Source organism: Rhinolophus hipposideros (assembly GCF_964194185.1).
Source record: "Rhinolophus hipposideros genome assembly, chromosome: 16".
NCBI classification, from domain to species: domain Eukaryota; kingdom Metazoa; phylum Chordata; class Mammalia; order Chiroptera; family Rhinolophidae; genus Rhinolophus; species Rhinolophus hipposideros.
The window spans coordinates 8455762-8579877 of NC_138062.1; the positions used below are offsets into that span (position 1 = coordinate 8455762).

The 124116-nt window shown below is 36.9% G+C and overlaps 2 protein-coding genes across 3 annotated transcripts; both read left to right on the forward strand.

Moving 5' to 3' along the window:
• The first annotated feature begins 37498 nt into the window (after positions 1-37498).
• Positions 37499-98694, forward strand: INTU (inturned planar cell polarity protein). Of its 2 annotated transcripts, none has more exons than XM_081077421.1 (16): positions 37499-37632; positions 54788-55323; positions 64141-64226; positions 69771-69974; positions 74249-74367; positions 76847-76936; positions 79045-79122; positions 82245-82434; positions 86096-86149; positions 87499-87561; positions 88306-88527; positions 89137-89619; positions 90962-91059; positions 92487-92676; positions 95119-95276; positions 96761-98694. In XM_081077421.1, exons 1-16 carry the CDS (start codon positions 37544-37546, stop codon positions 96870-96872), a joined length of 2772 nt encoding a protein of 923 aa, XP_080933547.1. In that variant the 5' UTR covers positions 37499-37543; the 3' UTR covers positions 96873-98694. The 2 variants fall into 2 exon arrangements, with proteins under 2 accessions (XP_080933547.1, XP_080933546.1); XM_081077420.1 differs by lacking the exon at positions 37499-37632 and adding an exon at positions 46653-46875.
• A 2591-nt stretch (positions 98695-101285) lies between these two features.
• SLC25A31 (solute carrier family 25 member 31) lies at positions 101286-121285 on the forward strand (the record flags this gene model as incomplete). Its single annotated transcript, XM_081075959.1, has 6 exons — positions 101286-101529; positions 109154-109281; positions 113287-113404; positions 115274-115428; positions 116922-117047; positions 120371-121285. The coding sequence occupies 6 exons, from the start codon at positions 101286-101288 to the stop codon at positions 120566-120568; spliced, it is 969 nt and encodes a 322-aa protein (XP_080932085.1). The 3' UTR covers positions 120569-121285.
• Positions 121286-124116: the final 2831 nt, after the last annotated feature.

Sequence of the window (124116 nt, forward strand, 5' to 3'; positions counted from 1 at the left end):
AGAGAGGAGCAAAAATTAATGCAATCCAAGAGACAACAAGTGTTGGTGAGGATGTGGAAAAGAGAACCCTCGTGCACTATTGGTGTGATTGCAGGTTGGTGCAAACACTATGGAAAACAGTATGGAGGTTCCTCAAAAAAATAAAAACAGAACTACCTTATGACCGAGCAATTCCACTCCTAATATTTATCCAAGGAAATCCAAAACACTAATTTGAAAAGATATATATACCTTTATGTTTATATTTGAATATATATATATATATATATATATATATATATATACATATGTATATATATATATACCTATTTACAATAGCCAAGATATAGAATCAGCCAAAATGCTGATATATCTTATGGGTATATATACATACATTTTAAGAGATTTTATCTATGCTCAAACTGTAGTTCGCCATAATCAGAAGTGTCTGGACGCTGATGGTAACCACTTTGAGCACCTCTGTAATTGCAGATGTCAAACGTGACTTGTATTCATCTTTCTTATCGGTATATATCGAATATTACAATTTTAATATTTTTTTTCTTTCTTAAAATGTGTAGACATTTGTTTGGCACCCTCTGTATGCATACACTCACACACACACACACACACACACACACTAATATGCACAGCTGATTTTTGACAAAGTTTCATAATTAATTCTGTGAAGGAAAGATAGCCTTTTAAATAAATGGTGCTGAAGCAATGTCCAATGTCCATTCATAGGCAAAAAAGTGAACTTAGAACCTCACACCTTATGCAAAAATTATCTCAAAATGGATCACACACAAAAGTAAAACCTAAAACTATAAAACTCTGGAAAATAAAAACAAAGAAGAAAATCTTCTTTTTCTAGGGTGAGGCAAAGAGTTTTTAGACTTGACACCAAAAGTACAATCTATAAAAGGACAAACTGATAAATTGGGCTTCATCAAAAGTAAAAACTTTTGCTGTGCAATAAAACTATATGAAGGGAGGATACACGAACAAGTTACAGGCTGGAAGAAAATATTGGAAACCATGTATCTGACAAAGGACTAGTATCTAGAATATACTAAGAACTCGCAAACTTTCATGATATATTTTTTAAAATCCAATTAGAAAATGGGCAAAAGACATGAAAATACACTTCACTGACGAGGATATGCAGATGGATAATAAGCACATGAAAAGATGTTGAACATTCATTAGCCACTAGGAAAATGCAAATTAAAACCACAATAATATAGTACTACACATCAGAATGGCAAAAATAGAAAATAGTAACAACACTAAATGCTGACAAGGATTCATAGAAACTGGATCACTCCTGCATTGCTGGGGGCAATGTAAAATGGTACAGACATACTGGAAAACAGTTTCGCCATTTCTTGTAAAACCAGACATACAACTACTATATGACACAGCAATTGCACTCTTGGTCATTTATCACAGAGAAAAGAAAACTTCACAGAGAAATGTGTAAAGGATATTTATAGCAGCTTTGTTCATAACAGCCAAACACTGAAAACCACCCAGATGTCTTAGAAGGGATGACTGTTTAAACATTCATACATGAACTACTACTCAGCAATAAAAAGGAATGAACTATTATGTAATAAGTACAATAGAAGACTGTCCAGGGAATTTTGCTGGGTAAAAAAACTAATCCCCAAATATTACATGGTATACGATCCAATTTATATTGACATTCTTGAAATGACAAAACTTTAGAAATGAACAGATTTGTGGTTGCCAAAGGTGAGGAATGGGGGAGGAAGATGTTTTACAAGGATCACACAAGAGATCCTTATGATGATAGAACTATTAATAATTTTTAATGTTACTTTTATCTCTGGTAAGGACACACACACCTACATGTGATCATAAATTGCAGAGGACTAAACACACACACAAAGTATAAGTAAATTTGAATAAGATCTACACTATAGTTGTGCAAGATGTTGCCATTAGGGAAAACTGGGTAAAGGACACATATCACCTCTCTGTATTATTTTTTACACCTGCATCAGAACCTAAAATTATCTCAAAAGAAGAAGCTTACTTTCTAAAAATTATCTCTGGATTTCAGTCATCAAAATAATGCCATCTACTAAGGCTTAACCCATAAGCCCTCTCCTGAAGTTGGGACGGGCATCTCAGGTGTCATTACCTTTGCCCCGCCCTGCCTGTTGTATTGTGAAGCCTTACGATTACAACCAGAAGAACTGAATCACTGTGGTTGGACCATATGCTCCTGAGTAGGGAGCGTGAGGGAGGAAGGGTAAGCTTCTCATAAGAGAAGCATGCATTCGCAGTCTCAAATGGTCCACAAGCAAGTCAAAAATTATAAGGCGGAAGAGGTCATCGTCTGCATATAGACAATGTTTATGCACAGAAGAAACCAACACAGAAAACGAATTAGGTTGGGTGTGTTGCTCACCACCTTGAAAGCCACCACTAATCTGAATAACGCCCTGGGCAAGGAAACTGTGCTGCTTCTGAAGCTCACCCAGCTGATGTGGATAAATGACTGAGAGGCAGCTGTCTTAAGCAAACGTTGTGATTCTCCCTTGAGAACTATGCCAATAAAACCACCACTTTATTGATAAAGAAACACTAAGGGCAGAAGTGGGAAGTGAACTGCCAACATCTCAGAGTTAGAAAACGACAAATCCAGAATTCAAAACCAAGTTTCCTAACTCCAAGGCCAATATTCTCTCCAAGGCCAGCTACACCAGGGCTGCTATGGCTTCAGACAGTCTTTAGCTAATAACTATACAGACTATTTCAACTGGCAGAAGAGCTGCATGATTACATTGAACATTCTTACCTTTCATCATGTGGATCTTGAATATTGGTTGAAGAGATAAACTTTTAAGTTCATACGTAGAAAAAGCTGTGTTGCATGTGAATATTCCATTTCATTAGTAACATATTGAATGCTTTCAAGTACATTTGATCCGCACACAATCCTATAAAATAAGTAGGGCTGGATTTGTTATAACCATTTATTAAAATGAGAAAAATGAGGCTCAGTGAGGCTCAGTGACTTGCCAAAGATGACCTAGTTTTTTATTAGAAGTGGAGCTGGAACAAGAACATATTCTCTATCTGCAGGTTTTTTTACACTTCTTTTTCCATTTTCTTAATTTGATTTTACATGCAAAAAGATATATGTTATAATCAAGCACTTATCTTAAGATCTGAACCTTACCATTGATGTTGAACCCCTGTAATCTCTTCCCCAAGGGCCACTGTGTTTCACAGCTCCAGGAATCACCACTCTCAGAGAATATAGTGGGAAGGCTGCCCCCTGGAAGCCCTGCCCCATTTCATCTCTTTCCTCAGTCCTGAACTGTGTTTACCATTATCTTACTTTTCCTGATATTTCACCACATATCTTTAGTACTCTAAACATGTATTGTTTAATTTTGACAGTTCTTTATACTTTTAAATGGATTCATACTGCTCCAGTCATCTACAATTTGTTTTTTCATTCCACGTTTTGTGCGTGAGCTGTACCCGTGTTGATGTGCCTAGCTGTATTTCATTCATTTTCCTAAATGCAGCATAGTATTCCACAATATGCATTTGCCACAATGTGCTTGTCTAATCTCCTGCCGTTGAACTTTTGGGTTGCTTCTAGATTGGTGCTACTTAGCTGTATGACTTCTTTATGTATTTTGTAAATTCACTCTTTATCAGATATATGATTTGCAAATATTTTCTCCCATTCGGTAGGTTGCCTTTTCATTTTGTTGATAACTGTTTGCTGTGCAGAGCTTTTTAGTTTGATATGATACCATTTATTAGTTTTAGCTATTAGTTTTGTTACTTGTATTTTTGGTGTCATATCCAAAAAAATCATTGCCAAGACCAATGTAAGGAAGATTTTCCCCTATGTTTTCTTATAGGAGATTTATGGTTTCAGGTTTCGTGTTTAAGTCTTTAATCCATTTCAAGTTAATTTTTGTGAATGGTGTAAGATGGGGATCCAATTTCATGCTTCTGCATATGGTTATCCAGTTCTCCCAACACTATTTATTGAAGAGACCATGTTTTCCATTTGAGTATTCTTGGCTCCCTTGTCAAATATCAGTTGCCATTATATGTGAGGGTTTATTTATTTCTGGGCTTTTAATTCTGTTCCATTGGTCTATGTGTCTGTTTTTATGCCAGAACCATACTGTTTTGATTACTATAGCTTTGTAGTCTAGTTTAAAATAAAAATGTATGATACCTCCAGCTTTTTTCTTCTTTCTCAAGATTGCTTTGCCTATTCAGGGTTTTTGCAGTTCCATTCAAATTTTAGGATTGTTTTTCCATTTCTGTAAAAAAAAAAAAGCCATTGGAATTTTAATAGGGATTGCATTGAATCTACAGATATGTTTAGACAGTATGGACATTTTAATAATATTAATTCTTTCAATCCATGAACATGGAATGTGTTTACATTCGTGTATTCTTCAATTTCTTTCATCAATATCTTATAGTTTTGAGTGTACAGATATTTCACTTCCTTGGTTAAAATCATTCCTAATTATTTTACTGGTTTTTATGCTATTGTGAATAGAACTGTTGTTAGACATTTTTTTTGACTTTTTTTATTAGTTTCAGTGGTACAAAACAATGAAATAGACATTTCACCCCTCACAAAGTGGTAAGCCCCTCCCCCGATCTACTGCCCCTCTGACATTGTACATAACTGTTACTAAACCATTGACTATATTCCCTATGCTATACTTTACATCCCGTGACTATTTATATTTATAAATATTTAATCATAGATATTTATTTATTTATATATATTTATTTATATATATTTTTTTATATATATATAAATATTTATATATTTATATTTATAATTTATTATGTTTATATTTTTATATTTATATTTATATATTTATATATTTATATATAATATATAATATATATATTTATATATTAATTTATAATATTTATATATATTTAATTATAGTTGACATTCAATATTATTCTACATCAGCTTCAGGTGTACAGCAAAGTGGTCAGGGCTCTACACAGTCTATGAAGTCATCCCCCCAATAAGTCCAGTACCAATCTGGCACCCTACATGATCTTTACAACATTATTGATTATTTTCCCCATACTGTATTTCACATCCCCATGACTATTTTGTGACTACCAATTTGCACTGTCTAATCCCTTCACCTTCTTCCCCATCCCCCAACCCCTCTCCCATCTAGCAGCCATCAGTTTTTTGTTCTCAGATATTTCATTGTTAGTGTAAAGAAATTAAACTTATTTCTGTATGTTGATTTTGTATACTGCAATTTTACTGAATTTGTTGATTATTTCAAAGAGTTTTTTTGCTGGAGTCTTTAGAATTTTCTATAGATAAGATCATATCATCTGGAAACAAATATAATACAATTTTACTTCTTGCTTTCTAGTTCATATGACTTTATTTATTTTTCTTTACTGGTTCATCCGATAGTACTTCCAGCCAAGTTGAATAGGAGTGGTGAGAGTGGAACTCTTGTCTTATTCCTGATCTTAGAGGAAAATCTTTCAACCTTTCACCAGAGTATAATGTTAATTATGGGTTTGTCATATATGGTCTTTATTATGTTGAGGCATGTTCCTTCTATATCCAACTTGTTCAGAGTTTTTATCATAAAAAGATGTTGTATTTTTTCAAATGCTTTTCTACATCTACTAAGATGACCATATGATTTTTATCTTTCACTCTGTTAATGAGGTATATCACATTTATTGATTTGCATATGCTGAACCATTCTTGCATCCCAGGGATAAACCCACTTAATCATGGTGTATGATCCTTTGGTTGTGCTGTTGGGTTCCATTTGCTAGTATATTGTTGAAAATTTTTACATCTTTATTCATCGGAAATAATGGACAGTTGTTTTCTGAGGGTGTCCTTGCGTGGCTTTGGTACCACAGTATGTTTGTCTCTTCAGTTTGGAAGTGTTCCCTCCCTTACAGTGTTTTGGAAGAATTTGAGGAGGATTTGGTGTTAATTTTTCTTTAAATATTTGGTAGAATTCACCAGTGAAACCATGGCTCAAAATTCAGTAGTCTAATGGGCCACTCACTGTCCATGGAAGGATGCCAAATTATTGTTGTTGAGAAGACAAAAACAATGGAGATCTTATTTCACCATAATGCTGACATCACTCCCATAATTTACATTAAAGACATTGTAACTCCCCTATATGTTCTCCTACGTTTTAAATTGTTTCCTATTTTTGCCATATAGACAACTCTTTAATGAACAACTTGGCATTCACAATTTTTTACTTGTTCTATTACTTCCTGAGGATGAATGACTTGATGTGGTGTTGCTAAGTCGACTTTCTAATTTTCAAGATTCTAACTCTTTAGAATCTTTTTGCTCATTTGGATCTCCGAAAAATTATTGAATGTATTCTTTTGACACCCTAACCCTGTTGGTCAATAAATCCAAGTATTACCCAAGCTGGATTGTGCCAAAGAGTATTTAGCCAGGTGTGGACAGAGAAAGAACAAGCCAACTATCCCAAGTCCTTTGGGATGTGTGCATAATGGTCTTCTCCCACAAGGAAAACAAAACAAAGACAGGGCAAAAACTCAAAGAAAACTTTGGAAGCTATAACCTGCTTTTCTTTGGTTTCAGCATTTCTGATGTTTATTATGTCATTTGCAAATGTTCGTCCAGGTTATTCTGCTCAGATAACACATATTTCTCTTCTCCAAAGATGTTAGCCTTTTATGTCTTCCTTCTGAATGTTCTTTAAAATGTTGTCTCGGGAGGAAAGAATTAAAAACAAGGAAGAATTCCTGGCAGAACAATATGATCTGCACCATTAAATATGCTCTGTCTTTTCTCCAATTTCTGCCCTTGTTAATAACTCCAGAAAAAAACAAAAAATTATTGATAGAATTATTTTACCTAATCTCTGTGTACTTTAATTTGGAAACATTCTTAGATCAACATCCAAACAAATTTAGGGCAAGTGAAAAAGGTAAAGGTGACCTCGAACAAAATTCAAGCAATCACTCATGGTTGCAGGAACTGGTGATCTGAAGACCGTGTTATGGCAGCAGGAGCAACTAAGAGAGAAAGGCTTCCACACCTCTGCGCTTCCCTGAGTAGTCCAGGGCTTGCTGGTTGGAGGAGTAGGGGCGGGGCTGTTCAAAGAGCAGGGTGGCATTCTGTAAAAAACACCAAACTGGGAGTATAATGACTTTGGTTTGTGGTTTGAGATCCAACTATTCGAACTCTCAACTTGGAACACATTATCACTTACGAGCAGTACAACACAGTGGTCAAAACCCCAGGTTTTGGAGTCAAGCAAAGGACAAATAGCTTGTTCCAAAGCTAAGGAGTGTAAATACTGGAATATTTTAAGTGTCTAAATATAAAACATTAACCATCAGAAAGCTTCCGTTTAAAGCAATCATGCTGCCATTCAAGAGGGAGATTGCCTCTGCCTTTGAATCATGCCTTGGCTGTTTATCAGGGCTCTGAGCTTGTCTAAGTTACTTAAGTTCTCTCAGCCTGGGTGTCCTCATCGTGAAAATGGGGATAGTAATGCCTGCCCCACGGGGTTGCTGTGAGGATTACATGTATAAAGCACTCAGCAGAGTACTTGGCACAGATGGCTATGGCAGTGATTCTATTGTTACGATTATCTTTTCTAAATCACAACTGACTCATTTATGCAAGGTGTTACTTGACGATTACTGTAATTTCTTCTAATTTCAATTCTAATACAAATATTTTACATGTAAAATACTGCACAAGCACAAAATCTGCTCCGACATTTAAGATTTCATCATAGTGCTCTAGATTTTATATATATGTATACAGAGGGTACCAAAAAAGTACACATTTTAAGAAAGAAAAAACTATTAAAATTTTAATACTCAATATATACCTATAACAAAAGATGAATACAAGCCACGTTTGACTTCTGCAACTACAAGAGGTGCTCAGAGTGGTTACCATCAGCGTCCAGACACTTCTGATTATGGCGAACTAGAGCTTGAGCAACGTTTACCAAAGTGTCTACTTGTATACATTTTTTGGTACCCCGATACCAAACACACACACACACACACACACACACACACATGAATGATAGTTCATATATATATATATATATATATATATATATATATATATATATATATATATATAACTATTCTCAAATAAGATCATCATGGTTAAATGCCTGCCACCATAACTAACTGAGCCCTCAACTTCTATTTAACCCATGGAAAATATACACTCAAACATGCGATCTCTTCCCCTGCCTCCCCTCTCTCATTTCCTGCAATTCTGTCTCCCCAGCCCTCCCCAGCCTCACAAGTCTTCTTGTTATTCCACTGAATACATAATGCACAATCCCAACACAGTCTTTACACTTGCTCTTTTCTCTTCCCTAAATGACCTTCTCCTAGATGTTCACATGGCTTGCTTCCTAATTCGGCACAAGTCTCCTATCAGAAAAGCTTTCCCTGATCATAATTACCATAAGCAATCAGTCTCTATCCCCATACTCTCAGTATTTATTGCCCCACATATTACATATATGTTTGTTCTTGTACATCTCACTATAAAATACGTTCCACATTGGAAAAGACTTGATCATGTTCCTATCTGGATTTCCAGAGTCTAGAAGTATGCCTGGTACATAGTAGGAACTCAGTAAATATTTGACAGTTGAATATATGAATGAATGAGAGAAAGAAATAAAAAAGGAAAGTGGGAGGGAAGGAAGGAAGGAAGGAAGGAAGGAAGGAAGGAAGGAAGGAAGGAAGGAAAGAAGGAAGGAAAAAAGAAAGGAAGGAAATGGGAAAAGGAGGAAGGGAGGAGAGAGGGTGGGAAGAAGGACAATCAGTAGTTACAAAACAATCATGGGATGTAAATTACAGCATAGAGAATATAGTCAATAATATTGCAATAACTATGTATGGTGCCAGGTGGGTACTAGACTTATTGGGGAGATCACTTCATACATTATATAAATGTCAAACCACTATGCTGTACACCTGAAACTAATATATTAAATGTCAACTGTAATTGAAATAAATTAATAATTTTTTTTAAATCCACATACAAGTGGACCCACACAGCTCAAACCCGTGTTGTTCAAGGGTCAACGGTATATACACACATGCCCTATACTGTTCACTGAGAAGGGGCCTATAAGCAGTGACACTCTAAGAGCACTGAGCGTAATGTATCATTGTTAATTTCCTGATTTTAATGGTTGTCTTTATAAGAGAATGCCTTTGTAGAAAATACTTATTAAAGAATTCAAAGCTGATGGGACATTATGTAGGCCATTTATGCTCAAATGGTTGAAAAAATAAAAGTTCTTACCACTTAAAACATATTCTGTAAATTCAAGATTGTTACAAAATAAACATAAACATTAAAAAGGAAAGAAAGAAAGACCCATGAAGAGTAGATCAAGGATCAAAAGGGCGATCTGTTACCCCCTTTCTTAAAAAAAAAAAAAAAAAAAAAAAAGGAACAAAAACATTAGGAAACTTAATTACTTCAACTGAAAGGAACATTATTTTTCTTTTCTTCTAGCTTTATTCAGAAGGAACATTTTTAATTCAGACATATATCTGACTGGTTGTAGAAAGACTTGGGGAAGAAAGCATTTTAAGCTGGGCCAGAATTTACTCAGCCAACTCCAGAGCTCCTACCATGGAGTAAAAAGGAGAAAACGTGGCTGGAAACCTTTAGGAGATGTGGAAATCCTCTCCATGAATGCAGTCCTGCTGCATTCTGTTCTTCCATTTAAAGGGATTGCTTGCTTCTCTTTGAATGGAAGGCTGAATGAGAAATGAGTTTTGATATTTCTTCTTAGTCTTCCTCACCTTGAGCTAAATGAAGATATGGACTAACCCATAACATAGGAATACACTCACCTCTGCCTCTATTGACAATAACATTTTCTGTTTTTTTTCTTAAGTTTTAAGTTGATAGAGTTTATTTTGCTCTAATACTCCAAGCAAGTGTTGTAAATTTAATTCCAGGTCCAAGGAAAATCTGCAAGGAGAACTCTTTTCAGATGTGCTCTCAAATAGAGAATCGACTTTATAATGTCCCTTCTGGAATGAGGAGGGGTCAGAATGGGGCAGAAAGACCCCTTTTCAAAGGATTCCTAGCAGTATGGCCTAGTTCCTGGGGTGCTTGCCTCTTTCTGTACTGTTTTTGCTCATTACTCTAACAAAGAACAAGAGTTCTTGATGTTGAAAAAAAAAAAAGCAGTCAAAAGGAGGAATGTTCACGTTTACATTCTATCATGCTTATAATTTTGTCAATCATAGATAAAATGACTTATTTAAGCTACCCTTTACTGAATACCAATATGTCCTAAGTTTTGAGCTAGACACTATATCTGAAGCAGGCCCTGCCCATGGGCAGTTTTCAGCCCAAGAGGGGAATCAAAAGTGGGGTGCTAGAGGGAGGTAAAGGGTAGTGAGTGGAGAGTAACCAATAGGATTGAAAGGAGATGGCACATCACACATGCAGGGGCATGTGGAGATCATTCATTTATTCCACACTTACTGAATACTTACCTACAAGTCATTGTTATAAACCAAATATTCTTAATTCTCGATACAAAAGTCCTGAGTCCCACTTGTATTATTTTATCATTTTCTGCTCCCCACTTACAAGGTACAAACAAGTTCATTAGCATTTTTTACACACTATCGTCTAGATTCTTTTTACATACCAGATGCATACTTAAAAAGCTTTATGCCTGTTTTTAAAAGGCACATGAATTTCTAAAGACTATTTTTAAAGAATGCTCATATGATTATAACAGTAAGGCACTGTAGAATGTTTGGAAAATGCAGAAAAAATATATAACAATAATTTCACCACCCACACATAATTTCTAACAATTTGTTGTATTACACATACACACACGCACACACAAAAATACATACATGTGCACACACATACACACTTATGCACACATACACTTTCTACATATTTAGGAACATACAAAGTATATAGTTTTGTATTGTGCATTTTTTTCATTTAAAAATGAAGTATGAAATATCCTAAAGGGGTACACACACCTTTCCATGTAATTATATCTGCAATAACATGATCCATTTCAAGGAATTCTTTGTCACTTCTAATAAAGTGGAATGTACGTTAAGTAATTAATCTGTTATAACTCTGAACTTTTCTCCAGCAGGTTTCATTAAAGCAGAATGCATTTGTACAAATAAATTAGCCTGAGAAGTTCCTGTTTTTGCCTATTATAAAGAACCTCTACAAATCTGAGACCTGTATTTTTTTTCCCTGCCTTTCTTAAAAGGGCACCAAGCAAGTTGTACCCTAATTTATGATAATGACCACGGCATAAAGGTGTAGGCATCTTTAATAACAACTTTATAAACAAATTTATTGGCCAAATATTTAGAAAATCAACAGGCTTAGTTAAAATAAAATGTCCTTGGTGCAGCATATTTTGAAACTTCAGAATAATCATTTTTAGAATGTTAATTTTTCCGATCATACAAGTAATACGTGCTTCTTAGAGATAATTTGAAAAAAGTTTACAATAGTGTTATCAACCCAAGATACCTTTACTAACATTTTGCTGGATCCGTTTTTTTCCATTCAAATAATTTTAAAAATATAATCATACATAAGTCTCCCGATTTTTTTAATTATGAAAAATTTAAATTCTCCATACAACTTAAAAACATCAATTTAATAACACAATGTCTCTCGTGTAAATGTATCCTAATTTAACCATTTGTAAAATATTATTCAATATTTTACATTTCCTGGGTTTTTATCAAAAGTGAACAGATGTGTACATTAAGCTTTTCTATATTTAGGCTTATTTCCCTAGGTTGATGTGATAGTTTTTTGCTATGTCAAACTGGCTAAGCTACAGTCCCCAGCTATTCAATCAAACACTAACCGAGATTTTCCTGTGAAGGCATTTTGAAGACGTGATTGGAGTCATAATCGATTGACTTAAAGTAAGGGAAGTTATCCTAGACAATCTGAGTGAACCTCACTCACTCAGTTAGAAGGCCTCGGAAGAAGAGCTGCGGCTCTCCTGGAGAAGCTCGGCCTCTGCGCTACAGCTTCAGCTCATGCATGACCAAATGTTTGGGCCTGCCCTTCCTGACAGCCTGCCCCACAGATTTCAGGCTTGCCCAAACAACCCCCACGACCCATAAGCCAACTCCTTGCAGTAACTCTCATAATATATATCTCCTACTTCTGCTTCTCTGGGTGAACACTAATGGATAACTTATATTCTCAGACACATACCCACTAGGTCAAAGGTTCACCCAATTAAAAAGTCCACCATACTATTACTGTTGCTTCTTTCTTATAACTTTCTCCATGATTTTTTAAATATTTAGATGGTGCCCTGCTTGCCAACTAATCTCACATAGGCTAAAATTGAGCAAGTAGCTGGAATCATGTTTGACGGAAGACCTGTTTTATGGCTAAGCTAAGAAAAATTACACTCAGAATCAGCCAGATCGGTGGCATGTGTTCAAGTTGTGTGCTCAACAAAGTATAACCAAGACTTGGTCCAAATCCTTCCCCAAAAGAGTTGGCATTTATTCAAAGTGTCTCAGCTAACACTTCATTATCCAGGCAATCTAAGGACTTCTGTGATACCACTCTCTCCCTTGGACTGGTTTTTTAATGGACTAATTCTATTTATAATGTAATATCAAACCTGTACCAAGCAAAAAGATTTCACACACACCTACGTGCATGCATACAAATATACCACCCCAAACACATATTACCTCTTCAATATTCCTTCTTCATCTTGTCTTATGTGGTTTCTACAGTTTTGCAATTATTCTTTATAATCTCTCTTCAGACTTCATCAAATTTTATATATGAAGAATTGTTTAAATGACTTTGAGTTATTAAGGAAATGCTATGACAATTAAAATGAAGTGCACACTCATGAACAGTATGTAAACTGATTACTTATAAAGTCCTGTGTATTATTCTTATTCTGGAAAGTTTAACAGGATACTGTTATCACAGCAAGACTTAATCAGTTTCTTGTTTCCCTGTAGACTATATATAATTGGCCACATATTTTGATCAGGTACACTACCACGTAACCACTACAGTCCAGAAGAACGACTTACAGAATTGGGGTTAAGGTTTTCTGAAAGCCTAACTATTAAAAACTGACCTCAAATAAAAGAATTGAACCATTCATAAAGTACCTCCTATTTTCTAAAGTAAATGGTTCTATGCATTTGGAATCATAAAATGAGTAGGATTCACTATCTGCATAAGATAATGAGCAATAACTTTCCATGAAATGGTTCATACATGTGATTCTGTCAGAATCAGAGCTTAAGGAGCCAAAGGGTGGACACACCAAGGAAATCTAAGTGTCTTTCCAAGTTAAGAGGTCCACGCTGCACACAGATAACACCACGTAACTGGCAGTTAGACATTTAGACCTGGACTGCAAAAGTGAAGTCAACAGAATTATAATGATTTATAATGTGTCTCCACGAAGTAAAGTAGGTGTATTTTAGTGTTGGAAGTCCCCAAAGTCACGAACTGTAGACATCAGTAAACATGCAGCAGGAATTATCCATCCTTTTTCCCTCTGAAAAGAAGTTGGAGCTGCAAATAGCTGTTGGTATAGAAAGCCCTTTCCACTAAATTCTCCCCATCCTGACGCACTTTGTGGTCTACATGGATTCTGGAAAAGACTTTGGAGAGAGAGTGTCCTGTAAAATCAGGTTCACTTGGTGAAAAAGATCACAAGTGTCCAGAACTTGACAAAATTCTTTGGGATCATTTGATTGCTCATATTGACACCAGCGTCTTCAAGCAACTGTCTGATCCTAACTTGGCTTAGGACATTTTCCTACTGAGAAGAGAATGCAATAACCAGTAAATACCAGGATTTCTACCCATTCTGGAGTTATATTCTTCAGTGTAAATATCGGCCTTCTATCTATGTTTCATTAAAATCCAGAAGCTTCACAACCTCCCCACAGATGAACTAAGGCACTCAATATTCAATGAGGCCAAAGTCCTTGATCAGGCACACATGGAGTGTCTGAGAATTATACTGTTCCAAAGCAAAAGATGATCTACATTGTAACAATTCCTTTTATAATATGGTTTCCAGAACTGTAAGGTGTTAAAAAAAGAAGAAAAAGAAAAAAACTTGTCTTTAAAACTCACCCCAAATCAGTAAGAAAATAATGGGGGGAAAAAGATTATATTTCTCATTGTGAAATGAGAGTAAAAGCAATTCCTAAAAAGCACATTTTTAGAATTTATAATATTTATCTTTAAAAGTATGCCTATTTTTCAGGTAACACACCTGTAATTTCATTATTACAGTTCTACTAAATGCATGGGACATGAGCCCATAGAAAGTTCATGGGTAGATTTGGAAGTTAACCTCAATTCAACAAATACTTGTTGAGTACATACTATGAGTCCACCTCTGTTTTGGACACTGCATGAAAAGATAAAATCATGGATAAGATACTCCTTCTGTCCTCAAGGCCAGAATGTAAAATACCTATTAATATATGAAGCAGGTCAAGAGACCTGGTAAAAGCATAAGCTAAATGTGTATAATTCAGAAAAGGGGGTGTCACATCCAAACGAGAAGTGGGGTGCTTAATCAAGGATTTGGTATTTGGATGCACCTTGAAGATAGATAGAATTTTAGCAGATGGAAGTGGAGAGTATTCCTAGTAAGTGGAACAGCAAGAGCAAATGCACAAAGGTGAAAAAATGTGGCATAGTTTTAGAAAAAAGCAAATGAATGGGTTTGACTGAAGTGTGGAGAATGGAATAAGAACCCATGAGGAGTTATATTGGGCAGGTTTATTATGAAAGGATACCAGGAATACCAGGCTGAAAAATAACGTACTCAATTTCAGATACACTGGTGGGTCACTAAAGATTTTGGTCAGGAGATAACGGGCAGGCTGAGGGTGAAAGAGGCTCAAGATAATGTTGTTAGCTTAAGAAGACAAAAATGTTCTCAAAGGATCCACAGGAGAACCTGCCTGTGGGCCCCAGGCTATTCCCCCAGGAATTGCCCAGCATATTATAAAAAAAAAAAAAAAAAGAAAAAAAAAATCCAAATATGCCCCATTTCTAAAATATGGTCCCTTCCAAAATGTGGATAAAAAAAATTTTCAAAGATCAAATTCTATTCTCTATGCCCAGGAATCCTGCTCCCATTTTCAAAACAAAAGATCATTTGTGCTAAGAAAATGATCCATGATTTGTTTCTCAAAATTTTTTTAAAATTATTTATAAAATACTAAAATTTTTAAAATTTTAAAATTTCATTAATTTAAATTTATTTAAAATTATTTAATAACAAAAATTAATTTTTAAAATTATTTTTTAATTAAAAATTTTTTAAAATTGGGTTTCTTTCCAATACACCTAAAAATCTCAGCCTCTTTTTAAATGTCATTTGAAATTTCAATGTAAAATAATGATTAAGATTACATCAAAGTAATTATACAATTAAATATGCTTTTTTAAACTAAAAATGCTTATTTGGATTCTGAGGTCATCACTAGCTACCTCCCAGAATACAGCACCCATCCAACACCAAAGACATCTGTAATATTTGAACAAAATCACTAACTCTAAAAGAGCCATTTTTTTTAAAAAGTGCTTTGCTGTCTCAGAGCTAATTCCACACTCAATAAAGGGCAAATTTATTAAACTTCTTAATTATCTACACTAAAGTTAAAAAAAAAAAAGTAAATATTCCAAAAGTCGTATGTTTTACTTTGAATGTTAACTGATATGCTTTTCTAATTATGTTTCCCTTTATCTATTATTACATTTTCTAATCCCACAGTGCACAGGAGACAGACTGGGAACAGTGCTGATTGAAAGAAGCCAGTGGAAATTCCAAACCATGTTGGAATAATTTATAAAACAGATAACCCATATACAGAAATGTGAAAACCAATATATTGCAAGGTGAGTGACTTAAAAGAGTTGCAAATATCTCTTTATAGTTTTTTTCTTATCTTTAGATTGTCAGCATTACAATATAATTGAAAAATATTCATTCTTACAGTGCTGTAATTTTCCCTTACTTGACATAATTTTCCCTTGTTCTACCTGTCTTGTTGCTCAGATGCTCTCCCACCTTCTGACATAGCTTCACACTGTCCATCAACTACATTGTCATTGCTCAGGAAAGCACCATAGGAAAAGGGGCGGGGGGAGTCACAAAATGAGTTGTCATCCCCATTTTTACAGATGAAAACACTGAGTTTGTAAATATCCAAGTCAAAATTCAAACCCCAAAATGACAACTTCTTGCATTTAAATGGCACTTGATACTTATTGAAGAATTTCATACATATTATTTCAATTTACTGAACTTTCATTAGATTCTTCCTTGATATGAAAAATGGGTTCCTAAAGGTAGGTGGGATATGTTAAGATTTGTTTGTGACACCACTCGGATTAAAAAATGATTTTTTTCTCACATATAAATAAAAAAATTAGGGGTACAAATGCTAAGAAAATGTTTGTTTTCTTGATTTTTGTTAAGTCATGTGGTTTTATAAAGTTACCTATCTATAAAATTGTGGTACCTATCTACATATTGTGGTACCAAATCAAGCAAATAAATATTTAGCTGTATGTTCAGCCTAAAATAAACCATCCAAAAGAATTGAGGCTAAAAGAAAGTGCTTCTTTCAGTCATCTGCATAGTAAAAGTCTGTGAGGATTTGTATTTAGTCTCAAATTATTTGAGCACACTTTGCAGTGGTATACACACAATATTTTGAGAACTGCTATATACCCAACACAATACCTTGTACATGGAGAATGTGCCCACTATGTGGTGAGGGAAGGAGAACTGACTCTGGGTGGTGAACACACAATGCAATATATAGATGATGTAATACAGAATTATACACCTGAAATCCTTGTAGTTTTGTTGACCATTGTCACCCCAATAAGTTTTAATTAAAAAATAGAGTTGAATTCATAAATGAATATGTTAAATTGTGTAGGGAGCAAGAGACTAGGTAAGTATAACAAGAAAGACTGAGAATGGAAATAAAATTGGAGTAATTTCAGTGATACTTTATAAGATAATAATAATGGGTAATGTATAGATTCATTTAACTCGTTACTTCTACATCATAATTTATTTTTTGTGTTTTTAAATTCCATGTGCATTTAAGCAAAGGTAAGTCTAAAGTTATATGAAGTTTGTTTTTCTATCTATGCTAGAAATTCTAAAAACTTATTATTTTGTATTATTTGTTGACATATTTTAAGAGAAATCAAGTCACATTAAAAATTATTTAAATATTTGTTTCCCTTATAATCTCAGCATACACTGAGTATTCTTGTGCTCTGTGGCCCACTCAACAATTTTTGTTTTTGCTTTTTCTTTTTAGTATTCAGTAATATGGTGACACACTTTTGAAAACAAAAATTTTCAAATTTATTTCTCAAGCATATGAACAAATTGCATTGGAAAGCATAAAAACATTGTACAAATGTTTTTGAACAGAGCAATGAATGCCCTCTAGTGTTTGTTGCTGGAATATAAGTTTTAATAACAAAGAAATTAAGTAAATATTTTTGTTCAAAACTGTTCAAAAAGTAAACTAATAAACAATGGAATTGGAATTGTATAATATTTTAAATGTTATCCAAAAATAGAGTAGCAAGACATTTGGTCAAATGTCACCCTACCTACATAACAGGTGATTATTTTAAAGTAAAGGGGATAGAAATCAGAACTGTTCTGAGAGTTTTTCAGATATGGGGCAGCTGACACACCTGAAACACACATCCTCCCTTTTAGTACTACCTTTCTAGCTAACTCCAAACTAAAGTAGTTACAGAAGTCAATCTTAAAGCAGAAATATACAAGGAATTAGTCCCCAACACCATACTTGTGCCCTGTCCATGGGCATGTATATGCAGAGCTTCTCTCTCTAGAAGATAAAACACTTTCCATGGGCATCTTCTGCTTCTGCTCGAGTGCCCCTGTTGGTAATGGACATGGTGAAGATAGAAAGCAGTAAAGGAACATAATTTACCTGAACATGTGTCAAATCTGCAATGTTCCTGTGTGCCTTGCCTTAACTTTACACAGTGGCAATCATAATAAGAATAATATATGTCAATGCCTAAGTGGTCACGAACCAGTGGCTGGTCTATCTAATGCAGTATTTGCTTAGAGAGAAGAAGCAGGGGCATCAAAAGCATGCTGGTGGATATCTGAGTTTGTCACAACCTACAGATGACTGCATATCATCTCAGGAACTAGGAAAATCATTATAACTACCACAAACAAAGAAAAGCGTTGGAAAATATTTGAGTTGAATACATCAAATAAGGGGTATTTGTTATTTTTTCCTGCACAGTATCCTTCCACTTCTTTTGGGGGCACCACCCCTCTCCCAGTGCATTGAATTGATACCATGTGGAGGGTATTTTACCTTCTCAGGACAAAGGGGTGGGCACAGATCTCAACCTCGGCCAGATTTTGAGAAATAGGAATCTTGGACAGAGTGAAGAGGGGATAAAAAGTTGCTCCCTAGATCCCCAGAGCTGCCTGTTCCTACCTGCCCAAGGCCTAAATGTTCAAGTTTTTCTTGTGTGAGATTCCAGTATCTTATTATTTTCTCTTTTTGTTTAAGGTAACAAGAATAAGGATGCCTCATTGAACTCCTTCATAATAATAATGTTACACTTATCACACTTATAGCTGCATAAAACATAAAGGATAAAGTGAAATGGTATAATTATGCTGTGGTTTAGTTATAAATGCATAATTTATGAATATTTTGTTATCATAGAATAACACTATCAGATACAATTTTATAATAGAATTTGTGGAGATAAGCAACATTTTAATGTATTTTCATAAAAACCTCCAGAAAAGCATGCTAAAAAAGTATTAGAGCAAAAATTTTTTTATTGCTCATATTTACTAAATAAAATTGTCTTTTTTCATTCTTTGCCTTAACTGTCAGGTAAGTATAAATAGTCTCCCTTCCACCACCACCACCACCATCCAAAATTGAAGGGAGAGATTTACTTCTTCATCTCATCTATTAGGTTGTTGCAAAAGTTAACTGCAGTTTTTGCAATTATTTTTAACCTTTTAAACCGCAATTACTTTTGCACCAACTTAATATATATTTCACGCAGTTTAAATTTGTACTCACTTTTGTTTCTATTTTTAACCTTTCAAAGATTGGTTAAATGATCAAATGTTTTATTTATTATTAAACAATTTATATATTTTATGTGAAAGTAGCAAAGTAAAATAGGGCCAATTTTACTTATTTAAATAGTGCTTCAGAATATTTTTATTTATGAAATCTCTTAGCATAGATTATGAAACCTATAACTCCTGTATAAGGTCAGAATAACTACGTGTTTCCCCCAAAATAAGACCTAACTGGACCATCAGCTCTAATGCATCTTTTGGAGCAAAAATTAATATAAGACCCAATATTATATTATATTATATTACATTAAAATAAGACCAGGTCTTATGTTAATTTTTGCTCCAAAAAATGCATTAGAGCTGATGATCCGGCTAGGTTTTATTTTCAGGGAAACACGATATGTACCTACTTTAGCAGATAATTTTTTAGGAATACAATTAAACAACGATAGTGTAATCTTAATATGCTATGTGTTTTAGTTTACTCCATGCTTTTATATGAATTATTTCATTTAAACCTAATGACTGTGTGAAAGAGTCTAAGATTTGTGTCCTCATCTTACAGGTAAGGAAACTGAGGCTAAAAGAGGGTTATCACGTAGTGAAGCTAACTCAAATACAGATATTCTATCTTGTAAGCTATGGTTCTTTCCACTATACCACACTGCAAAGTAGTGTGAAGTTTTATTTTCCTAAAATTGTATTACATCTTAGAGTCAGTATCAGTGAGACGGAAGTAAACCAAGAACATACCATGATACAAAAACCCTGGGCAGTTTCCAGATATTGTAAGTTATTGGTGCTCACTACTTTTCTATCAGGAATTGGAAAGTGTCTTTCACCCCAGAGTATTGATTATTCTCTAGAATATTCCAGTAATGTATGTTCTATTTCAATGATAGAGCCAAACAAATCTCAATCTGCATTTAAATCACCAGCATTTAGTACGGAAGTGTAATACTGATATAATTGATTGTGTGCATATAAAGATGACAGTAAAGTTTCTCCGTAGATTCTTTTTTTTTTTTTTTTTTTTTTTTTTTAATCCATGAAGGTGTTTTTCTAGGAGTTGGATTTGCCTTGACTCATATCACCCTTTTGACTGGTGCAAACAAGATGGTTGGCTAATTTAGCATGCCTGCTGCGGCCACGGAGCATCAGAGAGCCAAGTGGCCTCACAAAACACATGCCCTTTTCCACACATGTACTAAACAGCCAAGCTAGGAGAGACTGAGACCTGAGTTTAAGATCTCACAATCTACTTTAATGCATACGAACCATATATTAGACAACTCAGACATCAGAAAATGAGGCCAATGTCTCCACTTCCACATTTTTCCATAAAACTTCCAGAATGGATATTGTGTTAGTTTGGGGTCTCTCAGAAGCAGGAATGAAGACAGGATTAAACAGGCAAGGATTTTATTACAAGGAAATGCTTGTGTAAAAAGAAATAAGGAGGGAGCTGGGAAAGACTGGTAGAGTTGTCAGACTGCATGCAAATCTAATCTGAGAGAATGAGAGATTGACAGCAGGTTGAATAGGTGTATCCCAGACAGCTGTGCAGTCAAAAAGAGGTTTGGCAAAACCATGGGGCCAAAGTGGACCCACAAACGAGTCCCACCTGTCTTCCAGGGCCTGGTCTGCCTCAGTTTATCACTGTACTCAGTATTAGCGGGAGCAGGCAATGGGAGGTGTGGCCTGGGCGCAAACCTTGGGATAGATGGATTTACAAGCACAGCAGCTGGGGCCCTCTGGTTTGGGAGGAGCCTTCTTAGAGCCCTAGCACAGCTGGGAAGGGAGGGAGAAGGAGGGAATTTCTAAAACCTTTTAAAACATTAAAGGGAAGGCCTGCTTTTATCAGAAATTCATTAGTTCATAAAAGAACGAATTTCACATAATTGGAGAACGATATCAAGAGCATTATTCTAAAAAGAATAGACTATTGAGAAAAGCATTTTGAATTACAATTTTTAGAAAACGAACAATTCTGTCTCATAAAATAAAAATAATACATAGTTTTGTTCAACACCAGGTGGAGCTCTTTTGCTTTTTAAAACAGTGAAAGAATATTTTTTCTTAATTTAATACAGGCGTAGGCTAATTACTCCATAGCTCTTAAGTCATCTTTTAAAATCATTTGAGTGCTTTCACACCATATTTGTCAACATTGTAAACATGATATTTTTTCCAAATACTACAGACTAGATCAAACTGCAATATGAATAAAATAAAATAAAACCACAAAGACCAAAAATATTGTTAAATCTCTAAAAATAAAGTTGTAAATAATTCTACCTTAAATGTGTGCATTCTTTCAAAAGAAAGAGTTAAGAACCTAATTTAAATCTCCTGGTCAATCCTTAAATAAATCAACAACTACTGAAAATGCTCCCCCAAACCTCCAATTGGCTCAACAATCATCCTATTTTTATCCAAAATACCTTCTCTATGGGAAAGATATTGCTTTAAAAGAGGTTTTAGGTTATAAAAATAAAGTACAGTATTTTTAACAACTTTCCTATGCCAATTCTCAAAAGAGGCTAAAGGATTACATTAACAGCATTTAAAATGTAGACATGCTTTTTTAAGAGTGAACCGTGACAGCCAGGAGGCATTATTTATTTTGTGCCTATGCTTCAAAATTCTTTCGTTCTCATTGCAGGGAGACAGATACAGATGCAAATAAATGAATTTTTGTATCAAATAACAATTTTGTTTAAATGATAGAGTTGACATATCTTTAAAGCAGGGGTGTCCAAACTTTTTCAATGTTTTTTACCAAGGGCCATATGCGGTGAAATACACAAACAGCCGGGCCACTCACTTGAGGTGAAGTACATATTGCCTCACCTGGTTTATTTAAGTAAACTAAATATATTTTTGGAATTTGCTGCGGGCCCATTAAAAACGGATTGCAGGCCGCAGTTTGGACACCCCTGCTTTAAAGGAACATATAGTCAGGCTGCCCTCTGCATCTTTGCTTTCCCACATCCAGGGATTCAACTGACTTCAGATCAGGAAACGGGGAAAAAAAACACTTTATACTGCTGCTAACGTAAACTACCTACCGTGTTTTCCCAAAAATAAGACCTAGCCGGACAATCAGCTCTAATGAATTTTTTGGAGCAAAAATTAACATAAGAGCCTGTCTTATTTTACTATAATATAAGACTGGGTATACTATAATGTAATGTAACGTAATGTAATATAACATAACATAATACCGGGTCTTATGTTAATTTTTGCTCCAAAAGATGCATTCGAGCTGATTGTCCTGCTAGGTCTTATTTTCAGGAAAACAGGGTAGTTAGGCCTACGATGGTTGCGCCTGTACTGACCATGTACAGATATTTTTTTCATGTCATTATTCCCTAAACAATACAGTATAACAACTATTTACATAGCATTGACATTGTATTAGGTACTATAGGTAATCTACAGATGATTTAAAGTACATATACGGGAGGATGTGCATAGGTTCTATGCAAATACTATGCCATTTATATAAGGTACTTGAACATCCGTGAATTATGGGGTGTGTGGGTGTGCGTATATGTCTCCTGGAACCAAATCCCTTGCAGATACCAGAGACAACTGCATTAATGAAATAGTTTGTGTACCTATTTATTCTTTCATCTATTCAATAGTTACCAAGAACTTGTTATATGCTGAAAAGAGGAGTAAGAGGATCAGTGCTCACTTTGGAGTTTGAGAGATCAGAAGGCATACAATGAAGTAAGCAATTATAATAAAGGCTATTGTAATTAAGGAAATACAGAGTACTGCAGGAGCACACAGGAAAGAACCTAGGAGACAGAGAAGACCTTCTGAAAGAATGGAATTTAAGCTGAGACTCCTCGGTAGAAGAGAATGAGGAGAAAAACAAAAGACAGGGTGTTTAAGGTGAAGAAACAGTTTTTACAAAGTCCAGGGGGTGAGACAGAATAGGTCGAAATCTCATAAGGCAAAACATTTCAACATAGCTAAAACATAGGGTTTTAGGGGAAGGGAAGAAAATGAAAGATCTGGAGAGATTTGTGAAAACCAGAATATGGAGGATCTTTGACTGAAGAAATTTGAATTCTACCCAAGAGCTATGAGAAGTATAAATCAAGGATGATTTAAACAGGAAAGGATGAGTTTAAGCTTGAAAGGGTGTGATTATCAGCCTAAGATAATAAATAAACTGCTTGGATGTGATAATTTTAGCTGTACTTATTCATTAAAATAATACCATTAAAATACAGACTCAATTCATATAATGACTATTGATTTCAGTGATGATTTACCATAATACCTCTTGAAAAGTTACGCTGCTTTCAAATTCTCTCATTTTTTTCTTGGTGTAACTATATTTCCCAAAAACACACTGATTGAATTGACTACAAAATGTGATATTTCAATGTTACAGTGTCATGCGGGGCGTCCAGCGGGGTCTCTGGTCCCGCTCCCCACACAAGAACGCAGGACACCGTGAGGCCAAAAAGGAACACCCACGGAGCCATAGGTAGGGGAGTCACACCACTGTATTCTCGCCAGCGGCATTCACCTGTCTGCAATCCGCTCTTGCTAGCCCCCATCTTTTCTGCTAGCGTAGCCACAGCAGTTATATTAGTGGCCAATGGCTTACTGGTTACAGCTGACGGCCAACTAGCCACAGCTGATGGCCATCTGATCACAGTTGATGGCCATTTACTACCCGAGCCAGCACCTTTCTGTGTGAGGCCGAGAGCCTGGAAACTGCTTTTTGGGAATTTGTCCCCACATACAGTTTCAGAAAAAGGCAGTCACCAATTTATTCAACACATTTCCGGTCAGGAAATTTCTAATGGAGCAAATCTGAATTTAGCCGAACTACTGGATGATACAAAATGGTTTGCTAAGCAGATCTATCTGTGCCAAAAACATCTATACTCTACAGTTTGTGGTCTACATGGGCTATTTCCACATGTGTTTCAAAGCACTGTAATGTTTACCTTTGATTTTGCCTTGAAGGTGTTTTTAATTGCTATTACTCCCTTTTAAAGTGCAAAACAATCGTGAGCCTCCTTAAGGTAAAAAAAAAAAAAAAGAAAAGAAAAGAAAACTGAAGATCATGCAGAGAGAAAAATGCATCTTTCAAGGAATGACTCCCTGGCTCCTTCCTCCACCATCCACTATCAAATCATCTTTCTCCTTTGGAGAATATAAGAAATCTTTATCATGTTACATTTTATGAACAATCCAAATTTATTTACTTTCAAACTGTTGTTTATTACTTATATTTATATCACTCAATTGAGTTTTTTTTTTCTTTTCTACCTGTTATCTTGGGGTGAGATGGAATACATTGTAATTTTTCCATCAAAATTCACAGAATTTTTTTTAATTTATGGCATGTTTTTAATTTAATGATATGGTTTTCAGGAATGAAATAATGTCGCTAACCAAAAAATAGGTGTTCAAAGGACAGAGTTGAAACCAAACATTTGAGGCATGAATGTAAACAGGTTTCCACAAAATAAATTGCAACAGAGAAAAATAACCATTAAAACAGGATATATTTAAAGTCAGAAGAGATTACTTTGTAAATGAATGTGGGAACCCAGCTGAACTGATTACTTTGTAAATGCATGTGGCAACCCAGATGAACTGAAAATGCAATTACAAAATTAATCCCAGACAGGGCAAAAAGTTTAAAAAGATGTAGATGTATAGAAATAAAAACACAGTGAAAGTTATTGAGGAATTACCCCACGTGAAAGCACTAAGCACAGATGATTCCACAGGCAAATTTGACTGAAAACATCAAAGATCTGATAACCCCAATAGCATAGAGTGTTCCAGCGCATGGGAAGAGAAGCAAAACTCCCAAATTCTTTTTAGAAAGCAAGTATAACATTAATATCTAAACGTAGGACATAAAAGTGGCAGACCAACCTTACGAATTTTAATGCAAAAATGCTAAATAAAATATTTGCAAATGGAATTAAAAACCACATTAAGGAAATAATACATTGTGATCAAATGAGATTTACCTTAGTAACGTAAGAATAATTCAATATTAGGAATTCCATTAGAGTAATTTACTACAGTTACATAACTAAGGACAAAAATTATGATTATCTCCATTAATGCTAAAAAAAAGTCTTTGACAAAATTTTATACCCATTCCTCATATGGGCTGTTATGGGCTGAATTCGTACCCCCCTCCCCAATTTGCATGTTGAAGCCCTAACCCCAGGGTTATTTTTGAAATAGTGCTTTAAAAAAGATAATTAAGTTTGAATGGATGGTTAGGGTGGGCTCTCATCCAGCATGTCTTTATAAGAAGAGTGTGTTCTTATAAGAAAAGAGATTAGGACACAGACACATAGACAGAAGTTGAAACATGTGAGAACACAGTGGTATCCATCTGCAAGCCAAGGAGAGAGGCCTCAAATAAAACCAACCCTGCCAACAGCTTGATCACAGAATTCTCGCCTCCAGAATTATGAGAAAATAAATTTTTGTTAAGCTACCCAGTCAGTGGTATTTTGTTATGAGAGCCCAGACAAAGTAACATACCCCCCACACACCCAAAAATAAATACAATGATTTTACACCACTCAGTCTTAAAGCCAGCACCTCATTGAATAAGGCAACACTAAAGGCTTTCCCACAGAGACCAGGAACAGAGCAGGGATGTCCGTGACCTCCGGCACTCTTCAACAGTGTATTGCAATGAAATCAGGCAGCAGAAAACAAGCAGACATACGTGTACCACTCAGAAAAGAAGTAAAACCATTTCTACATGCAGATGATATAACAGTATACCTACCATCGCAGGAAATTCACTAATAAAGCTAACCCAGACAATAAAAGTACTTGGTAATGTAGCAGGACATAAAATTAAGATACAAAAATCAATAGCCTGTATAGAAGCAAAGAATAACTAGTTAAAAGAGCACCCTAGCTTTCTTCCACGTCTTTGTGTCACTGACTCTGCTGTTCCTCTGTTAAATTAAGTAAGGTTCTGGCATTAAAACTAAAGTGTGTAAAATCATATTTATTTATTTTAGGGACAGGGAGACCAGGAACAAGTGTAAAATTTTGTTAAGTGTCTTTTTATAGCATTAATGGGAGGGGAAATTCCAGTTATAAAAGCAATAAAAAAATAGATAAAATACTTAGGAATAAACTTACGAGGTCTGACAATTAAGTTCTCAAACTTGTTGCCATGATTTTGCTAACCTTTTTTTGATATCAGAGGGATTATTCATTATGAATTTGTACCCACTGGACAAACAGTTAACCAAGTTTACTATTTGGAAGTGCTGAAAAGGCTGCGTGAAAAAGTTAGACAACCTGAACTGTTCGCCAACAATTCATGGCTCTTGAATCATGACAATGTACCAGCTCACAGGGCACTGTCTGTGAGGGAGTTTTTAGCCAGAAAACAAATAACTGTATTGGAACACCCTCCCTACTCACCTGATCTGGCCCCCAGTGACTTCTTTCTTTACCTGAAGATAAAGGAAATATTGAAAGGAAGACATGTTGATGACATTCAGGACATCAAGGTAGTACCACCACAGCTCTGAGGGCCATTCCAGAAAAAGTGTTCCAGAATTGCTTTGAAGGGGGACCAGGCGCTGGTGTTGATGCACAGCTTCCCAAGGGGAGTACTTCAAAGGTGACCGTAGTGATATTCAGGGATGAGGTATGTAGCACTTGTTCTAGGATGGGTTCGCGAACTTAATTGTCGGACTTCATACATAAGGAAAACTTTTAAACACTCTTAAAGAACATGAAAAATAGACCTGAACTAATAGACCTACCTTTCTACTGGATATGATGAATAAAATGAGTCATCATAATTGTCATGCCAGGGGACCCTGCTCGCTGCGCCATCTGTCGTGCGGGGTGTCCGGCGGGGCGGCCTGCGGGGTCTCTGCTCCTGCTCCCCTCATAAGAACGCAGGACATGGTGAGGCCAAAAAGGAACACCCACGGAGCCATAGGTAGGGGAGTAAAATCAATATATTCTCGCTGGTGGCTGGGCTGGAGACGCAGGAAGCAGGATCTACATAATCTGCCTAACAGCAGTCCGCGCTTGCCAGCCACCACCTTCTTGCTAGCCCCCATTCCTTTCTGCTAGCGTAGCCACAGCAGTTATATTAGTGGCCAATGGCCTACGGGTTACAGCTGACGGCCAACTAGCCACAGCTGATGGCCATCTGATCACAGTTGATGGCCATTTACTCCCTGAGCCAGCACCTTTCTATGTGAGGCCGAGAGCCTGGAAACTGCTTTTTGGGGCTTTGTCCCCACAATAATAAAGATATCAGTTCTCCCCAAGTTCATATATCAATGTAATTTGTTCCCAATAAAAATGCCACAAGTTTCCTCTCCTCTTTTTCTCTCTCTCTCTCTCTCTCTCTCTCTCTCTCTCTCTCTCTCTCTCCCCCTCACTTCTTCCCTCCCTCACTCTCATTAGGACATTTGATGCTAAAAGTCATATAAAAACATGGCAGGGGCCCGCGCTGCTCCCCAAGGCTGGTGAGGACGGAGCCTGGGGAGGCCCAGCTGACCATGCTGACGGAAGCTCACTAAGAGCCAGGGCGAGCGAGCTGCCAGAGGGACGCAAGGGCATGACCTGTCACTACCTGCCTCGCGGCTGGCGGGGACCTCGTGATGGTAGAGAACCCGCACCCTACGTACTCCCCACTCACGCAGCGCGACTGCTGACAGCTTCAGCATGCTGTGCACGCGCGGCAGCCTTCGCACCCAGGACAGGGTACCACCCTGCCCAGGCAGGTCCTGGTGCTGTTGGATGTTGTCCCAGCTTGAGGGCAAACCATGTGCCACCTGGTGCACCGCAAAGCAGTCCAGGCCTTCCTCAGCGACTGGACGGCCTCCGGGGACACCCACAGCCCCCACTCATGCGTGAGGTCGCTGGCCTGCACGACAGGGCCGTGTGACCGCCCCGCCCTCGCCCGCTCGCCCCTGCATATGTACTTTAGGTGGGAGGCTGGGACAGAGGACTCTTGAACCAGAATCTCAGGACCCCACATCCAGCGAGCCGCCAGCCACCGGGCGCAGCTCCCCCTGGGCCTTCCTCCCCGCCCCTCCCTCCTGTCCGGGCGTCCTACCTGCCAAGCAGAATACCTGCGACCCGCTTCTAGCGAAAGGGGATTGTGTGCCAGCCCCTCTGACCCACCTGCCTCCAGGCTGGGTTCAGACCTCCAGGGCTCAGGTTGTCTGCCTCTTCCCCCTGGGCCTGGGGCCTCCTGCCTGTACGCGGCAGCCGAGTTCCATTCACGAAATCAAATCTGAGCAGGCCAGAGGCTGGGACTCCAGGGTGAGGAAGGATCATCCCCTCGCGGGGGTCAGAGGCCTGGCCCCTGGGCTGAGCAGGGACCACCTCCTCTGTGGGGCACACGGTCAGGAGCCCTTTCTCCCCATCTTGTCCCCAAAGCCAACCTTCAAGGCAAGCAGGGTTCCCTGGAATCCCAGGCGCCTGGTGACCATAGACTCCGGTGGAGGGAAGGGGCGAATCTAGCTGCCGACACCACGCAATTCCTGTAGGTCCCTCAGAATCAAAGCCAGGCCCCGCCCCAGGGGCTGTGGGTCAGGAGCTGCCATTTGGTGGTGTGCTTTGTCCTCGGTACCACCTGACCTCTTCCAAGAGCCTGGACCAGGGTCCAGAAGAAATCCCAGTCCAGACACAAGCAGGGCAGCGCATGGACCCTCTCAGTCCCTTCTCTGCCTCAGAAGTCAGGGAGCCGGACTGTCTCCCAGCTGTCCTCCCCTGTGGCTGCTCAAAGTCCTACATCTGGCTATGGACGTCTGAGGCCAGCTTCTGGGGGTCTGCCTGGCCTCGCTGCCCTGCAGCAGCCCCTCACTCCCGCGGAGCTTGCAAGAATTTTCACACATGGAGAAACACTGGAAGCACTACACTCACCTTTAGGCCTCCTTTATAGTTCCTCCTTTTACTCTGTGACTATTTTTAACCCTGTACATATGGCCCAGGTCTTCTGACAGGGAGAGTATTTTATCAGTCGGTCCCCAGCCCTGTAGGATGATTCTCCAGGGGGTTCCAGACTCAGGCGCCGCCGATGGACCGAAGGAAAATGTTTTGAGTTATAAAACAGAGAGAGAGAGAGAGAGAGAGAGAGAGAGAGAGAGAGAGAGAGAGAGAGAGAGAGAAAGAGAGAGAGAAGAAACATGGAAAAATAAACTAAATAAACTAGTAAGAAATGTAAGAGCTATATGGAGAGACTAGCCCTACCAGAAACTGAAATGTAATAGAAAGCACTAGAATGGAAAGAGCATAGTGCCAGTGACAGGTAGAACAGTGGAACAGAATAGAAATTGCAGAAATAGACACAAGTACATATGGAAGTTACTTTGTTACTATAACAAAAGTGGCATCTCAAATCACTAGGAAAGGATGAGATTTTTAATAAATGGTGTCCTGGATAGTCATTTGAAAGAAAATACAATTAGATTCATACTTCTCACCATGCACCAGAATAAATTTTTAATGGATAAAAGATCAAATCAAATGTTACAGAAGAAAGAAAAAACAACAAAAAAGAAACCATACAAGTTCTACTACATACGAGTAGTAGAAAAATACAGGTAAATTCCTTTATAATCTGAGTGTGGGACAAACTTTCTAAAAATGACTTAAAATCCAAATGCAACAGAAGAAAATGAATTTGCATTAAAAGAAAAAGCTTTGCATGAAGAAAAAAAAAGCCATGAGCAAAGTTAAAGGATACATGACAGACCAGGAGAAAATATGTGAACAGTTGTCATATATAAAGAGCTCATCTTGCAAATATATATATTTTAAAAAATCATAAACCTAATGGGGGAAAGTCCCCATGATGGGGACCCGTGGTTATAATGGACCAGCGGAGACTAAGTTCCTCAACCATCTTAAACAATTGAAAAAAAGAAACACACACAAAAAAAATAACAGAAAAAAACACATGAAAGTATGGTTTTCAGACTGTACCAAAAGCAGCCCAGTGCATGAGCCCTGAGAGAAGCAAAACAAATGAAGTCATGTCTTTGATGGCCCCAGTTTACTGCCTGGAGAGAGTTTCCAGGCCACAGCAAAGGGAAAAGGGAACCCAAACAAAATCAGGCTGTCTCCACTGAGCTAAGGAGACAGAGAATTTGGGGAGGTTAAGGTGGGGCAGAGTACCAGAGAGGAGAACGAAGCATGCAGAGGAGAGGGCAAGGGACCTCCCCAGACCTGAGGAGGATTCCTCCTGGGTCTTCAACTAAGCACTGGTAAGAACTTGCCTGTGAGGAAATCTCCTGAGGCCAGAGAAAGAACCACTGGAAAGGAGCAGATGAAACGATCCTCAGAGTATACACAGCACAGGGAATAACTTATGTCCCCACTAGCCACGTGGAGAAACCTGGAAATAAACAGAAAGTCTGGCAGAATAAGAATGTGCAGTGACAGAAAGGTCAGTGCCTGCCTAGGGATGGGAGCGAAGGAGGAGAAAAGATGAATTACAAAGGGCACGCATGAGGAAATTTCGGGGGACAATCAGTATGTTCATTATACATATATATATGTTATAGCTCAACAAACTGTATATTTTAAATGTGTGCAATTTTTTTATGTTGATTACACCTCGGTAAAAGTACAAGGGAAAAAAGTTTTTAAAAAATTAAGAGGGAGAGAAAAGCGACCAAAATCCCAATAGAAACATGGGAAGGCAGGAGCAGACAGTTTTTAAAAATAAATAAAAACATATGAAAAGATGCATAATTTCACTTCTAATAAGAGAAATGCAAAATACTGACACTATTTTTTACCTTTCATATTGTCAATAATTCAGGAGCTTTACAATACACACTGGAAGCCATAGCGATACATTCTCAGACTTTCCAGGTGGTGGTGCAAACTGGTGTTGTCCATTGGGTGGGAATTGGCAATATGTACCAAAACTGTACATGCATTTATTCTTTGTTCCAGAATTCTCACATCTACAAATTTACCCTGAAGATACACCTCCAAACAAACAAACAAAACAAAACAAACGTATATTCAATGTGTCATTACTGGTCATAGAAAATATTAGGAACATTCTAAATGCCCATCCATGGGAAACTGATTGAGTAAACTATGGAACATCCACACAATTGAGTATTGTTTAGCTCTAAAGTTGAATTTTAATCAAAAGAAATGAACCTAATTATATATCAAATGGATACCATAATCACAGAAGAAGAGAATTAATTAAAGTATCTTTAAAGTAGTACAGTAATCTGACTGTATCCTTAGTGTGACATACTCTAAGGACAAAAAAAATGCTATAAAATTTGGCTTTGGTAGTGGTGTTGGCATAATAATTCTAATCTTAACTTATATGAATTGTAGGAGAGAGCAAAGGAGTGACTATATTGATATTTTGGGACGTGAGGTTCTCTCAGTGGGAGAAGACAGATGTAAACATATGGATTAGAGGAAGGAGAGGAAGAACCTTAAGGCATTGTTTTGGAATAGGGGGTATTAGTATCTCAACTCGTGTTTTTAAATATATATTTCCTAGTTCTTTCCATAGGAGAAGCATACAAGCAATGATACACTAGTAGCAACGAACACATTTGTTCCCCAGTGTCAGAAACAGTACAAGGTCTGAGATTTTTATCCTTCTTGCGATCGAATAAGCTTGCCTGACATAGTTTCGTGAATGCCAGCAGAACACAAGGAACTCCTGGGTCAACAACAAAGCACTTCATGACTCTCAGACATTGTAGTCACAGGGTTATCAGCATTTGTGCCCGCTCCCCAACCCCAATTCCCACAGGGCAAAGTGAAAAGCGCTAGGTGATATCTGGATGTGCACTGGGTTCTTTCACAGGAGGACCCTGCAGTTAGGGTATCTGAATCTTGTAGAATGAGAAGGCTGTCTTAGATTCACCCCAAAGGGACACACTGTCTTCATTGTACTGGTCAGTAAGCAAACCTGTCCTTTACTCTGGAGGGAGACAGATCTGTACCTTCTAAGGCTGTTCACTACACAAACATCCTTGAAAAAACAGTTCAGAACAAAGGGCAGTTACTGTGTCACCGAAACATGAGAGAACCATGGAGAATTGTTTCCCAACACCCAGATCCTGGGGTCTAAATACCACACCCCACTGAAAAAAAAAAGTAACAAAGAAAAGGGCTCCTTTGATTATAACTTTAGGGCAGGATATGTAAGTACAGGTGAGTCTGGAATAGCTTGTGGTGTCAAAAAGCAAAGGAATCCTGAAACATTGATGCAGACATTCAAAGGAACACAGGAGCTTGAACAATTTGAGCATCAAAAAGAATAATTATGGAATGGATTATAACACAATTATAATTATAATGGATTATTTTTTAAAAATCCACGAGGCCATAGTAATCCTTTAAAAAGGTGGTGGAGTGACTGTCTTTACAGAAGGAATGCCAGCCACCGTGTTTCCCCGAAAATAAAACCGGGTCTTATATTAAGTTTTGCTCCAAAAGACGCATTACGGCTTATGTTCAGGGGATGTCATCCTGAAAAATCATGCTAGGGCTTATTTTTCGGTTAGGTCTTATTTTCGGGGAAACACGGTAATAAGTGAAGAGACAATGGAAACATGAGAAAATAAGGGTGGACCATCAATGAAAGCTTACCCCCTGTACACAGAGGGTAAGGAGAGACTGGAGAAAGAGGCAGACCACTCCAGATTGGGAGGAGGCAGGTTTAAAAAGCAAGGGAACTTCAGAGGCTTGTCTTGGGTTCCACAAGATGAGTAGATCTCCACAGGCGCCTGGCTGCCAGAATCTTTAGAGTTTATATCAAAGCCTTAATGAGGTTCGGTTACATATTCAGTAAAAATGGTCTCAACACCACATTATTACGTCAAGGCTGTCCTTGGAGCAAGTGGAACGCACATTCCACTATGGGGAGAGGAGCTTCCCATTGCCCCGTCCAGCTTCAGGGTCAACCTGTGGCCACATCCTCGCAATGAACTCCTCCAACAGTGCCAAAACTCTTGTTAAAAAATTGTTGGGGAGCACAACCTTGACATATCACTCCAAAGGTTTATTGATTACAAATAGAAAGAGTAACTTTTATGGTGGGAAAATCTGGCAAGCTCCACCTTACCCAAGTGATTAAACTTTACATCACCAATGGTGAGGCAAATTGAAAATGTGTGCCTCCTGGTGCCATGCACTGAAAGCAATATCATTTTGCAGTATTCATGTCAAAAGTGTTTGATCTGAATCCAGTCAAGAGGAAACTATAAGATAAATCCAAGTTGTGGACCATTCTGTAAAATAACTGATTTGGACTCTTTATAAATGTCAAGACTAAGAAAGAAAAAAAAAACTTGCAGTATATTCATGATAAAAGATTAAAGAGACATGACAATGAAATGCAACAAATAATTGTTGGTTGGCTCCTTTTTTTAACAAAACTATTAAAAATTACTGAACAATTTGGAAATTTGAAAACATTTGAAACCATTTATTAAATAATACTAGTGTGTCAGTAATATTGCAATAATGGTATTGTGGTTTTGTAAGAAAATGTCCTTTGGGGAAACACATGTTAAAGCATTAGAAATAAAGCAACATGATATCTGCAATTTATTTGGAAAAACAGAGAGTTCAAATGTGGAAAAATACTAATTGATGAACTCTAGGTGAAAGGCATAAGGGTGTTCCTTGTTTCTTCCAACTTTTCTGTAGGTTTGCAACTTTTCAAAATACAAAATCAAGAAACAATTAACAAACAGTATTCCCTGGTCATCTTCCTAAACTGTACTCCTAATTCCTTATGGACTTTCAGCCCACCCACCTTTAGGATCATTTAAATCAGGGGTGTACAAACTTTTTTCAACGTTTTTCACCAAGGGCCATATGCGGTAAAATACACAGACAGCAGGGCCACTCACTCGAGGTGAAGTACGTACTGTCTCACCTGGTTTATTTAAGTAAACTAAATATATTTTTGGAATTTGCTGCGGGCCGATAAAAAATGGATCACGGGCAGCAGTTGGCCCGCGGGCCGCAGTTTGGACACCCCTGATTTAAAGCATCTCTTTGGAGACATTGGCTGAGTTCCTTATAATTTTAATATAGAGTGTCACCCAAGACTGCATGGAACTCTGCTATAAGAATGACCTGTCTTTGACCTAGAGTTGACAGTAGCCTTTATTTTGTATTCCATATCAACCTTTTTTTTTTAAATCTTGAATTTCTAGACTACACACATTGAGATTGTATCTTAATTGAGTCTCAGGTCCTTTGCCTGGCTGGTAACTGATACTCATAGAGAGATTTAATTTAGATAAATTCCCCATGTATTTTCCATCACTGAAATTTAATATGCCTTTTTTTGTCAATCCATATAGTTATTAAGATCTTCCTACAGTTAATTCCATAGTCATTAGAATTTCCAAAATAGCTTAGCAGCAAGTGATATCCTCAAACACAAAGATGTCATTGCCTGTGTCTGCTTTCCATTCTTTATAAACTGTTAAACCCATCCAGCCATACCTTTGTGTTTGGAGGTCGTCACTATTCCAGTTCTCTCCCCAGAGGCTTTTTGTTTTATGTCTCTAATACTATTCTTTACACCTTTTAAACTTTCTACCCTCTTCACCCTATCCCATTATAGAATTAGGAAATTTCATGAAAGTCTTTCTGAATAAAACATATTATGTATTGTTTCTATGTGTCCTCATTCATATATGTCCCCCTAAAATATCCATGAGCCAGATATGATAACCACTGACTTTCTGTGAAGCTATTGCCTTATTTCCCTTTAGGCTTATCCTCTTAGGTTTCATCTCATTTCCTTGATTCTCAGTTATGTCGACACACCATCTTTATTTGTATCACTTCACCGTGTCATTTCTTATATTTAGACCATGACAACTAAAAGGTACCTAACAAAGGCACAGGGGCTTTGCAGCTCTTCTCTGTCTATTCCCACTTTCCACACAGATCCTTACACATTCTTAGGGCCACACTCAGTTTCATCTGTGTGATGCCCTTAAAGGTAGAGTGAAGGGTCCATTAACAGTCCATTATTAAACAGCGTTACTGCCAGCAGCTCACACAAACACACAGAATCCAAGAGTGTATTCAAAACTCATTCCTATATTCTAAGACTGAGTTGTATCTTCCGACTCAAGAAGTTAGGTGTGTCACTAGGGGTCTCTATGCCACTCAACTGATCCCCAGCTCCTTAAGAGCGGGGTATATGTGAGGCCCCAGGGAGAGGAATAAGTGGAAGAAAGAGCTTTTCCCACTTATTTTGGTCTAAGAATTTGCACACAGAAAAGATTTGGATCCAGGCAAATCAAACTTTATCCACCTAGCTGCCTATCATTCTATCACTCCACACCTTTATTAAATGTTTAGAATGAAATACCTACATGTGGGTTCAGAGGTCTGGGAAATGGCAAGAGTATGTCAATAGGGTATCAGACACTGAAGGCTTGTATGTTCCTGCTCAGCTCCAGTAGGACAGCAGTGGGAGCAGCCCGAGACAGAAGAGAGCCTGGCTGATCAGAACTGAGAGCCAATTCCTGAGAAAGGGTCCAGGATCAGTGGGAGGGTCCTCCCTGTGGGAGGCTGGGCGTCTAACAACATGCCTCCGCTCACTAGGAAGATGGAACAGGTATCAAGGGATACAGGACTTTTTCTTACCACCTTTAAATGATAGCACAGTGATAGACACCTAAGAACACTCATTAAATATTTGTTAAATAAATAAGAAAAGGTCAGAAATGCTACATTGTTATAACCTTGCTATTCTGCCCCCTCAATGACTGAAAGGGCATACAAACAGGTAGAGATCATTCGCAGAAAGAACACACCCGAATTCAGTCATGAACACAGTCCAGAGGGTACAAAACATTCTTTACTTCCTACAGTACATGGGCTGGGGTGTGACCAAAGCCCGGTCCTCTTTCTTATTCCCACCTGGCCTGCCCCTCACTGCCCACTCACTCCCTCCTGCTGCTGAGGGTGTATCCTGCTGGTGTCTGCTGTGGTCAAGGAGTTTTGAGGTCTGACTGTGTTCCACTTTCCAGTGCAATGCTGGATCCTCAGAGTCTTCATCAAGGAGCACCTACTCAACAAGTAAAACTCTCCTGATAAATTATAGTAATTTTAGGCTAACGGGCCCCTGGTACATGGTGAGGTATAGATGGAAATAGAGAAGTCTGTTCTGCCAACTGGGAACAAATGAAGAAAGCTATTCTCTTAGTTTAAGAGTAAACACTAGATCAAGATAGCGCTATCATTTTAAGAATGTAGATATCCTATGTATGTACTGTCCTGGAGGGTGGAAATAAGACTCCCCTCCATGCTTTTGCCCAGGTTGTGTCTTCTACTTATCTTGACAGCATGTTTTGCACAGCAGAGATTTTTAATTTTAAGGAAGTCCAACTTATCAATTATTTCACGGATCCTGCGTTTGTTGTTGTGTTTTAAAAGTCATCATGGTACTCAAAGTCATCCAGATTTTCTCCTATATTATAGGGTCAAGTGTATTTTTAAAGCAAATAGAGTCCCTACAGAGACTATAGGGTTCACACTGGGCAGGTCAGAGACCACATTTTAGTTATCCTTTTATCCACAAAAACTGGAACTCAGCCTGGCATATAGCAGGTAACCAAAACATGTTTGCCAGGATGGATGGATGAATACGGTTTCTCTGCGCACAATTTATATCCCATCGAGAACTGACACCAACTCTCCTTTTCCCCACTCATTTCCCGTCTCCGGAGAAGCCCCTTCTGTGCCTCCCGCACTCCTCCAGTGTTCCTGGCGCTTCCAGCGGCAGGTGGGAGCTTCCCTTGCTGGGGGCGGTGCCTGGCCACCGGTGTCCCCAGCCCGGGACAGCCCTGCGGTCCAAGAAGGAAGAGTTAAGAGCACTAGGCGGCGAAAGAGCGCAGCTTTGGGCAGCCCCAGCAGCGGCTCTCCGACGGCTCACCGCGGGCACAGGCTTAGGTCCCTTCACAGCGCAGGGACAAGTGGAGAGGTGGGGGCCCAGGAGAGGACGAGGGGCGGCTTGGACGTGGTCAGCCCCGGCCGGGGACCCACAGAGCGCCCACCTGCCCCTGAGCTGCGGCGCCGGGGCGTCCGCCAGGGGCTCCAGCATCCGCGCGGGTTAGCGAGGGGACGGAGGAGAGGCCCGGCGGTGGCCGACGCCGCCGCCCTTCAGTCGCGGGTTTTCGCGCGTGGGAAGCTGGCCGGCTTGTCCATCAGCTCCCGGTTTCCCAGCCGCGGACGGAGCCGCCCTCCGAGTACCCGCGGTGCGCCCTCGGAGCGCGTCTCCAGCGGGCATGTTTCAGGTGGGCAGGTCCAGCGTCCCCAAACCTGCCCCCCGGAGCCTGCAGGACCTGGACTCTGTGCAGCGCGTGCTCCTACACAGGTCAGTGTTGGGCCGGGGGCTGAGGCCAGACCGTCCTGCGCCTCGGGGTGCCGGCCACGGGAGGGCCAAGTGTCCCTCGGGGGTCTGGCCGAAGTCTCCCTGGGAGTCTCCTCCGTGCGCGGCTCGCGCTGGGAGGGCGGTGGGAGTCGCACCAACCGTTTCCAGAATCGGATGCTCTGCACTCCCGGGTCTCGCGCTGGGAATCTGGCCCCACGCGAGTCCGGCTTACCCACCCCTTCCAGAAAACGCCACTCTCATGAAGCGAAAAACGATTAAGCAAAGCTGTTCTTTAAACACCTCTAGATTTGCTCCAGGAAAAACAGCCGAGAGTTTTGTTTGGATTTTGATTGTGATTGACGTTAAAACGAGCCGCTTTTTAACAAATCTAATGTTAACCCCCCTCCCCCCCGCAGAACACATACACGTGAACGCACGCGCGCGCGTCCACACACATAACTACACAAAAGAAATTTAAGAGTTCTTCTGGAGGGATGAGAACCCCAACTTTCCGTAGGCTGCTAGTATAATGACTTACTGCGGGTACCTTTGTCCAACCTTATACTTTATGCAAAATAGACTAACAGATGCTAAATTCCATGGTAACTGTGAAGAGTTTATGTAATAGAAGAGAAAGAAGTAAGAATCTACATGGAAAGAAAACTCTCTTTCCCTTTTAAGATTGAAAAGAGGGGTGAAGTGCCAGGCTGTTAATGCTGCTTTAACTCTAAGAAAACCTGGCCTTCTTAAGGCATTATATGGGAAAACTGTTCTAGAAATAAATCGAAAGTATCTCTTGAATACATTTGCGGTGAGAAAGAGTAAGTGGCGCTTAGTAACTGTCAGGGGGAGGTTTATGTGAGTTCTCTCATCTGTAAACGTTTCAAGTGACCCTTTTAAGTCTTTGTACAAAACCATATGAGCTGTAGAAATCCTGTTCTGTTGGAAGTGTGAGTAAAAAAGAAAGACGTTCTGCAGGGAAGAAATTGGGTCTCTTCTATTTAAAAGCTGTCTTCTGAAACCCACAATTTTCCACAGTTGGTTTTCTTCCCCCGTCTCCCCAAGAGAGCCCTTGCCATATACAATAAAATATTATCAAATGAGCAGCTAAGAAGAGACCTGCTAAATTCCCCAAAAACAGTTTCCCCTGCATTTGATAAAATTACAGTCCAGAAATAATCCCCAAAATTATTAAATAGAAATTCATTCACAGCATGACTTTGATAAAGCTGGGAGAGGTGTTTTAAAAACTTAAGATCCTCCTGCATCAGAATTTCTTCATGTTTTAAGTGTCAGGTGCCAAAAAATTCCAAACTGATTAACACTACAGGATTTCAGATACAAAGTACAAACCTGTCTAAATGAACCAGAACAAAAGAATATGTTTAAACTGTAGTCATCAAGACTAAGATTACTTTGGAAGTGAGTAGTGGAGTATTTCTGGAATAAACCTGCTCAGTACATGAAAAGCTACTTTATCTGAATTACCAATAACTATTCCCACATGCTATAGGAACCAGTGGAATCTGAAACTATAAATGTTTGTCGGTATCATAGCTAACAGTGCTTTATTTTTAACATTACATGCAAATCTTTTTGCAAGGCATTATTTTTATTAGTGGTTATCTACTTACTATTTAATGTATTCAAACACACTTATTAAAAAATTTGAGACATCTATAGAGGTTTCTCTTTCATTTAAGGAAGCTGTATTTTCACACAAGTTCATATTAATTAAATGTCCTTTGCTTGTAGTATATACACAATTAAACATACTGTAACAGTAATTAGATAATCTTTAAACCATACTCGTCTACTCATCGTAGTTATTGTCTAGTCCAGTGCATGGCCTATTTTTTTTAGATCAGTTTTACAAAATTTTTATGTTTTTCCTTTAAAACATCCTTCGTAAGAATATTCACAAAATTTTGGCAATTGCATTAAATAGACCAGTAGCCTTGAGCCATAGAAAATTTGTATACAAGAGAAAATAGCAGACTATTCTGTTTTATTTTTTACATCTTATTTTAAAGTGCATCTTCTGAGTGTTTAGTTTGTAATTACTTGTGTATTTTCCATTGCGAATATGGTTTTTAAAATGTAAAGCATTTAATTGCTGTGCTTTTGAAAAAGATACTTCAGCCAAACCAAAATTGAAGCAAAGTTGTAAACTTTTCTCTGCGTGGGGTGTTAGCTTCAAAATATGTCAATACTAAACTAACAATAGCTTGGCCAAAAAAAAAAAAAAAAAGTTTAGTTATCCTACTTTTTGATTAAAAGTTACATATAGGTTGTTTGATTCAGGGAAAAGTTTCAGTATTGTATTCCTCGTTTACTTTTACTTAAGAAAACAAACACATTTGTGTCATGTTGATTATAAGCAGTACCCAAATAATATTAGCACTCATTAGTATTTTGCAAACATTTTTTAAAAAAATTTATGCACAAGCCTACTACAATACAATCATCCCCTTGGAGTTCTATTTCTGTTGCATACTCATGTGACTTGGCAAGATTTTAAACCTGTTTTTCTATAACAAAGAGATAATACTCACTGCACAGGGTGGTGGTATGAGTTTCAGGTGATATGTAAGTGCACTAAAAAATCAAAGTTCTATGAAAATAAGGGATTTTGTCAACTGTCCTAAAAAAATTAAAACAAAACACACAAAAATAGTTATTCATATCAGCTAAGTGACCATTGCCTAAATGGCTGATGTATGGTGCTGGTCCAGGCTGAAGTGCAGGTCTATTCTGACACCCAAAAGTCCCAAAGAAAGTGAGCTAGAAGTGAGTCTCTGAAAATGTTTAATGACCTAAATGTCATACTTTTGTCAACAGAAAAAAAAAAAAAAAAAAGACTATTTAAAGCATCTTGAATATCCAGAACTCTCAGGGGTAAAGGTGTGCCCCATTAGATGTATTTCTGATGAGTAAAATATACTTTTAAACTAAAAAAAGTAAATAATAAAATAAAAACTTAAAAAAATAAAGCATATAGCACATACTGGTCTACTTCTTAAGGTGTAAGGCATTAGATTTCAAGGCTTGTCTCAGTTGGTTCTTAGCAACTGCATAGTAGGCAAGGATCCTTACCACTGTCTGCAGATGTAGAAATTGACTGTTCATGTTCACTTTGTTATTAGTGCCGGAATTAGAATGAGAACCTGACTCCTCTGACGGTGAATGGCATGCCACTTACGGATTATCAAGCATTTTCACAGTCATTCTCAAATTACTGTAGGGTTTGACAATGCTGCGACTTTTTTTTTTTTTTTTTTTTAGGTGCTTCTGAGGGCACTTGGTCCTCACTTAAAAGTGATGATTTTTTTTGTAATTCTTCTGTCTGCTTTTGTTTCCTACTTTCTTCTTCATTGGGAGATTGTCAGCCATCATCAATTTCTGCTGCTGTTGTATTCCTGTTTTAAGGAGGCCTCCCTCCCTCCCTTCTGGTTGGCAGCTACCAATCTCTGGCAGTAGAACATTTCACCAAATTTGTTATAATTTGTAAATGAAAATACCAAATGAGGATAAGTAGGAGTAAATGAAAGGTTTGGGCTTGAGCTTTGTGCCATCTACTTTAGTTACTTTTATGTTTACTTCTGGGTTCTCATCTGTATTCTGTTTTTATTCAAATGGAGAATACATGATCTTAGAACAACTAAGTTGCATACATTTTTATAGGTAATTCCATTTTTATGTAGGAAAATTAGAATTTTAGATCACAATGTAATTCTATAAACACAGGATTACTGAAATGTTATGTTTTGTCCATATCCCAAATTTGAAAAATTCCACATTATCAGTCTCCATCTTTAAAATGCTATTTTGCTGAACTACCAAGTCTTTTTATCAATGATTTAAAAAATTATTGTGGTTGTTAGTTCATGAATTATTATTTCCATGTTCACAAGTAAGGTGACATTAATTAGTTTCTAGCAAAGTGTAAACATTTTTTTAATGGTTATGACCTCCTTTGGCCCTGTTTTCATTTACTTCTCATTGCTAGCTAGCTTCTATTACTACTAGGGAAAGAGCTCTTGAACCTGCTAAAGATACTAAATATTTAATGATGTTCTTATCTGGTGTATTTTATGTCAGAATTGTATTGTTTGCCTGATTGAGATGATAATCTATGGAAATAAGAACTTTATGTCTCATATATATTAACTAAACATTTTGGACCTCAGAAGATGGCTGGTCATTTGTGTAATACAAAATAGAAAATCAGAATATACCCCAGTCTAACTCTTTTAAATCTTCCTGCAATTGTTAATTATGAAACAGACAAAAACAGCATTCTGAAAATGCATCTTATTCTTTACCTTTCTTCATTCTCTCCAATGCTCATCTAAGGTTGTTAAATATTAATTTAGTTAGTACAAATATGACATACAAAGTTAGGTTAGCTAATACCCTATCCTGAAAATTTAAATAAGAATTTTAAATGATTGCTATAATTTCTACTTTTATGAAAGATCAAAGGAAGTGGTAACTTTTGGGGTGGGGTGATTTTGTCTATTAAACTAGCATAGGAATAAAGTAGGGAAGGAAGTTGACATGCTTCAAATATCTAAAATGAAGGAACATTTCTTAGAAGAAATACTTTTGTGTGGCATTTCTTGGCACAGTTCAACCTTGTATAAGAAAAAAGATTTTTTTAAAAAAGAAAAAGATTCAGTCATGTCTCCTAGGAACTTGTCATTTGGCAGCAAAGATACGAGGTTAGACAATTAAGTTCCCAAATTCATCCTAGAAAAAGTGCTGCATACCTCATTGCTGAATATCACTATGGTCACCTTCGAAGTACTTCCCTTGGGAAGCTATGCACAGACGCCAGCGCCTAGTCCACCTTTCAAGCAATTTTGGAACTCTTTTTCTAGAATGGCTATCAGAGCTGTCGTCATATGACTCTTGATGTCCTGAATGTCATCAATATGTCTTTCTTTCAATATTTCCTTTATCTTTGGGTAAAGAAAGAAGTCGTTGGGGGCTAGATTAGGTGAGTAGGGAGGATGTTCCAATACACTTATTTGTTTACTGGCTGAAAACTCCCTCAAAAGACAATGCAGTGTGAGTTGGTGCATTGTCATGATTCAAGAGCCATGAATTGTTGGCGAAAAGTTCGGGTTGTCTAACTTCAGGAAGCCTTTACAGCACTTCCAAATAGTAAACTTGATTAACTGTTTGTCCAGTTGGTACAAATTCATAATGAATAATCCCTCTGATATCAAAAAAGGTTAGCAACATTGTTGCAACAAATAATTGTCAGACCAAGTAGATACATCCCTAAACAATTGAGATACTAAGCAGACTGATACTTATTATAACAGAACTTTATGGGATATATTGAGTGGAAGATGGAAACAGGAATTCTTACTGAGCTAGAAAAAGAGTCTGAGAAGGCTTCTTGGAAAAGGTACCATTTGAATTAGGTCTTGAAGGAAAATGTAGTATTTTGGATAAGTAGCATTGCATAGTGAGGGAACTGTGTGAGTGAACAATCTATAAAGTAGCTTTATGGACATGTTCTGTACTGGTAGGTGTTTCACTTGCATTAACTCACTGGACCCCAAACAGTCCTGTGAAGTAGGTACCAATATCCAAATTCGCCAATAAAGAAAGTGAATCTTGGAGAAGTTGATTTGCTCAAGATTACGTATATACGCGATGGGTTCTGGAGGAGGGAGAGGTATGTATGTTTGTCAGGCTCAAAATCAGGAGGTGGGGCCGGCCCGGTGGCTCACACAGTTGGAGCTTCGCGCTCTTAACTCCGAAGGTTGGATTCCCACTTGGGCCAGTGGGCTCTCAACTACAAGGTTGCCGGTTCAACAACTCGAGGCCCGCAAGGTATGGTGGGCAGCGCTCCCTGCAACTAAGATTGAACATGGCACCTTGAGCTGAGCTGCTGCTGAGCTCCCGGATGGCTCAGTTGGTTGGACCGCATCCTTTCAACCACAAAGTTGCTGGTTCGACTCCCACAAGGGATTGTGGGCTGCGCCTGCTGCAACTAGTAACGGCAACTGGTCCTGGAGCTGAGCTGTGCCCTCCCCAAGTAAGACTGAAAGGACAATAACTTGAAGCTGAACGGCACCCTCCACAACTAAGATTGAAGGGTCAACAACTTGACTTGGAAAAAGCCCTGGAAGTACACACTGTTCCCCAATAAAGTCCTGTTCCCCCTCCCCAATAAAATCTTTTTAAAAAAATCAGGAGGTGGGAGTGGGGTCCAGCCTATTTTGGAAATGGTCAGTGGGCCTGCAGGTGTGATGTATAGAACTGAGAAAAGGCTTAGGGCAATATTCCCCAGGTTTGCCTAAACTCAGGGACCGCTGGGGACACTTATTTAAAATAGAGATTTTCAGTTCAACTCCCCTGGAGCTTCTGATCCGACAAAAGATTTTGATTTTAAAAATTAAAATCTTTATATTTAACTAGGTGATCTTTTGATCAGGCAGATTGGGCATACTTGATTAACCTGATTTATGTATAGCAGGAAATAAAGCATCTAACTCCTAATTGGTGCTCAATTGTTTATAGAATTGGATTTTTTAAAAAGACTACACAATTTGCATTTTATTCTCTACTTATTGGGGTTAATATTGAAGGTTTATGAGCACGGTATAAAATTATTAGATGCTTATAGAAAAAAAATGGAGTGTTATTTATTGGAAGAAAACGTGGTGTTTTTGTTAAAATTTAAAATATCTTTTTTTTTAAACTTCCAATAAGGTGCTTTTAAAATGAGGAAAAGTTAACTTGTTAAAGAGGTATCTAAAGCATTTTTTATATGGAATGGAATCTTAAGTAATTTTTAACATTCAAGATTGTGGTGAGAATAAATATGTATGTTTTAATATGAAACATAACTATTATAGTAATTCCAACTTTTTTATAATATTGCTTCTTTGATTTTAAAAGTAATGCCTTTTTTTCTTTCTTTTTTTTTTGAACTCTATGCTGATGGAAATATTTGTTTCCCTTCCTTCTTGGATCCACTCTCCTCAAACTTCTGACCCCCTTACTTCCTTCATCACTTTCAGCTGGCAAAGTTGCCTTTCATTTTTCCAGAGAAAATAAACACCATCACATAGAGACTGTCTCAAGTTCTTGACTGAAACTGACAAGTCAGCATTCACACTTGCACCATCCTTTGGGAACCAGTTTTAGGGAAGAGGTGTCAGCAAGGTCATATCCCTCCATCAGTGCCTTGGGTCCATCCCCTCCTGCCACTTCAGTGACCTTCTTTGCCCATTATCCCTTTACGATCTAGTCCCCTGTTCTCCAATTTGAGCCATACGTGGACCTCTTTTAGGGAAAAACTCTTGGGGATTTCCAGTGATGACAACATTTTTTTGTAGTTATAATTTTAAATAAACAGATATTAGCTCTATGCTTTATAGCTCTTGTAGGAGTTAAAATAATTTTATAAATTAATACAAATAAACTACAAAATAAAATTCAATAGCGTGGTATACAGCTGTAACATGCACATTTAGAAATTAATAAAAATAAAAGCATGAAACAGGATCTTCAAATGGACATAGTTTAATGTGACAAGTGAAACTAAATTGCAGCTTGAAAGTTTAAATATTTGTCTACTACCGCCCAGGTTCTTTTGAGTTCTCCACATATATATATCACTTTGTGCCATGGGATGATTCATCTCCCACTATTTTTCTCTATTTGAAACATTATGCCCTATAATAATAAGGTAAGTTAAGACTTCCTCTAAGAAATTTGCTGTGGCCCTGCGTGTCCTAGTTTGCTTTCTTTGGGGTATTCCATTAGAACTCTATACTTATAATACTTATCACTGTATGTTCTAAAATGCCCATTCACCTTTCAGTATGCACCAGCTGAGATTACAAAATAGCACTATATCCTTTTTTTTTTTTTACTTTAACAGGAACATTTCCCGCATGCATTACTCTTTGAAAACATTTCTATTAACATCATAATATTTATATTACCTATGTAAGTGTATTTAATTTTCTCCCTATTGTAGTACATTTAGATAGCTTTCAGCTTCTCACTTTTACAAATTTTATTTGCGTCCCTTATTTTTTTAGATCTCTAACAGATGAAAAACTGGGTCCTGAGGAGGAAATACAATTTGATAGTTAATGATTTAAAGTTCAATTCTTGGTTGACTTTGTTGCCTGACAGCCATCAGACCATTAACAAAATGAATAACCTCTCTAAGCTTATTTTTGTATTGGGTATTTACTTCATAATATGTAAATACTTAGCATAGTATGTGAACAGAACATGTAATTAGAGCAATGGTTGACTCTCAATAAATGCTAGGTATTATTTTGTACTTACAAAAAATACTTGATGTAGGCACTTGCAAATGACAGGTAAAATTTACTTGTTTACACTTCCAACTTACGCTTCTCATCCAATGATGAGAACAGGTCATCAAATTATAGAAATTTTGAGTGAGAAAATGAACAAGCAGTTGATTTCACAATCTGACACCTATTTGAAGCACCTTTCTACAATATCTGCTTGGGAGAACTGTAAAAATGTTTGCAAGTACTTAACAATAAGAAAAACAAATAAGCAATGGCGTATATTTACATTAACACCTGGAGGGTATTGCTTAAAAGCTAAAAGCGTGCATTCCCTGCTTAGATGCAATGGCCTGAGGAACGGCAGAGGATAGTTTTCTTTGCCTTAAGGGAAACCCAGGCTTAGTGCCTCTAAGGCTTTGGACAGCTGTTCGGCGTGGAAACAGAGTGCAAACTGGAAGAAGAAAAGGCGGGGGGGACAAAAACCAGTGGGTCTCCGCCTAGTTGAATAAGTTACGCTGCTCCAAAGAAGTGCGCTCAGGAGACCGTAAGCGGTGAAGTTTTTGCTCCTTCCATTCCTCCCACACGTCCTGCTAGAAATTTCAGCGGGCTAGCTCCTCAGTCTTCTTAGTTCTCCCGGGGAAGCTTCCCCGTCTCCCTGGCAACCCAAGCTGCCACCAATTGCAGCGAAGGATTGATGATCACGTGGCCTCTGTCCCGCCTCTCGCGGAGGCAATATGGCGGCCCCGACCGGCAGGAGCTGCGAGATTTGAGTTACTCTGCTTGTCTCTGCTGCATCTTTCCTGATGGCATCTCCAGCTTTTTGCGGTTCAGGTCAGAGCCCGGAGGGGCTCCTCGGGGACCCCTCTTCACAAGAAGATGAGGATTGTGATCCTGAAGATCGTGTCAGCGACTCGGGCTCATATTCGTCTGCGAGTAGCGATTATGAGTAAGGCTCTCCAAGAGGGGCGATTGAATCCATCCTTTCAATCCGGAGAGTACACGTGGGCTGGGGGGACTGCAGAGGGTTGGCGTGGTTGGGACTGAGTGAGTGACCTTCTATAGTAAGTGGGATTTTTTTGCGCCACGTTTTAATTGTGTGATGTGAGCCGAAATGAGGGTGCCATTCTTTGCTACCGGACGTTTTTTCACGCTTCTCAGATGAGAATCTCCTCTCTTTTTGTGGTAGAGTCCATAATATATGATGAAAGTATATCCGTTAGTGTTCGTAAAACTGTCATGTCGCAGTGTCTTCTTGCTTCTCTGGCATCATGATCTTTGTGACTTAACCTCAGTGGTATTTAGAGTGAAGGGGCACCCTACACGTTTTATATTCAAAGAATGTAGATTTATTTCCCCCTGTTATAACCATGCATAGCTATATAAAAGAAAATAAACCCATAGCCTCACTATCGAGGACAACCTCTTTTAGCATTTTTTGGGTATTTCTGCTATCTTTTCCCACACACCCTCGTGTTTTTTTTTTGTTTTCTATTTTATTTCATAATGTAATTTTTGAAATACAGATTATCCACTTTTTTTATCCTTAATAACAATAAAAAGTTAGTTTGAGTCACAGTATTCAGTGCTACTTCAGGTTTAAAGGAATGTATCCCTTACTGCTCTGGATTAAGAACTTTTTGGAAAAGTTAATTAGTGGTAACTTGAAATGACTAACAGTGGAAAGGTTCAGGTGCTGAAACATCAACCAAACCCACAATGGACTGCCACATACAGTCAGTTTTAGGATGACATTTTATGTGTATTTAGGAATACCAATTACAAGGATTTAATATGCATTTAGGTACAACAGTTACTTGTCAATTATTTTCACCTATAGGTGTGTAAAACATTTGTATCACTAAAAACATGGGCGGGGGGAGAACCATCACTAATAGCTGCTTAATATACTCTAGAGGCTTAATGAAGACAAATCATATGAAGACTTGAACAAATTTATGAATACCACATATTTTGCATAATCTTGTGCTATGGTCATTTAAAAAATAATTACAAGATTCATGGTTATCAAGCAAGGCTGCTGGCAGGAAGTATAGATTATGTGGAACCCATTTGGACTTGCTATGGATTTCATAGACACTGTGAAATTCAAACTCTTGATTTCTCTACATCTTAAAATCACATACTTTTAACCCAAAGAGAATCTGTAATTTGCCCACGGTCATATAGCTCAGTGTTATCAATGTAGGAATTTAGGAGAACTGATTTCAAATAGGGTGCCCTGATTTTGGTGGAATGAAGAGAACTCCTTACTTCAGAGCATTTTGTAAGTCAGAATGCATGTATATGTGTATTATATTTTAGTTTTTTTAAGAAGTGGTTGTTAAACTTTCTATGTCAGTCATTTACTGATCACTCCACATGTTCCAGTGTCTCCATCCTCCTAATAGCAAAGTACAGTAAATCCCTATTGTAAAATGTTTTTCTGTTTTATATTGCGAGTCCTACCAAGAGTCAGATTTTATGGTTGTGCCTTGGTGTGTAGGACATGAGAGTTGATTTGCTGACCTGACCAGGTAGGCCTGACAGGTAGACCTGACCTGTTCCTTCCGTATGGTATTAGGTAATTATCTCCCTAAGCTGCAGAGTCACCAATGTAGGAGGTAGCCTGTGGCTTGGACAAAGGTTTAGGGATGCTAACCTAATCTTGCTCATCAAAGCTCAGAGAAGAATTGTCTACTGTCTTTCATCACTTATATGAAGGTTCTTAACGAAGTTATGCTACTCACTGATTCACTTAAAGTATCCTGAACTTTCAAGGCTTTAGTTAATTAATTATCTGCATATTCTTTCTGGAAATTATTATTGTTTCATACATGCTTTGTAACTGAAAACCAGTTTGAGCTGCATGTGATTGTCAATATAGAATTAATACGTTTATTACTTTTGAGATGAAATTACTTTAGGGTACATTCTGGTGAAATACTTTTAATAGTTTTATTTAAGACATTATGTATGAGGAAAATTTTAGATTGGTGCAGTGCATCTTACCTGGCACACTGGCAAGTCTCTGGGGGAAATTTCAGAGGTAATACTGGTGGGTGGGTTGGGTTGAGGGAACCAGTGACTAGTTTCAGTATGGAAATAACAGAAATCATACTTGCAATAATGCTATGTTTCTTTGCTTTGGTTTACAATTATCCCGCTCTTTGAAGCAACATTGGTTAGTTCATATTGGCCACAGTTGTCAATTTCATGACAGATTTTTGATTTTCAAAGTGAATTTTTTGTTATTGTTACTTATAAAACTTTCAACTGATGGAAAGAGGAATACTTTTAAAAGAATTTAGCTGTAAAAAGCTAATAAACTTCCACTGAAAATAAGAATGACTAGAGAAGAAGGGAACTATGTCCTTTACATTGGGCGGGGGGGATTTTAACAGCTTTATTGAAGTATATATAGTTGACATACAATAAACTACACATATTTAAAGTGTACAGTCTGATAAGTTTTGACATGTAAATATCTGTCAAGGTAATGAACATGTGCATCTCATCTAGGTTTCCCATGTGCCTACTCATGGCCCCCAACCACTTACCTATTTTCTGTCATTAGAGATGAGTTTGTATTTTCTAGTTTTATAAAAATGGAATCAGACAGTACGTACTCTTTCTTTAATCTGTCTTCCTTTACCCAACATAATTAGTTTGAGACTCATCCATGTTGTCACCTATATGTACTTCATTCCTTTTTTATTTCCGAATGGGATTCCATTGTATGAATATGCCAAAATTTATCTTTTTTCTTGAGTTTTAATGTGGGACTGTACAACTTGAAGAATAAAAATATTTTATTCAAAGTCATGATCCCATATATCAACACCCAATTTAAGATAGTTCTGTTTTGCTTCTTTTGTTCTGAACCCTGACTTCTTTTGGCTTTTAATTTTTCCTTTACCAAATTATATAGATTAAAAAGTCAAGTAGTATGTAAGCAGGTGTATGATGAGAAATGGTAATTCTCTGCTACCATATCTCTCTACTTCCAGCTCAGGATGTTTGAAGAGAGTTCATGGTCTTCCTCCTCTTCTAGTGTCGCCCACCCCATTTCCTGCATCCCTCTCTCCTTACTCGTATCTTCAGATCTAATAAGTTTCCCGTCCTGGTGACTTCCTTTTCTGATAGTCACCTCTCCTTCTCCTTTGCTTTCTCAAAGGTGCTGTGAAACATGGGGGGTGTTGCTAATGGAGGAGGCTGTGCCCTGGGGACGGGTGGCAGGGAGTATATGTGACAACCCTGTACCTTCCACTCAATTTTGTTGTGAACCTATAACTGCTCTAAAAAAAATAAAGTCTACGAAATTATTTTTCTGCCTACTGAAAAACTTGAGGGCCTTCCAAATAAATTCCAGGTTCTTTAGAATGATTTTTGAAGGTCTTTTAGATCTGTCCCCAGCCTTTCTGATCTCATCTTTGATGCTCTTCCTCTCTTTAGCCTCCTGTGTTCCTACTTGTCTTAGCTCGGGCTGCTGCATATTTAAAAGATAGCATAGATTGAGTGGTTTATGAGCAACAGAGATGTATTTCTCACAGTTCTACAGGCTGGAGGTCCAAGATTGGGGTGCCAGCATGCTCGGATTCTGGGGAGGGCCCCCTTCCTGGTTGCAGACTGATGACTTCACATTGTGTCCTCACATGGCAGAGAGTAGAGAGGAGCAGCAAGTTTACTTGTATCTCTTAGGAGGGCACTAATTCCATTTGTGAGGGCTCCACCCTCATGAGTTCATTTAATCCTAATAACTTCCGAAAGGCCTCACCTCTGAATACCATCACACTGGGTGGTAGGGTTTCAACATATACACTTTGTGGGAGCACACACATTCAGTGTAACACATTACTGAAATATCTACCCATTCTCATACCATGTTCTTTCACACCTGTACGTGTACATGCTTGGTTCTCTCTGAAACACTCTTTCTTCCCATTTCTACTGTGAAAAGCATTCAAGGTTCCACTTAAGTGCTACGTTTTCCTAGAACCTTTTCTGATCCTCTGAGACTTAATTTCTCCAAACTGTAGTTTTTATTTCTCACTTTTGGTACTTGCATTTCAGCTAGGTGATGAGCTCTCTGTCCTTCTGATGTCTTTAAAAGTACAATGAAGCCCTCTAACAAAATGTTTTGCTGGTCTGTGACTTTAGTTCTGCCAGCATTAGATCATATTCCTAACTTAGTGATGAGTTGACCTGGCCCATTTTAGCTGAAGAGTTGGGGGTGGGACGTGTGGTCCTGGGAATGGGCTCATTCTGAGCCCAGTTCCAATGGAGATGTGTTCCTGATGTAAACATTTATTTCATGCAGTGAGTACACAGTTCATAGTTCACGGGCTGTTCCCTTCCTCTTCTCTGACAGGCCGTACATTTGTTCCAATGATGACTAAACTAGAAAGAACTTTAGCTCGTCCCAGGTTCCCTACCCCTCTCAAAGTGCTATAACATCTCGCGTACATTTTAACCACTAAATCATGATTTTTCTTTTAGAAAACAATCAGAAGACTTCAGGGATGAAAATTAGGTATTGCTGGTAGACAGAACACAGTGGGGAAAAAACAATACACAGAAAAGCATTAAGCAGATCGGTATTTACTGCCTGAGGACTAGCTAGAACCCATGTTAATTTTTCATGGTGTTTTCATTGTATGTGTTTTTTCTCTGTCCCTAGAGTTGTCCTGCTATACCTCTTAGCACCTCCTAACTATGTGTGTTGGTCACTTTGGTAAAGCACATTGTGCTTTGCCCACTAAAAAGAAAAAATAAGTATAATGTACCAGGTGTGGAGTAGTAGCAAAAGTCTATTTTTCTTAAGAAAATGTACCAGGAGAGCTGGTTGTTTCATAATGTTTTCTGTTTTTTTGTGGAGGTCAAGGAAATCATGATACTACTTCAGTTGATGAAAAATGCTGATATTAATGTAAATACACATCTGAGAGATTCAATAACTTAGAAGGAGGGGAAAAAGATTTAGTGTCAATGTAGAATTCTTGACTACATCAGGAATTGAGAAACTTATTACCGTTATCTGACGTTCATTTTCTTTAATTATGTTACGGCTTATGTAAGTGAACTTGCTTATGTGCAAATTAGCAAGTCTTTTTGGGGGAAGAAGGACTCTGCTCATTTTTAACCACATCCGTTAGGGCCTTGAAAACCAGTTAAAGTGCCATCAAACTTTGCAAGCAGACTATATACAGTTATTTCAGTTTAGAGCAAGATAGACTAAACAAAATAGGAATCTCATTGAAAGACATTTATACAATGACAGCTTTGCAGTGTGCACCATAGGACCTCAGAAAAGAGATGAAAGACTATTTGCATTAATACTGTATTACAAAAATCTGAGTTAAAACTGCTAGATTTAATTCCTTTTGGAAAGAAAACCTTTTATTTTGGGGTAAGTTTGAATTTATAGAAAAGTTGCAAAGATAGTACAGAGTTCCTAGCTATCCCTCACCGAGTTTCCCCTTACAACGGCAACACCTTGCACAGCTATGGTACAGTATTCAAAACTAAGAAATTAACATCGGTACAGTACCATTAACTAGACCTCAGACTTTCTTTGGATTTCACCATTCCCCTACTTATGTCCCTTTTCTGTTCCAGGATCTCATATTGCATTTAGTCATCAAGTCTTACTGTCCCCTGGTGTGTGACAGTTTTCAGTCCTTCCTTGTTTTTCATAACCTCCATCTCTTGATTAAAGTAATGTTGGCCAGATTTCTTCACTGCGTTTACTATTTTTCACTTCCCACACTCTGTTCTTTGGAATCACGTCACTAGACCTGGTCCATGCTCAACAAGAGGAAATGAAAGGTTAAGCTCCATCTCCTGGAGTAGGGTGTATCTACATACAAAGTTCTTTAATTTTGTTCTTAATGGAGAGTTGCAATGAAAGGTTGAGTTGTTGTCATTGTTTTTAACACATCTCCTTCCTTCTAGTAGAACTTGTTTGGGAGTCCAGTCTTTACAACTCTGTGAAACTTCCTGACACATTCATCAGTTATGCTCCCGATGCTTATTTAAGTAGGAATCAGTCATCTGGAGTAGGAGTAAGGAAGCTTTGGGAATACTGAACTATGGGGCCTTAACAGCAGCATCTGGTTTTGCTTCTGTGTCACCGGCACTTAGCCGGGAACCTAGCAAACAGAAGTCGTTGGAAACACCTGTGTTCATTGCCAGGTCTTGGAAAAGTGCAGAGCACAGAGCTGTATCTAATAAAGGTGTGAATTTCTCTTTAGTTTTGACTCTGTGGGGTGAGACGGAAGGGAGATGGCAATTAGTTGGCACTTACCATTCCAGGCGCATTATTTTCCTTGCTGCTGATAACAGCCCCCTGAGGTAGATATAATCTGTTTTCTAGCAGAGGGAAACTAAAGCTCGGAAAGGTGAAAATCTCAATAAAAAGAATTTGAACCCAGGTCTTTGTGACTTCTCGGTTCTTTTTCTTCTCTCTATACATGTCGTCTTTTTTTACTGTTAGGGATGCTTGAAACAACTTTCGTATGATTAATAACCTGTAGTAAGTGGTGCTAAGTGCCTAAAATGATGCCACACACTGGCAACCAACAGTGGTAAAAAATATTAGTTTTGATATTTGGGGCCAGTTACACTTTTTTTTCATCATTCATATATAGTTGAAAAATCTGTATTAATTACCAACCACAGACCCGGGCAGTGGTTAGTTTCAGAGTTGAGTAATAGGATAGTGCATTTTTATAAACATTAATTTTCATAGTATTTAGAAAGAGACATTTGACTTTTAAGTTAAAAGAACCAGAGTTGCTAATAAACACTGCAGAAAACCAGACTGTTTTCTCTCTGATTGAATGGTTAGAACACAAATGAATACCCTTTCATACCAAGATATTACAGCTCATGGTTCTGAAAAGACTCTCTCCACATGGTAATTTTTCCACTGTAACCAGTTTTTCTTTAAAGAATAGTGGTTTGAAAGGTAAACTGTTCATCACATCGAAGAGGATAGAGTTTGTGATTAGTTTTGTTATCTTAAGATGAGTATTTTTGTTTTTAATGCTGTTTCAATCATTTTAATAGCAATAATTTTGTTTCTTTCAGTGGCCTACTTCCCAGTTACAAGTTTTTTCTTTTACAATCCCATGATGAATTATGTAGTATGTGGTTTACTCTTCCTACTACAATTATTCATAAAAAGGAGTTTTACAGAAATTATAGGCTACAGAAGTGATCATTATTAATTGTGATTATAAACTGGTTGTTTTCAGCAAAGATTTTTATTCATGGCGAGGGGAATGTTTCTGTTTGAAAATTTATTGTATAAACAGTCTATTAATGCTGGTAGACTTTAGCTTTCATTTTAACATGACAGCCATGCTGAATAATTTCTATACAAATATGCTTTTGTGTACAATTTTTAAATGGCTTACGTCTGTGGATATAATTGCATAATGAACTACTAATGTAAATTATTGTCCACTGAAATTGTCTAATGTGAACACTAACCACACAGGGACTGAGTTAAATTTCTTTAAAAAAAAAACAAACTTAGATTCTAGAAGGGGTCAATCTCTTTTTTTTCATTTGTTTTCTATCACTACACCTTTTCTTGTCTTTTTTTTTTTTACTACAGCTTTTCAGTTCCTTCACCCCCTCCCCCCGCCCCCATCCTTCAAGGCTCTACAAAAAACATCCTACAGGAAAAGCTGTTGATACAATAAATTAGAAATAGTAAGGAAACTGAAATAATCAAAGCACTTTTATACCTCCCACCTCCCTGCACTATCCCCACCCTCACCCCAGGCCAGAAAGACATCGTTGTTTTTCTTATGTTCAGCTGCCATTCAGATTATCTTTTTTTTTTTTAATAGTGACCTTGAGCCTGAATGGCTGGACAGTGTGCAGAAAAATGGAGAGCTATTTTATTTGGAACTGAGTGAGGATGAAGAAGAAAGCCTCCTTCCCGAGACACCTGTTGTGAACCATGTCAGGTTCAGTGAAACTGAGATTATCATAGAAGAGGATGACTACAAAGGAAAAAAGTACGAACCTAAACTCAAGCGGTTTACCAAAATTTTAAAAAGTAAAAGACTTTTACCCAAGAGCCGTAATAAAAAAAATAGCAGTGACAGTGGGCCAGTCTCCATTCTCAAGCATCAGTCCAATCAGAAAGCAGGAATCGTTGTCCAACAGAGGTACAAAGATGTGAGTGTTTATGTGAACCCCAAAAAGCTAACTGTCACCAAAGCCAAAGAACAGCTGAAGCTTCTGGAAGTGCTGGTTGGGATCATCCATCAGACCAAGTGGAGCTGGAGAAGGGCCGGGAAACAGGGCGCTGGAGAGAGGCTTGTGGTCCATGGCCTGCTCCCAGGAGGCTCTGCCATGAAGAGTGGCCAGATACTCATCGGTAAGTGCTGCTGGTCGGCCTCCGGGCTTGTGTGCTGAGATGCATGACTAATGAGGTCTTGTGAGGAAGGCCGTCAAAGCACAAGTAGAGCCAGATGAAGGACCGCTTCGTGCTATTTGGGACAGTGGTGACAGTGTTAAGGACAGTGTAGTGCCAGCAGGGTGTGAGTCTATGCGTGTGCCTTGTGTAGGCCAGGGGACAGCTTAGCTAATTTTTGAGTTTTGAATTAGGTCATTTTTATTTCATCTTGGTTATATTTGCTGACAAGTAAAAGAAAATAAGTTGATTGTACAAGTGATAATTTAGGGTTGAATGACGTATATCCAATAACATGATACAAAAATATATAATTTATGAATAAAAATACTTTAAAATTGTATGTTTGCGCTTGACTACACTAATTCTTAGAGTGGTTTTAACTGTTTCATTTGGCATATTTAGCAACAGTGGTGTTATACATAAATTTCCTTTTAAGGGTGTTTGCCATAAAATATCCCACCAATTTTGAGGGACAAAAATAAATCCACAAGGTCTTCTGAATATCTATTAAGATGAGCACTTTGTGTTGCTGATACATTTTAAGCTGTTGGATATAACACTTAGCAGCAACTTTATTACTTAGTTAAAGATAAATTAGACCAATGTGAGACTACATTATTAATGAAACTTAGAGGTGTTGCCAATACTAAAAGCTGACAGTCTTCAGCTGACCTAGCCTAAGAGATTTGGGTAAAGGAACTTTTATTGATACTTTAGAAACATTTAAAAATATTTTTTACTTCAAGTCTAAATTTCATTTGTTTGTTCATCGAATCAAGAAATAATTTTTGAACATCTACTAAATACCAGGCATGGAGATTATGGATCTTAAGTAGCTCATATGTAATGAAAGAGATGGGTGAGAAGTAGGCTGGCAGTTTCACAGTGTGGAAAGGGCCAGGAGACGGTTTTGCCAGGAGGAATCGTGTAGGGAGGTCATCTGTGCAAAGTGTGTATTCAAAGGGTCGCAACAAGATCCCCACATTCTCTTCTTACAATGTCATGTTGATATGTTCCCATGGGAATCTATGGTCTGTGTGTCTTTCGCCCAGACCTTTGAATCTGGGTGGGCCTGTGCAGTGAGGATCATACAAGAAAAGATGATGCAGCTTCTGCCTGGTATTCTTGGAATGCAGCTGCCGTTCTGTGAGGAAGGCCAGGCCACATGCAAAGCCCATCGGTAGTACTGTCTGTTGGGCCAGCCACCCTGCAACATTGGCCAACTGACGTGAGTGAAGAAGCTGCCAGATAAATCCACTCCCAGCCACCATCTGGCTGCAGCTACATGAGGAACCATGAGTGAGAATGTTAGCTGAGCCCAGTCAACCCAGAACTGATAAAAATAATAAATGGTTATTGTTCATTTCGTTTTGTTATTGACATATAATTGACATATAACATTATATTAGTTTTAGGTATACGACATAATGCTTCGATATTTGTATATATTGCAAAATGACCGCCATTCAGTTAATCTAGTTAACGTCCATTCCCACACATAGTTGCAAATGGTAGTTGCTTTAAGCTACTGAGTTTTGGGGTGATTTATTATGCAGCAGTAAATAATTGCAACAAGAGCTAATGCATACTTACATCAGGTCCTCAAGTTTCTTTTTTGTAAAATGACAGGATTGGACTACAATATCTCTTTTAGTTCTGTCAGAGGAGGCCAGAATCCAGCTTATAAATCCTGGGTTGTTGCTAACCGCCATGATTTTAGGATCCCACATGATGGGAAATTCCATCTAACACATTTCTCTTTAAACTTAACTAGGGCTTCTAGTCTGATCTGAATACCTATTTGAACTGGTTTATACTTAGATCTCTAAAATTCTTTTTACCCTTTTCTCTTGAAATATAGTGGTGAGGTGATTGTAACAGTGAGCCTGCTATTCCCTATGTCCTCTCGCCGATCCTCACTGCAGTCGGCTGAACCCTAGGGATGCCAGGCACCTTTGGGTCTGATCTTTTTGTGCCATCTGTATGGGAGGAAAGGAAGTCAACCGTAGAGAGGAAGAGACTACCATGGTGGTCCTCCTGGTTGTCTTTAACATAATGTAAAGATACACAAGGTCTAGTAGTCGACTTTTTTGACCTGAGTGTGGTTACATGGAGGAGTTCACTTTGTGATAATTCATTGTACTGTATTCCTACAATTTGTGCACTTTTTTGCATGTGTGTTAAAAGGCAACTGAAAGTTATAAAAATGAGGATTATAATTTAAATCTTATACTGGAAAGGTTCTTGATTTACTAATAAGTAAAAAAACAAAGATTGATCAGAATAAAATGATTACTTCATCCATGTTGTACAGCAAAATGCTTGGCTCAAAATAAGCCCTCCGAAACATTTATTGAATGAATGAATGAACTATGTGAAAAGAATACTTCTTTTCACATAGCAGGGAAAACAATTAGAAGTCAATATAAACACAGCAAAATGGTAATAGTGTTGGGTTAGTCTAGGGGCATTATGGGTGATTATTTACGTTTTCAATTTTTTTTAATTTTATGAATCCGTTCTGTATTTTTAAAATTATATGCTTTGGGAATAACGAATGGACTGTTTTGATACCAGAGTGGGCTTACCAATCCCACAGGGCGCTTCCATGCTGGCAGTTTCTCACTTGTTTCTGTCACAGTTCCCTTTCACACTGCCCTCTGTGCTGACCTGGGAGGTAACCCCACAGGCAGGAAAGTCATGAAGACAGTGCCTTGGTAACGCAGTTTGCTGGGGTAGCTGCCGCTGCTAGCTAGCTGGGGAGTCACCCTCCTTTGATGGAAGTGTCTTTAGTCAGCCAACACAGTGAGACTTGGGACCCTTCATTCTTTTCCTTTCAAGACAGCAGGGTTCTGTTCTATTCCGATTCTTCTCTGCTGGGATTTTGGGAATTTTGCTGCCTTTTTTGGTGCCATTTTTGCTGTCCCTGCTACCAAGGACTTGCATCTTTACTCTTTGTATTTCTATTTCTGAGTTTTTTCTTCAACTTTGACATTCAGCTGATAGTTCCTGAACTCCCATAGCCAGCCCCCACCCCCAGACCAGAGCCAATGGAAGCCCTCCCTTTCTATACATCCTAGAAACTGCCTATTACCCTGGTGATTTTCTTTCTTCAAGATTATTGATTTTCAGTCATTTTAACTAGGTGTTTTTTAAGGACTGGAAAGGATAATGTTAGAGAAATCACATGTGAATGTTCGAAACATGCATACCCCCTGCAGACTGTTTTTACTGAACAATAAAACAAAGTTTTTATTTCAGGCTCTTTTAGTGTAGTTCCTGATGTTCTCACCTGTGCTCACTGAATAGACTTGTTTTGTATGAAACACTTGTGCTGTGTTTCTCTTTTAAATTTTGAATTTTTTTGTTTACTTTTTAAAAATCTTTTTGAGGTATAACATGCATTCATAACATGCACAAATCTTAAGTGTACATTCGGTGAATTTTGACATATAACTTTGTATGTAACTGTGTAACTACTAGGTCAAAATACAGAACATTTCCAGTATTCAGAAGGCTCCCAGTCAACACCCCTTTCAAAAAATAATCTTCTAAAAGCCACAGTTTTCTATTCACAGTTCATGTTGCCTCTTCTTGAACTTCATATAAATGGAATCAGGAGGTGTATTCTCTTGTATCTATTCTCTAGTTTATAACGTAGGAAAAATATTCTTGTTGTCACTATGCAGTATTTCATTGTATGAATATACAGTATTTTTTTTTCCATTCCACTGTTGATGGTCAATTTGGTTGTTTGCAGTTAAAATATTTGAAGTGTGTGTTTTTTGTTTTTGTTTTTTGAAGATAGATTTGGTTTTTATGAACATCTAATGTATGGTTTTATTCTCTAATATTGTTTGATATGCATTTTTATTTTCATTATCTGTGATACTTGGAACATTTCTGTTTTCTTAATGGAAGTAACTCTACTGTGTTTGTCATCTCTTTTCTCTCACATCATTTCTTTCCCACATTTTTAAACCTGTGGTACTTTACCTGGTACTAAAGGAAAGAAACTGTGGTAGTGAGTCAATTGGAAAGACAGAATTTTAGAGTTTTGAAGCCTTTCTAGAGAACTTCTAGTGCAGGTACTTCCTTCTACAGATGTGTACCAAAGGGATTACAGGATTTTCATAAGAACAGACATTCATTTAGCGATAAAGCCAGGCCTTTGCGACATTGCACCCCAGAATGGGTGGAGGAAGTGCCAAAGGATTCTATTTGAAGCAAAAAAAGAAAAAAATTATTTAATCTTTTCAAAATGTAATTTGGAAATAATATTAAGCTACAACAATGTACCATTTAACCTAATTAGTACATTTATCCTAAAGAAATAATATGAAACAGATCTGCAAACCACAGCCCGCAGGTCCTATTTGGTCCCCAATTGTTTTTGTACCACTTGCAAACCGAGAATGGTTTTCCTTTTACAGTGGTTAAAAAAAATGAAAAGAATAATATTTTATGACATATGAACATTATATGAAATTCAGATATCAGTGTTCATAAATAAAATTTTATTGGAACAGAGTTGAGTAGTTGTGACAAAGAACATATGGCCCTCAGAGCCTAAAATATTTACCCTTTTTTATTATCTTACCTTTTATAGAAAAAGAGTGCTGACGCCAGATGTAAAAGGTAAAACTATTCACTTGAAAACACTTATTGAAGCTTTTTTTTTTTAGTAATAGTAAATAATAAAAAGCATGAAAATGTCAAACACCAGGGTATAGTTATTTAATTATAATTTAATACATTTACTCGACTATTAAAATTACAATTCTAAAAAACTATATACCAGCATAAAAATTCTTATTACTTAAGAGGTTTAAAAGGAAAAAAATCTGTGATACCTCATTTGTGTGAACATAGGTAAAGACCAAAAATAATTTGCATAATAATCATTGCTATAGTATTGGGATCATCAATAATTTTTTACAACATTTCTGTAGTATTTTTTTTTTTTTGGTATTTCAAGGAGAAATAACAACTGCACTAACTTGTCCAGCATCATCAGAGAATGTGGTAATCTACTTAATCAAATGTTCTGAATGATAGTTACAATATATGAGCTACCATTATTCAAGGACATCTAGGATGGTAGGTTGGGAGGGTCCTTAATTTTCTTTTAGTGCCTGCATATTATATAGATGAGGGATTGATATTCAGGCTAAAAAAAATACAATAAAATTCATTCTCTTAAAAATTAGGAATTTGCCAGTAATCGCATTGAGAGTAACTCTATTCATGTGAGTGTGTAAAATGTCGGTATGGTGACTATGTTTCCAAAACCAGATTCTCTCTCCCTGAAGTCAAACTGGACTCAATTTCAATAATCAGCAGAAATTTACAATCCAATTCCACTGCACCATTCCATGCTTATTTCCCAGCCCTTCTGTGTGTAAGTCCCCTTTTCTAACAAGACTGATTGTTTCCCCCAATGACCGCCAAATGTTCCTTGTATCTCTGTTCGTTAGCATTCATGCTCCTTGAGTCTCAGTTGGTGCTGAGCCAACCAACATTGCTTTGTATTGTTAGGTGGGTATATTCATTTTCTACTGTTGCTGTGACAAATTACCACAAACTTAGTGATTTAAAACAGTACAAATTCATCATCTTGCAGTTCCAGAAGCCAGAAGTCAGAAATGTTTCTTCCCATACTAAAATCAAAGTGTCCACAGAGCTGCATCCCTTCTGGAGGTTCCAAGGGGAATCCCTTTCCTTGGCCAGCTTCTAGAGGCCACCTGCATTCTTTGCCTTTGCTCCCTTCCTCCATCTTCAAAGCCAGCTGCATAGCATCTTCAAGTCTCTCTCTGACTCTGACCCTCCTATCTCCCTCCTATAAAGACCCTTGTGATTACATTGGGCTCACTTGAAAAATCTCCCCATCTCAGGATCCTTAACATAATTCCATCTGCAAAGTCCTTTTTATCACTGGCAGGTAACATTCATAGATTTCAGAGATTAGGACGTAGACATCTTTGGAGGACAATTATTCTGCCTACCACAGTAGGTTGTTTTGTGTCTTTGTATAAAATAGGAGTTTAAATTTTTTTTCTTTTTACAATAGTAATAATATGTTTATTGTGGACAGCTTAGAAAATACAAGCCACAAAAGAAGGGAGAGAGGGAGGAAGGGCAGGCACATACACCTAGGCCATATTTTGATATGCATCCTTTTTCCTACCTTTATGTGTAATAATTTTGATTCAAAAGGAATTTCTTAAACTGTATATTCATTTTGTTTATGGTGTAAGTAAAACAGTAAACAAAATTTGCGTGTATATTTTCATAGCCCTTGGTGTGTTCGTAGTAGCCATTCAGTACACATTTGTTTATTGATATTAAATAGATGCAGAGAAATTGATGGGTTTTCGCAAATAATTAACTTTACATTAAGGAACTGCCCTAAGCACTATGTTAAACAGATCTCACATCTTTGTGTTTTATTTCATTCTTGACTGTATCTTTTGATAACATTTTCCTCTTATTTTTCCCTGTCAATAATCCTCAGACCATTTTCTATTTAACGATTCAAACCAATTCATGCAGTTCATTTCCTTTCAGCTTTTGAGATGAGACAGTGCCTACTAATGACTCCCATGTATTTGTGGAAAAAGAACTTTCCTAGTGTGCAGGCTGCCCAGTGCAGTGATGTGAAGTCCAGGAAGTCTGCAGTCTAAGCCACCTCACGGAGGTGCTCAGAGGAAAACAAGTATCTGAGAGAATGGGAAGTGGATATAACACTTTTATTAAAAAAAAAGAGAGAGAACATTTTCTACTAAACATTTAAAAATATGAACACAGCACTCACTCTAAAATTTATTTTCATGTCTTTTACTATATACGTGTTTCCTGCTTTTAGGGGTTTATTAGACGTGATGCTTTCAGGTGATACTCCCTATAACACTCAACTGTATTTGTTATGGTTTGGATAAAAGGTATCACTTGGGACATTATCCAGTGGAGTTTTAATTTAAAGGAGCAAGTTTTAAATGGTGTCACTATTTAGGTGTCCTGATCATCTACTGACAACCTAACCCATGGATAGAATTGTTTTACATCTATATTCCAATATTGTGTTCATCGTTCCTTTTTTTTAAAATCACTACAGCTATAAATAGTTTGATATAGTACACTTGTTTAATCTCCCATTTTAAAAAATGGGGGTTATGTTGCTTTTTCCCCCACAGGTTGAACTGAAGTTGGAAATTCATTTTAGTTGGCAAGTTCTTACTTTACAGAAAAGTTACCAGGTCACTCAAAGTGCTGCAATAGTTGCCTGACCATCTGATGATTCAGTGCCCGTTCCTGCAGAACGCTCACCTGAAGAGCATCTCTTGAACCTAGTGTACACCTAGTGCAGGTGCTTGAAAGCCTGCAGGAAGGAGGGTCCCTGACACACTCTTCCTGCTCACTCTTCACTTAGCGCCTCCCCCGTACAGAATGTCAAGGAGGACAGGGAAGGTAGGCAGAGGGGCAAGGGAGAAATAGCAGTAGCTAAAGCAAGAGCATTTTCGCCTGTTCCCCAACCCTCATTCCCACCAGGCGACATGAAGAGGGCCAGGTGACACCTAAACACATACCTATAGTGTGCTGCATGAAAGGGTGAGGAACTTGGACCCTGGGGAACATGAATCTTTTAGAAAGAACAATTATTAATAATAAGAGACTGATGGAGGCACTATCCTTATTACACTGTTCATTAAAGAAACTTGACCTTGGCTCTGGAGGGAGACACTGCCCCTCATCCAAGATGGTTCGCTATACAAACGTCTTTGAAAAGATAACCCAGAATAGACTTTCAGTGCCTTGGCTTGGCAAGAGGTACAAAAACACAAGAGACCGTTGGAGAATTATCTGCTGACACTATATTATCTATATACTTATTTATTATCCATCTTTTCCAAAGAATATTAAGTTCCAAGTAGGTAAGGATTATTGTCTGTTTTGTTTGATTCTCTACCTGCAATGCCTAGAACAGTGCCTGGCACACAGTAGGTGTACAATAAATATTTGTTGGATGTATTAATGGATGAGTATGAATTGATCAATTTCCTAATGATATATTTAGGGATAAGAAAAGAAAATAACCTTGGTATGTATATATTACTATTGATATGTAATTCACTGGTGTTTTGATGTTACCTTTAATAATGGTGTGAGAGTAAATTTCCACTTTAACACTGATCTTTATTTTATTAAAGCCACCAAATTTGACCAACATACACATTTAAAGAAAAGCCCTGGCAAAGGAGATTTTTACCAAAACCTACTAAGGGTTTTGATATGGTGGGAATTTTGAAACAAAGAGCTGCCTGTAGACACAGAGCAGAAACAGTGAATATCTAAGCATATTGTTATGAGGGACCACATGGATTTAATTAAAATTTCAGCTGAATTTTTTTTTAAGTGGTTAGATTCAATTTTGTTACGTGTAATACTTGGTTTATGCTACAAATTTTCCATTTGTCCTTTGGGTTTACGTAATTCTCCCAGTTGTATCAAACACAATGATATTCATCTCTTTAAATATTCACAGGTTGTATTTGGTTATGGTGCAATGTTAGGCTGTATTATAGTTTAAAAAAGAAGTGGAGTGGGAGATTAGCTCTGCCACTAATGAGCTTTGTGACCTTGGACAAGTCTCTGAATGCCTGTACCACATTTTCCACTATTCTTTGAAGAGTCAGAATAGATGCTTTTTAAGATTCTGATTCTAGGTCTTTTTGGTTTTGTTATTCGCACAACTGTCTGTTATTGTTATTCTGTGTTCAGGTGATGTCCTTGTTGCTGTGAATGATGTTGATGTGACCTCTGAGAACGTAGAGAGAGTTCTGTCCTGCATTCCTGGACCTATGCAGGTATGGACGCTCGTCGTCTGGGTTTTATGGTGAATTACATAAAATAGGGGCATCTTGGACTATTTTCTTATTTTAAGATTCTGGAAATTATCGTGTACAATGGGTGAGTTATATGTACACACTTAAGATATTTAAAACATTTTTGATCTCGTTAACATTTTTAGTTTTGGGAGATTGTTCAAAACAGAGAGAAATATCTACAAATAAAAGTCATCCTAAGTAAAGCAGGAACAAGGACAATAATAAGTACATATGTAATGACCAGCTCGCCATTATTAACTACCATATGTGCTGATGAAAATCCACTTTCTAGAAAAGTCATTTTAAACAGTCATGGAATTTTCTATTCTCTGGCTTATTAAAATCCTTATTGCTGTGAAGTTTTGTGTATGTGGTTTTATTGTTAGAGCTAATTATACTCTTTTCTTGATTTTTCTGTTATCTAATTTAGCCTTACTGCTGAGCTTTTGTTGAGCTGCTTATTTTCCATTCCTTGTAGGTTAAAATAAACCTCTTTCAAAATAAGTTATTGTGATACTCTAAACATTGACATTTTGTGTCAGAGACGACGCTTTTAGGTAATTAGATGTATTTTGAAAGCGCTTTACCTCCTATTTATGGATGTTTTGCTCTTGTTAGCATCAGGCATTAGCTTCCTCTCTTCTGAGGGGTAGGGAGGACGATGTACTTGAGAGAGGTTGGAGACTCTGTCAGGCAGTAAGGCCATGAAGCAGTTTTTGGATGAGTCAGCATGAATGGAAACCCTGATAAGTCAGAATCTTATCTGCATCTACTTGAGATTCTGAAATAGTAGGTCCCATGATTAAATTCCTTGTTTTTGAAGAAATAATATTTCCCTAGGCTCACTGCCTTTTCTTACACACACACACACACACACACACACACACACACACACACACACACAAACACAGACACACACACTCTATAAATTTAACTGTCTTTGGAAATGTAAAGTGAAAATGCGGGAAGTTTAGCAGATTTGCATTTTAGGAATATATCACTCTGAATGGGACTGGGGGTTGGGAAACCAGGTGGTCAGCTTTAGAGTAGTCCAGAAGAGGTGATAAAGGCCTGAGGTAAGGCATTGGCTGTGGATGTGGACGAGGAGTCGATTAGATTTGTGATATATGGGAAGTGAAGAGGACAGTTTTTCCTGCGGGGGAAAGAGGAGCCCTAGATGCCTTCCAGGTTTTGTCTTGAGTAATGCAATGAGGCTACCCCAAAGAGAAGAGGATCAAGGAGAGAAAATTTGCTGAGCCAAGTAGACTCAATCCCTTTAGAATTTTGACGAAGGAATATTCAAAGCATCTGCCAGCCTAGGGAGAAAGGATCAGACAGCAGAGAGCAGCGAAGATGTTGTGAGAGACACAGCAAACCAGGTGAGATGGTCTGCTCTGGAGCTGCTTCAGATTCTGACAGCCTCCCTGCTCCCATATGTGGAGAGGATGGCATGCTAGCTAACAGGGAGGGAGAGGATTTGTTTGTTTGTTTGTTTGGCAGAAGTTGGAGGCATTGCTTGTTAAATGGGATGGGTTGAAGATAGAAGTAGAGAGGGGTAATGAAAGCAACAAGAGTTTGGAAGTGATGGGTTATAGAGAGCACGTCCTAACTAACACCTGAGGTAACTGGGAGGGAAGGAGGAAAGAAATGATGGACAAATTGCACAAATGAGAAATCGTGTTGAGGGAGACAGGCGATGAGGAATGATGAAACTCATCACAGGTTAATGTCCGTGGAGGAACAACAGGAAACCCTTTTCATAAGAGCTTCATGTAAACTATCTCATACTAGATGTTTCTTAATAACTTTTTCCCTATAAAACACATAATATCTTTCATATTTACATATATCAAACCCTTTTAAAAAATACTGTTTAACTCTTAATTTGGTTATGTCTCACCCTTTATTATTTTATCAAGACAACTAGATTTCCTGACATTGTAAGCTTTTTAAAAATGTCTTGCTAAAGTATAATTATCTTTGAATTATGAAGCCAACTTTACTTAAATTGAAAGAATGGCTGCTAAAATAGTTCCTTAAAGAATTTTAATGGATGGTTCTGTGGTGTGTGTATTGGTTTGAGTTTTTGTCATGGTAAGGGGAAAATGTCCTTGTACCACAGAAAAAGAACCACTGTTGTTTGCCAAAGATAGCATTCAAGTTAGTTTTAAAGTTTGTTGCTTTTCACAAAGCATAGCAAACCAGTCTTCTATTTTAGGTTGCTGTTGCCGTCTAAGTAAAATTGGTGAATTTTTATTTTAAATCTACCAACTCATTTCCTTTTGTGAGCTCTGGTGAGTCACACCCTATCTTTTGACCTCTATCTCCATCTATGAGAATCACAGCTGGAAAGGACAACTTCCCTGTTCTGAGTCATGCTTGTTTCTCTAAGGACCCATCTTCCTCCATGGTCACACTGGTCACACTGGTCCTCCGTGGTCACAGTGGTCTCTCACAGATGTTCCAGCAGACCCAGCCTGTCTTTGTGAAACCTGCCTCCCTAGGATGTCACTCATCTTGTGTCTCCCCCTCCCTCTGCTCCATTCCTTCCCCGGGCCCAGAGCCAGGACGATGCCAGGACAGCCTTCAAGGATCCCATCTATCCTGTCACAAAGTCCATGTTCAGAATTTCCCCAAATTCTAATCTTCTCCCGTTTTCCAGGAACACCACCTCAAAGGCTCCCACGTATTTTCTTGTGGATACTTCTAAATCCTCATTCTCAGATACTAAAAGAACACCCTGACCGCCAAGCCTTTCACTGCATCAGATCCTTGTTCAAGGATTTCATATATTTATGCTTTATGTTTATATTTCTGTAGGCGTATATTGAGCATTACCCACTGGAGCAGATGCCACCCACAGAACAGTCTTTTGGTCCGTGTAATATAATACATGTTGCTTGTTTGGGTCAAAACCACCCATCGAACAAATACTTTTTCACATCCTTCTAAGATTATTTCTAAAACGGTGTCTCTTCAACTCTTCCTCACCTTAACCATATATTAATTTTCATCAGATAACTCTTGATCATAAATTTTATGGATCTATGGTATCATTAGATAGTAAAATTCTTGTTAAATTTGCAGTTTTAGGGGTTGATTTTAAAGGTCTGGAACGGATTAATCTAGACCTCTCACGTTTTCAAGGAACACCACCTCAAATGCTCCCACATATTTTCTTTTGGATACTACTAAATCCTCATTCTCAGATACTAAAAGAACACCCTGACTGCCACGCCGTTCACTGCATCAGATCCTTGTATGTAATTAGAGATCCCACGTATGATCTCTAATTTTTTATATTCTTGTTTAATAAGCTTAATATTTCACCCCCCAATATACTAATTTTATACTCAGCCTTTTTTAATACAGTATTCTAATACCAAGGGCCCATTTTTCAATATTAAGTTTACAGGAAACATAAAAATATTTATTAAGGTTGATCTTTTCCATTTGGAATGATATTAAATGTTTTGTAAAGAAACATGGTCATCAGGCCTCAGAAAAGTTTCATAAGGGATTTCTCCCCTATTCTCTGTATAGATTGCTGCTAATTGTAACCTAGTTTATCACAATTACAGTGGTACCTCGGTTTTCGAACGCAATCCATTCTGGAAGAATGTTCGAGTTCTGAAATGTTTGAAAATCAAGGCACGGTTTCCCCATAGAAAGTAATGCAAAATGGATTAATCCGTTCCAGACCTTTAAAATCAACCACTAAAACTGCAAATTTAGTGTGAATTTTACCATCTAATGGTACCATAGATACATAAAATTTATGGCGTTCATAAACCGAAATGTTTGTCAACAGAGACGTTCGAAAACTGAGGTACCACTGTAACTGAATTTAGACCTCATGTGTCTTTTCTACTTCTTAATAAAATCAACTCTGAGACTTGTTTTAGAAAAGATGTTTACTTAATTCACTTTAGGTGGACAAAGATAACTTTGTGCCCCTGAAATACCACAGATAGCTACAGATAAGCAAAATTGAACACATCATAAATAGTCACTCCTTGCCAACAAAGAGAAGATAGCTAGGTATTTTTCTTTTGGAAGGTTTTATTCATCAGAGGAGATTTATTGTACATTATAATACAAAGAACAGTAGGATGGGCTGGTGGGATTATGAATGAATTTTTAAAAATAATGTTTAATATTTTCAAAAAAATATATAAATATATAAAGCTCATTTTTAAAGAATTACTAATGTGTTAGTGTTTATCATATAATTAAAGTTGGCCTTGAAAAGGGTACCTCTTGTAATAAATTTCTAAAAATAGGGATTATTACTGTCTTGATAATAATTTTTAAATATTTTCCCCCAAAATGCAGCTGACTGCATACAAACAATTTTATCTGCTTTTAAATATTGACCAGCCTTCTTTATCCCCCAGCTTTATTGAGGTATGATTGACAAATAAAAATTTTATATATTCAGGTGGTACAATGTGATTGTTTAAATTATACATCGTGATTATTTAATATACATATATTGACCACGCTTCTTGATTCTTTTAGTTTTTTACTTTTAAAATTTAATCTGATTTTAAGAGTCATTGCACATTAAAGTTTAAATTAAAAATTTTGTGATTTTTAATTTAAAATCAGTTAGAATGTCGTGTTTTACTCATCTAAATTCTGATAAGATTTTAAACATTAGGAATACTTAATGCCTGTATGGTTTTTGATGATGTCCTTGTTACACAAAATTAACTATATTAAGTGAAAACTTCTTTTAGTCAAGAATCACGCTGGTGCTTTGAAATGAGAGAGTTATCTTTGGCCAGCTGACATCTAGAGATGTATCTCCTTTTTCTAGGAAAGGTAATTGAGGAGTAAAAGCTACCTACCTACCTTTCAACAAATGGCCACATTCTGGACTCTCACCAATCTGGTTTGATATCAGTCCATGAAATAAAAACGATCTTGATAAAACTGATAATCTTAGGGTCATACTCCAAGATCCGGCATGTTGATCATTTTTAACTCTCCTTCGCCTTTATTTTAAAGGACCACAAAGAATGTCTAAGAGAAGAACGTTTGAGTATTGCCTTACTTGACAGGAGCATAACTCTGGTTATATGAGGTCACTTTTCATCCTGAATCTCTTCCTTTCACTTTCCCCAGATGAGTCAGTGCTATCAGTGCTCACAATGTAGTGTTACTCTTTATTACACTATCAGATCATACTAATTTTTGTTTTTCCGTGGCATTTTTTGTTTTTGCTGTCAATACTTAGAATACAATGATTAAGTTTAAATAAATGCATTTTTGTGCAGAGAATTATACATTCTTCATACTAGATATTTATAATAATGTACACCAGACACTGGGCTAGGAGCCGGAGACACAAATGTAAATAGAATACACAGTCCCCGCCATCGAGGAGCCCACAAATTGGATGATGTCTGAGCATAATGATACGTACCTGAGTGGATGTGCAACGCAGAGCCTCCTTAGTGAAAGCTGTAGTTGACTCTCCCTTGTTGAAACATCAATACATTGTTTTCATTTTTAAAGGTGAAACTGACATTTGAAAATGCATATTCTGTGAAAAAGGAAACAACTCAACCAAGACAGAAGAAGGCACAGTCAAACACAGGAGATTTAGTCAAACTTCTATGGGGAGAAGAGGGTGAAGATACCGAGCAGAATGTCCTAAACACTCCTCATGTTGTTATGTATCTCACGCTAGAGCTGGATTCAGAGACGTCAAAGGAGGAGGTGAGTGTCTTCCCAGGAGGGCAAAGGCAAAAAGTAGGGACCCCTTATAATCTCCCAAGTAAAGATTATAGTCTCCCACGTGAAGAGTAAGTACTTCTCTCAGTCATTCTGTGTTTTTATAGTTTTTGTACATTTCTTCTAATTGCAGTCTTCTAATTGACAGGCTCAGTGTGTCCATTTGTAGAGATTAGTGAAATACTTGAGTTTCTTCTGTCTTCTTTAAAAGTTTCTATTTGTACAGATTTTTCTGTGATTTTTAAATTTTATATATTTTTTACCTTTTTGGTTGCTTGTATCATTACTATTCTTGCTGTGTACTCTATTTCTCTTTTTTTTTTGGTGATTACTCTTAAAATAGTATCATGATATTTGTCTTAACAGATTGTAAAGTTAAATGCTATCTTAACCCTTTTTAAAATAATTCAAGGCCTTTAGGTCACCTAAACTGCCATCGTTCTCCTCTTCACTTACATGCTATTGTCATCAATATTTTAGTGCTATCATTTTTTTAATTCTACAAATTTGGCACAATTATGGTATTATTACTACTAATAATTATTATATTTCATACATTATAAAATGTATAAATTATATATTATAAAACGCATGTTTCATACATATGTGATACAGTTGAACCTTCTTAAATTTACATGTATGCTTACCATTTTCTTGACTCATTCTTTCTTACGTCTCAGACTTTCCTTACTTATTTTTCTTCCTAAAACATGTATTTTAGGCATTTCTTTTCAGTGAAAGCCTGTTGGTGATAACTTCTTCTTGTTGTTATTTATCTGATGATATGTTTTTCACTCCTTGAAAGGTACCTTTATGATCTCCATTGCATTAGTCAAAATAGACCAATCACTATAACAAACCCCTAATGTCTCAGTGGCTCGACATAATAGAAGTTTATTTCTCATTTCAATGTAAATGTTCCTGGTGTGATTCAGTGCATTGAGCCCTTCAGCTAGTGGTTCCATTATTCCCAAGAGCTTCAGAGTCCTCTGTGGCATTTTTTTGCCCCTAGTTGGCCAATGAGAGAAGAGCGAAAGCATGTTGAATCATGTGGCACTTTTCGGAAGCCTGGCTTAAAAGTACCGACATCTCTGCTACCCATGTTCCAGTGCCTAGAACTAGTTATATGGTGTTTCTTGATTCAAGGAAGTAAGAACTGTAGTCTTCCTATGTGGCCAGGAAGAAGATGAAGTACACGCATGGTATAGCTTATGCCAACTAGGTGGAAAGTTATGGTCTCTAATCTGTTTGAAGATAGTATTCTTTTGTCTTCTGACTTCCATAATTGCTGTTAAGAAGTCTACTGTCAGTCGTTCGTATGTAAGGAATCTTTTATTTAATTTGTTACGTTTCTTGCTTCTGCTCTGCCCAAACTGTTGTTTAACTTCTCCATTGTACTTTCTATTTAAGTAGTCGTAGTTTTATCTTTAAAAGTTCCTGAAAAGTTTTTAACTAATCTGCATTCCGATCTGCTAGGCTTTTCTTGGTAGTTTATTGTTGCTTGCTTGTCTTAGTGATTCTGTACTTTATTTCTCTAAGCATTTCATACAGAGCTCTTCTCTATTGTGTATCTGCCCATCCCACTATCTCTAAGTCCTGAGGGGACTCTGACCTATGGTGTCTTGCTTTCTTACGTCCCTGAGGATCACTGACTGAACTTAGTGCTTCATTTTGGGAGTCGGGTTCTAAAGTGGGAATACTATCCTCCAGAGAGAATTTGCTTCTTCTGACACTGACCTAGGGCACTTCAGCCTTATGCAGGGATCTGGGTTTAACACAATGGTCCTAGGCTTAGCTCACTTACCAAGCCATTAGCCCAATGGTCAGTGTCCTGATTGAACATAGGTGTATGTAGGCATCAGCCCTCAGCACAACCATGCCTCTGCTTTCTGTCCCCCACTCACCATGCCCAGCTGAGGCCCAGCTTGCTTTGCAGTGGTAGGGAACGGAGTTGGAAGAGTATGCAGAGGATGTCCTTGGAAACCTCTCTACTTCTTACATATCCAGCAGTTCAACCATGTATCCAGTTGTTTTACAGCACAAGGCTTTCTCAAATATCTAGTTCACCATAATGCTTCAAGCAAAAGTGAGCTCTAAAGAGGTTTTACCTAATTTACATGTCATTGCTTTTGAAATCCTTGCAGCCTATAGTCTCAGTGCCAAAGCTGTTTTATCCAAGGGGTGTATTTCCTTATGTCTCTTCATATATGAAAATTTAGTCAATAACTGAAATGGAAAAGAAAGGTTTTACTTATACGTATTTTTGTAATTTTCTATGTTCTGAAAACTACATACAGACCTAGAGTTAATAATTCTAATTTCTTGCATGTATTATTAGTCCTTTATATCTTTAAAACAAATGAGAACTTTTAATCATTTATTATATAAAACACACAATAAATTTCTAGGGTGGTAGCACCCTGAATCTTTCTAGATTGTCTTAGAGTAGGGTACTGCTTTGGCCTTTTGTCATCCTTGCCTTTCTTTCCATGGGAAAGTGTGGAGATGTTTCTCAAATGAACAGGTTTCTGTCTGTTGACAGCCCTGTATCAATACTGTAATCAAGGGAGGCTTTTTATTCTTAGTGAACAGAGTGGAAGCTGCTGCAAATGCATGCTGCTAATAAGTGCTTAAAAGTACAGCTCATTAAATTGGTTAGGTACTGTCCAGCTTGCCAGCTCTCTAATAGGGAGGCTTTCTGGGCTCAAAGGACCCTTTTTACTGGTTTGACTTTATTTTACACTAAAATGTCATAGGGTCGTTTTGTTTTCATGTGAATTGCATATTTAAGAAAAGCTTGTCTTCTTTAAGTTACAAGATTTGGAAACTTCATAAAACGAATCAAAGAGAATATGGTTATTTTTTCAAGGGATAGTTGTTATTTGGTGAAATACAATAAGTTTATTTACTAGCCAAGTTTTAAATGTATTAAGTCAGCAGAGCAGAAGATCTTGACTGATGTCTGACTTAATTTCTAAACTGTTTATACACTAGAAATATTACAAGAAAATTTGAGTTGTTAGGCAGCGTGTATTTGGCCAACATATTCCATACAATTTGCATATATTGAATGTGCTTAATAAGTATAAAAACCAGATGTGTCCAGTTTATCATTATTTATATTTGTCCTAATGAAAAAATTGCCAAGACATGGACACCATATCAGATAATTATTTCTTGTAAAGAGAGACCATAGCAAGGAATAGAACATGCTTAAGAGAGAGAACCAAGGAAAAGATCTGATGATATTTTAGGAGTTTGGGCTTTCAGTAGTGGTTACATTAATATTTATGGATATTGTCATTAAACACCATAAGTGGAAGCTACACTGAATTCTCCAAAATTTTATTTTGCCTGCTTATCATATGCTTTGTAAGAAAAATAGCATGTTCCTTTATGTAACAGTAAAAAAGTGAGGTACAGGATGATTCATCCATTTGTGTAAAAGTTCTAGCATGATGCACATACTGATTTTGAAATTTGTTATTTTATTTTGTAAAAACGATGTTTCATGGGCCCATGCTCTTCTTGAAAATAGAAAAATATTTAACATTTTGTGAATTATCTAGTAGAGCTAGTATTTTCCAAAATTTAAAATGTGTTCTCTTTTACAGTTTCAATTCAGATTAATTTGTGGTGGGCAAACACTTTCAAATTTAAGTCAGATAAGAATTTATAATATCATAATACTTCTTTCTTCCTGTCTGCACTACTTTAATGTAGTGTTCTATTCTCACTTTGGAAGTTTAATTTGAGACTTGTCTTGGATTCAAATATTTAACAATTTCACTAAAGATGATGAAGATTATCTTGTAAAAGTCAGTATAAAAGTAATTAAATTTAAAGACTCCTAAAAGTTACATGTGGTATCTGTGTATATATGTAAATACAGGGGACAAAAATATCTGTATAATGAATTATAATAAAATATTAGTATTAGAATTTATTGTAAAGGAGATTAAAGTTTAAAACGTTTGAAATTATTCCAACTAATTAGTGTCCTACTCAGTATATATTTTGGTATCATGACCAATTTTGACGGTCTGTAACTTATTTTCAAATGTAGTATTTTTAAATGCTAGGTAATGTGTTAAAATTCCAGATCTCCTTCTCTTCTTATGTTTGAATACAACTCCCACTGAAGCGGAAAGGATTCAATTTTTTTTCTTTTATTACTACAAAGTCTAGAACTTCCTGTGATAAACAGTGGTTGGAAAATTTGGGGAGTATGATCATTTCTATTTGTTTTCATTTAACAGCAGGAAATTCTTTATCATTATCCAGTATCCGATGCATCTCAGAAACTTAAAAGTGTGAGAGGGATATTTCTCACCCTCTGTGACATGTTGGAAAATGTAACTGGGACACAAGTTACTAGGTAATAATTGATTTTTCCTTATCTTTAATTCTGTTTTCTTCCAAGTTCTTCACCTTGGTTCTGACAAAATGCTCATGCAAATATCTAGTATACAAATATGTTTGTATCTATAATGCAGATATGTACATACATAGCAGATAGATATCTGCAGATACTCTGTTTCTCACCTAAGTTATTTCTACCAGTTATATTTAAGGTGTAGGTTCTCAATACAGCTATAGATCTCAGTGTCTTAGCACACTTTAAATCACAAAGTTGGACTAATGACCTGTACTTTAGAATTTATTCACGAAATTCTAGTATGATGAGTCTTGGCTTTTTCATGCTTGTATCTTGATTATTAACTTGGTAAGCAATACCTTTGTTGTTGATAAGAATGACTGAACACTTGTTTCTGTTCTTACAACAATGATAGAAAAATACAGAATACGCTTTGGGTGGAGTATTCAGAATGCAGTATAGTATAGTAATAGATAAGCAAGACTGGTGTCATATAATGTTTTAAAAAATAAAATACATCATACAGTGAGTTATACAGCAAAATATCCCATTCGACATCAACTTACCCAGCCCTGACTTTGAAAAGCCATAGTTAACTTATGGGAAGAGGGGGCTCAAAGCTTTTAAGTTTTATTTTTGAGTTGTTTTTTTTTCATAAAAAAAATTTATAAATTTTTTTTCATAAAATAAATTTATGGATTATAAACCATTTTCTTCCTTAATGTATCAACAATTTTTGACTTTACAGAAAAGTTTATCTCAAATTTTAAGAGCCCCCCCAAATATTGATAAAATGTCAAGTTGTATTATATAGGCTTTAACTTTTCTTTTCTGGTAAAATGACACCGCTATGGTTTTAACATAAGTAGGATCTGCAAAACAACAGGAAGAAAAAATTTCCTTGTTTTTCTAAATAAAAGTCATGTTTAATTCTGGGACTTAGTGCATATAGAAAATATCAGTCCATTTTCAGGACACTAGTAACTGAGGCTCCATTTAGTGTATACATTGGCATTCATAAAAGCATGCTGCAAGCTTCCCTTTATTTTTTTGAACAGCCTTACTGTGTACGATATACTTCATATATCGTAGAATTTAGTGGTTTTTGTATATTTGCAGATATGTGCAACCATCACCGGAGTCAATTTTAGAACATTTTGATCATCTCAAAAAGAAACCACGCACCCTTTAGCAATCAGCCCACCTACCCCACCCCAAACTCTAGACAACCACTAATCCACTTTCTGTCTATGCAGATTTTCCTATTTTGGATATTTCATATCAATGGAATTGTAATATGTGGTTATTTATGACTGATTTTCTCACTTAACATAATGTTTTCAAGGTGCAGGGCTCCTTTCTAATCTTATTAGAGAGAAAATTTAATTTCTCCATTTGGGTTTGCTTTTAAATATAGGTAGAAAACCTTTTCTGTGAAACAAATATGAAAATAATTATTATTATGAGGGATTCTTTAGCAACATGTATGTCTTTCGTTGCATACACTGTTTTAAAACTACAGTGATATTGATGTCTGACTATAAAAGAGTTTAATATCTGTCTAAAAGGATATGCATTTTTAAACTTTTTAAGACAAAAGTAGTATCCTTTCTGGAAAAAAAATTCTATTTAGAAATTCTTATTTAAAATCCCACACACTCACCTACTCAGTATAGAAGGTATACTATATCCTAGGGACTCAACAGATAAAGACCGGTGTATGAATTTTTATTTAAAGAAAGGAAACCTAAACATATATGTATATATTTTTCTTCTTCCATCCACCTACCCACACTACAAGAAGGAATCATTATATTCTGTTTCCATAGTTCGTGATTCTATCTCCTTTTAGAACACATTTGTGTTCCAACTTCATTGAAATATAATTGAATTATAATAAACTGCACATATGTAAAATATACTATTTTATCAGTTTTGATGTAGGTATAGATGCTGAAACCATCACCATCGTGATATTTCCATCACTCCAAAAGTTTCCTTGAGAACACATTTAAATCCGATTTATATTTTGGTTACTTATTTATGCATCTGTGTCCCATGTTGAATTATCATCTTGTGAGCTGGGACCATGTTTTCCTATTTTTGTAATCTCTTTTAGTAAATTATGTTCATAAGTAGGCAATTAGAAAAGATTTGTTAAATTAACACACTGTGATTTTTTTGGAAAAAAAAATTGTACATAGTCAATGTTAGCAAAAGAATTTCTTTCTTTTTTCTTTTTTCTTTTTTTGCTGCAATGGATCTACTTTTGTTTGACTTAGAGGTTTTTTGTTAAATATTTCAGAACACGTTTTTGTTGTCATACAATTCCTTGTCTTCTGTGTGGCAGTTAGGTATATGCCAAGAAATTTGCTTATTAAGCATGTAATTCTTAAATCATACCATATGTAATCTTTTATGAATGACTGTTTATAATTTTATGGCATTTAAAGATATTCTAACTTTATTTTTTTCTTAGCTCATCCCTTCTTTTAAATGGAAAAAAAATTCATGTGGCTTACTGGAAAGAATCTGACAAGTTGTTGTTAATTGGCCTGCCTGCTGAAGAGTAAGTTGAGATTTTTGTTTACCTTAAAATTATCTCTCAAATACTGTTAACAAAGTCTGTTTTGTTAAAATTATGACATTTTCATCAAAGGCAAATTCCATACATAGTTTTATAATTTAAAGTTCCGTTGCACCTGTGTGTTGCACTAGTATGAACGCACTACGTATGTTCATTCGTTATGAATAGTGCAGAGAGGGGCCTGGAAGGCCCAGCTGGGCTAATCAGTAAAAGGTGGGGGCTGCCAGTCACTTTCCTCTGAGATGTGGCTAATACCAAGGTGACAGAGATGAGCTTGTCCTCTGCTCAAACTTTTGCGTGCTGGCAGTTTTTTACTGTTGGAAATTTGGGGAAATTATGGTTCAGCAGAAAGGTGCTTTGCTCTCATGTTGAGTACCTTTGACAAAATAATGAATATTTAACTCTAAAGTGACTTCTCTAATAGTATGTCTTTTATTATCATGGTTTCCTTCTGATATATTTTTAAAGATATCGTATTTTAATAGTTGGAGGTCAGAGCAGGGTTGACATTGATAATTGAGCTGACCATGAACCCAAGGGCTGCATTAGGTACTTTACATTTGTTAATCTCATTTAATCTGCAAAATCAGCTCAAAATGGATTTCACAATTACTGGCCCCATTTTATAAATGAGGAAAGTAAAACGAAGAGAAGGTTATATAACTTGCCGATTACATAAAAATCAGCAAGAGGCAGAACTGGAAATTGAAGGAGAGTCTGTCTGAATTCTTTGCTTCCCTAATGTTGTAGGATATGTAAAGCTGGCGGCAGGGATAGGAATCTGAACAGCCCCAAGGAGATAGATTTAACTACTGACAGACTAGTCTATGTCCCTGTTCAATGACTTTTCAAACTTGTAATTTAGACTCTTGACTACTTTAAAAAGTAATTTAGTTTTCCCTTCTGGTCCATTGAACCATCATACATTGTCTACCAAATAGTTATCAAACATTAAGTACTGTAGTATGTGACTGACACAACTTTAGAAAATACCAGTTAGGACAAATTTTCTTTTAGTGTTGCTTTAAGCTTTCCAAGAAGAAGGCTGACCCAAAAAATTCATTACCCAGCCAACCTGAACACGAATGTGACTGTTTTCTGTTACTAATGACTTTGTTAACTAGATTGCTTTCAGTATATAACAGCATATTAATTTTGTATGCCTGCTTAACAAAATGGCTTACACACACGGCCATTGTCAGGAGGCATCAGTTCCTTGCCACATGGACCTCTCCGTAGAGTTGCTGGAGTATCCTTACAACATGTCAACAGGTTTACCCCAAAGCAAAATCCAAAACAAAGAAAGAGGGAAGCTGCAAGACCTTTTATGACTTAGCCTTAGAACAGATGCACTGTCATTTCCCCCAAGTACTATTTGTTACAGTGAGTTGCCAAGTTAACCCCACTCAAGCGCAGGGCATTAAGCTCCACTTCTTGAGAACAAGAGCATCGTACTATTTGTGGACATGTTTTAATACCACAAACAGGAACCCCAAAGAAGGCTACAGTGAAAAATGTCAAAATGATTATGTTTTGAAGGTGACTTTACTATTCAACAGAGACATCCATCATAAACATGGGATTCAAAATTTTTAACATAGCGGGATGTTATGTAGACTAGATGATGGCTCTCTTAAACCAGCTAATGTGTGTTTTTCTGTCTGAAAAGGAACTACAGTTGTCCCTTGCTCTCCACGGGGGACTGGTTCCAGAACCCCTCATGGATACTAAAAGCAGCGGCTGGTCAAGTACCTTATGTAGGATAGCATGGGACAAAGTATGAATCCTGCTAGGAGCCTGCCCTACACCAATGGGTTGGATTATGAAAAGCTAGGTTGTTTTGCAAGTGTACAACATCCACAATAAGATACTTTTGGCAGGGTAAAGCATTTGTCTTTTGACTTTTGTTGTAGCCCAAAAGGCAAAAGAAACAGAAAATACAGTAGCAAGATAAAAGTAAAACACTTAGTGAGGGGATAAGAAGGCCCAGGTAAGGAACTGAGCGGAGGCTATAAAGCTACTCTGCTTCTTTTAGATATGTATAATTTGATTGTGTCATAAATAAACAAATGTATTTTTGCCTTTCTTAGAGTGCCTCTTCCTCAGTTAAGGAATATGATAGAAGATGTTGCCCAGACCTTAAAATTTATGTATGGTTCTTTAGATAGGTAAGTACTTCTTTGAACTGAATCTCAAGTTTCAAGTGTATGATTCTAAATCACCTTTTGCACTTAATACTATTCCTTGGTTGGCAAATTAATTTTTTTTCCTTCTTATTTCTCATCCTTGATGACTGCTTTTATTTTACAGCTATAGGCAGCTTTTCATTTGAGCCTTTTTTTTTTTTTTTTTTTTGGTCTCATATGTTACTTTAGTGAAATAGTGATGTAGGGGAAAATGTAACAGCGCTTTTTTATAACATACAGAAAAGACAGAAGATTTTTATTTTTGTGTGTGTTTCTCTGATTATAAGACGATTGTCAAATTCACTATCCTAAAATGTGATACTTTCTTCTTAAAAATTTTTAGTAAGTAAAAAAGTATGCACTCTTAAATAAATAAAAGATACAGTAGAAAAGATATTGACTATTTAGTTTTATGTGTATCCTGCCATGTATTTTCTACATAATATGAATATGCATACTCTTTTTTTACACATGTGGATTTATATTATACATATTTTTCTGCTTCTTGCTTTTTTAATTTTACAATATAATGTGACCTGAAGGAGAAAATTTGAGGTAACTGTTCCACATTTGAACACGTAAAATTATGGGTGGAAAATAGATTTTTCTCTTTGTGGGATTTTTGTGGGATTTCTGAAGTCCCAGTACTTCAGAGAGCTAAAATAATGCCTTTGTTTTCAAAGCCTTAAATGTATATCAATATATAAACCCAAAGATAGTTTATATGTTTTTCCAAGCCATAGTGATATTGGCTCTCTATTTCTCTGTGTGGATCTTTATTGTCGCCTTTCTCAAAGCAGCCTGAAGGAATTTTCTGTGACTGTGCCATGTGGGAAAATTGTCTAGTATGCAGTATTCTCCTCCAAGAGCTGCTAAGGAGACACATTCCTCTCAAACCCCATTAATTACTTATTAGCATTTTCCAAATGTGCGAACTACAAAAGGCTGGGCAGCCACAAATAGTGCTTTTACCTTTTGCTAATGACTAAATGTTTAACTGATGAAGAGTTAAGGATGTGGTTATAAACTTTACCTTAAATTTATACTAGATGAGCATACCTTGCTAATAATATGTTTTGCTGTAATTGAAGGTTGCTGTTTTCATAAAAACCAGAGATAATCAAAGAATAAATTCCTGCAATGAATTCTATACATCAAGACAGTAAATTGGAGTTGTTCAGCCAAATCCAATGGAGGAGGTTGGGGGCAGGGGGATTCTTAATTTCTCTGAATTTCATTTTGAAATTTAGGTTCCATTGATTTAGAAGTATCTCCAACTTGGCAGCAATTTACCTAGTTTCTGCTTGTTCAAGTGAGAATTTGAAAGACAAACTAAGCAATAAATTTAAAAATCCATTGAGTTCTTAAAACCAAGAAGCAGTATGGATCTAAGATGTTGTTAATAGTCAGTTTGCAATAATTTCTTAATAATTTTCTTCTGATTATGGAAGATAGAAAGGCCCAGTGAGCCACAGAAAACTGATTATAAATTAACAAAGTGTAGTGTTGTGATCAAATTAAAGCTGTAACAATTTCCTTCATTCCCCGCCAATCCGCCAGCAAGTCCTAATCACAAATCCATCCATTTCCTTCCACCTCCACTATGACCCTGTCTAGCCACCATCTCTCACTACTACAGTAACCTCCTCACTGGTTTCCTTGCCTTCATTCTTGCCACTTTAATTTCCGAATGCAGTTAGAATGATCTTTCTACATTGTCTGGCTCTTATCTACCTTTCTGATTTCAGATCTCAAACCAAATGGACCCCTCTGCACTGTTCTGTGGGCACCTGGCCCAGCTGTTCCTCCCTACAGCTTTTGTACTCTTTCCTGTCATTGGACCTTGTTGCTGTTGGGATCTCAGCTTAAATGCTCAAAGACTCTTCCCCAACCATTTGAACTAAAATAGTCAACCAGTCACCTCACCCATTCACATGGTCTTGTTTTCTGCGTAATCCTTGGTACAAGATCATGTGTTTACTGTTTGTTCATGTGTTGTCTTTCTCCACTAGGATGTAAGCTCCACAGGAGCAGAGAGTTGTCTTTTGTCTTGGTATTTTTACTGCTGTACCTCCAGCAATGAGAGTAGTGCCTGGAGCATAGTAGGCACTCAAGTAATTTGTTGAATAAATTAACAAATATTATTCTGACATTAGTGGTACATATACCGGTTATTGTGTTACCCAGTGAGCTATTCCAATGAAGGGTTGCAGGCAATGCTGTATTACTTTTACATGGCTAAAACCAAGTGTTTAGTTTTTCTGTTTTGTTTTTTTGATTTTTGAGTTTTTCAATAGTTATGACTTGTTGTTAGTGAAGAGGGGAGGAAATAACTTGGGCTAATTTACGTGCTTACTGTCTACCAGTATAAGTACTTGTATAATATTAGGTTGGTGCAAAAGTAATTGCGGTTTAAATGGTTAAAAACAATTGCAAAAACCGCAATTACTTTTGCACCAACCTAATATATTACATAGTATACTGTAGAGAAGGTATTGCCTATTTAGTTTCATGTGTATCCTGCTATATATTTTCTATATAATATGAATATGCATACTCTTTTTTTTACACACTTGCATGTGAGTTAAATTATCCCCATTTTTATAGAGTTGGAAACAAAAGTTCAAAGGAAAGATAAATGATTTTCCTAAGGTATCTATCTGCCTAGTAAGAGCAGTGATAAGACTCAAAGCCAGATCTGTTCTATTACAAAGTTCAAAAATCTCTTTGTTATCGCATATTGCCTGAAAGATACTGGGAGTTGTAAATGGTTGAATGCTACTCAGAGGTAAAAGCAACTTACATTTTTTACAGAAAGGGTACTTCAGCCCATTCTGTTGTACATACACCACTCGTATTAGCCCCATGGTTCTTCCATAGCACCATGTGCTGAATGCATTTGACAGTAGGTTTTAGGGTAAAAAATATGGACAGGGTGAGTTTCTTAACATGCTCCATCAGTAACATTATAGCAGTGATTCTTACGAAGGGAGAGGAGTAAGGAAGAGAGCTTACGTAGTTAGGAGAGATCAGTCCCCTTAGGAACATCCAAAAGATGGCCACCATTTCCACATGTTTTAACTTACAGCTCTTGGTTCTTTCAGTGCCTTTTGCCAGGTTGAGAATGTTTCTTGTTTGGATCCCTTTTTCGACTTGTTCTTTCAAAGAGCACTGCAGCCTGCCAGACTGCATCCCAGCGCCAGTCCCAGCACGCAGCAGTATGAGGCCTCCAGCGCCGTGCTTCTGGACAACCTCCCTGGCGCACGGTGGCTCCCCCTGCCACAGGAGATCAAGGTGAGATCAGCACCAGTCGCTTTGTAATGCTTTGTCTTCTCTTTCTTTTTGTTCCTGTTAGGCTTTTTGTTATTTTCAGGATTGTGAGTAAGAGTCCAAGAGACAATTAGTTGATGAAGTAGGAGGTCCAGTGCAGTGAATTTACAAAGTTTTCTTTCTGAATAGAAATTAGCTCCCTCATCTTACACTAACATTTAAGCTTCATCCAAACTTGGAGTACTTTTAGCCATCGTAATTATATGGTGTATCTTACTTTTGAATTTTGTGACATTGATTTCTTGATGTCATGTCAGAACCCTAACCCTTGTGTTAGCGTTATCTCTCTGTATAGATTAAAAGTGGATGTAATGATTGGCCAACCAACAACATTCTTAGATAAAGTACAGATCTCCACTAATTATAGCAAAATCTTTCTGTACATGAACATTTGTAATTAGCTTACCAAGAGTAAGGCTTTATGATGGTTGAGTATTATCAATGTAATTATGGTCTTACCTGTAGACCCAGAATAACTTTTCTGTTGAAGGGCTGAAAAGATCATTTCGGACATTTTCATCACCAACGATCTATTCAGCCATAGCATTCGGATTAGTATTAAAGAGGCACTAGGCCACAGCCAGTTCCCTACCCATGAAGAAATCCAGGCTATACTGTAGTAAAAACCCAATTTAGGGTTCTATTCTTCATTAAACTCTTTAATGTCTGACCAAATAAAGGCCGATTTGACAGTTTAATAATGATTTAAACTCCTTTATCAGTTGCTTTGCTCAGTTTTGTCATCTGTACAATGGGGACAGTAATAGTACCCACTTCATGGAGGAGTTAATGAGTTGTTCCAGGGAAAGTGCTTACCATGTCTCACCGAAAATAAGACCTAGCCGGACAATCAGCTCTAATGCATTTTTAAGAGCAAAAATTAATATAAGCCTGGTCTTATAGTATATTATATAAGACCCGGTCTCATTTTACTATAAGACCGGGTCTTTTGCTCCACAAGACGCATTATAGCTGATTGTCCCCCTAGGTCTTATTTTCGTGGAAACACAGCAGTATTGAGCCTGGCACATTGTGGTCAGAGTTGTAGTGGTGAGAGTTTTATTATATAGCTTTTATTTAGAAGGAGTTGAGAGATTAGAACTTGTTTAGAGGAACCTTTATCTTCTGGTATTTTTATTTTGTCAACTGCCCGCAGCTGCAACTTTTGGTATCTCAGTGATTGCCATTTTCCTAAATCATGTAATAACTAAAAAGTATGAGGTATATAATCCTATCCCTATCAGTGTTTGCCTAAGAAATCATGTGTTCACTACAGATAGAAAGTAAATAGATAACTTAACCTTTAAGATAGAAAGACCCTGGCTCCAAAGTCTGCCTCATGCCCACTTAGCAGTCTTTTTTCTTCTGAAAGACACATGGTCGATTTCATGAGTCAGAAGGTGCCGTCTCCTGAGGCCTGCTAGTCTGGTCTTGCAGTGCCAAGGTTCTTTCCCTGTCTCAGAACCTCCTCATTAAAGAAATCTCTTCCCTCAAAATGTGCAGTCTTTCTGTGAGAGTGAAGGTACTTCATGTTTTCAAGGGCAATGTCTTTAGACTTTGGATATATTAAGATTAAATATTACGTTCCCCCTAAGAAGTTTAAGATGTTTTAAAATATAGCCAATTTTGGTCTTATAAATCCCATGTGAAGGCTACCTCCTGTATTCAGATCTCTTTTTCATTAGCATTTCTTAATTTAGCATACATTTGATTAAAAGGACTGTATGCTTTTATCTCAATCTAAAAGAATATCAAACTGAGAAGTCACTCTGTGAATTGTGTAGTTTTTAATTTGTTGCCTCAAATCATACCAGTTGCTTATTTTACCAAAGCTTTAGTAGCTTTTACCCTTGTTAAGTCTAACTTTACTGTATGGAGATAAGTCTCCATTGTACGGGGGACTCAGACTTGTGCTATGCTGTGGGGAATCCAGAAAAGTCTTCTGGATGCTCACAGTTCAGCTACATAGGTGAAATTAATACTTGGGAAACAATGAGGACATAGCTTAGATGGTTTCTATATTTTATAGCCTGGTTAAGAAAATGAAGAACAATATTTTTGGAAAAAGAGCTAGATACCTCAATAAAGTGATCTAAAGGTCTCTGATGAATGTAAAGTTTGAAAAACAAATAACCCTTGAAGTTTTTGGGTTTTTTTACCAACAGACTCAAAGAACTTACGTTACACACTTTCCTTTCCTCTTTGAAATTGCTTATTGTGTTAAAAATAGTAGGGTTTGTTGACCATGTATATATTTCCTAAAGAAAAATATTAAGGAATTTTATGTCTTAAGAAATCTAGTTAAAAACATCTCTGTGTTATTTGTGCCTGATAAATTTTAGGTGGAAATGAATATTTTTAACTTGGAAAAAACTTAATTTGTTCTGAGTTTAGTATATGAGGAGGTTTTACTTCATTTTTCCCCCCAGGTGTTTGAGAATTTCCTTGTTTTGGTTGGTTGTCAGATGTTCTCTTTTTAAAAATATCATTTTTCCTAAGGTACACAGGGATAATTAAGAGAAAATATCTCTTAAGGAATATAAAGAAACAATTACAGCAACCTTATACATTAGCCTAAGAGTTCTGTAGCAGGAATAGCAATTCAACAGTAATGTTTTTGAAATCAAAAATCACAAGCTGGTAATTTTCTTTTTGTTGTGTAGTTTTTCATAAGAGAAACTATAGCCGCAAAAAGGAGAACATGAAGTGTTTGCTAGATGCAGGAAAATGTAGGCCACAAATGAGTAATAAGTAATACTGTGTGAAAAGCACTGAAAGGCATGACTAATGTTTCCAAAGGTTTTGTCATCTCAGTAAGACATAGTCTGTGAAACAGTCCTGCAGAGAGTGCCTTGGACTTAAAAAGAAAAGATTCTTTTTCAGAAATAGCATATATGCTACGGACTTTAATTGTCAATAGTTTTCAATTTAATGTATATGTATTACAGCTTAAATTTATTGTTTTTAAATTATAAATGCTTTAGGGAGGTAAAAAAAATGCATGAAGGAGTTTAGGGAATTTCCATAGAAACAAAAGCTAAATCCTAAGTAAAAGATTTTTCTAATAACTCTGTAGGGTAGTTAAACTGTGCCAGGTTCCAGGGGGAACACTTGCCTTCATGTTTTAATCCATGAATAAAGATTAACAGTCCTTTTATACAAAACATAGAAGAGAGACAGGGAAGAATGTTGATATTTTCCAAGAATCCATCTGTTGAGAAATATACAGGAAATGGAAAAACAAAAACAACTCAAAATACATTTGGCTACATTAAGACTGATTTTTTTCCCTCTAAGAATTTTAATAAGCTAAAAAAAAAAATTGTAACTTAAAACTAAAAGCAATTTCTTAATCCCATTAATTATTTTGCATCGAATAAACAGGGAAGCCCATTTCGCAGTAACTGAGATTTAATTGAAAAATGCCAATATGTTAAATAAATGAATTTTTTTGCCATTGCAAAGCTTTATAACAAGATGTTCCATTTTGGGACATTTCTTAAATAGCATAAAAGAAAAAGATACTTTTTCAATTCTTCCAGTAATTTTGAAGCACTTTTATATGGCCATTATTAAAAAGTAATAAGAGTTAAATGTTTATATTACTCTTTTTTCCTCCACATAGATGGAATTAGACACGGCATTGAGTGACTTGGAAGCTGCAGATTTTGCAGAACTGGTAAGAAAAGCAGTGAATTTTAGGAAAGAATAAATACTGATTTTTCATTTGGTAAATCAGTCAATGTTATAAATATTTTCCAAGTGGTAAGTCTTGAAATATGAGGTCTGACAATTAAGTTCACAAATTCATCTTAGAAAAAATGCTACATACCCCAGTGCTGAATATCACTACAGTCACCTCCAAAGTACTCCCCTTGGGAAGTTATGCACCGATGCCAGCGCCTAGTCCACCCTTCAAAGCAACTTTGGAACTCTTTTTCTGGAATGGCCATCAGAGCTGTCATCATATTACACTTGATGTCCTGAATGTCATCAAAATGTCTGCCTTTCAATATTTCCTTTATCTTCGGGAAAAGAAAGAAGTCATTGGGGGCCAGATCAGTTGAGTAGAGAGGCTGTTCCAATGCAGTTATTTGTTTACTGGCTAAAAACTCCCTCACAGGCAGTGCCCTGTGAGCGAAAAGTTCAGGTCGTCTAACTTTTTCATGCAGCCTTTTATAAACACTTCCAAATAGTAAACTTGGTTAACTCTTTGTCCAGTTGGTACAAATTCATAATGAATAATCCCTGTGATATCAAAAAAGGTTAGCAAACACCATTGTAACAAGTTCGCAAACTTAATTGTCCGACCTCATACACATCTATCATTTTAGCAAAACTAGATCATAGTGATATTTTCTTCTGTAGCTGCATTCTTTGCTGAACGATGTATCGTAAAACCTGTAGTGCCTGCTCATATAGATCAACCATATTTTTTTAAAACAGGTGTGATATTTTCTTATGAACGTACCTAATTTCATTATTCACTCTCCATCACTGAACTTCGCTTTATCTCCCATTTTTGCATATTACAAATAATTCTATTAACTTTTATACAAAACTCTTGATTCTCTTGTTTGAGTATTTCTGTAGATTGCCAGAGGTGGATTTACTCAAAGAATATGTGTATTTAAATTTTTTATATATATACTACTCAGTAGTCATCAAATAGCTTGTAGCAATTTGGACTTTCAAAAATAGTATATTTTGACATACTAGTTGATATTTTAGATGATGTATAGTGTAGAAGCTTTTTGTCTTGATAGGTGTGTCTAATCCCTCTTGGTGTAACAAATCTTATATTTATTCTCAGATGTCTCTAATCAACAGTTTCTTATAAGAATCAAAATTGCAATTGTTCCAGTCAAAATAAATATATATGCACATTATCTTTCACCCTAATATCCTAGTGTAGTGATTTCTCAAAAAGACACTATGAAAAGTTTACTTACTGGAGAATATAATTGCCATTTTAACTGTTGTAGCTTAACTAGGATTTTTAAATCCGCTGTGGTTTTTTTCCTCCAGTCTGAGGATTACCATGACATGAGGCGGCTGTATACGATTTTAGGGTCATCTCTATTTTACAAGGTAAGCTGAAGCTTGAAGCTTTTATAAATGTCCAACTGCTATATGAACAGACATCAAGTAAATTTCCTCCAACTTTTACAAAAAATGAAAAGTACATATGTCTCTTTTCCTCTGAATGTAGGTACCCTAAAATTAAGATCTTAAAATAAGACTTGTACCTGCATATTTACAAATACAATAAATATTTCTGGCTTCACTACCTTCTGAAGCATTTACAAATGCATTAAGGAGAAACTGTACTCAAGGAACCAAGTGTGTGCGAGAGGAGAGCAGTACTTTCTCGGTTTCCTTTTGTAGCAGTGTGTTTGTTTCTTATCTTCAGAAATAACCATGCCTCCGTGAATCAGACAATAGACAATGGTACACAGTGAAAAGTCTCTCCCCACCTCAACTCCTGATTCTCCACTTTCCATCCTCAGAATTCAGTACTTTTTCTAATTATGTCAAACACTCAGTCTTACACTTCTCAGAGGTGCTCTTACTTTGTGCTAAAGTGTACCTGTTGTAGACTTAAGTTATCATAAATATTTGTTGACCTCAGGATGCGGGTGGGACACTTATTTTTACTACTTATTTTTACTATTTATTATCATTATTACTATATTATTATTTTTACTAATTTATTCCATTTGAAACTGTTATATTTTAAACCAACTGAAGAAGTACCTATAAAACTCTTAGAAATATGTTGTAGGATGATTGCTTGATATCGCTAGTTGACTTTTCTTTGTGTTTAAATCCAAGGGTTATTTGATATGCAGCCATTTGCCCAAGGATGATCTCATTGATATTGTTGTCTACTGTCGCCACTATTGCCTACTGCCTTTAGCAGCAAAACAAAGAATTGGTCAGCTGGTCATATGGAGAGAAGTGTTTCCTCAACACCACCTCCAGCCTTCTGCAGACTCAAACACTGAAGTCTTTCAGGAACCTGAAGGGAGATATTTTTTGCTAATTGTTGGCTTGGTAAGTTTACCTTGCCTTCTTTCTTGTTTTTTTTCTTTCTTTTTTCTTTTTTCTCTCTTTTATCATTTACTATCTAAATAAATATACAAATAGGATAATTTTAAATTATGAGCAAGTCAAATATCAGTATTCAAAAAAATGTTCGATGCCCCTTATTCCTTTTCTTTTGCATTCATTTAATACTCATGGAGAAATATTAATGAAATCTTATCCCAGGATAAGATTTTAGCAGGTTCTTAAGAGCTTTTGTTCTGTTATATAGCGATTTTATCCTCTGGTTTGTTTTGGGAAATAGAGGTAAACATGAATAGATTATAGAATCAGAATAAATATGTAACTGTAGGTGAAATCCAGTAATTGAGGCTCTTTGAAAGCTACCTTAGGGAATTCTGTGTGCCAAAAGTAGTGACCGATGGTATAACAGGATACAGCAATAAGAGATTTGTTTTCAAGGGGGATCAAGGATCATTGAAATAACTAAGCAGGAAGGGTGGGGGAAGAGTTTTTAATAATCATCACATGGTTATGCCATATGCCCATATATCTTTAGTATTCCTAACTTTATATATGCATGTAGCTGAATCTCTATTAATTACTTTTTTCTTATAGAGGCATTATATGTTATGTGTGCTGTTGGAAGCTGGAGGCTGTGCGTCCAAAGCTATTGGCAGTCCTGGACCAGACTGCATATATGTGGACCAGGTGAAAACAACTCTTCAGCAGCTGGAAGGAGTCGATTCCCGCATAAATGAACGACTGGCATCTTCTCCAAGTCCCTGCTTGTCTTGTGCTGATTGGTTCCTTGCTGGATCACATGAAAAATTAGAAGGTTTGACAACCTCACCTATCCTTAGTAGGCTACAAGGTGTTTCCAAAGTAGCAGCCTCTCCCACATGCCGAAGAACTCTTTTTGGTGACTATTCTGTAAAAACACGTAAGCCCAGTCCTTCCCGAAGCAGTGGAGGATCTGACAATGGTTGCGAAGGTGGAGAAGGTGTTGGCTCAAGCCCCCATGCTACACCGGATGCAATACGGAAGCAAAGAGAATCTCAGGGCTCTGATGGTTCAGAAGAAAGTGGGGCCTTGTCGAAGGTGTGTGTTCATTCAGGTGTACATTCTGGGAGCTAAGCTGTCTTTCCAGTCCTTATTTTATTATTGCAAGAGAATTTTTAATGGCAGATCAATCGTCATTTGAACCTGTGGTTGTTTTAGTCACTGTTGGCAAACCAATGATTTAGAACTAAAAAGAGGAAGGAGTATCAAGTGATAAAACAGTAGCCCCTTAACATTCCAGGATATCTGACAACACTTACAAGTAGGGCAACTCTGGGTCTCGCTTTCTCCATTCATCTCCTTCTTCCCGATTCACAGTGCTAACAGGGAACAGCTCAGTTGGGGAGCATTTGGAGGGCTGATCTGACTAGTCAAAAAAATGTTCATCAGAAACAGAAAGTGAATCAGGAACTTAAAGTGTATGTGTGTATTTGTGTGTTTGTGTGTGTGTTTCTATTTTTTTATAGATTTTTTTTTTTTTTTTAATCTGTACCTGTGAAAGTCTGGTCTCCATACTCAGGAATTCAAAATGTGACTATTAAGCAAAGAGAATGTTCACTTTCAGATTGCTTATTTATCATTTTCTTTGTTTTTTCTATGAAACACCATAATCTATACAAATGATTATCAAAGTAATCACCCTGAGAAGCTTTCTACTTATTCTAGTGATGCGGCTCTTTTGAAACATTTTTGAAAGTTGTCATTTGGGTGGAGGGAGGTGATGTCAAAGTATGGAGAAGGAGGAGTCTGAGAAAGGACAGGAATAAAACATGAGATTCTGAATGTCATGGCTCAAATAACCATAGATTTGATCTCCTAATTCCAAACAATAGAGCACTCTTGGAGCCCTAGTGGATGTTTATTTAGGAAGTGCTCACATTGGTACTGTACTCACTATCCCAGTTGGTGAAATTGGTAGGAAATATAGCTTAGGAAGATTTGGATAGAATTAAGGAGCCATGAATAGCTCCTAAGAGAAACTGAATTAATCTCTAAGATTTAGCCATTCAGTTGTTGAGTGAACACCTACTATGTGCCCGGGGCCATGCTACACAAACAAGATACAAAGATGAGTAGGATATAGCCCCTGCCTTTGAGTGCAGTCTAGACTGGGAGACAAGTACACATACATATAAATTGTGACAATTTGGCTCTGGTTGGAGGTTTTCAGGGAGAACTATCATGTCCTCCTATGACATGGTCCTAGGGTCTCTGTTAGCCCAAGATAAGCCAAGAGGCACAAGTTAGCATTGAAAATATTCAAAGGTAACATTGGAAAATAGTAAGCAGTTCTCTTAGAAGGATATTTAGCTTTTATATTATGTCTGCTGTTTGATTCCATTCTTAGATATAAACTGATCTACTTAACTATATTTTTCAGGTCACTAAAAAGAAGTCAACTCTTCCAAATCCATTTCAGTTGGGGAATGTGAAAAAGGACCTTTCAGAAAAAGAACTGGAAATATGTAATACAATGAAGTAAGAAACTTCCTTATAATATTCTTTTTCACTTAACTCTTTGAAGAAATTTTATAATGAGAAAGTATAAGTCCATAACATATAGAGATTTTATTCAACAATTGTAATTATGATATATCATTAATATTAAAGATAACATCTATTTCTCTAATGCTGTTCATTATGCGTATAGGAAAGATACTCCTATTATAAGAGATAAAACACATATAAAGTAATATTTCAAAATGTGAGAGCCCTTCTTTCTCTCCTCCACACCCTTCTGTGTGTCTAACTTTTAAACTAGAGTTGACTATTTCTAGACTCTGGCGGGTGCTTGTGGTGTGCTGCCCAGATACTCCTGAGCCCAGTGCTCCTTTGAGCCAGTATCAGCCTAAGAGCTGAAGCATGCCTTTTCCTTGCCTCTGTGCTTACGGCTGGAAAAATAAATCAACTGAAGGAATTTTTTCGTACAGACATTAGAATTAGAATGGGGCAGCCTGAGTATCTGAGATGCAAATGGAGAATTGCTTTCCATATATTTAAAGATTGCCAATAAGTAGTGAGCAGTGAGAGGGGAAAAAAAGCAAGGTACAGTGGAGCAAGCTTCAGAGCCAGATGAGCTCTGCACTTAGCTGCGCAGCGCCGAGCAAGTTAATCCCAGTCCACTGAACACTGGGACAGTATGCAGGGTCAGGATAGCACATAGAGGCATTCAGTATATTATTACAGTCAGTTATCATTGCCATTGTTGTTCTTTAGCTCTGCTTACTATTGGTAGAAATAAGCAGTATTTATAGGTTCTGCTGGCCTGAGACCTAAATGGGAAGAAAGGACAGAGAAGAAGAAAGGATAAATGAAAATACTAAGAGAACCTAGAAGAGAAGACTACTGATGAGAAATAGTGGGATATTACTAGTAGTTACCATGGTATTCTAGAATATTAACCCAGTTTTGCAGTTGGTGACAATAATTGTATTTTTCTTCAGGATCATCAGTTTGACTGATGGTAAACGACTTTTATGCTACTAACTTAAATGTTAGTTTGATGGAAGGTGTTTTTATATGTGGCCTACCCTAGACGGATAGCATGTTTATGGCTTGTAGATATCTGGGCCAGACATGAAATGAGTTATTCATTACCAACCATGGAAAAAGAGGGGGTTAGCCAATTTGGGCTGTTTAGCAAAGGGGCTATTAAGTTACTTGCAAATGAATTGGTGTTTATTTATCCTTGCAAAACATGTAATACTTGCCTCCATTAAGAGAATTGATAATAACCCTAGCCTGTACTTCAGTTAAGGAGGAGAGGAAATTAAATATTTGGCCTAGTTTCCCCTCCCTAATTACAATCCTAAGATTATATTGTAGATAAAAACTTATTAGGAGTCTACACAATTCAAAAGAAGCAATATTTTTAAGATTACTTAAATGTCTTTTTTCTTTTCAAGATTGACATCTGGTCCTGAGAACACACTTTTCCACTATGTTGCCTTAGAAACAGTGCAAGGCATCTTTATTACTCCGACCCATGAAGAGGTGGCCCAGCTAAGCGGCTCTATCCACCCTCAGCTAATAAAGAATTTCCATCAGTGTTGTCTCTCCATTCGTGCAGTTTTCCAGCAGACCTTGATGGAAGAGGTAAGGCACTGCTATAAATATAGTCTTCTGCCAGTTTCATTTCCAGAGCTCTAAATATTTTCTCTAAAAGCTCTTTAATCAATATGTCCAGCAATGACTGTTTTCATTAACAGTCACTCAATCTAACCTGAGTGGCAAAAGCATTATACTCATAGTGCTTAACTTCAAAGCTTTGTTTTATAATATTGAATTTGACCCTAGATGATTATTTCAGGAAGTGGTGGACCTGTGTTTTCTATAACAAAGTAGGATAGAGTAGCTTATAATGTCAATTAGCCCCCATATTTGGTGTCTGTGATTCAACCTTTACTTGGACAGTAACGTCTACCAGTTGGTTACTGATAATTCTTCAAGTATTCAACCAAGAGTATAAAGGATTGTGGAACATAAAGGGTAAGGTACAGAAGTAGATATAATACCATTGCAAATATTTTAGCCACTTGGTTGGTTGTTTGCTGGCTTTTCCATCCAGAATGAAGTTGCATTTAATATTGTACTTTCTGGATAAGTAGTAATGTTGTATACAATTGAAATATCAGCTAAATTATTTTAATGGCAGGGAAAGGTAAGTGTTAATTCCTAGAAAAGGATAAACATACAGAAGTTTACTTGTGACTGGGTCATATAACCACCCCCTCCAAAAAAAGTCTCTGAAAATGATTAAAATGTATGTAGCAGTGAGTGTGTTAAGGACCTAAATTTATAAAGAAATTGGGTTTCAAAGTGGAAGAACATTGGGCTGGGAATAGGAATTCTGGATGAACCCTTCCATTCTTCCTATTTCCTCAGCTACAAGGTGCGTGGGCTGAATGATATAGTCTTAGGACTCATTCAGTAGTAATATTCTGTGTCTTACAGAATTTCTTCTTAAGCTATCGGAAATTGGAATGCAGCAAAATGTTCTGTTTGACCATATATCCCTATGTGCTTTGCATTCTTATGTTCCTCCTTTCGCATTTAGCATAATTGATGGATTCTATAAGGGAGTATTTCATTAGCTTATTCAGTAATATTTAGTAATGTAAATTAGCCTTCCTCATATTATTTAAGTATCGCAGTGCCCATTACTCAGCAGACACTATTCTAGGTGCTGGCAATACAGCAGTGAACAAAACAAAGTCCCTTTCCTCATGAAGTCTATATTCTAATAGGAGCAACTAATGAATTAGCAAGTAGTATAATATGTCAGATAGGATCCGTTGCAAAAGGAATAATAAAACAGGGTAAGGATGAGAAGTAGGGGTTACTATTTCAAAGATCCCTCTGATCATGTCAAGTAATATTTGAAGAAAGATTTGAATGAAGCTGAGGGAGCAAACCACTTGACAAATCTGGAGGCAGAGCTTCCAGACAGAGGGCATAGCAGGTGCAAAGCCACAGAGGTCAAAGTGGCTGAGTGGGCAAGAGAGTGGTAGGAGGTGAGATGGCAAAGGCAGCAGGGCCCGATCACGCATGGCATGACAGATTTCAGGGCTTTGGGCTTTGTCCTGAAGGAGATGGGAGTTTCTTGGACATTTCTGAGCAGAGCAGATACATGCTCCTTAAGTTTTTGAACGAATCACTCAGGGTGCTGTGGCGTTGTAAGGTCACTAGGGTGGAGGCAGGGACCAGTTAGGAGGCTGTGGAAATTCTCAAAGCACGAAACCATAGTGGCTTCTGGATTCTGGATATATTTTGGAGGATGAGACAAAAGGATTTGTTGATGGATTCAATAAGGATTATGACAGAAAGGGAAGAATGAAGGACCGTTCACTGTTTTGGCCTGAGCCTTGCGAAAGTCCTTATATTCCAAATAAGTCATTGTTTTAGGAAGGTCTGGGCAAGATGGCAGAGTAGTTAAATGCTACGCTTGCCTCCTCCCATGACCACATTAAGATTACAACCAAATCATAAAACAATCAACTGGAGAACCAAATAAGTCATTATTTTGCTAATGATTTAATCAATGGGAAATTTAGAGAGTATATGCATCAGAGGAAGAGACAATCCCGCTTTAAGTATATGTGTTTTAAGTATATTACAAAATCATGTGTTCACTTAGGAATCTATTCATTAGAGACCTAATATGTAGCAGGCACTGCTGCTTTCAAATATTATAAGGATGAATAAGTATATTGTCTGAACCCTGAAAAAAGGCTTATAATGTTCTAGGGAAGACCGACCTATAAAACTGCTAATATAATATAATATAAATAGTAATAATTAGGGCTGTGAACAAAAGGTTCCCTGGGAGAGTCACAGGACACTTTATCCATGAAGCCTCTTTTAGGAGATGGCATTTAAAGTGAGGTTGAGGAAGAGTAGAGCTTTTCCTGCAGGTAAAGAGAAGAATGTCGTTGCAGACACTTAAGAATTAGGATCAGCCAATTCAGATCTGTATGTAAAAACATTTTAAAGTAACACTATTAATACCAGTTAATACTAATACCTCTTAATTTACAGAAAAAGAAAGCACTAAATGTTGGAGATCATTCTGGTTCTACAAATTCAGTGTCTTCTCTAAACCCTGTGAAAGAACATGGTGTATTGTTTGAATGCTCACCTGAAAACTGGACTGATCAGAGAAAAGCACCACCAGTCATGGCTTACTGGGTAGTAGGGTAAGTGGGGAAAAAAGTATTTGAAAGTAAAGTAAGATGTTAGAAAAATGAAAGAAAAGTGGTAAAGGAGATAAAGTTTTAAGATGTAGGCATGCAATTATTAAACTAACTTTAGTATTTTAACATATTTTAGAATTTTATTTACTAAGTATCTCCTTTGAATTCCTCCCAAGTATTTTTCTATTCAAAAACAAAAAGCTTTTTCAGTTATCTTACAAAATTATATCAATAACAATCTAAAAATGATTTCAAATTTTATTATTTCCTTCCTTCCATCCCTACTTCCTTCTATCCTTCCCCCTTCCCTTCCCTCTCTTCCGCCCCATCCCCCATCCACTACAGGACCCTGCCCAACGTGGCCCTTGCCCACCTCTCTGTTTCCACCTCCTGTCACTCTCCTCCTCATCTAATGTCACAGCCACATCGGCACCAGTCGAATCTTGTTCCTGTTATTACTTCTGTGTGGGACGTTCTGCCTCTTAACCTTTGCATGTCTGGCTCCTTGATATTCGGATCAGTACTAACACATCATCTCTGCAGAGATCCATGATCTCTTTCCCGCACTGAAGTAGCTACTCAGTTATTCTCTATTGTATCACCCTTTATTGTTTATTTTTTTGTTTATTTATGGTCTTTCTCTGCATCACTAGAATTTGGCCTTATGAAGGTAGGAATCATATCTGTCTTGTCCGCCACTGGCACCTAGCATTTAGTCACTTGATAATTTATAACAATTTAGTAAATGGAGCTGTGCTCGGCAAAATGTGGTGGTGGGTGGGTAGTATGGCAAACAGAAAGATCAAGTCACAGTCATTGCATCTAATGGTCTCATATCTAGCAGAAGAAATATGAAATATGCTCAAATATCTATATATTCATGGATCTACAAATACATTACATGGACATAGACAGATATCTATATATCTGTATCTATCCATCTTTCTCTCTCTCTCTCTCTCTCTCTCTCTCTCTCTATATATATATATATATATATATACACACACACACACTTACATACATTAATATTAAATAGATTAAAATTTTAACTCTTTAAGAAAACCAAATAAAATTTCAGTGTTAATACCAATTCAGTACTATCTGAAAAAAGCTATCATATATTTAATGTTTTAATAACAATTAACCTTTAGAAAGTAAATGGCAATGTGCAATAACTATTGTACATAAAATGATGGTAACACCATTGGCTTTATCAGAATAATAATGACTAAATTTAGTATTTAAGAAACTGCGGGATATAGTAATACATATTGACAAAATAGGCTTTTTACACCCTGGAAAAATAAAAATAATTGATGTAAGGCTTATATTACTTATTTAAAAATAAAACTAGCTGCATTTCCCCTTCTATAGATTTAGATTAGTGGTTTTTTAAATTTACTACTGATTCTTTCAGAAACAAACAAAAAAATACATTCTTTTCTTTTAATGAATTTCTAAAATGAGTATGTTCTTTTCCTCTACAGGAGACTCTTTCTTCATCCCAAAGTTCAAGAACTTTACGTTTGTTTTCATGATTCAGTCACAGAGATTGCCGTCGAAATGGCTTTTAAATTGTTCTTCGGATTAACCTTGTAACCGTGTTTTCTTGCTGCACAGCAACATTGTGCATGAAGCACTGGGCGGTGGTAGGACGGCTGAAAGCCACACACAAAAGACAAGGTTTAGTTCTTTTTCATTGTTCAGTACTGAACATAACATTAAATATCGAGCTGATATGCTGCTGTGGGATTTGATGCACTAGATCTTTTATGTAGTCTTGTGAGACTTTTGATTCGTTTATTTCCATTTTGGTATATAATATTAATTTATTGACTAGTTTGAAATAATGTGAAGTGTTTTACATAAAATTAATATTGGAAATATTATATCGGAAAAATACCATGGTGTGCATTTTCTCAAGACCAATATTGGTATCTGATGAAAGAATCATGAAATTGGGAATCATGAAATACGGAATCAGGTCCTCTAACTAATTAGTGCTGTGACCATGAACGAGTCTTTGTGCCTCTCTGAGCTCAGGCCATTAAAGTATCGTAGATATTAAGGCACTTTGTTTAAAAGTATTAAATATCTTAAATTTCTTGATATGTCGCCCAAAACACCATGAGCTATTTTTCATACTGAGAATTATTAATAAATGCAGCTATTGATTACCTCACATTTTCAAACAGACTGAAAACTTGGGGTTTTATCTTAGCAGACTTTTTGTTTCATTTAATGACATTTCAGTCTGTTGAACTGCTTTCCTGGTATCAAAAAATCACGTAACCACTGCTCAATAACTGAAATAAAAAGACAAACTACTGATCTTCATAAGAGGAAATCATTTGCTATATTGTAGATATATGTCCATGTTGCATAGACATTGCGTTTTTAAGAAATAAAACCAAACATTGTCGTGGTTTCCATCTGTAAATGGGAATTGAAGTAAACATTATAAGTAAACTTAGCAATCCATTTTTCCAACTACTAGGTTCAAATTCATATCCAAAATTAGATCAATCTGATTACTGGATAATAAGTGTCTATATGTGATTTTATTAAATAAAGGGGACAGAATAACAGTGCAGATACCCAGAGATACACTCTTTAGCAGGTACAGAAACATTCAGAAGTTGGATTTTGTTCACATCCTGCAAATGGTCCCTTTCACCAAAGACTATTTAGGCAAAATTATATAAATTCCATTTTAAAAGATATCAAGTAATGTCTTATTCCCATCATCTATTTTGCTTTTGGCTCTCCAGAATTCCATTTTAGATTCTATCCCCTCTCCTCCCTACCTCCCTCACCTTTCTTTAGTTCTCATTGGTTTGTTTATTTTTGTGGGGTTAGAGAACTGTACTTAGCAAGGGAGAGTTTCTTATTTGTGCCAAGGGATTGTTGATGGTGATGCATATAGGCAAGATAGTACATTTGCAGTGCCTGCTTTTTTAGGTTTTTTAATACAAATGGAAAACCTATAAAACAATTTACTAGGTTTCTCTGCTTTGAACACTCTTGAAAACACACTCGTGAATAATTGTTTGTTGTCTGTATGAGTTGCCTCTGAATAGTTCCCATTACATGCTATAAAAGTGTTAGCTACTACTACTATTATTCGTAAATATCTATTTGTTGAAAACCAAGAGTCAGCTAAATCATACCTACTACTGTACGAAATGTGGGAAAGAAGTTGAGGAAACGTATTCAGCACGATACTTTTGGGAATAAGGATTTATACTTTGGATATTTTAAAAATGTTGTTAAATTTTACTAAAACTTTTAATCTATACACTAAACTGTGTGTGAAAATAATTTAATTTTGTAGAGTTGTATTTCTATATTCTGTATAATTGAAGCTATTTTTATACTATATTGATAGTTTTTAATAAAGATGGTTTGGAGGTTTGTTTGCAGTTGTGTTGCTTTTTCATGCATTTGTCCAAAAGATATTTATTAAATTTCTACTATGTGCCAAGCATTGTTCTGGATGCTGAGGATACAGCAGTGAACAAAACAGCTAAAAATCCCCACCCTCACGGAGCTTGTGGTTCGTGGGAGAGGCAGACAACAAATAAGACAAATAAGTAAAATATGGTGATAAAAGCCAAGAGGAAAAAAATGAAGAAAATGGGTGGCCAGGGAAAGGGTTGCTGAGGTTCCTCCAGACCTGAAGTAAGTGAGGAGACTTACTAGGCTGATTTCTAAGGAAAGCAGAGTGAACAGCACAAAGGTCCTGAGACTCTATACTTTTAATATCAACTTTATAAATCACCAGGGCTTTTTTTGTTCCCTAAATTTGAAAATAAAATGCAATGCAACAAGTTAAAATAAACAGTTTCAGCTTAGTCTATTGAAAACAGCCCATTCAAAGCTCTTAATAAGGGGTGGGGGGCTACATGTCTAAATACTTTCACTTTTGCTGTCTTCTATTAGTAAATATATGTCAGAAATAAGCATGAGGATATCATAAAGGAATATGTTATAAACATTATCAACTACAGACTCAAAAGTGGGGGAGAGGGGAAAGGGAGACAAGAAAGGAAGAGAAAACTGCCCTAAGGAGCAGCAGAACATTTGCTGTTCTGTCCTCTGAGAGTGTTGTTCCCTGTGACCAGAGATGACTCGAGTAATCACCCCCTTAATTTTTTCCCCGAATGCTTGTTAATGCTTCTAATTCCTTTAAAGAAGACTGAGTCCTTTCATTCTTCAGATTTTTAAAGATAAAACACCAGTAATTTCTTGAATTCGCAATGAATTTCACGAAGGATTCTGAAGTCAATGCAGTAAGACATTAAGTTTTTTTAAGCCTGGGAATAATGATTAACGCAATTGATTCAGAAAGAGTAATCTGGAGGCAGTATGTAAAATGGAGAGGCTTAGGCTGAAAAATCAGTTAAGAGTCAAATAAGCCATTACTGTGGAGAGGAAGTGAGCACGATATACTGTAACAGTAGGACTTGCCAACTTGTTTTGTGTGAAATAATCAAAATATTAACAAAATTCCTATTCTAGAATCTTTCTGCCTATACAGTTATTTTTTCACTAGTGACAAGTAGTATTAAAAATGTAACACATTTAAGATAATGAAAAAAATAGAAACTAAAGCTCAAAAAAAAGTTGCTAACTCATCAATCATGTTTTTTCGGTGTGTTTCAAGACTGCAGGTCCTACCGAGTAAGAGAGAAGAAGGAATCGCCATTTGTTAGAAATCAAACGAGTTATAAAAATGAATCAGGAATATATTATATATGTTATTGCAGAGGGATCTCTAGGATGTACACATTGACAAAAGCAAGGTGGAAGGAAACGGAGGCGGACATGATGCGCAGAAGTGATGTACATCTGAGCATTCTTGCCGAAAGAAGTCAAACCTGCGTCTGATGAGCCTCAGATGAGTTTTCAGAGCGTGGTGTGGGAGAGCAGTCGGTGTCACCCAAACCCTGGGGACCCCGTGGGGCCAAAACTTCTCTTAATAACACGACGACATTATGTGCCTCTTTTACTCTCGCTAGTGTAGGTGGAGCTTTCCAGCCGGAGGATGTGACGCTCCACGAGACGGACTGAAAAGCAGCCAGGTAAGTCCGGGTGTCTTTCATCCCGTCACATTAGATTTTCAAAGATATAAAACAAAACAAGGGTATTTTTCTCACTCGAGTTAAACATTATTTTAATATATTTGTTTCTCGACGGGAACATTTTAAATGTTTGTGTCACCTCGGAAACGGTAAATATCAATACATGTTACACACAAACAGAAGCTTCTTTGTAGTCGTAAATAATTTTTAAGAGTGAAGAGGGCGTCCTAAAATCAAACGGTCTGTGGACCACTGTTCTAGAACAGATCACTAGTATCCTGCACATGAGAATTCCCTAATTAAACAAAATTAAATGCCACAGCCCCGTCTCCTTCGTGCAGTCTGGATTGAGAACGACAGACGTGCCAACTTGGATACAACACAGGAGAAAGAACAGGTTGAATTATGCTACGGGGACGCAATCAGCACAACCAGTGAGAACGTGACCAGACAAACAACTGCCGTTAAATGAAAGGGGCAGAAATCAAAGCACTTTCTACGAGAAAAACGGAAGCGTAACCCCGGGAACTACCACTAAACTCGGTTAATTCCAGAGGGCTGGCTTCCTGCTCTGTTCTAGCTTTGGCTGCTAACAATCCTTAGACACGAAGAGCTCCCGGGGTCCCCTCCTGCACCTTTCCGGCCCAGAACCCACGCAAAGAAAAGCCCGGCACGGAGACTTCCCAACAACGCAGCGCCGCGCGCCCAGGAACCGCGTGTCGGCAGTCACGTGGGCAGCGCCCGCTGGCGGGAGGCGGTTGGAGGCGCCTGCGCAGCTCGGGCCCCGCAGCGTGCGCTCATCTCCCAGCGTCCTGAGCGCCGCTTTCCCGCCAGGACGACGCAGAGGCGGTTCGCGGCTTCCCTCCGTCGGCTCTCGCGCGCTTGTTTTGACTTGGCTGCTGCTGGGCTTTACGTCCGTCGTCCCACTATGCAGCTTGACCCTCGGAAGAAGCCGCCGGAGAAGAAGGCGGGGAAGCGGCTCTTTGAGGTCGAGTCCTTCGGGCAGGACCTGCTGGCAGGCGGGGTCGCGGCTGCTGTGTCCAAGACGGCGGTGGCGCCCATCGAGCGGGTGAAGCTGCTGCTGCAGGTGCAGGCGTCGTCCAAGCAGATCAGCCCGGAGGCGCAGTACAAAGGCATGGTGGACTGCCTGGTGCGCATTCCCCGCGAGCAGGGTGCGTACGGGCCGCCGCCGCGGCCCCTCCGCCCAACACGGTCGGCTTCCCAGGGAACGGGGTGGGCCGGGAGGGCACGGTTTGCGGCGCCGTGGCCGGCGGCGTCTGTCGCTGGGTAATGAGTTTGTTTCATCTTGGAGGATTCGGTTTCTTAACCGATCTCAGAGGCTATGCTTTCCCAGGGCCAGGAAGGCCTGCACGTGACTAGGCCTGGTGCAGGGGACGCCACCACCTTCTTTCTCTCCCTTTCTCCTCCGCCACCGGTTTTCCATCGTGGCGCACCTGTGCCAGGCTCAGAAGGCAATGGTTGACCTCCCAAGATTGGGGGAGATCCATTAGGCACTTTGCTGTGTGTTAGTTAACAGGTGCTTTAAAGTGCTTAAATAGGTATTGAACTGTCACGTGGAGACGTGTTCCAAATATGGAAGCATACCCCCCCCCCCCCCGCAGTACTCTGGTCCCTGTTCAGTGAAGAGGTTCTGCTGCTCCTTAAGAACTACTGAGGACCAGGATTGAGACTTACGCGGCACCGACCTCTGCTCAGATTTGAGGGGGGCACAAAAATAACTCAATTAAGACAAATAATATTTTAATACAGTATTTTTTTTTAAATCCAAGATGAGCAGAATATTAAAATTTTCAATAAAGACAGGATCATATACTGTCTTTATTGTATAATAATACTACCGGTTATTCTTTTGCATCTATCAGACCCTGGCTTGAACGTTTTGATATTTTTGTTTATTGTGGGGTTTTTTTCCATTAGTATTGAAATGATTTCAAAGACTAAGTAGTGAAAGTGTTTTGTTAACCATTAGATGCCCTTAGAATGGCTCCTAAGCTCCCTCAGTGAATCTCAGGATAAATTTATCACAAGCTTCTATTGTCCACCCATATAATTGGATTCCATTGAAAACTAGATGGACTTTAAAAATGAAATACACCCATTTATTGTGTATTCTGAACAAAAAGTGAAGTGATTTCGACTTCAATGCAGTCATTTTTTCCACTCCTAAGTCTAGGGCGGGTTACTGTCTCACAGAAAAAGCCTTCTGTCCCTAGGGATGTAGTTACAGCTCTTCCTGACCTGTTGGGTGCAGTAGTTAGGGTCCAAGGCAGACTCTTAGGTATCATCTAACCTGAATTTAGAATCACCACCTGGGAGCTGAGCTCCGATCTTCCATACTTAGTGGTTTTCATCTCCCCACCCCATTTTTTTTTTCAGAGCAAGCTTCCTATTTCCCCAAGGTTTTTAGAGGCAACGTTGGAATCTATCTTTGCTTTATCTTCTAAGACCTCTTCAGAGAAACAAGGGCCACTTTATTTTTAGCTAATCTGCTTTAAATATTTAGTCAGGTAAAGTTAAACATTCTGATCAGGTTGTGCTGACCACTTCTAATTTTATATTTTAAATGTTTGGGTTTTTTGTTTTGTTGGGGTTTTTTTGTAATATTTAAACCTAAACATATTCAATACAACTCTTGTAAATTGAGCTCATTCTCAATAGTATCCCGGTTCCTGCTTTCTATACCTTCAGAGACGATTATAGCAGAACTCTACGATGTTTTCTATTCTTACATACAAATATGAGGCCTTGTTATGAATACACCATGGTATGTAGCCTATGCTGAGAGATTAGTAATTCAAAACAGGGATAATATTGCCATCTAGGGGCTTTCTTGGAGACTCGTGAGGAATTTTTTGTTGAGCACAACTATAGAGAAGGATGTAATCTTTAATTGCAATGATGTGAAAGGCAAAGCCCGGGAGAGTAAACATCCTGCTGCTACACGTGGCCATTCCTACACACCGAAAACATATCTTGAAAGACTCAGATCTTCCACTGCACACTCATGTAACATTGTGGGGACAGAGCCAGGAGTGCAGTTTCCAGGCTCTCGGCCTCACATAGAAAAGTGCTGGCTCAGGTAGTAAATGGCCATCAGCTGTGGCTAGTTGGCCGTCAGCTGTAACCACTGAGCCATTGGCCACTAATATAACTGCCGTGGCTACGCTAGCAGCAAATGGGGGCTAGCAAGAAGATGGTGGCTGAGCCTGCAAGAGCGGATTGCAGTTAGCACGGCGGGTGGAGCTGACAAGTAAGGTTGGTTGGCAGAGACAAGTGGACGGCAGGTAGCGGATAGTGTGGCTCCTGCTTCCTGTGTCTCCAACCCAGCCGCCAGCGAGACTATAGTGGTATGACTCCCTTATCTATGGCTCCGTGGGTGTTCTCTTCTGGCCTCACCATATCCTGCTGTGGGGACAAAGCCCCGAAAAGCAGTTTCCAGGCTCTCGGCCTTGCATAGAAAGGTGCTCGGGGAGTAAATGGCCATCAACTGTGATCAGATGGCCATCAGCTGTGGCTAGTTGGCCGTCAGCTGTAACCCGTAAGCCATTGGCCACTAATATAACTGCCGTGGTTAGGCTGGCAAAAAAATGGGGGTTAGCAAGAAGATGGTGGCTGGCAAGCGCGGACTGCTGTTAGTTAGGACGGTGGGTTGCAGATTATGTAGATCCTGCTTCCTGTGTCTCCAGTCCAGCCGCCTGCGAAATATATATTGCTTTGACTCCCCTATCTATGGCTCCGTGGGTGTTCCTTTTTGGCTTCACCATGTCCTGCGTTCTTATGTGGGGAGCGGGAGCAGAGACCCCGCCGGACGCCCTCATGACACCTGCGTTCTTGTGCGGGAGTGGGACTAGAGACCCCGCCTGACACCCTGCATGACAAGCAGTAAAATCTGTTTGTGATTATCTAAGCCTTGAACCTAACTCTGATTTACTTATAAACTCAAACTCTCTGGGGTATAGTTCTAGTATATACTGATTCTGGTAATGCAGCTGCCGTGTAATTAGAGGGAAGATTGTACTTTGTTTGGTTCAGGATTTTACTGAGAGTTGTTCTTCATTGTGAAAACTCATGTCAGCAACTTTGCTTGTGGTACTAGGTCACCACTTATATCATCTGCATAGGTAAGTATTTAATTCCTGATGATTGACAGATATATGTACAAATACATTTATTGAACCCTTTTTCAAAATGTCAGTGTGCATCTTAAGTGTAACTCATTGTAAGTAGGAGCAAGCATCTGTCTATAGTGCAGTCGTTCCTCCCTTTATAATTAAAATACATATTTTATTATAAATTCTTTTTCTATATAACAGTAAGGGCACTGTTGATTTTTTGAATTGGTGAAGAGAAAATTGTCTTTGAATTCTATTTCTAGATAGTAAAGTATTTACAGTAAATACTTATATAGAGTGGGCTTGAACCTTGTGGGGTTGAGAATCACCACGCTAGATCATTTTTGAACTTTACTAGGCAATCAAATTCTGAGATTGTTATTTTCTGGAATTCACCTTCTGTCTCATTTTGAAAGTCAAGACACATCCCCATTTCAAGTGTTCTGAAGTTTCTCATGTCATGTTTGCTATAATTTTACAAACTTTTGTTTAGGCAACATGGAATGAATCTAAGAGACATGAACTCAGAAGGCACTACTAGATATCCTCTCACTATCTTATTACCTTATCTCTGCTTTCTTTCCACCCCCAGGATATATCTCCTCATTCTTGCTCTGAGCATAGCTTTAAACATCTCTTTGCGTGTCTTTGGTACTTTTTAGAAGCTTTTCTTGGATTATGAAAGCTTCTTGATTTACCCTGACGGATGCTATTCTGATTTACTCTATTCTTTAGTTACCTTTATGATCTTCCAACTCTATATGTACACTTTTATAATGCTGTTTAAAACTTTATTACACAAGTAATAAATATTTATTATAGAAAATTAGAAAATACAAACAAGCAACAAGGAAAAATAAGTCACTGCTAAAATCACCACAGTTAACCTATGCTATGATTTTTCACTTAGCAAAATATGCATATGTAAATATATTCTTAATTAAAATAACTGTTTTATTTAAAATAAAATATTGTAAACATAGCTTTTTAAAGGTCTAATCTATGCAGTCTTGTTTTTAAGAACCTACCAGAGCTCTTCTTTTAATGAGTTCCTGGTCATGAGTTCATCAGTTCTCTAATCTTTGTAAGTTTTCCAAACTTACTTTTCTGAAGGCTAGAGCAATGGCGTTTTTATATCTTGAATATGATGTTTTGGTGCATGGAAAGAAAATATTAGGTTTTCACTTTATTTAAATAAAATGGGAAAATAAACTTATGTTTAGTATGTGCATTGGCACTGGCACCTGTGCTTGGCCAAATGTCAGTTACATATCACAGGACACTAAGGCATTCTGAAAAAAAGAGTAGAAGTTACGCAGTGTAGAGCGAATGACAGGCACTCTTCCTCAGTTATATGATAAACATTGTAGTTTAAGGTTGCTCAATTAAATGGATTTAGAGAGACAAGAAGACTATTCGAATATTTGAAATTATCAAGGAGACTTTGAAATATAGATTCATGTATACTATCCTTTTTTAAGAATGAACCTCTCCCTTTGTGCGCCTTGAGATAGCAAATGATGACATGAAAACATCATAATTAGCAAGATACCTGAAAATATTATTTAACTGTTCAAATAACTGCTCATTTATGCTCTAATATTTCCTAGCTAGAAGTTTTCACCAACACCCTATCTAAATAGCCCTTCTGTATATACTATTTTTGTTCTTATGGCCACCTGAAATACTTATTTGTTCATTGTCTCTCTCCCTGGCCCCTCTCCCTCAAAGTGTAAGCTCCGTCAGACCATACGTCCTACTGCTGTCCCCAGCAGGTCTGCTATGCATTAGGTACCAAATAAAGGTTTTTAAATGAAGAATCTTTATCTCATCCTTCAGTTTCTATTTTGGGAATGTCTTACAAATATACAGAATAGGGTAGTAGTAGCAAAGGTATATAACTTATTTTTTAAAACATATACATATTTCTGAGTCATGCTAATACATATATTTTTACTGATAGGCATATTGTCAAACATATTGGGGCGCAGTGGTCTATAATACATACCCAAACATGCCTAGCATTCCTATTCTTGGCTGGTAAGTTGACCAGTAAATGGCCCAGGAACTTTTTCTTATTTTCCCATCAGTTCTATTTTAATACTTAATTATTTTCTCAGAATTCAGTTCAGAGGTTTTTCTTGCCCTTAAAGTTTGAAGAGACTATTTTTTCTTAGCAAATAAGTAAAAAAGTTAGCTATTCTGCTGTTATTAAAGATACCACAATTACTATGTTTTTCTTTACCAATTTTGTGATTATGTATTAGGAAACTTTTATTCTGTGGGACTAGAGTCAAAATGCTCCTACAATTGCGTCACTCTTGGTTTTCCCTTGATTTATTCCGACTAAAAAATACTTCTATTTTTATTGAGAATGGATTTTTATAGCAAAGCAGTACAGATTTAATAGCTCTAACTCTGGAGTCAGATCTAGAATCAAGTCCGAGCCTTTCCCTTATCTTGTGACCTTGAGCCTTTTTTATTTAACCTCTTAACCTCAATTTCTTCAGTTTTATATTGCATATTATAATAATAGCACCTACCTGATGGTATGATAGTTGTGAGGGTTAAACAAGACAACGCCTATAAAATATTCAACCATGTGCCTATTGCACAGTTAGTGCTCAGTAAATTTTAACTCTAAGCATTATGTATGCACCCCTAAATTTACAAACATGTATTCCTAGTGTTCATTTGTAAGTGAGTGTATTTGGGATAAACTTGTGTAGGGGAGGACGATTTTTCCCTCTACCCTTCTAGGTTCTTTGGGTGTTCTGATAATCAGATTAACAGAAGACAGATTAACAGAGTGAAAACCAATTTAGTGACGTATGTACAGGGCCCCATAAGAACCTGAAAACCACAGCCAGTCAGACAGCTGAGGCTTATGTACCATTGTAAGCTAAGGAAAAGGGTCTAGGAGTCTGGCACTTTTGTGGGGAGGAACAATTTCCAGGAGGATGGGAAAAGCAAATGTGTTGGTAAAGAAATGTTTTTTGTGCCCGTGCTGAGACAATGGGACACAGAGAGGACTTCGAACAAACAGGTCCTGGCCAGTTTCTCCCAGCCAACCACACCTAGCCCGTTCTCTTTGTAGTTGTGGCTGCTGATAGTTCTGTTCCTGGACCAAGCCCTCTCTCTAAGTTCTTTCTGGTAGTGAAGGGGAAAGTAAAAAGAAAACCTCCCTCAGTCTTGGTTCTTAAAAACAATCAGCACAAAATAATCCTCATGCCAGAGACATATTTTGGGGTGGCAAATTTTGCTCCCCGCACTTACATGGCACAAAGAGTAGATTTTTGTAATTTGTCTGAGGGAACTCATTTCTTCATCTTAAAATGAATAGATAATACCTTCTACCTCATGAGTGATTGATTATGAGGATTAAATGAATAAAAGAAGTTTTTCTAGAAACCCCAACCTGGATTAGAGCTTTGGAGTGGGAAGACCTGATTCCAAATCCTGGTTTGGCTGTTTGGTAACCATAACTTTAGTTTTAAACTTTTTAAAGTTTCAGTTTGTGTGTGTATAAAATGGGTAGAGTAGGAGTCCCTACATTCTAAGCATAAAGTGATGATTTAATGAAATATACATATCAAGCCTTTGCCGTGCCTGCACACATTAAATGCTCAGGAAGCGGTAGCTATTACCATTACCTGGTAAATGCACTAATGAAGATCAGCTGTGAGTACTAAGAAGATTGTTTCGTGGCTATTAAATATGTTTCTTAATTGTCTCTGTGCAGCTACTTTATATTCAGTTTAGGAGTCATTAAGATTCTGTTTATTTTCCACTAAATATACTTATTTAGCAAATAAATATCTTTCTGTGTACCCATCTAAATTAATTTTCAGTTTCCGGGCACCGTTCCAGTCAGCTGAAATGATTTTCATTTGAATCTTCATCGTTAGAAGACTGATTCTGGGTGTTCTCCAAGCTGAGACTAGATGTACCCTATTCAGGGTAGCAGGATCAAACAATTGAACAAATTGCAATCTAATAAAACCATGGCTACGGAAGAGCCAGCCTATTGCATTTTAGGGCAACTCTGGATTCTAAAGGCAGCTCTGAATTATAAGAGTAACACATATTAGGAGTGGTCAATCCCTGGAGATTTAAAGAAGGAAGATTACTGACCTCGAAAGTTTCCTCCAGTCTCTCCATCGGGCCTCTGGAGACTGCCTTGAATTGTAAATTGATCCCTTTTCTGTCTAGGTTCCAGAACATACAAATAAGGATGCTTTAGACTCTTCTGTCCCTTTCTCATTCTCATAAGTATGTATACAAACCAATTTTGTTCTAGCAGCCTTACCACTGTAGGAATTGTATTATCATGATTTGGAAATGAGGCTAAGGGTTATTACTAGCTTCTCTGACAAATACTCCTGGGCTCTGTTTTTCTATTAGTAAAGAGCCCTACGTTCAACTGATAATGGCTTATATAGGTATTTGAAGCTTTTTACTGGAAATTAACAAAATTGGAATGAGGTGTATGGAGTTAAATTAACTGCCTTTTTACTTCAGGGTAGACACAGCTAAACTTTATTTTTTTCTCAGGAGAAGGGGATTTAATTTTATAAAGTTCAAATAGCTGTTTGTTAAAACTATGGAAATTATTTAATAATAATACAATATAAGTCTATATTTAGTATACTTTCTTTTGTAGGTTTCTTCAGTTTTTGGCGTGGTAATTTGGCAAATGTTATCCGGTATTTTCCAACACAAGCTCTAAATTTTGCTTTTAAGGACAAATATAAACAACTTTTCATGTCTGGAGTTAATAAAGAAAAACAGGCAAGTATATTTGAATATCTCTGAAATTTTCTAAGAAATAGTTGGATTTGTCTTTTCTGTGATGTTTTATTTGGGGAGTAAGTGTTCAAGTGGTGGAAAAAATTAAAACATAGTAACTGTTAACATACTATAATATGTGTTAAGTTATAGAAATTATATATGAAAAACAGAGTTATATTAACTTTTAAAAGTTTCTCTAAATCTTTTAACACAGTTTTAATAATTAAGGGATCTTATCTCAGTGCAATATTTCTCTGAATAAATATTAATTTTAATGTAATTCACATTTTATAATCACTATTCTACTGCACTAGGAAAATTCTGCATTTTATCTGCTTTTATTCAGGAAATAAAAAGCAGTCAAGAGATATGTATTCCTACCTCTGAAGTAATTTATTCCTTAAAAAAGTAAATTGTTTCTTCTTTATGACTAAGGATCTTTTTAGCTGAAATTAAAGTGCATAGGAAGATTAAATCAAACAAAACAGGAAAATGGTAAATTTGAGAATTCTCCTTTTTATTGCAAAGGTGCTTTTTCTATTCAAGGTAATCACTCTCATGGTTACAAAATCTCAATTTCAAAATTTCCTCCTTATATGAACTCTGTGTCGTTTGCCCTGGTTTCTATTTGTCTTGCTGCCTCTATATACACTGTGCCACCTACATTACTCTCAAGGTCCTCTCTTCACCCTTACAAAGTCTCCCTTCTCCTTCATCCTTTCTCTTTTCCTCTTCCCCCTACCAATCAACAAGCCAAGCTGTCCTAGCAGGGTCTTTAAAAGCAACTGTGTGTGGTGGTGATCACATGCACGTGTGATAAGACTGCATGGAACTAAGTACACACAATGAGTTGCATGTACAGCTGGTGAAATCTGAATAAGATGGGTGTTATCAACGTTAATTTCCTCTACTATTGTCACATTGGATATTACAATGTGACAATGAGAGGATAACGAGAGGAGCTGGTTGGAGACTTTATAGACTCTCTCTGTATTATTTCTTAAGATGCATGTGAATATGCAATAATCTTGAAATAAAAAGTTGTTAAAAAATAACTTTTAGGAAGGTGTGTACCTACTATATGCATATGTTGTTCACCAGATTTTCACCTTACCTTTTGAGATGGATATTTTATTCCAAATGTAGAGCTAAGGAAAACAAGACTCAGAGCTTAAAACACATGCCTAAGTCATTTATTCAGGTCTTTCTAACTCCCAAACTCATCCTTCTACCTTAGTCTATTCCTCTCTCAACTGAAGTGACTAGGTACATAGGTTATTTTTATTGGAAGAGGATCTATAGCTTTCAACTGTCTCAAAGTAGACTGAGACCTAAAAAAAGTTATTTTACGCCTTCTCCATTTCTGCCCTTCCTGCTAACTTGCATAGCATTTCTAGAGTCAAATTCCTAAGAAATAGCATTGACCCAGCTCATCTTTTCCTTCCAGGTTAGACATCACGTACTGGTCTGTGGGTTAGGTACGCTGGGGTCAGATGCTATCTCCTGATCTAATTATTTGTGTGATTATGAAACAGGGCTGCCCATACGGCACTTGTGAGTTTCCTTTTTAAAAAGGAGCCATGGGAGTCTGAGGACAGTAAGTGGCATTCCTAGTACCCTTCATTAAAAACATATGTATTAAATGCATTACTACTACTTTGGGCAAGGCCCATGACTTGCTTTGTGAAATAAAGAAATGAATTAAGAATCCTGGCCTCAAAATAAATGCAAACAACTAATCTATTCATGAGCTGATGAATACATAAATAAAATGTGGTAAATCCATATAGTGGAATATTATTTGGCAAAAAATGAATAAAGTACTAATACATGTTAAAATATGGATGAACCTTGAAAACATTATGTTCATCGATAGAAGCCAGTCACAAAAGACTACATATTGTGTTATTCCGTGGATAGGAAATGTCCAGAATGGACAAATCTATAGAGACAGAAAGTAGCTTAATGGTTACCTAGGGCTCTGGGGGAGCCGGGGAAAGATGTGGAGCTAACTGCTAATGGGTACAGGGTTTCTTTTTGGGATGATAAAAATGTTCTGAAAGTGGTGATGATTGCACAAGTCTGTGAGTACGCTAACAATCCACTGAATTAAATACTTGGCATGGGTGAATTGTATGGTATATAAATACATCAGTTGTTAATTCGTTAGTAAGGTTATTAAGTTAAGTAAAAATAATAAAAGTATAGTCTGGAGGAGGTAAGATAAGACATGTGCACAAATAATTATAAATTGAAAGTAGAAAGTGATTGTAAGTTCTATTTTAAAAAATGATACTCTGGAACATGTTGACACATTTTACATATTGGTCACATAATTCACCCTTAATTCTCTGAGAGATGAAGTATTTATGGGAAGAAGGTATGATTACCTACACTTTTGGTTAGGTTGGAGATCAGAGATTTCGTGAAAGAGGTAGAATTTGAATTAGAACATAAATCAATAACTTTTTATTTTAAAAAGATAGGAAAAAATAAAAAGGGATAGGAAGGGGATTCCAAGCCAAGAGAAAATTGAGAGTTCCAAAAGCTGAGACTCAAAACTATTGTTAGAAATAAGAGCCAGCGAATAAAGCAAGAAACTGAGCTTGTTTAGAGTATTGTGCACTTTAATGCATTTAATGGTTACAGTGACCCTGTACCCTAGATTTTCTGTAACAGCTCCAATTCACATATTCCTTTCTTCTCTAGTAAGCTCTAGATATTGAAAAGCAGTTTACTGGACCTAATTAAGTAGGGCATATTTTAAATTTTTTTTTTCTTTAAATTAAAGTTTATTGGGGTGACAATAGTTAGTCAAGTTACATAGATTTCAGGTGTACAGTTCTGTAATACATTGTCTGTATCTTACATTGTGTATTCACCACCCAGAGTCAGTTCTCTTTCCATCACCATGTATTAGACCCCGTTGACCCTCTTCTAGAGCCCCACTCCCCTTTCTCCTCTTACCCTCTGGTAACCCCTGAACTATTGTCTATGTCTATGAGTTTTTGTTCTTTCAGTTGTTTGTCTTGTTCTTTTGTTGTTTTTGGTTTATATACCACATATCAGTGAAATCATATTGTTCTCTGGTTTTGCTGTCTGACTTATTTCGCTGAGCATTATAATCTCAAGATCCATTCATGTTGTCACAAATGGTGCTGTTTCATCTTTTCTTACTGCCGAATAGTATTCCATTGTGTATATATACCACAATTTCTTTATCCATTCATCTATCGAAAGACATTTTGGTTGTTTCTGTATCTTGTCCACTGTAAATAGAGCTGCAGTGAATATTGGAGCACACGTGTCTTTATGGATAAATGTTTTCAGAATTTTGGGGTAAATACCCAGGAGAGGGATTGGTGGGTCACATGGTAATTCTATTCGTAATTTTTTGAGGAACCTCCTTCCATAGCAGCCGCACCAATCAAATGTTTTTCAGAAGAACCTCAACAGCCCATGTGAACCAATAGATCAAAAAGGCCTAATTTACATGTCACTCAGTTAAATTGTAATTGATTTGTGGCATTTTTCATGTCAGTGTTTCAACATAATATATGCATTTTTGAACTGGTTTAATTCTAAAATTACCAAATGAACTGCGGCTTTTTGGAGTATTGCTGCCCTCCTCACCAAAAAAGGGCACAACTAAAGTCTCCATAGATGCCTGACATTTTAGTCATAACTAACACTATTATTAACAAAAAATGTGATCAGTCTAAAGAGATGATTATCTCATGTGGCCTCTTTTGTAAATTTGGGCTACTTTTGCTGGAGGCCATTACAATATTTTGGAATTTCAGTATGTCAGCATCTAAACTTTACCTCCCAGACTACCTGGGAAGAAACGGGCTACATGGACATGAGAAGTATTTTGGATAATATGCATTATTATAGATGTTCGCTTTAGTATGTAAGTCTGGCTTTTTCACCTTTATAAAAATAAAAATTTTAAACATTCAGAATCTGTAGTCTAATAACCACTTTTTAATTAATGTGTTTCAGTTCTGGAGGTGGTTTTTGGCAAACCTGGCTTCTGGCGGAGCGGCTGGGGCAACATCCTTATGTGTGGTATATCCGCTAGATTTTGCCCGAACCAGATTGGGTGTCGATGTTGGAAAAGGTATGGGAGTTTTAGAAAGAGTAAGAGTACTCTTACTCTTCGTGTTTTAAACATTGTATTATTTATCGTGTTTTAAACATTGTATTATTTATCGTAACAATAGGGCCTAAAGATTACTACCTTTTTTTTTTTCCATAAGAGAGGGAAGGGGAAGGCCCACACTGTAGTAACAAAAGAGCAACCACCAAGATTGCTCATAACTTCCCCTTTTTTTCCTACAGAGCCACCTCCTAGATCCCTCCCTCCATGCACTTATTCCTGTTTGGACTAGGACTCCTCTCTGGGTCAGATGTACAGCTCTTATCCTAGAGATTCCCTCTGCCTCTTGCCTCTCTTGTTTCATTTACCACATCGTCCTGTGTTTTTGTTACCGTGTTTTGGTAGATTATACTCCTTGGTAGCTTTCTGAAGAGAGTGGAATAGGAGATAAATTGAGATCTTGCTTGTCTAAAAATGTCTGTTGTTTTCCCCTCTTAATATTTAACCATATATAAAATTCTGAGTTTAAAGTTACTTTCTTTCACAATTTTAAAAGCATTATTCTGGATTCTAGTTTCTAATATTGCTCTTAAGAAATCTATCTCTTACAGCTGATCCTTTTGCATGTGCCTTTTTTCTTTTTACATACCTTATATCCCTGATGATCTGACGTTTCACTAGACGTATCTTCTTGAGTGAGTCTTTATTTCAGTGACTGTGGAGGTGACTACATTCAGTCTGGAGCCTTGTGTTCAGTTCTCACGGTGGCAGAGGAGTAAGTCACTTTGTGCTCAGGGTTAGGCTGTGGATTTTGAGCATCCAGATGCTACTTTCACTGCAAGATTAGTATTTAGTCTTCTAATTTCTTAAGTCTTTCTGAGGTTATTGGGGTCAAATTGGCTTACTTCTCAATATCTCCATTGCCAAGAAAATAGGTTTCAGCTCTCTCTGCTCTCCTCTACCTCCTTTCCATCTTGCTATAATTTTTGGATTTTATTTTCTGTCATGTACTCTTCATGGAGCTCATGGCTTGTGTACCTTGTAGTCTAGTGCAGGACACAAGTAATAAAAAAAATGAATTAATGACAAAAATATACTGTCAATTAGCAATAAATGTCATGAAAAAAAATTAGGAGAAGGGAGTGACATCAGTTTAAGATAAATAATCACAGAAAATGCCTCAGAAGGGATAGCGGTTTGAGCAAAGATGAAAATAAGAGTTCCATCTATCATGTTTAACTGGCAGTCCAAATTTTCTTATTGCTAAGAAAGTGAAAATAACATGTATTTTGCTTTAAGTTCAGTTCTGTAGTTTTATTTTATTGCAAAATTGAGAGAATTTAATTTATATTGAAAGATTATATTCTTCATATAATATTAATATTTTTCAAATATTGTGAAAAAGAGTTTTAGGTCAAGGGAAAATAACAAAACTAACAAACACTCAAAAAGTGTGACACCTCGTCTAAAATGTTAATGATCCTTAAGTTACTAGTTTTCAGTTTTGTCTTTTTCTTTATCTGTCATTTTGCTTTTCAACTGAAGCAAGTTGTGGAGTTTTTCATTCCTAATGAAAACTAAGAATTTCTCCATTACTAGTAATTACATTCCTAGTAACTTACGGTAATTTTATTGAAATGTTTTAAGTCAGTCAGATTGCTTGAATTAGATTGCTTTTTATAAGAGATTAATATTTTCAGTTAAAATACTTTAAGATACTACCAGAAATCTTAATTATTTTTTAATGAATGGGAGGATTTTGATTTGTGTCCTTTTTGTTAGATAGATTTCTAGTGGTAATTACAAATAATTTAAATCTGTAAAATGTTTAATTAAATGTTATATATAATATATAATGCTGCTAATAAACTTTAAATGGCTTTATTTTAGGTCCCGAAGAGCGACAATTCAAGGGGTTAGGTGACTGCATTATGAAAATAGCAAAGTCAGATGGAATTATTGGTTTATACCAAGGGTTTGGAGTCTCAGTTCAGGGCATCATTGTATACCGAGCCTCTTATTTTGGAGCTTATGACACGGTTAAGGTAATTTGGGGCTTTAACTAGTATATATTTAACAAATGGTTTGTTTCTTTTCATTGTTCTAATTAGTTATACAGTCAGCAGATATGTTTTCTTTTAATGATAGAAATCAAAATGAATGATGAAATAAGAGACGTTATGGAACTCTGTTTAATCGTGACTTTGCCATAACCTAATTAAATTATAGCTCTATCGTGGATTTGACTTCAGATATAATGCATTAAGCCAAATGTTAAGTTTTTGTGCTATTTGCACTGAAAGACTCACTAAACATCATATTGCAAATATGAAACATCTAAATAGGCTTACATCATAATCAAATCTTTGGCATATAGAAAGGCTTCTAACAGAGTTTTTTTTAAATTTTACATTCACTTTATTTTCACTTTTTTAAACGCAGATAATCAGTTTACTAACTCAACATTTTTGGACAGTAGGCAAGGCATAATTGGTTGAATGTAACAAATGCTGCGATCGCTCAGGTGTCTATTGGGTACTGTTATATTCTGTATTGTATTCTCCAGGTTATGTTTTAGTGATTTGCCTTTTTATTTCGGATTTTAATAGCACGTCCGCAAAGTAGGAAAGAGAAATATTGTAATAATGGCTACAATTTTTTGAGCCATTACTTAGTTCTAGGAACCTTGTTAAGTACCTTACATCCTCACAGTGTTCTAAGATACCTTTTAACATACCCACTATAAAGAAAAATAACCTAGGAGTGGTTAAGTAATTTATTTAAGTGGCAAGCAAAAATCACATGCTCTTAATCACTACATCATAATGCTTCTAAAAGGAAGCAATGAAATTAGTATCAGTATTATTTAATAAATAAGATTAAAAGTTGAGGGAAATTTTGTAATAGTTTTATATATTATCTCTACACTCCACCATCATTATAAATGTAGTTGAACGTTATTTTTATTGTGGTCTCAGCATGTTACTTTTAATTGTAATATATTTTTTAGACAGATAAGTTAACGGACATTACAGGATCATATGCATGTTTATTTGATCACAGAAAAATTTATGTGTATGCTCACCTTGCTTTTCTCTATTATCCCCTGTAGTAGTTGTGAAAGTTAGGAATGTTTCTACCATAGCTTAGAGCTTTAAAGCTACTTATGAAATATTACCTGTTGATCATAATAGCAGGCATTGTTTCACATTTTTCAGCTCAGTGAAGAGCCATGGAAGAAATTTTTTGGTCACTTGCTGCTATCTCCCCTAGTTTTCAGAGCAATTAATAATAACAAATCAATTATAATAGCAAATAAGTTTGTCTTTTTCAAATAGTTTTTACAGTGTAGCCATATATGGCATTCCCCTCTCTTAGTGATACCCTGCTATTAATCTTCCCACATTAAACCCAACTGTTTTTTTACTGCATTTTAAATATAATTGAGCCCTCGTATATTTATAAGAATTACCCTTTGACTAGAATTTAAGGTATTTTAGAAATTTAGACGGTTACTTGTTACATTTTTCTTTTCTAGGGCTTACTACCAAAACCAAAGGAAACCCCATTCCTTGTCTCCTTTTTCATCGCTCAAGTTGTGACTACGTGCTCTGGAATACTCTCTTATCCCTTTGACACAGTTAGAAGACGTATGATGATGCAGGTATTTTATGTTATTTGTAAGCTTAATTAAGTTTTATGTCTCTGATATTGAGGTATAATGTATTCAAATTTTAGAAAAATTTTGGCTAAAGGCATAGACCATTTGTTTTACTTATTAAAATAAACGCATGCTGTATTCTGTCTTGTATTCTTTCCTATACCTAAACAGCCATCATCCAGCAAAGCTTCTTCCTTGTCTGCCATCAGAACAGAAATGTCTTCCACTCCAGTAGCATGTGTTATTTGTGGGGTGGGAGGGAATGGCAGGGATTGGATAAGCATGTCGATCTTAACTGAATATTAGATGAAGTAGAAGAAGCCCAGTCACAAGCCATTGACATATGTGTCATCATTTGTTCTAGTGTATTTTAATAAACGTAAATAATTTTTAACTCAAAGGATGAAAATTTGTTTAATAATGATCCATACTCTAAATATAAATCCCCAAATCAAAATTTTGATACATTCAGTCTTCACTGGTGTTACTTGTTTCATTCATTCAGCAAATATTTGAGTACCTAGTCTACTCTAAACTATGGTGACACAAATAAAATAAGGCAGAACCTGCCCCCAAATTTATAGCATAGTATTGAAGCCATGCAGTTAATGGTTTAAATAGAAGTGTGCATAGGTTCCAGGAAGGCAATAGAGGAGGAATGCCCAAGTGATTAAAGTGATCAGATGTGGCCTCTTGGTGAGCTAAATCTCAGTAAATAGGCTTTTTCTCCAGATAATCAGAGAACATTCTAAGCAGAGGGGGAAAAACATACATGGAGCTACGCTTGAGAAGTAGTTCAGTATACCAGACTAATGGTTTCATGAGAGAAAGTGAAAATGAGGCCAGAAAACTAGAAAAGTAATATAATGTTTAAAGTGCCAGATACTGTCCTAAGCATTTTACACGAACTAATTCTCAAAACAATGCTATGAGTTGTAGTTACTATGATTATCCTCATTTTATGTCTATAAAATGGTTCTGGAAGAACTCACTAGGCCACCTGAAAGGGAAAAACATATCTAACCTATCACTTCATTCATGAACTGTCTTTAAAGTTATTCCATTTATATCTGTGTTTCTTCTTGATCTGTATCTAGCTCTAGCTTAATACATTGAAAACTTTTTAAAATGGAAAATTAATTTGCATATCAACTGTGGATTAGTAAATGGTACTGTATCAACATTAAATTTTCTGGTTTTGACAACTACCTTGGATATGCAAGAAAATAGTCTTAGAAAATGCACACTGAAGTGTTTTAAAGATAAGGGTCAATGATTTCTGCAACTTACTGCCAAGTAATTGTGTTTTGGTGTATTTAGTGTACTGCTAAGGCTGCCATAACAAAATACCTTAGACTGGGTGACTTAAGTAACAGAAATTCATTTTCTCACAGTTCTGGAGGACAAAAGTTCGGGTCAAGGTATCCAGCAGGGTTGGTTTCTTCTAAGGGCCTATCTCCTGGGTTTGTAGATGGCTGTCTTCTTCCTATGTCTTCCCACGGTCCTTTCTCTTCTTATAAGGGTGGCTGTATTGGATGAGGACTCACCTTAATGAGCTCATCACATTCTGAGGTGTACTGGGGATTAGGACTTCAATATATGAATTTTGTGGGGACATAATTCAGCCCGTAAGAGTACTATTTAGTTTTTATATATTCATTTTATATCTCACAACTTTGTTAAATAATTACAAACACTAATCTATGTGTACACTCTTTGAAGATTTGTTTTACACACACAGGTATATAATCTGCAAATGATATCAGGTTTTCCCCCTTCACTGTCAATTCTTACACCTTTTATTTCCTTTTCTTGCCTTTCTGTGCTGCCTGCGACCTCTGATTCAGTGTTATATTAAAGAAATAATAATTGGCAACCTTGTCTTGTTCCTAATCTTACAGAAAATGGTTCAGTGTTACATAATTTAATGTTAGCCGTGGGTTTTTTGGAGTTATCCTTTGTCATGCTGTGACTGTTCCTTTCTGTTTTGGGTTATAACAGTTTTTAATCATGAATGGTGGTCATTTTTTTAACATCTATTGAGATGATCATAACATTTTTCTCTTTTCATGTGTTAATATATTAATCTATTTTCCTGAGCCAAATCAACCTTATATGCCTGGGATAAATTATTTTAAATAGTTATTGGCTTCTTATGCTTTCTGTTATTTTCTATTTCCTTTATTTTTACTTTTTTGGGGGATAAAGCCAGCGTGGCCATGATGTTTTGTATTTTGCACCCCTGACTGGGTTTGATTTGCTAGTTTTTGTTCAGCAGTTCTGCATCCATGTTTCAGTGACATTAGCTTGGAATTTTTTCTTCTTGTATTGCCCTAGTCTATTTTTGGTATCAAGGCCATGCAAGCCTCATAAAATGTGTTGGGGAGTCTTCCCACTTTTTCTCTTCCCTATAATTACGTAAGATTAGCATGAAATGTTTGGTAGGGCTCGTGTATAAAGCCATCTGGACACATAGTTTTCTTTATGAGAAGATTTTTACCAGCTGATTGAATTTCTTTAATGAGTTTATTATTCCTTATTTTTTCTATTCTGTTGTAAATTATGCTTTTTAAGCAATTCATCAGTTTCTTCTGAGTTTTCAAAATAATTGTCATGAAGTTGTTTGTAATGTCATCTTGCTCTTAATCTCCGGGTCATCTGCGGTGATGTTATCTTTGTCATTTCTAATAAATTTGGGGCTCTTTATAATAGTTTGGGGGCCTTTCTTGTTTTTCCTCAAACAATGTTTTCAGAAATTTATCAGAATTATTTTAAATAGCTATTGGTTTCTTATGCTTTCTGTTGTTTATTTTCTATTTCCTTTTTTTAAATTTCTACTTCAGTTTTTTTTTTTTCTAAAAATGTTTGGTTTGTTCATTAATTTTCAGCCTTTTCTTTCTAATATTTCAAGGTCATTAATGTTCTTATAAGTTACCACTCAAGCTGCGTCTTACAATTTTAGTTACGGAGTTTTGTGTTTATTGTTAGGTCTTAAATATTTTCTAAGATGTGTTTTCTTAATAGCCAAACATACAATATTTTTCTAGTTATCTTTTTTGCTATTGAATTATCACTTCATTGCAATGTGGTGAGAAGATATGTGATGTCATCTTTTGAAATTTGTTAAGCCCAATATATGGTCAGTTTTCAAGTGTGCCTAAAAAGTATGAGTATTCTCCAACAACTAGGTTTAGTATTCAATATATGTGCATTAACTCAACACACTTATTCAACACAGTGTTACTTTTATCTTAGTGCTAAATAAAATCTATCTTAAGATAAAAGGTATTAAGATAATGACAAATTATTTGTCTTTCCTTATATAGAGTGGTGAGGCTGAACGGCAATATAAAGGAACTTTAGACTGCTTTGTGAAGATATACCAACATGAGGGAGTCAATGCATTTTTTCGTGGTGCCTTCTCCAATATCCTTCGTGGTACAGGGGGTGCTTTAGTGTTGGTATTATATGATAAAATTAAAGAATTTCTTAATATTAATGTTGGAGGTAGTTCATCAGATTAAATTGTTAAATGCATATATTTGTTAAACAGCAATTACATAGCTGCCATCTGTATACATTTTGATAGCAATTTTTGAAATGGTAATTCTACAATAAAGCATAAGCCTTTTTCAAGGATATACATACTAAAAATCAGATAAATGTGGGTTTCCTTCCCAGTTAGACTCAAACTCACTTTAATGAGAGATTTTACTTATTATAAGTAGTATATGTTATTTCTATTAGTTTAAAATCCTTTTCTTACTTTTGTGATGAAAATTAAAATGTATGATGTTAAAATATAAGAAATGAAAGTTGGTTCTTTTAAAATGCTATTCTTTTGCTATAACTGTCTACCCATCTTTTAAAATTATAATATGACAAATAATTTTTAAAAGCTTATCGGGATGTTATCATTATATCAGTGGGCATAAGTAAGCTTTCTTCCACAACATGCCTAGTAAGACAGCTCGGGTATTACTAAGTATAGTGTTTATGGTATCATATAGCTTTTAATAAGCACAGATTATAGATCTGATCATAAAAGATTCTGATAATGACTTTAATGAAACCGTTAACCTGTAATTGGAAAATAAAAGATATAAAATGGCATATATGCTTTTATCTTTAAAATAAATAAAATCCTGCTAATGTGAATATATCTTGGAACAACAAAAAAAAAAATCCCCTTGAAATTAGTTTGTGTACTCTGTATTGATAATAAAGGAAGATTAAAACTTATATCTGAGCCTTTTTTTCCTTGATTTTAACTTTATTTATAAGCAGAGAATAACAAAATTTTTGTCATAATTGGAAATTGGCTTAAAGACAAAACAGAGTTTCCAAGATTTTATACAAGAGTCTGTTTTGTTTTTCAGAAATGTTGTAGAAGACAGTACATTTGAAATCCTCAAGGTTTTAAAGTTTTGGTGAGTAAAGGGATGTCAAGTTAGTGGGGATAAACTATAGAAAGATTTTGTAAGGCTATGAGTGGGCAAAAATGGGGGTGGGTCAACTTCTTAGTACACAGGGGCAAAGTATGTTTCAAGGAAAATAATCCAAACTCAAACTATACTTTTTAATATATTGGTTTATCACTTGAGAAAAAAAACTCTTTTGAACACTCTCAACATGATTTCTTGCAGTGGTCATCATAACACAGAAAGTTATAGAAACAAAACAGAAAATACTTTCCTTTCCTTCTGCACTATCGGTAGTTCTGTTTGCCAAAATTAAGATTTATGATGCCCCAAAGAAATGCAATTAAAATAATCAAATGTTAGGAACAGTCACCCATATAAAGATAAAAGTTTTTCATTTGTACAGAGACATGTTAGAGGAAAGGTCTTTAAAATCTTGAATGGCATGGATAGAGGACAAACAGGAATTTAACTACTAAATCACTAGACCAGAAGCCTATTCTTTGAAGTCTGGCAGATCATCCACTCTTGTAAATTCGGCTTCCTAAAAATTTCTTAACAGTTTTTTTTTCCCCATTTTGACTGCCATTATTTAATTCAGGATTCATTGTCACTAATGCAAGCTATTTTAATAACCTCAGTGAGGGTAAACGCTAAGCTGCTGTATCAAAGAGACTCAATAATACCGTGGTTTAAGTAAGATTAATGTTTCTAGTAAATAATAGTTGGTAGGTGAGCAGTCAAAGATCGCAGGTATCTTCATGAATTCCTTCAGACCTACCTTCCTTTCAGTCTGTTAGCTCTACTTTCTTAGAGCAGGGGTTCTTAACCATTTTTGTACCATGGACACCTTTGTCACTCTAGTAAAGCCTATGAACCCCTTACAGTAGTTTTTAAATGCATAAAATAATATACATAGGATTAAAGGAAATAATATTTTAAATGTGGTTATTAAAATATTAAAAAATACAAATTTGTGATGTAGTAATATCTAGTGCTTTCTAACACACTTACAGCAAGATCCAATGTTGTAATAATTATAATTTCGCAGCATTGATGACCATAAATGTTGTTTGAAATAATATACCCAACAATTACAATATAATATGAAAATACCTGATTTCTCTTGGTAGGAAAAATCACATACTGTTACTACTAATGTGATTTGTGTCTACATTCATGATTGAAAGAAATGTAAAATTTCATTAAAGGTTAGTTCAAGAAACACCCCCTTAAATTTATGTATTCTCTGGGGATCTGGGGACCCCAGGAAAAGAATCCCACCCTAGAGCATTGTAATCACCTACATAGTCAAAGCTGGGTCTCTGGCTAATCTGTGTCCCCACTTGTAGAAAAGGGAAAGATAAATCAGGGTAGGTGGAAGAGATTTTTAACCAGGTGAGGTGGAAGTTGCACATGTCGCATTTACAGATTGGTGAGACTTTAGTCACATGGCCATAATTAGCTATAAGACAGTGGGACATACAGTCTGTGGTTGAGCAGCCATATGTAGAGGACAAGAATAATAGATTTTGAAAGACAACTTAGGAGTATGCCACAGTCTCCTAAGTGACCCTTGTATATCCAATCTCGCCTTGTTCTAACCCATTCTTACTACTGCTGTCAAAGTGTTTTTAAAACTAATCTGATCCTGTAAGTTTCCATCTATTTCTATGTCTCTAAATATATTATAGCAGTACATCCTGACTGTAGATCATCTGGATTGGGAGATGTTGGGGGAAAGTTTTTGTAAGTAGTCTAAGTTAATATGCATACTAAAATTGAAAATTGGATTTTAAAATGAGATTTTATATATATGGAGCATTTTTATTCCTGTATGTACAAGCTTTGGAGATTAACAAAACAGGTATATGTTGAAGTATTCTTGAACTTATAGTAGTATGTAGACATTATTATTTCCATAAATGCTAAAAAATAGTTACTTTGGGAGATACATACATATATATTTGTATATATATATATTTATATATATATATATATATATTTTTTTTACATAAAAAAGGGTCTTCATTCTTGAAAAGGTAAACTGCTTGCCTATAGGATAAAAGACTTCTTATGAGGGCATAAAATATCCTTCATGATCTAGCCCTAGACTTCAGCTGTCCTTCTAGATATACCAGTAACTTCTGATTCCCCAATACAGTATGCTCTTTGATGCTTCTGTGCCATTGCCCACCCCCCTTTGTTTTTATGTCATTTATTTTCTTTGTAGAGTTAAGTAACTTGTCTAGGGCCTTACTGCCAGTAAGCTAGGCAAGCCTGGGAAGGCCTGTCATGCTTTTAGTCACTAGGTACTCTCATTTCCTCCCAATAATTGTGAAGAATGTGATGATAACAATCCCTTGCTCCTGACCTGAACTGTTTGTTTTTTACTTTGGTATTTTAAGTGTTTTTTAATAGAAAAATCATTCTCACACCCTCACGTTTTACAGACGGAAAGTATGTATAAATAAACGGCCTTGGGAGAGTTTCAAGATACTCTGGAATAAATGTAGATGGTGGTAGACCCAAAAGGATGACGGCTAAAAAGGCGACTGAAGAGGGTGTGGCGCAGCCACGGCGCCGCCTGGTAGGCGAGGGACCTGGGTTCTGTTGGGAGCCAGTGCCCGACCCCGCTGCCGATGCACTGC

Coding starts and splice junctions, on each gene's coding strand:
- INTU (XM_081077420.1), top strand. CDS start 46,733: ATGGCATCTCCAGCTTTTTGCGGTTCAGGTCAGAGCCCGGAGGGGCTC. Junction 76,937..79,044: donor ATTGGCCTGCCTGCTGAAGA/GTAAGTTGAGAT, acceptor TGCCTTTCTTAG/AGTGCCTCTTCCTCAGTTAA. Junction 88,528..89,136: donor TTTTGCTAATTGTTGGCTTG/GTAAGTTTACCT, acceptor TTTTTCTTATAG/AGGCATTATATGTTATGTGT.